Here is a 115,505-nt window from a genome sequence, read left to right as displayed (position 1 = left end):
ACACGTGTTTCCATTTTCGATACCTAACATTTTTGTTATAAATAAATTATGTGTAGCAAATGATTTCAATATCTTTGGATGGAAATATTACAGAAAAATAAAATAAAATAAAAGAAAAACTACTTATTACTTTGTCAGTTTTTCTAAAAGAGAATCAAAGATGATGGAGTAATCATTTTTTATTATTTCTACGATGACTCAAACCTTGATTTATTGGATGAAAAAAAAAATCTTATCAACTTAATAGTGTTCAATCATAAAGTGTTTGGTTACACTAATCATTTTATCTTATTCTCATTAGTATTTTTTTCAGAGATTATATGTATGTACTCTTTATTACACAAAATATCTTATTTTTTTAGTTTAACCCAACCAAGATTTAACAATTGCATATTTCTTAAAATTAAATCATTATCAGCATATCTAACTATTTTTTTTTATATTTATTATTTTTTCTATCTACTCAATGCACTAAATAAGTACTACTACTAAATAACATCTCAAAATATCGTGATACCCACATCTTTTCTAGGTCGAAGGGAGTATATTTGAGCGACCATCTCCAAGATTAACTTCGATTATGTATTTTTATTTTACCTTTTTTATCTTTATACATTGACATGTAATTTTAATTTATCCTTTTGTCTTTATACATTGACATATCTTTCGTAAATTGTGTTACTGGTTAATTAAATAGCGTTACCAAAATATTTTAAACATAATAAATGAAAATAAGAATTATTGCATTGGATCGATTTTAAACGACAACTAATAGAGTTGATTAAATAACAAAAAAAAAACAAGAAATTGGTCAGGTGCATGCAATAACCAACTTCCACATATAGAGAAACTAAGCACGTAATTTGATTGCGTTGGGTTGTTATCAACAAAAGAAATTAAAGTAATACTCCTAAACAAATAATGCCTCTTATCATCTTATGGTAATTTAATTAGCAATTAATTAATTATGTGGGTCACAATTTCTAAAAATCGACCAAAAGAACACAAATTGGTATTCCTTTTACATTTTTGTAATTCCGTTCGTTTTTAGATTGAAAGAATATTTTCCATAAGCATGGATAGATTCATAAGGGGGGTTTCTAAAATAAAAAAGGGTGCTATGATTTTTTTAGAAATCATTGAAATTTTCACTTAATTCAGGTGGTCACATGTCTTTTGAAATATGAATGAGACTGAATGAAATTTGATTTTTGAGAATCTTCCATGAAATTGATTTTGCTTTGCCGTTAAAGTCGAAGATGATTTGACAAAATGAAAAGTGACGTTTTGTTCACCTAAAATGAAAAAATGACAGTCTATTAATTAATCAAAACGATATTGTTTTTGTTGGATGAGATGGTTTTATTGCCATGTCATTTTCTATTTTATCAAATTAACTTTAATTTTGGGGTAAATTGATTTTGTGAAAAAATAAGAAAAATAAAAAATTATGTATAGGAATTCAAATATCAGAAATTACGGAACAAAGCAAAATCAACTCACTTTGTTTTACACTAAAAGTATCAATGCTATAGTTGTAGAGAAAAAAGTTTGATATATTAAAATATCTTTGTCTAAAAATATATTAATCGCCCGTATTATTTACCCAATTTATACTACTATAATTTAAGTTGTCTATTGATGGCCTTTTTGTTTATTTCTCTTTGTAAAATATAATAATCACGTAACTAGTAATAGCCCTTGGAACACGAAAAAAAAATGAAAAATATACTCCATATCTTTATAAAATAATATTAACATTTCTAATAATAGCCCTTGGATTATCATGGGATCGAAAAATATCTTCACCGACTAGTTAATAACTTAAAATGATCCCTCCATGTTAAATTCTCATATAGTGATTAATATGCTATGTTTATAATTTCATGTCGTCATATAATAGTATTAATACGATTGAATTCGAATTAAACTTAAATTAATCAATATTTATCCCGACTTAAATACATTGAATTCGAATTAAACTTACATTAATCAATATTTATCCCGACTTAAATACAGTCACAAAGTCTGTGACATTCGTCTGGCGAACTTATAGAGTATATTTGGTGGGAGCTACCTTTAAATAATACTCTAATATTTTTTTATAGTCGTTATATATTGAATTAATAACAACAAATTCAGATCGATCAATTTTTTTCTATCTCTATTTAATACAGTCACAAATTTGTTCACCCTACCAACCATGGAGAACATATGGTGTTTATTTGGTAGGAGCTAAGTGTAAATACTAAGTAATTATAACACAATGTAAAAATATTTAATTTTTTGCAGTCTATATGCATTGTACTATCATAAAATTCGCATTGACCTGTACTTTTCCAACTTAAACACTGTTACAAAGTTGTCGATCCCACCAACCATGACGAACATCTGACTTTCATTTGGTGGGAGTTACATGTAAGTGGCATACTACAATGTAAAATATTTATATTTTTATACTATACGCATTGAACTCTCATTAAATTCATACCTATCAATAGTTATCCCGACTTAAACACAATCACAAAGTCGTCGACCCACCAACAATGAGTCATGACGCACATATGGTTTTAATTTAATGGGAGTGAGGCGTAAATAATAGTACAATACAACATAAAAATTTGTTTGTAGTACATACGGATCGAACCGCATTAAACTCGAATCAATCAGTATTTATCCCGACTTAAACATAGCCACAAAGTCGTCCATCACACACCAACCATGACGAACTCATGCGTGAGAGGTACGCATAAATAATAAGTACTCCATAATACAAATAGAAAACATTATTTTTGCACTCTATATGCATTGAACTCGCATTAAACACGTACCGATAAATATTTATCTCGACTTAAACATAGTCACAAAATCGTTCACCCCACCAAACATGACGAATATATGGTTTTCAGTTGATAGTAGTGACAAACGCGTAAATAATACTCTAAGACAACATAAAATATTTATTTTTGTAGTCTATACACAATGTACTCGCATTAAAAGCAAATCTACCAATATTTATTCCGACTTAATAGGTTTTCTTTTTCTTTTTTAATTATTTTGAGAAACTAATAAGTATAGAAATTATTAACCATTTATTTTTGCAATGTACTCGCATTAAACTCGAATTGAACAAAATTTATCCCAACTTAAACATAGTCACAAAATCATTCATCCCACCAATCATGATGAATGTAAGGTTTTTATTTGCTAGGAGTGACGCATAATATAACATAATTTATTTTTTTATATATATACATATAGTCTATATGCATTGAAATCGCATTAAATTCAAATTTTTCAATTTAACCGGACTTAAAACATAGTCACGAGTACTCACAAGATCGTCCGTCATACGAGCCATAGGCTCACACATTAGTAGTAGTAATTTTTATTTAGCGAGAGTTACTACTTGTAATACAATTCCTTTTGCAATGATTCAAAGACTAAAATATTTTCGTTTCTTATGAAAAATATAATAATAGTTGTTCATTTATTTGAGCAATTGATGGGCGTTAAAACACTTAAATTGACCGACAAATGACGAGAAAAAAAGCGACCACATGAAAATTGTTGAACGTCGTTTCTTCATATCTTGTGTCGGTGTATTTTTTTCTTACAAATATTTGACATTTCGTTACCTAATTTTTGATATTTAGCCGTTAAAGCAAACAACTACCTTTAGATTTTTTTGCAACCAATTTTTTCTCAAGAAATCACCACCTCCACAGTCAAAGTCTCACACCAGTCCCCATCACCAATATCTTCATTTTCTTTTTCATTTTTGTGAAACTAATATAGAAATTAATAATTGTTCATCTAATTGCACTACGCGACAAACAAGTTTTCATGAACAAACGTGAATTTTTTGCTTTTCTCGGCATTTCCTTTTCGAATTTCGTTTATGAAGAAAAAAAACATTGATTACATCTCTCATTTCTGAAGTTTGATCACAAGAAAACTAAAATCGTTGATTAAATTAAAGCTGAAATTAAGATCAATTCCGATCGTAGATCCAATTGTGAGATAACGCTGCGATTGTATCAGAAATTCAGAAACGGATTGGGGAAAAAAAACGAAAACGATGAATCAACAAAGGAGCAAAAACAAATCTACACTAGCAGCATTTCAGAAACTGAATCACGATAACTCTGCGCTATTACTGACATTAATTAATCTGAAGCTCACATTTATCACTATCATCGAAGATCTAATTCCAAAACAGCAGAGAATCGGAGCAAAATTAACAAAAACAGAGACGAAGAAGAAGAACGGAACTAGCAACTAATTTATTTCATACTCGCGGCGGAGGAGGAGTGAGATCGATCGACGGATCATCCTCGGCTGGAGCGATCGGAGGCCTGCATTTCCTCCGCCGGCTTCGGAGGCGGATGCGGCGGGAGGTGAACTCCTCCGCTCTTCTCCGGCGGAGGATGCGGAGGCTGAGCGGCGGGAGGCGGAGGAGCGATCTCGTCGGGGAGAGGAGCGGTGAGGTTGTCAGGAATGACGAAAACGCCCTGCGAGGGGCGGCGCTGGTGGCGGTTTGCTCTCTGCGACATCTCCTTTTTGAAGAAGGGCGAAATGTGGAGAGGAAAAAGGAAGAAGAGACTGTTGCTTTGCTTTGGAAGTTTGGGAAATGTGGTGGAGAGATGTGGTGAAGGTTGGGTTAATTTATAGGGGAGAGGTGAAGTCAAAGATTATGCATTCACATTGGGATTATGTTGCATTAATTTAATCATTTTTTGCTAATCCATATGAATCATTTGGGATTTGGGGATTAAGGGTGATTAGGTGTTGTTAGGCTTTGAGTTAGTTGGATTTCAATTTTCATAGTTATTGGTACATTTATAATTCTGGTGAAATTAAAAATTAAAATTAATATTTGCCGTACTTTATTAAATAAATTGCATTAGAGATCATTCTATCATTGTTCTTTATTTTCTCATTTCTCTCTCCTATTATGTGTTTTAAAATAAAATTAATTTAAATATCTCATTATCACCTTTTTTATAATCTCAAAATTGTTATTTTAAAAAACAGTTCAAAATTTTATAATGTGAGATGATAGAAATATATATATATAGAGAGAGAGAGAGAGAAATGACATGCTACATACCTTATGTGAGCTCCTTACGTGAGTATCGCTCTCGTTTGAAGCACGTTTAGTGTTGTTCGTTTCGATCTATATATTTCGTTTGATTCTAATATATAAAATTTTTAATTTTACAAAATTCATAAAAATCAAAGCTCAATTTGCTCGTTTTCTCTATAGTTTCAAATAAATTAATAAAGTAACAAATCATGCTTTGATTTTTATGAATTTTATGAAATTAAAAATTTTAATAATATTTTTTTATATATTAGAATCAAATAAAATATATAAATCGAAACGAACAATGCTAAATGTGCTTCAAACGAGAGCGGTGCTCACATAAGGTGTGTAGCATATCATTGAAACAAAATACATACGCGTGAAATTATAAAAATAAAAATAAATTAATTAAATGATTTAACTTTATATGTTCCCAAATATTATAAAATGTAGAACTGAATTTATTATTTTAAGTATAAAATTAAACATGTTGTTGCAATGGATAAATATGAATTAACTTTTTAGCATAAAATAAAATTAACTAAAGGAGAATATGAGCAGATAATAGAGAAATAAAATTTTCATTTAAGCCTAAAAGTAAATATAGATTATTGTTTCAATGGATAAATATAAATTAACTTTTTAGCATAAAATAGCGTTATTAATTACGAGAAGACAAGAGAAAATAAGAGAAAATTGATGAAAATAAATAAATAGTCAAATTTGCTCTTGATGCTTAAAAAAGCAAAAATAAAAAGAAATGGTCCAAAAAAGTACTCACTTTGAATGATTTAAAATTCTAATCTAAATACCTTTGGAGCAATTCATTTCTTTATAATTCAAACGTAATTGAATTTTTTTTAGAATTCTATTTTAAACTTTTATTCTCGTACTTATTTATATAGACCATGTCTTGAGAAATTATACAAAAATCATGTCACGGAAACAAAAAAATTATTCCTTTTACGAGAAGAGTGATACGTATTTAATTAGGTTATGAATTGATACAGCATTTTTTATTGTATTTTAAAGCTACGTTCAATTATATTTTGATTTTTATCGAGCATGTTGTGGGTAATTTGGAAGTCACATTTTTAAATTTTACATAGAAAAGATACTTAATTGCTTGTAAATAATGAAATTGCAAGAATTCGATTGAGAACTTCCACGCTGGAAATATAATTGAAAGAACTCTAGAAGGCCCTATGGCATTTGGAAATATAATTAAAATTGGAAAAGCTTTTTTAGGAAAATGAAAATAGGTACTAGTATATTATTACCCCCTTCACCTAATTTTTATTTTTGCTCTTCCTTTTGGATCGTTATATACTATGGCAATTTTTTTTTAACACTTATATAATTCAAGGTATAGTTATAACAGTCGAACCACAAATATATAAGATATGTACTATTAAAGTCTCCATCAACTTTTTTGGCCAGGCCCTAAATAATCACAATAGTTAGACCACAAATTTGAAATGACCTATACTGTGTATGATTTCATCGCTTTCTTTTTAGTTCACTATTTATTAATGTAGTCTCATTTTCAAAAACAAAAAATAGAAAATTAAAATTCAATAACGATCGATATCATATGGACATGTGGTGCGACAAGATTTGCCTTTGTTATACAGTCCAGATGTCTCGACAGTGCACACAAGTGGCTTATACTCGGTCTGCAGCCACCTTACTGGCTCACTCTCATGTAACGATCCTCTCTTAATCGCACATCAAGTTCAGTCTAATTTTTCAGTGTCGTTGTGAGTGTTCTCACATTGCTTATCCCTTAGAATCACTTTCGTCATTTTCAACTCATTTATATAATCGTGTTAAAATTTTCGTTAAAATTTTCAACTGTATTTGTTTGTGTGGCTTACAAAAAATGTGTGCTTGCGTGTGAGATTAAGAGAGAATATATTACATGGATATAATATGCATTATTTATATTATGTCAGTTTTCCTAAAACTTTGGGAACACTCGCTGCCTCGCACACTTTGAGGACAGTCAATGGCTAAGATAATCATTTTTATTTACAAGTAGCAAAATATCTTTTATCTTTTTTTATTTATTTTACTCTTTTGGTTGTAGTCTTGTGGATATGGCTACTAGTGGCTAATTTCACGTTTTAATTGAAGATCCATGGTTTCACAATTAAATTACTTGGTTGATTTAAATTGTTTACAATAATTAGTTGCATTTGTTTATTCTAAAATTTATTTCCATTGAAATCGATAACTTCAAATTGTTGCATAATTAGCAATAAAAAAAACAGATAATAACTTCATTGTCCGCGCCTATTTAAACACCCAAAATCGAGATCATTGAAATTACACTTTTTTTTTAAGTTAAACGCAGGTAGAGCCTGAAAACAAATAAACTACCGAATATAAAAAACGCCTATTCTATTATGCAACAGCCACCTACGGAGCTCCATAGGGACTGTTTCTAACACATGCATTCCTCTATAAAACCTATAAACATAATGTGACATAATATAAATTATGTAAATTAATATACAGAGTATATCATAACTGAATTATGAATAATAAAAAACAAAAGTACATAATTCAACTAAACAATGTAAATATATAATTAAAAATGAAAAATCCATGACAAAAAAGTAAAAATAATGAAAAAAATAATTTGGGGGTATTGTAACACTTACCCCGAGCCTTTGAGAGAAATCATGCTTAGAAGGATCGCCCCCAACACGTGATCTTTTTGTCATGTCCCGTTGAGATGTAAAAACAAATCGTGTTGTTGATGCTCTGATGCTCTTATACCACAAATCTATATAATGCATTTGCTATCTTTTAAGAGATAAATAGTGCATTTCTTTAAGTACTATACTAATGTGTTATCTTTTAAGAGATAAATAGTGCATTTCTTTAAGTACTATACTAATGTGTGACATGATTATATGTTTTAATAATGCCATTCAAATTCATAAAATCCTTATACCATTTGTAAATTATTCCAAATCGCTATGGGTTTATTGTAAAAGCCTTATAAGATGAACTACCACAAGGATTAAGGTGTTTGCATGAATTGGGTAGAGAATAGTAAAAGCCTAACATATTCATAATTCTAATGGTAATAGAAAACCAATTTCTACACGTTTGCTAATATATTCAAACACTCCCACCAAACTAAATTAACTACTCAATACTATTGAAAATCTAAACAAGACAATATACATTTTTAGGCACACTCGCTTGCCTCAAAATATCACTGTACGCGCATACAGCCCATGACCCCCACTTGGCTACTGTGGGTGGAGGATGCGGGGCGTAGTCAAGGGGATGATGAATCAAGGAATATTTTGGCAGAGAGAAGATTAATGCGATGTACGCACCAAAATTTTCGTCTTTTTCCATACTGAACTATTAATTGAATATATATGAGCGATGTTCATAAATTGAAATCAAAACTCAATAGTATTAATTGACATACATTAGTAGTAAAATTTTTACTATACGATGATTCTTGATCTATTGGACCATCATTTTTCATGTATCAATCACACACTATTGAGTCTATAATCCCAAGCATATAATGAACTAATATAAATTTAAAAATAACAATACTCTAAATATCTTACTTATAAATTACTAATAAAAATATCATCAATGTAGAGTCCGACCTATCGAAACAATACAACATTATCCACAGGTGCATTGATATAAATAGTGATGGGTTAGGTAAGGTAGATTTCCCAACAACATGTACCATGAATTTGTCCTTCAATTGATGTTCATACATGCCTCTCTAAATACTATATGAATCTTTTTGTAAATTAGAAAAAGCCATTTAATGCATAATTGAATCTAAATATATCTAAAAACTTGGAGAATCGAGTGTCAATATTATATCCAACATGTCAATATTATTTTAAAAATATGTAGGCAGTTGACTTACTCATAATTAATATATATGGTATGATAGAGATAGAGTAAAATGTCCCACAAGATACATAATAATTTATGAGAAATAAATTTTGAGATAGTGATTTATAAGAGGGGCAGCATTTTTGAAGCATGTATGTAAATTATAAAATTATGGTAGACATGTGATATGGTTGTAAATTGTCTAATTCTCAACTATGAATTATTGTAATCATGCATTAAATAATGCACTAACTCACATGCACTTGATGGGTGTAGGCAAATTACTTATATGTATTTGTATCAGTTTTTATATATAATTTGAATTTGACTTTGATTTAATTTTGAAGTGCAATGTACTTCAATTTAGTTGACTTTTGATAGAATTTGATTTTAGTATTTTTATATTAGTTTTAAAAAGAATAATGTACTATGTTGGAGACTGATTAATTGTATACTTTTTAAGTTTTAACCAACCTTTTAAATTAAAAACTTTTTTGGGTTGTAAAGAACAAACAATTGAGTCCCCATGGGCCATATTTGTCTGGTCCGATTTGACTAAATATATTCATACGTGTATGGTTTATTTTTAAGTTGTTTGTTTTATTATAAAGAAAAATGAAATTTTATATAAAGATCCTCGAGTGATAACGATGTGACACGAAAATAAATAGACAAATAATTAACCCATTTAATATTATTGCCGTAAAGTAATTCCTTCATATTGTATTGTATATATATGATGTCTGCCTTTTGTAGCTCAACCGTAAATTAATTATATTTATATACATGGAAATTTATTAGGAATTACTTTGCATGGGTTTTTTATTTTATACCTATATCATATATTGATTTATTCATACACATATTTATATAATTATATAATTTATATTACTTAGTTGATATATATGGAATATGAATTCTAACTACCACTGGATTCAAAATTTAACTTCACATGCATACACAGATACATTTAATAAACGTTACGTTATTCTGTACCTCCTATTTTATCCTATTAATAATTGTAAGAGTCCGCTCGAAAAGGCAAATTTATAATTAATGAATATTAAATGTGACCCTTCTAAGAGTAATATTATTGGACAAGTATCAAAATTCAAAACATTCATCTACATGACTACATGTACCTAGCTAGACCTATAATTGTATTTATAATAACATAAATATTATTTAATAATTCCTTCTTCTGTATCAAATTAGAGACTCCAGTTTATTTAAACATCTAAGGTGCAGCTTGATAAAAAATAGTTATGTAACAAAATAATTTATCTTATAAACTCCCAAATTTGTGCAAGTTCTTTAGAAAATAACAGTACATACAGTAGACCTAAACAAGATCAGAAAAAAAAGAATAAATTAATTATTGATTATTGTTCTTATCCATATAGAATTATAAATTTTTTAAAATACAAAGAATAATAAATTCATTATTGATTTATTGATCTTATCCCTATAATAATTATAATTGTCTATTTTCAGTTGCAAATCAAACTTCGATCATTGAAAATTGAATTGGTCACGGTTGGCCCAATACAATGGCCCAATAACCTAATTCTAACCGTCTAGTACTGTACTATAATATTCTTCTTAATTATCTTAGGGAACATTTGTTAAAAATAATTATTTATAAATGAAATGATTACTTGTATTATTAAAATTATCGTTATCATACTAGTATTTGACTGAACCATCATTAAAATATACACGGTGTATGCAATCAAACGTATAATGGTATAAGTATATTCAGTGGCGGACGCAGGATTTAGACTTTGGGAGGTCCAAATTACTATTATCAGTTACGGAGTACTTTTTAATATTTACATCATCGCAAATAGTTGTAACATGAGTCGTAAGAAGGTTGTCAGATATACTATAAATAATAGTGAATGATAAATAATGAGTCGTAAGAAGGTTGTCAGATATACTATAAATAATAGTGAATGATAAATAATAAAAGGTCGATGACAGTATCTAAAAATGTATATAATAATCAAAATTTTTAAAATGATTTATCTTAAATTATACTAGTGATAAATTACAATAACTATTGCAAAGTGTGCAATTTGGAACTAATAGCATTGAAAGTGTTAACAAATTTTTTTTATCACAAAATGCGTCTATTTGGAAAAAGGAAGTGTTAACAAAGTCAAAAACTGTGTAAATGGTATATGCATAGATTAAAGTATTAAACTGTATATATATATATATATAGGGTCTCGTTAGGTTGAGATTTATCAATCTAATTGAGAATTGAGATGCAATCTCAGCCACTCATTCAGAATATTTGTGATATGTCAACAGTATATAGTTTAGGTCAACAGAGGGGCATAATTGTAATTTTATTTATTTTATTTATTTATTTATATTATTTTATTTTTAGTTTATTTTTTTAAATTTTTTTAAATCTTTTTTTCGTTTTTTTTTATTTTTTATTTTTAAAATTTTTTTTTCAACTACATATACAATTCATGTCAACTACACATCAAATGTCAACAACTTTATTCAATAAATACTATTTGACATGAATTGTACATGTAGTTGACATTATATTGTGTAGTTAACATGAATTGTATATGTAGTTGACATGGATTGTAAACATAGTTGACATTATATGTGTGTAGTTGACATGAATTGTGTGTGTGGTTGACATTATATGTGTGTAGTTGACATGAATTGTATATGTAGTTCAAAAATAAAAATTTAAAAAATTAAAAAAAATTAAAAAAAATTAAAAAATAAAAAAAAAGTAAAAAAAAATTTAAAATTTTTTTTTAAAAAAATAAAATTAAAAATTAAAAAAAAATATTTATTGAATAAAATTTACCATGATATTACCATTCTGCCCTTTCATAATTAATTAATCTAAAGATATTTTCCATGTGGAAAAATTTGGACCACTCATTTAATAAAAATGAGTGGCTGATATTGCATCTCATTTCTCAATTAGCATAAAAAATCTCAATTGATCACAATCATATATATATATAGAGAGAGAGAGAGAGATGTGATCATATCATAACCCCCAAATCATATAATAACTCTATAACCAAATCTGGACCACACATATTTGATAATCTTGTGGTTGAGATTCAAACTTAGATTTACTTCATAAAAAAGGCACAGAGGGGTAAAAATGTAATTTCTTCATTTAATTTCTGAATTTTACTCCAAACGCGCGATTCACTGTTTCATTCTGTTTGAACTCAATTCTCTCACCTTCATCTTCATCTTCACAATTAACAGATCGATTCTCTCATCTTCATCTTCCATATTTCTCGCCTATTTTATTTCAACATCTCTAGATTTTCTTCGATTTGTTCATTATTCCGTAGTCTCCAGATTTTGTTTCCATAAATGTGAACGGGAAGATGTTTTCAATTTTGCGTTCTTATTTTCATTGATTACCTCTTCAATTGCTGTGAAAACTTGCTTCGATGGAATCTGTAGCAAATAACGAAGGTAACAATCATTATCTATTGTTTAGCTTATTGATTGTGTTCATATTCATGTATCGAATTTGATTTTAGATTAATATTAGTTGTCGATTGGTTTATGTTTCTGATGTACTGAAATTCTTATTTGATTATATTATGTATTGTCGATTATGTGTTAAAATGATACGTTTGGCTTATAAATGTTAGGTTTACTGCATAACATGATAGTTTTGTCGGATAAAATGATATTATGATAAAATGATACTATGCTAAAATGATAAAATGATACTTTTACTGATTTGTAGGTATGTACATTCCTGTTTGTGATGATGCTTTGAAGCCAATGATTGGTATGAAATTCAATACATTAGTAGAAGCAGTTGGTTTCTATGAACATTATGCTCGTTCAGTTGGTTTTGGCATTCGTAAAATGGGTAACAAATCAGTTCAAGATATTACTAAGTGGCAGTATTTGGCTTGCAGCAGACAAGGCTCTAAGAATTTTATACCTGGTCATGCATCCCAATCAACTGAAGTGTCTTTTAAGAAGCGTAGGTGTCGGTCATTTAGGTGTGAATGTCTTGCTAAACTCAATTTGAGATATTTTTCAGATGGCAAAAGCAGAGGATATGAGGTTTATCAGTTTGTTGAGTATCATAATCACTTAATGGTTGCGGATGAGCATATGCATTTTATGATGGCCAATCGCAATTTGGATCCTATCCATCGGAGGTTTATGGAGGATTGTGGTAGGTGTAATATTGGTCCCACTCTCACATTCAAACTTTTGAAGGAGATAATGGGTAGACCTGAAAATGTTGGATGTGATATTATTGATATTAGAAATGGTTATCGTGATATTATGTCCAATATTGATGGTTCAGATGCTCAAATGATTTTTGATTATATGCGTTCTCAAAAGAAATCATCTGATGCCTTCTATTATGAAATCAGCTGCTAATGTTCTATGTTCATCATCATCATTATCACGAATGTTCTTTCCTAATAAACAAAAGATTTCAGTGTGTTAAACAGTTTATGTCATTATATAAAGTCAAAGTATCATTTTATCCCATGAAACTATCATTTTATCAAGGGCAATTATCATTTTATCTTCTGAAACTATCATTTTCTAAATTTCAATGAGTTCAAAAAAGCAGAGAGGGCATAACTTGTCACTTGAGTAGAACAAAACACTATTCACAAAGTATCATTTTATCATTTTCAGAAACTATCATTTTATGCACCCAAAGTATCATTTTATCAAGAAAAAGGCACAATTTCTACATTTAAACAGATCAACCAAACACATAGCAACACACACACTCACACAAAAACACAGAGACACACACAACAACACACACAAACACAGCAGCAGTAGCATCAGGACACACACACACACAAACATAAAGTATCATTTTATCCTATGAAACTATCATTTTATAATGTAAATTATCATTTTATCCCATGAAACTATCATTTTATAATGTAAAACCATTATTTTATCAAGGGCAATCATCATTTTATCTTCTGAAACTATCATTTTCTAAATTTCAATGAGTTCAAAAAAGCAGAGAGGGCATAACTTGTCACTTGAGTAGAACAAAACACTATTCACAAAGTATCATTTTATCATTTTCAGAAACTATCATTTTATGCACCCAAAGTATCATTTTATCAAGCAAAAGCACAATTTCTACATTTAAACAGATCATGCAAACACATAGCAACACACACACAGCAAAACACACATAAACAAAGCAAAACACACACACAAACACAGAAAAACACACACCAGCAGCATACACAGCAAAATGTAAATCTAAATATATAGATTGTTCTCAATATTGTTATGCATGAACGATATTGTATAAATATAAGAAATATCTACACTAAAAAACTACAGAATCTAAAAAAAATCGAGAAAATCTCCAGCAAAATGATAAATCGAGCAAAATCAAAAGTGAAATAAGTAATAAACTTCATCCAACCTTTCTTCGATGATGCTTGAGCGTTTTCCTTCGACATATTCCAGAATCGGATGATTTTTCCTTCGATTCGAAGGCTTTGAAACGCGATTCAGAGGGTTTGATTGTGAGAGAAATTGAATGCAGGGTTTGAGTGTGAGAGAAATTGAATGGAGCGTTTGAGTCAAGTTTCCTTCTTTCCCACCAAATTTTAGAACGAAATGACAATTTTGCCCTTAATATATCCGAAAATGATAGTTTTATTTGATAAAATGATAGTTTTGTTAAATTAAATCTTGACCACATATTTTAAAAATGTGTGGTGGAGATTTAGTTATATGGTTATCACACAAATTGGGGTTATCATTATAATGCACCCCTATATATATATATATATATAGGGGTGCACTAGGGTGCCACCATAGATAGGATAACACCATGCCACCAATATAGTCCGTTAGATCTCGTTTATGGACGCCTAGGATTAAGTTTCGTGAAAAAACACGGGTTTGCAGTCTACTATATTAGATATTGCAGTCTACTATATTAGATATTGCAGTCGTGGTAAACTGCAATATTGTTGTGGTAAGACTGCAATATTCAATGAACAGCACTGCAATCTGGTAACGTAAAATTAAAAATTGCCTATTTTACCCCTCTGTATTTTTACACGTGGCAGCATGACAAGCACACGATTTTCAGATCCAATGGCCTAAAATGGTGGTATGGTGTTATAATAAAGAGGGTTGTCATCTTAGTACATCCCTATATATATATATATATATATATATATATATATATATAGGTTTGTGTTAAAATGACAACACCTCTTAAGGTAACACCATACCACCAATCCTAGCCAATCATTTGTACATATGGACGAATAATCAGCTGCCATGTGGCAATTATAAAAATTGCTCAAGGGTAAATTTTCGCGGACTGCAATATCCAATACGCTAGACTGCAATTTTTCCCGCCTGCAATATCCAATACGCTGGATTGCAGTCTAGTGTATTGGATATTGCAGTCTAGCGTTTATAATATTGCAGTCTAGCGTGGTGTCACAGTGTCATTTTAAGAGTGTTGTCATTTTAACGCACCCATATATATATATATATATATATATATATTTAATGTTAAAAAAGTTGGGGGTTACATGGGACCCATGCCCCATGTAGGTCCGCCAGTGAGTATAATTATATTCCCGTATGAATAAATAGACGACAAATGATATGTTACATATCTTATGTGAGCACCATCTGTGAATACTATGCTCGTTTTTCATACAATTAGTATTGTTTATTTTGTTTTATATGTTTAATTTGATTCTAATACATTAAAAAATTATCATTGAAATTTTAATTTTATAATTTTAATAAAAATCAAAGCTTGATTTGTCATTTTATTTATTTATTTGAAGTTATAAAAAAAACTAACAAATTGAGCTTGGATTTTTATGAAATGTAGTGCTTCCTATAGATTAAAAATATCACTGATATTTTCTAATATATTAGAATCAAACTAAATGTATAATATAGAATAAAAAACGCTAATCATGCAATAAATGAGTATGGTGCTCACGGATGGTGTGTACATAAGGTATGTATCATATTATTTTTCTATGTAGACATACATACGTGGTGTGGTTTGGAGATCAAGGTTGCAATTTAGCTTAATAAAACTGATTAAGTCATGTGACAAACGAAATAAGAAAATTCATTTCAAAAGACTAATATTCGATATCACAGTTGTTCTTTTAGCCATGCCACCACTTTGAGTTGCTTGTTGATCATGATTGGTTCCTTTGTCTGGACACCATTTCGTGGGCCACTACGCTGGTTTTGTGGGCCACCACTTTGAGTCAACTAGCTCTGAGATGCTCACATGGCCATGTTGGTTCTTTAGCATGGCTACCACTTTGAGTTGCTTGTTGGTCATCAAGGGTTTCTTTAGTTCCTTTGTCTTGCCATTTTTTTTGTGGACCATTAGATTAAGCTGCTAAATGCCTTGCACTGCCATGTGTTAAAGAATAAATTAACCAATAATTTTAAACGTGGAAATGTTTTGGACATACTTATATACTCTCTCCATTCCATAAAAATATGCGCATTTTCTATTTTTGTCCGTCCAATAAAAATATGTGTACTCAATTTTTGAAAAATTATCTCAATTTATTAACTATATACATCAACTTATTTACGATTTATACCACCATTAAACACTACTAATAATGTGAGTTTCGCTAGTCATTAACACTGTTTTAACTATCATTCTCCTCATTTTTCTTACCTTACCAAATTTGTCTTAATTTTCATGTCATATCAATTGCACGTAATTTTATGGAGAAGTATAAAAATATACTCAATAGTAGTTACAGACTAACAATGGACATTGATGATTTGAGTATTGAGAAGCAAAATAAATTTGGAAGCAATACGCACAAACTTTACTTAGTAAACTGAATTATGAATCGGGACGCAATACAACTTCAAAATTCAATTATTCCCTCCTTCTCATTTAAAATCTCCATCTTTCTTTTTAAATTTGTCCCAAGATGTTCACTTTTTATATTAGAAAATAAATTATTTATTTTCTCTCCTTATTGAAATATTCAATCACCTTTTTCCACCAAAAATATTGTGCCATTCAAGAATGTGGACATTTTAAATGAGACGAATGGAGTATCTTTTTATTATAGCTGTATTAAATTTTAACCTATTTATATCTTTTTTAATTTAGAGTATTACCCCATTCGTTTTCGTATAGTTGAGTCATTTTTTCATTTTGAGAGGTTCTCATAGTTAAGTCATTTTTATACTAAAGTAATATTATCACTCTTACTTATCCTCACTTTATTAACTTTATATTTTATTCTCTTTATTTTTTATTTGTCTTATTTTTTTTTATCTATTTACGTGGCACAATAAACATCACTTTTTAAAATTGTATGCAGAAAAGTTATGCCTCAGCTATGAGTGAATGAATGAGTAATTTTTCAGTGGAGATCACCTACAACTTTTTCTACTCTACCCCTCACAAACATAAGAGCATCCGCAGCGGTTGAAGGAATTGCGTCCGTCCGTCCGTGCCGCTGAGTAGGCGCTGCTCTTAGCGAAGAGCACGTCTGTGCCGCTGAGCAGCCCTACGTGGCATCTTCCTATGCCGTTGGCAAATTCGATTTTTTATTATTTTTTTTAAATTCAAAATTTATTTTAAAAAATGTTTTTAAATAAAAATAAATATTTTCCCACTTCCCAAAAAATTATATCCGTTTTCTACCCACTTTTAATTTATTTTTCAAATTTTTTTTCCCCAAAATTCACATTTTCATCTATAAATACCCCCATTTCAACACAAAAAAATCACATTCTCATCTATTCTATCATCTACATTCTCTCATCTTTTTTCTCATATTCTCTCATCTAAATTCCCACCACACTACACAATGTCTGGCTCCGGCGACCACCCCTCCGGCAATCGCGGTTGGAACTACGATTGGTTCGACTCCGACGCATTCCCTAGTCCGGAAACGCAATTTACGGCCCCTCCTCAAACCCAAGGTTCGCAAGCTCCGGGTGGCTACCGTCCTTACCCAGTGCACGACCAAAACGCCTCCGGATTCGGGTGGGCACCCGAACCCGGTTCAGGAGGGAGCAACAGCTCTACTCCTACTTCTATTCCCCTACTTCTCCTGTTCGTGGCACCCGCACCCCGTACACTCCGGGTGAGATGATGGAGATGTTCAATGCCTACTTGGCAGTCTTCGAAGATCCAAAAGTTGGCACGAACTAAACCGGGGAAACGTATTGGTGGCGCATCACTCGTCTTTACAATGAAACCCGGCCGGGGGGAACCATCTATCACAATGATAGTATGGTGCGCAATTGCATGTTCAGATGCAACGAGGCAATCAGTAAGTTCTAGGGGTATCACCTCCAGTAAGAGCGGTCGGCGGGGAGTGGCACGAGCGAGCTCGGCATCATTACTACCGCCTTGGCGACCTACCAACGCATGGAGTTCAAAGCGTTCAAATACCTCGATTGTTGGCAGGAGGGGCGCCTACATCCGAAGTATAGGGGCGGCATAGTAGCATCCTCTTCCAGCAAACGATCGAGGTCTGTAGCCCTATCCGACGGCGCATCCGATGATGTGGCTACCCAACTTGCCAGAACTAACTTGGGTAGCCCCGACGCTGGCCCGAGCAGTTCCCGCCGGCCGCAAGGAAAGAATAAGGCGACGACCACCCGCCGCCGCGCCTCGACTCCATCCACCCCCGCCCCCACTCCCTTTGTGTCTCCTCCACCCCCGAACAACACGTTGTGGACCCTCTTGGGTCAACTCTATTTGAACGATACGTCTAAGATGACTCCGGATCAATTTGCAACACATGAGCAAATGATCCGGGGTCTCAAGAGGCAATTGGAGTTAGAGGACTAGTCTTCCATGTGTGTAATTTTTAATTTGTAGGATTTTAATTATGTATTTTTTTATTTTCTAGGATTTTAATTATGTATTTTTATTTTTTAAGATTTTAATTATGTAATTTTTATTTTTTTCAGATTTTAATTATGTAATTTTAAATTTTTAATGCAATTTAATATTGTGAAAATATTTTTATTTAAATTGAATAATAGAATGGTGGGATCCTTGAGCTTGTCCTTAGCTAAGAGCACGGATATGGGTGTTGTGTTCTTAGCTAAGGACAAGAAGTAAAAGTGGATCCGAACCTACTTCCGTGTTCTTAGCTAAGAATGCGGATGAAAAATGCTCAAAGAAATTGGTGCACACATCATATTTTATGTGCGAGAGGTGGAGTAGGAAAAGTTGCCGGTGAACTCTAGATTAAAATTAAATCAAAATTGGAAACAACGGATTAAATCAAAATTGGAGAGAAAACCGGACACGGAACTCTAGATTGGATCACGTAAGCAACCACGTGGCGCGTGGAAACACAAAGCGTGGCCCCCATCGGATTTTTTGGTTGTGGTCATTATAATAGTAAATTTTTATTTTAGCACTTTATTGAATAAATTGTTTAACTAATGCTATTATACCCCACTACATGGAAATAGGTATGATTTCGAGAAAGGAGAATACAAAATTAGTGATATATATCCTGTTTAATTTTATCATTTCAGTATGCCCGTAATTAAAAATTTTATTTTTCATAATTGAAATTCACAGTCCATTATAATAAATCTATATTTCATATGAAATCAATATACAAACTTCATATTCTACACCTTTTTCCTATAGTTTTTGTATTAAACTAGAGTATAATATAACAAATTAAATCGTGCCCTCAAATTTCTCTCATCTCCCACTACTTTTCCACTCTCATCAATTCTTAAATGACAAGTAATAACTTATTTTCCATATATAAAAAATAAATAATAAATTATCAACTTCAACTGCTTCTACTAAAATCTGTAAATCCATACCGCCAATCCAACTTTTCAGTTTTCTCAAAAATAACAGAAAATTTCACAACCAATACCCAAAACCCTAACATTTCTCCTCCTTCCTTCCATTGTAGATCTGTGATTTCTCGACTATTATGCTCATAGTGACGTTCTACAATTGGAGTTTCGGATTGGACAATTGACGCAGCCACCAGATCTGTCGGAGTTTCCTATTTTCGATGACTGATTGAATTTCACTTCCATTTCCCGCTTTATTGGATTAAAAAGGTCCGTTTACATGCGTATGTTGCTTTAAACTCACTTCACAATTTGCAATTTCGGAGATTATATCGATTGAGCTGGGTGTATGGATTTGACGGACGTTGGATTACGTAATGAATGCGTAGTTATTAATATTTGTGTTATTGAGTGGATTTGGAGCTGAATTTGATTGGTATTTTTCGAATACCGTCAAATTTGATAGTTTGTGCTTTTAATTTCTTTTTTGTTCACACCGTTGCGGTCTGTCTTTTGTTGTTGTTTTTTTCATAAATTTGAATTGGTGATGCAGACTGCGCTACTGAGTTTTTAGAGTTGTGGATGGGAGAGAGGGGAGTGGAGCTTGGATGGTTGTTGTTTTGTTAATGCGATTGAAATGAACAGTAGATTGAGGACTGATTCAGAGAACGGGCAGCATCCGGCAGGGGATGGTGCTGAAGGCAAGTCAAGAGTGGAGGGAGAAGCAAATGAATCGTTCAGTGATACTAGGGTGATGCCTTGTGTGGCTGCTGAGTTTATGGATGGTGAAAGTGAGTCTGTGTTTTATGACGTTCAGGTAACTGAAGGGGTGATCGACGAGACTGAATTAGCGTGTTCTGTTGACGTGTTGTCAAATAACAGTGAATTAGTTTATGAAAGCCACGCGAAGAATGGCGCTCAGACAAAATCATGCTCTGAAATTCAGCTGAGAGAATCTGTGAATTATGCTGCATTTGGACCTTCTGCAGGGGTTCGTGCAAATGATGTTTTAAGTAGTGCAGAGCTAGAACCCTCTGTGGAATATCATAATAGTGAAATATTGAAGGAGCATTGCATGAAAGACGTGGCAAAGGAAGAACAGAACGCTGGAGATACGGAGACAAGGGGGGTACTGAATGACATCGTGATGGACCCTTGTGCAGTGAATCATGCAGTGGAACAGTTAGATGATGGTAAGGTTGAGCTGTATTCTAATAGCAATGAAGTGAAAGACGAACAAAATAATCCTGGTTTGGGGATACATCACAGCGATCGAGTGAAAGAACCAACCAATGATGATTTGCATTCTGAAGTTTCAGACCCCAATCCATCTCCAAAACAGGTTACCTCAAGCCTGACCATTAGCAGTCAACCTCTCGATGTGCTTGGTGGGGAACATGGTGGCTGTGGAGAGATTACATCAGCTTGTTCCTGGAATTCCTTCACTGATGGAAAGTTTTGTGAAGAAGAACACAGTAAGGGTAAACTGGAAGCAGTTTCTACAGCTCGTGTGGTTCTTGAAATTCCAAAGCATGTTAGACCCACTGGTATTAGAAAGATAACATTTAAATTCAGTAAACGGAAAGATGAGTGTGATACTGACCTATCTTCTAAGCCCTTGGCTGATGACAAATTTGATGAAGACCTTTATGATAATCAAATATCCGTGTCGACTGCTGATGGTTTATCTATGCATGGCTTTCGCAATGGCGACATGATTGCTTTAGAGAACTCAAAAGTGAAATCAAGCATGGTTGATGGAGAGTGTCTTCACCCTAGAAGTCCTTCTTCTTGTGCTCCCAACATGGAACTGAGGATGTCTAAGAAAATCATTCCAGATAGTTACCCTTCGAATGTTAAGAAGCTTTTGTGCACTGGAATACTGGAAGGAGCTAGAGTCAAGTATATTTCTATGTCTGGTGAGGTATGTAGTTGGTGTAGTTGTGCTTTGTTAGATTTGATGCTAATCTTCAGTTTTATTCCAGTGTGGCGTTAACTCTGTTTCTATTTATTGCTAGAAGGAGCTTCCTGGAATTATAAAAAGTGGTGGATTTTTGTGTGGTTGTTGCATCTGCAACTTCTCAAAAGTAAGTCATATTTGCAAGTTAAGTTGTTTCTCTTGATCAGTTGTTTTGTCTGTTCTAATTTTGCAAATTCGCTTTAGCATGTGGTGAGTGCATACGAGTTTGAACTTCACTCTGGTAGCAAGACAAGCCATCCAAATAATCACATATACTTGGAGAATGGGAAGCCGATTTACAGCATAATTGAAGAACTGAAAACTGTTCCTCTCAGTGCAGTAGATACAGTGATAAGAGCTGTTGCAGGTCCTTCTTTAAATGAGGAGTACTATCAGCTCTGGAAAGGTAAAATTCCAATGAAGTTTCCCTTTTCTATTTGAATATCACTGAAACAGACTGTTGTTCTTTACACGAGAAAGTTCATCTTATATTGCTTTTGAATGGTGCATACTTCAGAATTATAGGTCTTGAGTATTTCCAGGCAGTTTATCGCAAGTGCACCTACATTTCTCTCTTATATTTGATGGTTGACTGAATATGTCATCTAGTCTGGCATCTTAGTCCGCAACCAGTACACCTCTCATGCTTGATGACTAGATCTGGTTGGGGACCATTACTTTGGGGACAGTTGGGAATTGCACATATTAGGTTTCTTGTCTGGAGTAAGTGGAAGAGGTGATCATGAGTTACATGACAGTTATGAATGAGGGTTACAAATGTTTCAAAATGACTAAGACAAGCCATTTCTAACAACTTACCCATCCAAATCTCACCTGAGAAAATCTGTATTTTACTTATAGATTGTTCTCCTCCTATGTTATTATTTATCATCAGTCAAGCGATTTATATTTTAAATTGCTATAAAATAGAGGGGGGTGACAATCAATTAGTTGGTGGCATTCTCAGGCTTATGACACAACCACTTTTTCTTTAGTGCTTGCAAGACATAAAATGTGCGATCAAGGTTTTGGATGTGAAAGATGATAATTTATTGCAATTCCTCCCTGTCAATATTTAGTTTCTGATGTTTTGCATTCTAAAATTTTGCAGCAAGTCTCGTACGTGGACATGATGTAGCCTGTGGGGATAGCGCACACCAGTATTTAGGCATGTCACACTCCACCACCAGGTATGCGCGCTGCATATTTTTCAATAAAAATTCATAGAATCTTTTTTTATGTGTATGCACCTCTTTGAAGTAAGTTGTTGTGCTTATTGGATATTTTGATTTATCATTCATACTCTCACTCACACTGTAATGGGAAATTTTCCAGCTCTGCAAGACCATCTACTGAAGACATCACTTATCCGGATGCATATCTTTATTCTCGTTCAACACCCTTTAATCAGCAAGGCTATGTAGAGGCACTAGTTGAGCAGAAACGTCCAGTCAAGAAGTTTGTTCTATTTTTGCCGCCTCTTATTTCTCATATTAGCGCAATTTTATCAGGTGCTCAGTATCATTTTTTATGCAGGCCAAGACATTCTGGCTCTTTTTGGGGACATAAGAAGACAACAGAAGGTGGCAACAAAAAAAGGCAAGTTTGTTATTATCATACATCTTTCTAATTTTCTGTACACAGCTCTTTGTAGGTCTTGTCTGACGTCAAGGCCTTGGTCTGATGAGTGACTGATGTACAATAGGGACAATGATTTGCACAAATTGCTTTTTTTGCCGGATGGACTGCCAGATGGCACCAGTTTGGCTTATTACTCCAAAGGAAAGGTTGTATAGCACTTTCATTCAGATCTACTCATTTTTTCTGATTTCACCATATAACCTAAGACATTTTTTTTGTCTGTTTACAGAGGATTCTCGGGGGTTACAAGCAGGGAAATGGCATAGTCTGTGGTTGTTGTAACATTGAGGTAAGTCCATTTATCCGTGTATTTGGAATTTCTGTTTACTAGATGTGATCTGTTATAATATATCTAGCTCAAGAAACACATCACATGTATTCTTTTATTTAAAAACAGATTAGTCCCTCCCAATTCGAGGCTCATGCTGGATGGGCAGCTAAACGTCAACCGTGAGTTGCTTTTGAAAAATTAGAATGTATATTACACGTGCCATCGGGTGTCAGAAATATGATTTCTATTCTTTTACAGCTACCGTAATATCTATACGTCCTCTGGATTAACACTTCATGACATAGCCTTGATGCTCGCAAATGGCCAAAGTCTTCCATCTAGTGGAAGTGATGATATGTGTGCAGTATGCGGAGATGGAGGTGAACTTATTTTATGCAACGGATGCCCTCGAGCTTTTCATGCTGGTTCGTTTCTCCTTTTTCCCTTTTTTCAATTTCTTCATGTACTCAATTTGTGCTTGTGGGTTAGTTTCACGTTTTGTGATCCCTTTTATCGAAATTGTTGCAGATTGTTTAGGTTTACAGTGTCCCCCAGAAAATGATTGGCATTGTCCGCATTGCAAGGATAGACTTGGTTCTGGTAGAAAAGCTTCTGGGGAATCAAGACCAATTATCCTTAGACTAACGAGAGTGGTAAAGGCACCAGAATTCGAGCCCGGTGGCTGTGTGATCTGCAGGTTTATTGCGTTGGTTATATTCTATTTCTGTTTACTATAGCAAGTTCTTTGTCAGAATAGCTGTTTTAAGGAAGTAGCTTTTCTTCGCGGATTATCTTCCTCATATAACCTAGAAACCGAATTTGTAGTTTATTTACCGAGATTGCATTCAGATTCTTGCCATTTTCTGCTCCTGAGGACTCCCAACAAATAGGGAGAGATGTATAATTTTCTCAGCATCTTGTTAGTCATGGCAAAAACCAGTTGCTATTAGCATTCTTATCTGAAGTATCTATTCTAGATTAATCCATGTACTACTAAAAAAAAGTTCATTTTTCTAGTCTGATATCTCTCTTTAGCTGCAATTCCTGTAACCAACCACGTCATTCCACAACTTCGTATCTTAATACCTCCAATAGTTGTTCTGAAGTGCGTGTGCCTATCTAGGCAAATTTCTATAGTTCTATAAACTGATTCTTGTCTTCTGCTTTCTAGGTCACAGGACTTCAGTGCTGCAAAGTTTGATGACCGAACAGTGATAATATGTGATCAAGTATGACTTGATTCATCATCTTACTTTTGGACATCTATTCTGATATTTCTTGGTCATTTACTTTGTCTATGGCATATCCTTTTTATGTTTTATGACTCCATTTTTCTCTTGTTGTCTAGTGTGAGAGGGAATATCACGTTGGTTGTTTACGTGAGTCTGAGATGTGTGATCTGAAAGTAAGCATTTAAACTACTTTTCATCAAGGAGCTGTTTTTGACAGTTCGTTGTTAATGGATGCTCAAATATATGGTGGCAGGAACTACCTGAGGATAAATGGTTTTGTTGTGATGACTGCCATAAGATCTTTGAAGCACTGCGAAGTTCGGCTTCTGGGGAGCCCAAGTTAGTTCCAGCTGCAGTGTCATCTGCACTATATAAGAAGCATGCAAAAATTGGTTTGAATGGTATGTATATGAATGAAATCCAATGGTGCATTCTGAGTGGAAAAAGTCGAGCTCCGGGGCATCTAATGTTGCTCTCTCGAGCTGCAGCAATTTTTCGCGTAAGCTTTCCCATCTAACATTACAAGATGTTTTCCCTTATTTAGCTGATATGTGCACTGTGTTTGAAGTCAAATACTCATTACATCATCTTAACCATCTTTGCAACTTAATTGGCTACTTATTAAATATTTTATGCCAGGGTGCATCTGTGTGTTTTCCATAGTAACTTGAATATGTGAACAATTATACGTTTTCCATGTGTGACGATTGAATGGTTGAGGGCCAATAATACATTTTAGGTTAATTATTTCTAACAACAGTAGATATGTTTTGACCGGAAGAAGCCTCTTGTGTCAGTGCTTTTTAAAGCATTTAGCTAGCCAAAATATCGATGTCAGCCTAATACATATGAGGATTGAATTGACATATGTAAAGTATAGCAGGATGATAAACATTGTGTCGTGGTACATATTGCACACTGGTTTTATGCCTCAATCTGAATGTATTGTTGTAGGAATGCTTTGACCCCATCGTTGCAAAATCTGGTCGGGATCTTATCCCAGTTATGGTGTATGGGTAAGTTAAACTCTCCCATTTATATGTACCCGATTTTTTCTTGGTTAATGATGATCAGTCAATCCACCAATAATATTGTTTGCACATGTATGCAGGAGGAACATATCTGGGCAAGAGTTCAGTGGAATGTACTGTGTGGTTCTAATTGTAAAGTGAGTTGATGTTCTCAACTGCCTTGTAGTTTTTCGTCCTGCTATGTATACTACCCATGAAAGTTAACATATTCTTTGGTGCTTGCAGCTCCATTGTTGTATCAGCTGCTCTCGTCAGGATATTTGGAAAGGATGTTGCTGAACTTCCATTGGTAGCTACCGATAGAGAAAATCAAGGAAAAGTAAGTTTAGGCACACTCTTTTACTTGAAACGTGTGAAAGCAGAGGCCTTTTCTTTCTAATAGACAGGTCACTTGTCTCTTGCATTTTCTCGCATTTTGCTCAGAATTCATGTCCAGCATCAAACACATCCGTCATTCCATGTTTTGTTAATGAGCGTATAAGGGCCATTTTTCTTTTTTCTTTATTTTGGTCGGGTGAGGGTGATGGACCTTGTTTATGCACACTCTGGTAGCTTCTTGTATGTAGTGAAGGATTCCTGCTATAGTCAGTGTTTTTGTTTCCTTGTTGACTAAAAACAAAACAATAATTCGATTATCCAGGAATTCCGATTAAACTGCTGAAAGCTCCATTTTTTGTGACTAGGTTTTGTTTAATGTGATATTGTGATTGCTTCGACAGTGATATAACTATTGTCATTAAAATATAGGGATATTTTCAAGCGTTGTTCTCGTGCATCGAGATATTCCTGTCATCTATGACCGTGAAACACCTGGTACTCCCTGCGGCCGAGGAAGCTGAACCTATGTGGCTGAATAAGCTAGGCTTCACGAAAACGAGCCATGAGAAAGTAAGTCTCTTATCCATGGTGGTTACTTTAGTCACCAGTGTTGCATCTGTATTCTGTCACACTTCTGAAGAAAACTGACCTCAAGGCTCGAAACAGTTCCATGCATCTGTTAATCTCGAGTCGAATCTTGTAAAAGCACTACTTGATAAGGCTCTAATAAACTGAAATTTCCTTGAGCAGATGCTGAAGTACACGAGAGACTTTCAGCTAACAATTTTCAAGGGGACATCTTTACTAGAAAAGGAAGTACAGCCATAGTGAACACTCTCGAGAGATGTGTGGAGTGCAGCAGATGCTGATAATGAGCGAGTCTCACATCCCACGGTGGATATCTAGATGTGCCGCAGTCATCTGAAAGCACACGAATGCATGAGGCACTCCACCTACATGTAGAGGTAAGTTTTCGACAGGAGTGAGCTTTCACACTATAGCACCGCGGTCAGGTTTCTCAGGAGTTGGTATGTCTTTATCATATCGGGGGATGATACACCACGCTGCATCGTGCTGCCGTAGAGATATGCAGAATGTTGAAAGAATTTCCTCGAGCACGCTTCCCTTTTTTATCCGCATGCAGGAAAAGAATAGTTGGTTTTTGAAGGCCAAATACTTTGTTTCACTACATTTGTTTGTGCATTTCGAACGCTATACTTGTGTTGTGTTGGATTATAGTGATGCAATGTACATTTTCATACTACTATATATGTTTGTTCGATCGCTGAAGATTAACTTTTCCAGAGATTGACTTACTCCAAAATACAGCAAATTAATTGTTGAGAGGAAGGCAAAGACTAATATTTAATCTTACGTGAAATTGAATCTATTTAATTCATCAAACCGAACAGTACTAGCTTACGTTCATTTTTCTTTCGTATATAAAACTACGTCGATTCAGCACGAATGGATTGAAATAATGTCCATGAATTTACAATACTCGTATCACAAACAAAAATCCATGTAAATTCGTTGAAGGCCAAATGCCAATTCTCAAAATTCCGAAGTCTTGCAAGCATAGCTAGTAGAAAGCTTTTAAGGCATAACGAGTACTTATTTATTTACATTGGGGAGAGACAGAAAACATGCCCATCATCGCATAGCCTCCGCGACGGGGAAGTGCAAATTCTGGGCCGATTCCTTGAGAAAGCTGCTTCCACAGAATGCATCTGTGCTGATAACATTGAACCCGGTGATAACTACCTTGGGCTCCGAGATGCTAGCCGCGCTCTTGACTTTGGTGGTGGTCCCGCCATTCTTCCGAGCTTGCTTCTTGTCCTTGTCCTTGCCCTTGCCCCCTCGCGAGGATTTCCCACCACCTCTCTGTTTGTTCTTCCCATATTTCTTGCTATAATTGTTGCGGATGTATTGATTCCTGCTCGATGGCACGTGAGATACCGAAGTCGGAATTGGATCGTAGACATCAGGTGCCCAAGTGACGGACAGCTTCTTAGGCGGTATACCCTGCTTTTCACGGCTACCTTTCATGGCAGATGCAAGCTTGGACAGAGTCTGAGAGCGATAACATCAAAAAGAATAACAAAGAGAAAATTGCAACTGTTAACGATATCTTCACAAGAGTAACCCTTCGATGTTTATATATATACGCGCACAGGCCTTGGCATATTTATTTCGAATCCAGTGCTTTTCCACTACCACCGGAGGAAATAACGCAGCAAGAACATTAAAATACTTGAAAAAGAAAGGCAAGAGCTACTATGCTTGCCTGCAGAATTCACAAATAACAGTAACAAAGTAGTAACAGAAAAACAAGTTATCTGATGAACTGGGAAACAGGGAAGGGATCCTAAAATACTAATAAAACGTCGTAAATTAAGCATTGCAAAATTCAGTATACGATATTAGCTTGATACAATAGTGTTTCAATTTCACAAGATATAGATAAGAAGTAACACAAACTCATAAGCATAGCAAAGACGCCGCACGAAAAACTTACAGCAGAAGATGTAGAGTCGGGAAGATTGTCACTGAATTCGTCTGAGTCCTTGGAATCACATTTGCTATTGCTACCAGCCAAATCTTCAACACTTACAAATTCATCCAAGCACACTTTCAGATCATTCATAGAAAGATCCCCTGAACCATATTGAGTTTGGATATCAGGAGTCGTCACAGACTCAGTGTTGCTCCTTAATTGTTGGAAAGCCAGCATATCACTAGGAACAGAACCTTCCATCCACAATTGAGGCTGAATAGAAGAGCTGTAGAAAAAGACAGAATTCAAAGTTGATTAATTGTAATTATGCCAAGCACAACCAAGAAATTATATGTAGGACAGTAGGAGGCAAATAAACAAGCTAGTACTATATACGAAGACAATGTCTAAGAAAAGTTAAACTAACACACCCAAATTTTGAAGATGTGCGAGTATTATAATTGTACACTGTATATGATAATCGTTCAATCCACATATTACCTCCACATACTAGCAGAGAAACACTGATTCAATCAACTCGTAATTCCCGAGTCACCTCAAGGCTTGCTAAAACTAGGTTACAATTAGCACTTTGAAACCAATCCTTCCATAGTTCACACAACCAATTAGATCTAACTCATTCTTACTAATGAGGTTTTGGAACAACCTTTTGCTGGCAATCAGTCATAAGTATTGCAAAAAAAAAAAGAAGGATATCGCAGGCATCGATTTCACCAGATATTTAGAATAGAATATGAAACATCTAATTCTCAGAAGAGTGTGTGTTATACTCGTTATTCCCTATGAACAAATATCACAAATGTAAAAGCTAATACAAAATCCTCATCCACAAATTACCTTATACCGATCCAAAAACCGCCGAGAATCCTCAATATCTCCAAAACGAGCTCGATCCACAGGAAAAACGGAAGACCGTTCAATCGAGAAAGCTCGATTGCCAACAAAATCAGATCCACCACTGGTTTACCGATAGTATTAATAATACCTCGTCGGAACAGACAAAAACAGCACCAAAGCGTTCTAAAGCGAAAAATAAGCTAAGATCCGGCGAGCAAAACGTTAACTACTAAAATTACCGCGACGATCACTTTTCTGAAGATGTTTCCGGCGATGAAAAGACGATCCACCGTAGTACGACGTCATACGCGGGCGCGTGAGTGTTGGAGAGTAGATCGAAAGCGCCGGATGCATAATCCGATGCTCTTATGCTCAAGGAATCCAACTGTGTGAGGATAGATCGATCGAAGTAACGCGAAGATTTTAAGGCATGCTTGTGATGGAGAGTATGCGAATTTGGATCTGAATTTCTTCAGATAAATGGAATTGATCTGAATTTGTTCGTCGGCAAATGGATAGAATTTCTGAGCTTGGTATATATAGTAAATTAGTGTACTATGATGTGAGCATCAGATATTTGGGGTTTATCTGTTCCCGTTAATTACTATTATACCCCCAGAGCTTTCATTGAGCTTATTTTTTTGGTTAGTTGTAGACTTTAGTCTTTAGTCTTTGGCTCTTGTAGACCTTTTTCGTTTTCATTTGTCAATCAAGGTGGATTTAAAATAGAAATGTTTTATTTAAAATTAAATTACCATTATTATTTGATTAGTTTAAAAAATGAAAATAATTTATATTAGTGTATATATATTACTTGAAAAATCATGGAATTTGATGATATTTTTGTTCCATCTTGCTGATGTGATTTTATTTTTCGCATTAGGTTTCGTGCATTTTATCGTGTTTTTGGTCGGACGTGTAGATTGTCCAGTAACTCTGCTATTAGGTCGGGTGACTTAATTACCACATTCCATATGGTCGGACGGCGTAAAAGCAGTTGCACAAAATCACATTTCAACGATAAATTTTTGCACAGTTGTTGTGAGGAAAAAAAACACAAGAAATAAGAATGGAGAAAAAGATTCAACATCAAATCTCCGTCAATCCAGAAACGAACCACCGTCAAAACTGAAATAAAACAATAAAATCTACAATTTTAGCTTCATTTGATGTTGTTTACCTACCATCAAAACTGGAATAAAACAATGAAATCTACAATTTTAGCTTCAGATGTTGTGTTACCTTAGTATGATTAGCTAGATTTCTCCATTGCTATTTTATAGGGGATTGAATTATAGATTGAGATTTAAGAATTATGGATTTACTTTGGCTTCAATTTTTTTTTATATAGAACATATTTTATGTGTCAGTGTTATTATGGAAATGTCTTTTATGACATTAATATTTCGGCATCTACCTCTTTTGCTTAGGATATGGAGTGGTTTATGAGATTGTGAATTTATGATTCTTGTTTGTTTAAAGTAGAAATAAAAAATGAATATTTATGATTCTTGGATCGTTGGTTAATATGCTTTCAAGGGTCTCTTGAATGTAGATTGATCATTACTAATTTATTAATTAGGATTTTTTACCTAAATGTTTAGCTAATTATGATTATTCAATTCTAAGAATATGTTTACAAATTCTAGAGACTAGAGTGATTTACAAAACACAATAATTTACTACCTTATTATTTCCTCAGTTTCATGTTTTCATATGTTGCATTTGTTGTGTGGAGTAGTTCATTGCTACATCGTAATAAACAAAATTATCCCATTAGTTTGACTAAATCTCAAGCATCGATCATGAAATACTGCCGTCGCTATTCTATTCTTGCCGTATCTATAGTTTAATCAAATAATATTACTTCTATTAATTCTCATACCAAAATAAAAAAAACAATAGTTTAAGTTGGACACATGAATTATACTTCCTGTAGAGGTCCCAAAACCGAACCGGCCCGAAACCGTCACCGGCGGTTTGGAACCGTGAACAGGAACCGCGGTGACGGTTCCGAACCGGGACAAGATTCGGCGGTTCCGACGGACCGGTTCAGGTCTTCAAAACATGACGAACCGTAATCGGTGGTTCAAACCGGGTCGTCGGAAACAGCGGTTTGCCAGTTCCGGTAGGGTATAGGGTAGGGCCTAGGGTTGCAGGAACCGGTCAGAAACCAGGACGAAAACCGGCGGTTTTCGCCGGTAACCGCCGGTTCCGGCAGCTTTTTCAGGTGGCGCAGGCGTAAGGGTGCAGGCCTACCCTGCAAAAAACGGTAACAAAACCGGCGGTTCCGACGATAAACCGGCCGATTTCAAATTCAAATTTTTTAAAAAAATGAATAGTGAACCGGAACCGCCGAAAGCTATGGCGGACCGGTTCAGGTTCGTAATTTTTCCAAACCGGAAACCGACAGTTCTTGAACCGTGGTGTCTGCTAAAAATGGTGTTAATGAAAGTTTTAATATAAAAAATGTGAATAAAATAAGAGATAATTAAAAATTACTCCGTGACATAGGTGATAGTAGTCCTAAAAAACAAAATTTTGTGTTTTTCCAACTTTTACAAGTGTCCTCTGGCGATTGGCCAAATCCGAAAGCACACGGATCTCCAACACCTCCTCTTAGAGCCGCCGATAAGCTCCAATCCAACGGCCCAAACTCCCATCTCTATCACCTCAACATGCACCCCACTTATTTAACCAACACCAACAACCTTCCACCCTCACTATTTCACCTCCATCAATCGATCCCAATTTGCACCAAAATTACGAAATGGACACCGGCGGAAAATTGAAGAAGGGAGCTGGCGGAAGGAAGGGCGGCGGCCCGAAGAAGAAGCCGGTCACCCGCTCCGTCAAGGCCGGCTTGCAGTTTCCGGTCGGCAGAATCGGCCGGTATTTGAAGAAGGGCCGTTACTCGAAGCGTGTGGGGACCGGCGCGCCGGTTTACTTGGCCGCCGTGCTTGAGTATCTCGCAGCTGAGGTATTTTGCTGTTACATTCCTGCATTTTCGAATTCTCTGCGCCCGATCGTGTGTTTTGGAGTGAAGTTAGATTTGCCTTTTTCTGTTGGGGATTTGTGGTGCTGTGTGATGAATTAGAGCGGTGGATCTCGTGTTGGTTTAGTTTGATTGTGGTTAGGGCTTGGGATATGGAAGTTAGGGTTTCTGAATTAGGGATTTTGCAGTTCAGGTGATTTAATTTGGGGCATTTTAAAATTAGATGACATCCAAATTCATCAATGCTGCTAAGGCTTGATTTTATCCACACATCCAGCATAGACAAGAATCAGTAAAATTGATAAGGAAAATGTATTACTTGCATTGATTTTTGGTTGTATGTATAACAGTGTGTGTGTGTGAGAGAGATAGAGAGAGATAGACAAATAGAACTTTGGTCTGTCTGTGGACAAAAGTTGTGTGTGTGCTCAGCATCTCCATGGATGATGAGCCAATTGATAGAACAAAACATCATAAATTTGTGTTGAATCTATTGATTATGTAATCTCTTTGCATTGCCTTTGCTAAGATGATTGAATTGTGGCCAGGTGTTGGAGTTGGCAGGTAATGCTGCAAGAGACAACAAGAAAAACAGGATCATTCCAAGGCATGTGCTGCTAGCTGTGAGGAACGATGAGGAGCTTGGGAAGCTTCTGGCTGGAGTCACCATTGCTCACGGTGGAGTTCTACCGAACATCAACCCGGTTCTTCTACCTAAGAAGTCGGAGAAGGCGGCAGAGAAGTCACCGAAATCTCCATCAAAGGCGACAAAATCTCCCAAGAAGGCTTGATGATGTTTGTGGATGCTGTTCCCAGGAAGAAGGAAGTCCTAGTGTTGTGGTTGAATGGCATTATGTAATTTGAATTGTTGTTGGTTATGTAGGAAAGTAGGCTGTTGATAAATGGATTAACAATCTGTGTACTATCTTGTTGTATTGTTTGTTGTTAGAATTGAATGGAAATGACTTTAGATTTTCAAGATGAGTGGGGTTGAGCAAACTAAGGGTAAAAGGTTCAAAATATTGGAATTTGGAAGTATGGGACACCTTTTCTATGAAAGAGGAATTTTGTTAAGCTTAGTAGTAACATTCTTAAAGATAGAATGAAAACATGATTGAATAATTATTAATAGAAATTAATCCAACTCATTAGAAAATCTAGTTGTAATTTTCCAAGTCCGAAGTTTATTTTGCCCCAAGCCATTTCGTCCATGCATGGTGTGTTATTCTATAGAAGATTAAAGGCAAAACACATTCTATGTCCTTATATTTTAATCAAAATGTTCATTAGGTCCTCGTACAATTTTTTCATTTTAATAAGTCCTTATACATTTTTCATAAATTTCATCACATCCTCGTACAATTTTTTCGTTTTAATAGGTCCTTATATAATTTTTAATTTTAAGATGTTTTTTACTTTTATCTTAGATAATAATTTATATTTAATTAATTAGATTTAATGAACCTTTTTAATTTTATTATTTAACTTATCTTATGAATATAAATATTCAGAGAAACGTATCTCTCAATATAAATATAAATAATCAATTGAAAATTCGGATAGTTATTCTAAAAAAAAACTTCGATTTTAATCTTCAATCATCACGGTTAATCTTTTTATTATTCTCTACAACTTATTGAGATTATTGGATAACAAGATGATATTATCTTTATAGGCTATGCTAAGTTAAATAATGGAATGTTAAAAAGTTCATTAAGTTTAATTAAATTTAGATTATTATCAAAGATAAATGTAAAAAAGTCCCTAAAATGAAAGATTGTACAAGGACCTAATGAAAGTTATGATAAAAGTATAAGGACCTACTAAAACGAAAAATCGTACGAGGACCTGATAAAAATATTGTGAAAAGTATAAGGACCTATTAAAACGAAAAAATTGTACAAGGACTTAATTAAAAGTATAAAGACCTAAGAATGTGTTTTGCCAAGATTAAATTTCGTAGTAGAAAAACTTCGAGAAATTAGGTAAAATACGACAATATTACTACTACTAGTAGTAGTATTACATATCTTGGATCGTATTCAGGTTTCAGATATACTCCATATTACTATAAACTTAGACAGTAAATCAGATTATAGCTTAATTTAGTAAGTTAGGTGGAATACATTAAAGAAAATATAGTACTAATAATGAAGAGAGTGAAAAAATAGAAAAGAGACAAAATAAAATAGTACTCGGTACACAAATGAAGAGTAAATATAAATAAAAGGATATAATAAGTTATTTTTTGGTAACAAAGATAAATGACTTACTTATATTATTGAAATACTACCTCCATTCCCCAAAATTTGCTACACTTTGACCCGACACGGGTTTTAAGAAATCTAATGGAAAGTGAGTTGAAAAAGTTGGTGGGATGTGGGTGCTACTTTTAAAGTATTAATTTTATAATAAAATGTGAGTAGGAATGAGTTAGTGGAATATGAGGTCCACTACCAAAAATGGTAAAAGTGGTGTATCAAATTTACAGGGACGGACCGAAATGGTAATATGTATCAAATTTTCAGGGACAAAGGTAGTAACTTTTGTAGGATAAAGGGAGTAAATTATTTATGACAAATATACTCCCTCTATCCACAAAAATCTCTCCTTTGTAAATGGCATAGATTTTATTACATAATGGATGTGCTATATTGCTAACTATTTAAATTGCTAACTCTGCTAACTCATCAATATTGTGTATTAAAAATATCAGTACGATAACATTAAAATGTCAACACATAATATCAACACATTATATTGAAGTTCAACAAAATTATGTGTTGACATTTTAATGTCATCGTATTGACATTTTTAATACAATGCGTTGATGAGTTAGCAACTTAAGAAATTAGCAATTGATCACACCCCTATTGCATAATTTGTGAAGTAAAAGAAATAGAAAAATGGTGCCTACATGTCAAAAGGGAAAAGGAAAACGCCTCGATTAACAAGAACAAGAAACGGAGCCTAGGAGGGAATACCACATACGAATATTTATCACAGCTATCTTGGAGTGGAAACAGTAAATGAAGGGGCATCGCATGTACACATATTTTGGAGTGGACAAATTAATCGAAGCTTTGACAAATCACAAAGCAATTACCATTTCAACGCATACAGAAAGAAGGCAGAAATAGATAATCAAATTCACATATGAAAAACTGCAGTTAGTTATACAAAACAGGTGTATAACTTTGGTTTTTCACCATCACCTTTAATTTTAACATGCCTTTTCCGTCGATCTATTACAATGCTTTCGTCTTCATCAAAATATTATACTACTATATAGTATTATATGGATCAGTTTACGGATATTACTTACGCATAGGTCGGAAAATTATCTCCCCACGACAGATGGGAAAATCAGCGCCTCAGACTCTCCACGATATAGTCTGCATACAAGTCCCTGCACATGATATGGATTGAATATGAACGAGAAGGACCGTTGGATATAATGATCCAGGAAAGCAAATATAGGGATGTCTCATATCAGTACATCAACTGCTCAACTATTATAGATATCGTACCAATATAATTCTACACTCAACTAAGTAACGAAACACTAGCCCGAGTTCGTTTTGCACTGATAAGCTATGATATAGTTACAGTCGCAAAATGTTATTCATATAAAGGAAGGGGTGATGGCTTACATGGAGAGCTGTATAGCTCCATATGCATTAGTGGCTGGTAGAAAGTCATCAACAGCAACCTCCTTGTTCTCATTTTTCTTGTCTGTTTGATAATTAAGGTGAAATACAGTCATTGGTCAAATTCCGAAAGGGTGAAGATTATAAATTTTGGTCGAGCAAAAAAAAAATAAAGGGGCAGCAGTCATTAAAATCTTCAACAAAGGATACACTCCTCAAAAAAACGACGGATTTCAGCCAAGCGATGGGGCGGAAGCTCTTTAATGTCAGTATAATCACGGTATTCAGGATCATCAGCACAGACAGCAATTATCTTGTCATCTTTCTCTCCCTATTTCCGAAAAGATAAGTCAAGCTACTCTCTTCTCCGTTTAAGATAAAATGATGTGGATTTGATGACGGGTACCTGATCAATCATAGGCATGAGGCCAATAGCTTTAGCTCTGAGAAAGCATCCTGGAAGAACTGGCTCCTGACAATATCAGCAGAGATAGTATTATTGTCGTCAAAGTTTAGAGAACTCTTAAAGATAAAAATTCCAAATAGATCACACTCAAGCAGAGTTCACGGAGTCTCCAAAAACACCCATGGTTCCATGATTATCAACATTTGCCTCACATATAATGATGAACTTGGCAGAATACAGCGATTAAAAATGAACAATTCAGCATATCCTTGCCGATGATGCATACTCAAAGCACGATGATGCATAATCAAAGCATAGTATTTAGTGCGAGTAAGTTCAGTAAAATAGAAAAAACACATGCATGTTCTCATTGCAAATAAAATGTCATAAAAGCGTATTTTCCTAAACAACATTCAGCTTAGTTCGATATTCCAAAACACACATGTATTGTAAAGCTATGGCACACTTTAGCTATATAGATCACACTAGAACTTTATAGTTTAGTCGTATTATAAATGTTTACTGAAATTTCAAGACCAGCATTTTACCTGCATAATGACCAATACATCCATTGGGTCACTGTCTTCACAGAGTGTGCGGGGTATGAAGCCATAGTTATGAGGGTACACAACAGATGAGTATAGAACTCGATCAACCTGCATGCGCATCAGAATATTAATTTTGTATGGATTTCTATTGTTCCGGATATCACTTGACTATTTACCTTGATTAGACCAGTTTTCTTGTCAAGTTCATATTTCACCTTACTTCCCTTACTTATTTCGACCACCTAAAGAAAATGAAACAGTTGAGTTAGAAGCTCCAGAATAAAGCAAAAGTGTTTTATTGTGCAAATCAACATGTGGCTGGCCATAAAAACTGTGCAAATCAACCAGGTGAGTCCCAATTGTAAGTAAACTGAAATAAAGCTAAAAAGGAATAACACAATTAAACATGCACGAGAACGAGGAACTTTGGAAGATGCTATCATATACCTATCAAATAGAAATATAGGAAATAAGCACAAACTTGTAAATCTGGGAGTGATAGTTCAGGCAGAAAAGCCAGAAGTAGATCACAAGATAGGTATCACAAACAGATTAATCTAGATGACAAGGGGAAAGGGCAGATAGGAAAGTAGTTATTGGGTTTTGAAGCAGCCACTAAAACGAACAATGGCTTTGCAATTTTCGAGCAAAGTTCACGCTTCCCAATTTTTGCCTGAATAATTGGTAGTATATCAAACATAGAAACACAAAATTGATAGGAAACAGTAAAAAAATTTCTATGATTCAGATTACCATGATATAATAATAACAGCAATTTAAGTATGGTTATTACTCATTATAGATGTCTTTCTAGGATACATAGTATGTTATGAATATGGCATTGCTTTGATGAAAAATAGAGAGAGTGGCACATTTTCATTTAGTTCAAGATTTTAATAGGACATGAAAGTGAAAAAGCCAAATACATATTATACATACACAGTTGAAGATCTTTGGAGCTCCAGGTCCTGCATTGACAAGTGTGCAACAGCATTACATGCTTTTTTTGTCATTTGATATAATTTGAATAGGATCGAGGTAATCACACATACCTATCTCAAGATCATGCCAAGGATGAGCAGCAACATTTTTCCTAGTCATGGAAGAGAGTATCCTTTCATTAAGAGGCAGCTTCTTGAAAACAGGGAGTTTTTCTGACTGCTCTGTAGGTGGTGCCATAACTGCAGGCAGATGCATTCGAGATATCAACAAACATAAGCTTAGCTAACCTAAATCCAATGCAAATGAAGCTAAGAAGATTTGGCTGTATTAGGATAAAAAACAAATGTTTATCATCACATAAAACTGTCAGGTCAAGAACACAATAATATTATGAAAATTTACACTGAGAATCCAAAGATTCCATGACCATAGAATTTTATAAATGAAATAACATGTGACCATCAGTGCTGTTGTTGAGTCCTTTCAACCAGTGTAACCCAGTTTTGTGACTTTAAACTTCTTTACTTCATTCAATAGCTAAATGTGCATAGTTTATGAGGTGCAATGTCCCAAATAACCAGCCAGAACAACATGAACTCAAACTATCTTCATGCTGGTTTAGAGGATGGAGTGAATGGTCAAATGTTCGTGACATATAGACAACTTTACCAAAAACAATGCAATATGCTCATATCTTAGCAATACTATCAATTAAAAGAAATCTCAAACATAAAAAAAAATACTCCCTACACTTGCTTTAACACATGCAGCAAGACCAATCACAAACTAGTGAACAATGATATGATGACAAATAACAAAACAATACAGTATAACTACAAATTACAATCAGTTTACTGACAACTAAAAGTATATGAGCTTTCCACAGTCCACACCGTTACTTTTCCAGCGTTTTTACAGTAAGAGTCGGATCACAAAGCATCAAAATCCATCAACAGAGCGATTTACAAAGAGAAAGTGGTGTTCCATCTAACGCACCACCGACCAAAAAGCAACGGCGAGAACACACTCGTTCACATCAAAAATCATAAAACACAACACACAATGTTCGCGCCGCTAGCAAACTCAAGCAATCGACGATCTATACCGACCGATCTACCACATACACGGATTAAATCAAGTGAACAAGCTCCAATGCGTACAATCAACACAATCGATTGCATAAAAAACCAAAAGGAATAATAATCATCCGAAAACACTGTAAGAAAGCAGGATCTGCATATGACGAAACGCATTTTCACCTGTAACGGCGATGAGAGGCGAGACAGAGCACGGGAGGGAGAAATGCGCCTGCAATGGAAGGAAAATACTCAGATCTCCGCGCGAACGTGAAAATGAAGGCAAGCGTTAGTTATTTATGCACGAGGTGAGAGTTGTAGAGAGATAAAAAAAAACCCTAGATAGAGAGAAGAGGAGGTGAGTAAAGGCAAAGCTTCCACACTGAGCTGCTGTGGGATTCGTCACGCCTTCCCGCTCTGTTTTGTGCTTGGCTTGGTTTGCCTTTCAAACACGAGTATAAATACAGGACATTTCTGACGTTTTTTACTGAGCACGTGTCGAGTTATGATTGGTAGTTTTCTGACGATAGTGGACTCAATTGGACACCTGTCTTCTTAAAAAAGTCGTAACTGAAAAATTAGAGATGGGTCATTCAAGTGAGTGTTTCATTTTAGCAAAATATTAAATTATTTAGTTTATTATTTTTCTTCTTTATTACTAGTATAACCTATTTAAGTTAATAAACATTTACCTTCTCATTTCTCCGTGTATTAATATATTACTATTAGACGCCAGTTTTAATAATCAGTTTTAAAAAAATAAAATATGTTTCATACTTTTATAAGTACTTTGAATCATAAAACTAGTTAATTTCTATTTTTATAAAAAAATTTAACACATACTTTTATTATATAATTTTAACTATATTTTCTTATTTTTATATTAATTTCACATTAAAATTCGTATCGTCCTCAAAATTACAACTTTTAGGGAACATGCTAAGCATTCATTTTGTGATAAAATAAGTGAAATGAATTGGTTGATATAATTGTAGACGTGTTCTTTCATTAATTGTAATTTAAATTTTAGAATTTGTCTCAGGTTTCAAGTTAAGAGATAGTTGCATTTTCTTTATTTACTACTGTAAATCTGTAATATTTTTAAATTCAACAAACTAATAATAAAATATTACTACTACTAGTTTTTAAAAAATTATACGTAGTAAAATTTTACAAGTTGAGTATAATTTGTAAATACATTGCTACTCTTCGCTAAATAAAAGAAATATCCTTACTTTCCAAATGCTATTTATGGATCCATTTGGTATTTCTAGAATAACTAACAATTACTACTATTTTTTTCCGAAGAATCTCATAATTCGAATGAAATCAAACTTAAATAGAGTACTACTACAAAATTGAACTAAATCCATCATATGCTATTAGAATTAAAAATATTTGAAAAATTAGAATAAAAAGATTATGAACTTTGGAGTCATCTCAGCTGAGATTCTCTTCCCTCTTCGTTTTTCTTCATTTCTCATTAATCAGACCCTCTTGGTTTTTTTTTCAAAAATTCCAAACAATGTGTGATAATGTGATGAAAAATGATCATAATTGACAGCTTATTCTGCAAAATAAAATTGAATAAATCCGAAGCTAATCAGATGGCTGCTGGATCCGGCAGAGCTCGAGCTGATTATGATTACCTCATCAAACTCCTATTGATCGGCGACAGCGGTTCGTGTTTCTCGCTTAAAATTGCTTAATTTTCGCAAATTATTATTGCGTTTTTTTATTGTAAATGAGAGAAACAGAATGTGTGATTTTGTACCTGTCATTATTGTTCTGATGATTTCGCGTGAGTTTGCACATTTGATGGAAAATAATGTATTCAAATTTATTATTGAGATATCTATTTTAAGTTTTTGATAGAATGCATGGTTCATATGTTAAAACCTCCTTTTAATTTGTTGAATGATAAGCTAAAAGGAATGCTGCTTTGAAATAACTGAAAATGGATGTTGGCTTTTAGTCCCTGGGATGTTCGGAAACACGATTCTCTTCTCGAGAGTTTGATATAATTGATGTGATTCTTTCAATTTGCATTTGATAAGTGTGCTGTAGAAGTATGAATATCTTCTTTCCTCAGGTGTGGGTAAGAGTTGCCTTCTTCTAAGATTTTCCGATGGCTCTTTCACCACCAGCTTCATTACTACCATAGGGTTAGTTTCCTTCAATAGTTGACTACTCCTGATAGGATGTTGGCATACATTGATTGATTCATTTTCTCATACAGGATTGATTTTAAGATAAGGACTGTAGAGCTTGGTGGTAAAAAAATCAAGCTACAAATTTGGGATACTGCTGGACAAGAACGATTCCGTACTATCACCACTGGTAATGTGGTTACGTATTTTTTGGCTAGTTTATTCTGCAGATGACAAAGTATATTTTTTGGCTTCTAATCAATCAACTACCTTGTTTCAATGCTCAATCCGAAATCTTGTTTGCTCATTATTCTTCTGACGAAGTTTATTTGAATTGATACTGCTTGGTTGGACCATGTTATCTGGAATACTCCGTATTAGTTATCGATTAATTTATTGTGCCTATAGTACAATATGAATCACTGGATTGAACTGGATCGTAAAATTCAACATTCTTAAATCTGATGGAAAAGGGAGATCGCATTGACCTTTGAAACAAGGTAGTTGATTAATTAGATGTAATATAGAAGCCAGAAATTGAGAACAGTGGACTAAATTTGCCTCTTGATTGCCCCTAGTGGTAGTATTCCTCACCATTATAAAGGTTTATGACCTGGATTTAATCCCCAAACCCCCTCCCCCAAGGAAAAAAGTTCTTTGAATATTAATTGGTCTATATGTTTTGTTCCATGCACTCTTTTGACTATTGAGCTTGTTTGTTGTCCATTATTCTCCATCCCACCTTGTATGCACAACATTTTAAATGTGCAAAACATTGTATTTTACTTAAGAAACTATTCTTTTGCAGCTTACTATCGTGGAGCTATGGGCATATTGCTGGTGTATGATGTCACCGACGAGTCATCTTTCAACAGTAATAACTTCTGATCCTTGCTTCTAAATTTTCCGACCAGCCCTGATAAACCTCTTTCCATCGTCAAAATCTTGGCCTATACTGCTAATCTGCTCCTTATTAGACTTTGCCACTATAAATTTATTACTTCCTAATCTAGTCAAAATGACTTAATCCTTTTTGCAGACATTCGGAACTGGATCAAAAATATTGAACAACATGCCTCCGACAATGTCAACAAAGTTTTAGTTGGCAACAAGGCTGACATGGATGAAAGCAAACGGGTCTCTCTCTCACTCTCTGATAGGATTTAGGATCCTAACAAGAATTAGAGCACCTGTACGTTTGTGAAGTTGAGTAAATTTGAAGGAAGAACCCTAGCAGTCACTAGGGTTTGGAAGATACGATATTTCGAGAAAATAATATTGTCTTATTTCTCGTTCCCCTTTTTGACTCTCTAATGAACTCTATATATAGAGTTCGGACCCTGCTTGATTCGACTCTACGATTCGGGAAAGAATCAAGAAGAAAACCCGAAAAGATTTATCAAAAATTAACCTAAACAAAATAGCGTTCAACAAGGAAATAAAATAACCAAGGCAAAAAAATAAAATAAGGAAAACTAAACAAATCTTCCATCTCTATCTCAGTAGGACGTGTAGTCCTTGAATTTCGCTGGTTGCGATCTGTTGCGTTGGGGTCTATCTTTCTTGCTCCTTGTTATGCTTCTCGATCGACCTTTCTCACTCGGCGGTTCTTCTTCATGATCGGTGTCTGGTACGTTTGCATGGCTGGTGTTGTTGACGTCTTGCACGTCGACTTGTAGTCTCTGATGCATTTGATTGTTGAGATCCCTATCAACTCCCCCCTTGTTAAGAACAGCCTTGTCCACAAGGCTGAGTGTAGGAAAATGTTTCAAAAGCTCCAACTTCGGTGCCCAAGTAGGTGCAGCTGGATTGGAAGACCAATAAACTAGCCATTGTAGTTGCGGCAATCCCTCATACAACGCTGTCCTCTCCGCCGTTGCTCGGATTGGTACATCAATCGGTCGACCATTCTTGAAAGTGGTCGGAAGTTGACTTGCAATGGACTCCGATAAAGGGGGAACGAATGGCTTAAGAAGTGAGACATGAAATACGTCATGGATTCGGCTCCCAACCGGAAGTTGCAGCCTATACGCGACTGCCCCAATCCGCTCCAATATCTCATAAGGTCCGTAATATCGTCGACTAAGTTTCGCCGAAGCTGGTCGGCCTACCGAAACCTGCCGATACGGTTGAAGGCGTAAAAGAACGCGATCACCCACTTGAAATTCCACATGCCTCCTATGCTGATTTGCTGTGTGAACCATGCGCTTCTGGGCCAAAGCCAAATTTCGTTTCAACAATTGCAACAGCTCTGTTCTCTCCCCTAAATTCGCAGCGACAGCTGCATTCTCTGCGGGCACCGCCGGAGTGCCGAAAATGTTAGGGGGGTCCCGACCATAAAGAGCCTTAAAAGGAGACATCCCGATGCTTGTATTGACACTGCAATTCATGGCCAATTCGGCCCATGGAAGAAACTCGAACCATTTCCTAGGTTGCTCAAAGGTAAAGGCTCTCAGATATTGTTCAAGCGACCGATTTGTCACCTCCGATTGGCCATCCGTTTGTGGGTGGTAAGCGGTGGTGAATTGTAATTTTGTCCCGCTCATAGTTAAGAGCTCCTTCCAAAAATCACTCATGAATATGGTATCCCGATCAGTCAATAGTTTCTCCGGAAAGCCGTGCAGCTTAACCACAGTGCTCACAAATAGTTTAGCGACCTTGAGCGCATCGAATCCAGTTGGAAGTGCTCCAAAATGGGCATATTTGGACAAACGATCGACCACAACCATTATCGCCGTGTATCCATACGACGGAGGGAGACCAACGATGAAGTCCATTGATGCTGCCGCCCAAACTTTATCTGGAATCGGTAAAGGCTGAATTAGCCCGGACGGTCGATCCGTGATGTACTTTGTGGCCTGGCATACTGCACACGCTGCTACATATCGATGGATATCGGCTCTCATACCTTGCCAGAAAAAAGAGGACGACACCCGCGCAAATGTTCTTTTCTCCCCTGGGTGGCCGGCCATTTTTGCATCATGAGACTCTGCCAGAATATCAAGGCGGACGTCGGAGTCGCGACTGAGATATACACGATGCTTGAAGAATAGGATACCATCAACGACTGAAACATGCAGAGGTGCCGTGCGTGCTGCTACTGCCTGATGTAGCTCAATCAAATCCGGGAGGGTCTTATTTTCATTCCGAATGTGCTGCATAATGGCCGAAACCGGCTGTGACAACAAGGCCAAGATCGAGGGGTCATCGCCCGGTAAATCCACATCCCGACGTGACAATGCATCCGCGACGCGATTGGAAGCGCCGGATTTGTACTCTATCGTGAATTTGAAGCCCATAAGCTTTCTCAAATAGAATTGTTGGTCCGGCGTCTGAACGATTTGAGATAACAAGTCCTTTAAGCTACGTTGATCACTGCGGATGATAAATTCACGGCCTAGTAAATATTGTCTCCACTTTTGTACTGCCTCCACTATAGCATACAATTCTTTATGATAAGTAGATGCCACACGTCTCTTCGGCCCCAACTTTTTGCTGAAATAGGCTAACGGGTGGCCGTGTTGGAGGAGGACGGCGCCTATCCCGAAATCTGAAGCGTCAGTTTCGATGGAGAAGGGGCTCTCAAAATCTGGCAGATGCAAGACCGGGGCTGCTGACATCGCGGCCTTGAGAGCATCAAAGCTATCGGCCGCAGATTGAGGCCACTGAAAAGCATCTTTTTTCAACAAGTCGGTGAGTGGAGCTGCGATGATGGAGTAGTTCTTAACGAAACGACGATAGTAACCCGTTAGGCCCAAGAAACCTCGCAATTGTTTCACTGTTTTCGGAATTGGCCAGGTCGTCATGGCTTCGATTTTTGCTGGATCAGCCCGGAGCTCCCCTGCCGAGATTATATGTCCCAAATACTCGATCGTATCCACACCGAAAGAACATTTAGATAGCTTTATGTAAAAGGAATTTATGCGGAGCACATGCAAGACCTGCTCCAGATGCACCGCATGATCAGCCAAAGATCCACTGTATACTAGAATATCATCAAAAAATACTATTACAAATCTGCGAAGGAATGGCCGAAAAATGCTGTTCATGGCAGCCTGAAACGTGGACGGTGCATTGGTCAATCCGAAAGGCATAACTAGAAACTCAAAATGCCCATCATGAGTCCGAAATGCCGTCTTGTGAATGTCAGCGGTATGCATTCGGATTTGGTGGTATCCGGAGCGCAAATCTAATTTTGAGAAAACTCGTGCCTTATGAAGCTCATCAAACAGCTCGTCGGCAGTAGGAATTGGAAAGTGATCCGGTGTAGTGGCCGCGTTCAAGGCTCTATAGTCCACACAAAACCGAAAGGTTCCATCCTTCTTTCTAACCAACAAAACGGGTGAGGAGAACGAGCTAGTACTGTGCTGGATGACTCCCTGCGTCAACATCTCGCGCACTTGGCGCTCAATCTCGGATTTTTGGAAGTAGGGGTAGCGATATGGTTTGACATTAATTGGTCGCGTGCCCTCTGGAAGATGAATCTTGTGGTCCCATTGTCGTGGGGGAGGAAGGGATGTTGGAAGTGCGAAAATATCGCGAAAATCCTCCAGAACGGCAGTGAGGCTAGAGTCGGTGTCCGGCAGAGTAATAACCTCGTCTGATGGGGTGGCCTCCTTCTCAGCCGTGAACAACTCAAATAAATCACACTCCGGCTCCTGACCGATCAACGAAAATAAATTGTTGTAGGAGATTTGCTTTGGGGCAGCGCCATCACCCTTAAGAGAGACCGTGTGGTCACCCCAATCAAATTGCATCGTCAAATCCCGATAATTCTTTGTGACATCTCCTAACTCCTGGAGCCATTGCACACCCAAAATCACATCCGGCCCTTTCACCTGTAAGATAAACAAATCTATGTCGAAAGCGTGCCCTTGCATCATAATTGGTGTATGTAAACAAGCATAAGAACAACGCAAAGATTCGCCGTTGCCTACAAAGACACGAAAGGGACTAATAGCATGGACAGGAAGACTTAGCTGTTCAGCGATGGTGGGCTTGATGAAGTTATGTGTACTGCCACCATCGATCAGTACGGACACCTCAGAACCATTGATCTGTCCCTTCAATCGGATTGCTCGTGGTCTGATCTTGGGGCTGATAACATGGATGCTCGAGACGTCGCCGGTAATGACCATGGTCTCTCCATCTTCGTCCCCATGCCGGTCTGTCTCGGTCTCCAGGAGGTCATCCTCATCGTCGGCACCCATTAAAGCATAGAATTTGGTGCCGCAAACATGTTCGCGGGAGTATTTTTCTGGGCAGTACCAACATAATCCCTTCCGAGTCCGGTCAGCACGCTCAGCTGCAGAGATGCGGACGACCGGAATGTCGGAACGTGGTTGGCCCGCTTGAGACGCGCGAGGGGGGACAACGGCAGTCAGCGCGGGTGCATTATTTTGCCGCTGCCGGCTGTCACGGTCAGACCAGGCTGCGCGGGACGGCTGTGTCGCGGCTGTAGTGAGCTTTAGGCATGCTGTGAACTGCTTGGCGAGAGCGAAAGTTTCATCAAGCGACGTAGGGCCCTTGGTCAGCAATTGCTGCTTAATTGGTTCTTTCAACCCAGCGATGAAAAGTGACATCAGGGTCTCTTCGGTGACGTTAGAGGTCTTTTGCATAATATCTTCGAATTCAGTCTGATAAGCATCAACTGTAGTGGTTTGGCGGAGTGTCGCAAGGCAGCCCACATGATCAACGTACAAATCCGGGTCAAATCGATGCTTGACTGCCAAGAGGAAATCGTCCCAATCCTTATGTTTGCAGTTGTCCTCCCAATATGTCAACCAACTGGATGCCGGGTGGTCGAAAAGGTAGGACGTGAGGTATATGCGATCCTCGAGTGGGGTGAAGTGGTGATTGTAGTACCGTTGTATCTTGCGGATCCATTCCGTTGCGTTCTCTCCGTTGAAACGAGGGGCTTCTGGTTTGACCTTCGGCAAGGGGTCGGTATCTGCACTGGCCGGCGGTGTAACAACCGAGGGCGGTAATTTCCAACGTCTAGGTTTAGGTCCTCGCGCGTCCGGATCAGGTGGGTTGCGCTTCCTTTCCAAACTTGCCTCGATCAGAATCTCGAGGCGATCCTCGATCCGCTTGTTCGTCGCCTCTTGCTTGCGGGTGAAGGCCTCAAGGTCGAACTGATGAGACATCAATTTCTTGTCCTGGCCGGCGTATCGAACACGCAAGTCGAGCAGCAAATCGCTGAGTTCTTCATTGGTCATTGGTGGTGGTTTGTTTGCTGAAGAAGATTCTGTATCAGCCGTCATTGTTGCAATTTGGAGGAAGAGAGCTCAATGTAAAAGCACCAATTGATAGGATTTAGGATCCTAACAAGAATTAGAGCACCTGTACGTTTGTGAAGTTGAGTAAATTTGAAGGAAGAACCCTAGCAGTCACTAGGGTTTGGAAGATACGATATTTCGAGAAAATAATATTGTCTTATTTCTCGTTCCCCTTTTTGACTCTCTAATGAACTCTATATATAGAGTTCGGACCCTGCTTGATTCGACTCTACGATTCGGGAAAGAATCAAGAAGAAAACCCGAAAAGATTTATCAAAAATTAACCTAAACAAAATAGCGTTCAACAAGGAAATAAAATAACCAAGGCAAAAAAATAAAATAAGGAAAACTAAACAAATCTTCCATCTCTATCTCAGTAGGACGTGTAGTCCTTGAATTTCGCTGGTTGCGATCTGTTGCGTTGGGGTCTATCTTTCTTGCTCCTTGTTATGCTTCTCGATCGACCTTTCTCACTCGGCGGTTCCTTTTCATGATCAGTGTCTGGTACGTTTGCATGGCTGGTGTTGTTGACGTCTTGCACGTCGACTTGTAGTCTCTGATGCATTTGATTGTTGAGATCCCTATCACTCTCACTGGGTGCTGTGCTTGCATCTGCATATGTGTTTCTGTTGTGTGTGTAATAATTATCTAGGCTTCTCCTTTACCTCAACTTGAAATTATAGATGCATATATTAATTGAAAACTGATGTGCATACATTCCATAGTTACAACTTACAAGTGAAACATTGCCTAATGCATCTACAGAATTTGAGAAACAAGTGACACTGCTTGTTGAAGATAAGCTTGTTTATCCAGCGCTTGAATCTCATAAATTGCTTATTTGTTTATAGGTTGTTCCTAAATGTAGGGGTCAAGCGCTTGCTGATGAATTCGGAATCAAATTCTTTGAGACAGTAAGTAGCAATTGACACTAATGATGTTGTGTTTAAGTTAGAAAGATCCAATCCAACTAACACAGTGTTGAACAGAGTGCCAAGACGAACATGAACGTGGACGAGGTATTCTTCTCCATAGCCCAAGACATAAAGCAAAGACTTTCTGACTCAGACTCAAAATCAGAGGTATAGACGGTCAGCTTACTCTATTCTTTATGTTTTGCTTTACGATATTGAGACGTGTGTGGTGTGAGTGCAGCCTCAGACTATAAAAATTACCAAGCCAGGCCAGGCAGGCAGGGCTGCCCAAGGTGCTGATAAATCGGCTTGTTGTGGCTAAACGGTGACGCCTTTGGAGATTGGATGGGTGCCCTTAAAATTTTCCGGTTTGACGATGTCCATGTTGCTTGTAACGACGCCCCTCTCTCTAATTATTTTTAGATGCCACACAATAGTGTTATATTTACATCATTTATTGGATGGATCAATGGATTCATATAATTCTCATGAATTTTCTACAATTTTTCTTTGTAAATTACTATAATATAGAACGGATTCATTTAGGCTGGTTTTCTCTCTTATTTTATCATATGTTTTGGCGGATTTTGCTATATATGTACTAGTAGTTATTGAAAGGAATTATGCATATGGCGTGTGCCAATGTCATATCCAAATTTTTGCAAAACAGGCATTATTTAGTCATTAATTGATAATGTATGTGTGTGGCAAAATAAATAAGGGTGCGTTGCAAAATTTTTAGTCTGCATATAATTGGTTAGAAATCCAATGAAATCCAACATTGTTTGTATACCTCACGACAATATATTCAAATTGCCTATATGAAACATAATGTAACTCATGCATGTCTTTTATTTGAATATGTAAAGTAGGTGTTAAAGTGTGTTATCGAAATGAAAAAAGTTTATATGAGATGTTAAACAACATATAAATTAAAATTTACACATATTAAAGCACGGGTGACAATTACAAACAGTGTTGAGCTTCATAGTTTTTTTTCATCAATTTTTAAATTATAAATAAATCAGAATTTGATTAAAATTCCTTATTTTTCTACAATTTGTTTAGTATAGAAATGAAGTACTAGGAGTCCGGCACACCGCTGAAATAATGAGCACCGACAGCCAAGATATGTTACGTAGCTATGAGTGCTGCGGTGGCCATTTCTAGATAGAGAGAGAGAGCAGCGGTGATGGTTGAAGTTGATTACTAGAGGTCGAAGTAAAATAGAAATAATACTACTCACTTCGCCAACGTTAATAATTGTATTACTTTCATTCGACTCAATTTCAAAAAATATTTTTTAAAAATGATTAAAAGGACGTGATTTCTTTATTTATACTTTCACATATCTTCTAAAAATAGAAATTTAAAAATAACATGTACTATTGATACGAAATTAGTAAATTAACATAAGAAAACCCCCAAAAGATTAAAAAAATAGCGTAGTAAATAAAACTAGATCGAAGTTGTAAAAAGTTTCTCAAAGGAGATGCAACTAATTTTGTGGGATAAAAAAAATAGTAGTATTAGTTTTATAAAAATGTGAGTAATGTAAAAAGTTTCTCAAAGGAGATGCAACTAATTTTATGGGATAAAAAAAATAGTAGTATTAGTTTTATAAAAATGTGAGTAAAAAGAGTTTATGTAAAATGAATTGTATTTATTAAAAATAGTATTCTCCTACTTAGTAGTACTAAAAAATAGTACTCCATGAGAAAATTATTATGAATGAACAGACTAAAACTGAAAGAGTACTGCTTTCGTCCCTTATTAAGAGTTTTCGGTTGAATTTGATAAGAATTTTAAAAATATAAAGGAAATAGATAAAAAATTGGTTGAATATGATAAACAATTTTTATGCATTAATTTGACTATAAAAAAAAGTTAGTAATTGAGATTTTTGAAAAGACTAAAATGATAAATCGACGGAAAGAGAAAAGGGAAGGGGAAAGAATAGTGAGGATAGTAGGTTTAGGTAGAGGGTGGGAAAAGGGTGGGTGGGGATAGGGTGGCGTCGCGTCCGGTGGTGATGGGTAGTGTGGGGTTCCGCAGCAGCGCAATCTAGCATCCATCCCCCCCTCGTCACCATCCACCCCCTCTGCCCACTCTCTTTTGCCACTTCAACCTAATTCCAATCCCCTTCTCCCTCTCTCACATCATCATTTCAACCACCTCCCACCACCACCCTCACCCACCGCACCTTCTCGCTATCCTGCGCCTCATTCCTATCCAGTACCCATCTCCTCTCCATGTATTCCCAATTCATCCCTCTCTCCACTCAATTCCTCTTCCCAATCATCCATTTCACTCATAATTAACTGCGATACTTCTTCTCAATCATCAATTTCACTCACAATTAAGTTCCCAAATCGATACTGACCTCGAGATGTCGTCGGCCGGAGACGCGGTGACGGTGGCTGAGCCAGCTGAGAAGCCTCCGCGGCGGTTTCCGCCGCCGTGCTGGACGCAGGAGGAGACCTTGGTCCTCATCGAGGAGTACCGGGAGCGGTGGTACGCCCTCCGCCGCGGCTACCTCCGGACGGCGGACTGGGACGCGGTCGCCGCCGCTGTGGCGAGCCGCTGCGCCGCCGGCGCGTCCCCGGCGAAGACCTCCGCGCAGTGCCGCCACAAGATCGAGAAGCTACGCCAGCGCTACAGAGCGGAGAGGCAGCGCGCCGCCGCGCTCCCCCCGCACCACGGCGGTAGGTACTTCTCGTCGTGGTTCTTCTTCGAGAACATGGACGCGATGGAGAACGGCACCGCGCCGCCGCCGATCGCGCAGAAGCAGGAGGATTCCGGCGACGGATCAGCTCGGCTGAAGTCCTTGCTGGATCAGAATATTGTTAAATTGAAGCTCAAATCGAAGAACAGCGCCGAATTAGGATTCGCCGACGGCGCCAAACCTAAGAGATTCAGCTCCGGAACTCAGATCCCGATCGATTACGCAGAAATTCCAGAGGAAAACATCTCTCACGAGCACGATCTCGCGAGCTACGGAAGCAGATCTCAACCGATAACCGCAATTCCAAAATCCTCATTCAAATCCAGGTCGAAGAACACCGGCAAGATATTCAACAATTTCAACATCAGCGACGGATTCAACCACCAATTGTTCCAATCGAAGCTACAGAATTTCGACAGTATAAGAAACAGGCAGAGTCCAAAAGGAGAATTCTGGATGAGAGTTCCACCAAACCACAACAACAACAACAACAGTAGCAACAAATTCGCGAAGAGGGGGAGGAGCGCGGTGGAGGAGATCGTGGCGTCGATAAAAACGCTGGGCGAAGGATTCGTGAGAATGGAGAATGCGAAGATGGAGATGGCGCGTGAGATGGAGGCGGCGCGGATGGAGATGGAGATGAAGCGGAACGAGATGATGCTGGAATCGCAGAAGCAGATTGTGGATGCGTTTTTGAAGGGATTGTTTGAGCTCAAGAACAGCAAGAAGATGAAAACTGATCAACCTGCTACAGATTCACCTCACTAATGAACTGTATTTTCTTTTACATTTGATAAATGTTTATAATGTATGGAGTTTGATAGTAATTTATTCAGTTTTGTATGTACTTTAAATAAAAGAGCAAATTGAATATTAACCATGCCTTTGAATGATTATAAACTGATTTTTTTTATTAAAACAATCTTCTGTTTATTTGATCTTGGAAACAATCACTTTGAGTCTTTGACCAATATCTATGGATTTGAGTTTTATTGATGAAATACATAAAAATGATTTGGTTGATATTATTGCTGATACTCCCTACAAAGCCCTACTCCACCACCCTTTTAAAGAGTCCTTCAAAAATTTAGTGAAATACTCAATAAAATTTATTTTTTTATATTGATTTTATAATAAAATTTGAATAAAGTAAATTAATGGAACATAAAAGCTGCTTATTAATTATGGTAAAAGTGAAATATATCTTTTGTTATAGGATATATCAAAATAGGAAAGGTTACTCTTAGTGTGAAACGAATGGAATATTTTGATTCAATATGAGTTTTATAAAATAGTTTGACATTACGAAGAAATAATGAAATTGTCTTTGCTGCTTTGAATGGGAAAAAGAGAAAAACCAGTACTCAATTTAAAGACAAACGAGAAAATAAAAATAGAAGTGAATCACAAAATAACTAAATAAGAGTAAAGAAAATTTTTATGAAAAAAATTTAAGAGAGGTTAAACATTGATTAAAGGACGTGTGAATAAAGTGAAGTAAGAGATAAAACAAAAAGAAAAGGAAATGAAACCTCGGGCAATCCACTATCATATGGAAGAATGCAAACGTGTAATATACTCCCTCTATTCCGTAAGGAGAATCCTTTAATTATGCCACGAATTTTAAGAAATGTAAAGAAAAATGAATTGAATAAGTTAGTGGAATATGAGTCTCACTTCTATGTATTAGTTTTATAAATAAAATGTGAGTAGAATAAGTTGGTGGAATATTGGGTTTACTTGACATTTATGGTAAAGTGAAATATGACTCTTATTTTGGGACGGACAAAAATGGCAAAATAAGACTCTTATTATTGGGACGGACCAAAATGGCAAAATAGGACTCTTATTATGGGACATAAGAAGTATCTAATAATAAGAAAAATCCTGAGAGCCCCCCAGGCCTTATTGTGGCTTCGTCACTGCTTGTGTCTTAGGTTAGGCAATTGACTTGTCTCATCTATTGGGATGCTTCTCCAACGTACCATCCTAGAGTATATACATGGTAAAATCTAGTTTCATCGACATATAAAATTTTATATTGCCTACTTAATTTACTCACTTCATATCCAAACAGGCATCTATTTGTAGGCGGAGGATGAAGCTTCATATATTCACAAATCATTAGATTGACTATGAAAAGAATATAATCATTAGCATCCAGTCCATTTCATAACAAAAGCAAACGATGGCTAGCAAGAGCTAGTATTAACTGTAAGGAGGAGGCAAGCAAAATCCAAAAAAAAGTGGTTGGCGGGCCTCATCGACGACTGCATACCCCATCCATGCATGGTTCTTGAGTGTCCAACGCCGCGAACCCACATCTTTCTAAAAATCCCGCTATAACTTACAAATACACTTGCATCTCATAATGATTTTAATGCGGGCTCTTTTAACGACGCCCCTCCATAAATCTTGGGGTAGATCCTTCATTATTTTGCAAAAAAGATAAAAGTATTCCCTTCGTCCCAACTAAGTTGGGTCGTATTCCTTTTTGGGACGTCCCAACAAAATTGAGTCATTTCCCTTTTTAACAAAAACAAAACATCCAATCACTCTTACTGTATTTCATGCATCTACTTTACTCTCTCTTCATCTCTCCTACTTTTTCTCTTTCCTATTTTATTATACTTTCATTTAATCTCCGTGCCCAAAAGTTTTGTACCAACTTAGTTGGGACGGAGAGAGTAATAAATACTTTCTGTTCCATTAGAAATGAAACATTTTCCTTTTTGAGTTGTCCCACTAAAAATGAAACGTTTCCTAAAATAGAAACAACACTATCTCTACTTTTTATTCTCTCTTACTTTAATCACTTTTCATTAACTCACAAAATAATACTGCATAAAATCTCGTGCCGGAAACCAAATGTTGCATATTTATTGGGACGGAGGGAGTACAAGACAATGATATCTTATGCCCTGCTTGGTAGGATGGAATGAAACGGTAGAATGGAGTGCTTCCAACTTTTAAAGAAAGTAAATTAAACTCCTTCTAATGTTAAGAGGGCTCCAACTCGACATCTCATACAATAATGTTTAAATTCCTTGCCGCTAGGACAAAGACTCTTTGCTTACTGTAATGGAATGAATGTGAGAATGGATAAAAATGCTAAGTAAATCCAAACTTTTAGGTATGATGGAATGAAATGATGAGGGAATGGAATGACGATTCCATTCCATCCTTGTCCTTGGTAAGCACAAGGAATACAAATGCAATAGGATTGTTATTCATTGATTGATTCCAATCCTATATTTGGTAACTACAACTAATATAGGAGTGGGAAAAAAAAATCTTTCTAATGAGGTGACTCATTCATTAACAATATTACAATCAAATTTTTTTTCAATCTTCTCTTATTTTACCATTTATGTATTAAACTCTATACCCAACTAAAAGTTGATACTTTTGTGGGACAGATTGAGTACTACTTTTAGCAATGGATCCCACATTCCACTAACTTTATCTCACTCTCATTTTTTATTTTAAAATTAATATTTCATTAGTCCAATAAGAGTATGCACTTTTGGTTGGACACGAGCTTTAATGCACAATTGGTAAAGTAAGAGAGATATAAAGAAAAAATAATTAAAATATTATTAGTGGAGAATGGGTCACACCTCATTAGAGATAAAAGAGTTTCCAAAATTGGAAAATGCATACTCTTCTGGGACGGACTAAAAGGATCTAGTACATACTCTTATGGGACGGATGAAGTATAAAAGTATGACAACATATTCTACTAATTTTTTTAAACATGTGCTTGTTTTCGTGGATGAGTAAAGTATTTAAAATTTTAAATACTAGTATCACGTAATCTTAATTCAATAGTTTTGTTTGAAGGTAGAATATTTGTTTGTTTATATGTTATTGAGCAAAAACTCAAGCTTTTCTAATTGAAAAGAAAATATTTTCTCGGCTCTATGATAATCAAGTCAAATCATTTTCTGCTCTCGTTTTTAAAAAAATAATGATAAATAGTTAAAACGGAGTGATGAATAAATTAAGAGAGAATAATATACATAAGACTTGAGAGTGACGAGATCATTTTTCCACGGATCGAATTGCATACAAACTTTTTGGAGCAAATCCAAACTTTGGCAGCCATTTTATTAGTGTGTTGTCCTAACATACTAACCATGAATTAGGAAGACACGGTAAAGACTTTGGCGTGATTCTTATTGGCGAAGGGTCATTCTCGTTTGAGATGGTGGAGTTCAACAAAAACTCAGAATGGAATTATAGAGTTAGGGACAAGCCGAGGCAAGAAGAGATGGGCAGGCTGCCGTCGTGAGAGGAAGTGCTACGACAACGGCGTGTACACAACGCAACGACATTGATATTAGGTAATGAGATAACAAAACTAAATAATCGTTTGTTAAAAAACTTTCACTACTATGGCATAATTGATGGTATGTTCATTTTGAATTATGTAGAATCTACAATGTTTTAACACGATAATTAATGGAATATAACATATATGTGGGAAGATTAATATAATTTGGAAGAATTTTAAAAAAATGAGATCCGGAGTATATAAAAACGATTTATTAGATTTAGTGATTTTGAGAAACTAAAGAAACATTTTTCTCATTATCAACTTGTAAATAATACATCCATATATAGGCATCATTCTCAAATTCTAGAATACTTTATTATACTAATTCTATATATCTAGATTATTCTTTATAATAATATAAATATTTTATTAGATAATATAATTATTTATATCCACATGATTTTTTACTACAAGTATCTAAATATTTATCACACAATTCTATAAAATTCTACTCCTACATAACATTTGCATTTAGATAATAAAAGTTTTTTACTTTCTTTTGTTCAACAATAATTTCCTTTGTGATCCAACTTTTCAGGAAACGTTGTGTTGATATACAAATGTACACATGCAGCTCTAGTTTGATTTTAGTATCTTTTTATGTCTAGTTTAGTTTGAATTTGATTGTTTTTATTTTCTTTGAAAATCTAAGATCAAAACTGCGAAATATGATACTCAATTATTTAGTTTTGATAAGAGTATGGGTGTATAAATTTATTGTCAAGCCAAATTTCTGACAGGAATATCTTAGTTTTTACAAAATTCCTCAAAACTAATAAACATAATAAACCATTGTGAATCATTATCGATTTGATCGAATCAAAGCTCGGGTATAAATAATAAAATAATTACACTAGACAATATATAATGGGCAATTGGCATACATGTGTCACAATATCTCCAATATTTTCACAGTAGATAAATAGATTCAAATCATTATTGAATAATAAGTCATCAGCTAAAACTTTGAATAATCTAATAGTCATATACTTACTAGATAGTGTTATCCAAGATTGATCCAAAGTATATTCCATTATCTTAGAGTTCGTATATCCTGATATCCATGCTTATTCAACTGGATATATAGCAAAAAGATGTATCCAGTTGAGTAAATCAGAAAAAAAAAAAACTAGAGTAAATAAAGGATTAGAGGAAAAGTAAGAATTAGGAACGAGAGAGATGTTTCTTAGAGCATCGGCCGCTGCGAGCTGTTCGTCCGTGCCAGTGTGCCAGCGGCACGGCGCTACACTTAAACGTGGCGTCTTCTTATTGGCCAACGACATAGCCGTTGGCATATTCAACTTTTTTTTTTTTAATTCAAAATTTATTTAAAAATTTTAATTCAAAATTTATTTAAAAAAATGTTTTTAAATAAAAAAAATTATTTTCCCACTTTCCAAAAAATTATATCCGTTTTCTACCCACTTTTAATTTATTTTTTAATTTTTTCCCCAAAAATTCACATTTTCATCTATAAATACACCCACTTCAACACAAAAAAAATCACATTCTCATCTATCATCTACATTCTCTCATCTTTTTTCTCATATTCTCTCATCTAAATTCTCACCACGCTACACAATGTCCGGCTCCGGCGATCACCCCTCCGGCAATCGCGGTTGGAACCACGATTGGTTCGACTCCGGCTCATTCTCTAGTCCGGAAACGCAATTTACGGCCCCTCCTCAAACCCAAGGTTCGCAAGCTCCGGGTGGCTACCATCTTTACCCGGTGGACGACCAAAATGCCGCCGGGTTCGGATGGACACCCGACCCGGATCGGGAAGGAGCAGCAGCTCTACTCCTACTCCTACTCATTCTGTTCGTGGCACTCGCACCCCGTAACTCCGGGTGAGATGATAGCGATGTTCAAAGCCTACTTGGCAGTCTCCGAAGATCCGGAGACTGGCACGAACCAAACCGGAGAAACGTATTGGTGGCGCATTACTCGTCTTTACAATGAAACCCGGCCGGGGGGAACCATCTATCGCAATGATAGTATGGTGCGCAATTGCATGTTCAGATGCAACGAAGCAATCGGGAAGTTCCAGGTGTATTACCTCCAGGAAGAGCGGTCGGCGGGGAGCGGCACGAGCGAGCTCGACATCATCACTGCCGCCTTGGCGTCCTACCAACGATACTGGAGGGAGTTCAAGGCGTTCAAGTACCTCGATTGTTGGCAGGAGGGACGCCTACATCCGAAGTATAAGGGCGGCGTAGTAGCATCTTCCTCCAGCTCCTCCAGCAAACGGTCGAGGTCGGTAGCCCTACCGACGGCGCCTCCAATGATGTGGCTACCCAGCTTGCCGGAACTAACTTGGGTAGCCCCGATACAGGCCCGAGCATTTCCCGCCGCCCGCAAGGAAGGAAGCGACGGCCACCCGCCGTCGCGCCCCGACTCCATCCGCCCCCGCCCCCGCTCTCTTTGTGCCTCCTCCACCCCCGAACAACACGTTGTGGGCCCTCTTGGGTCAACTCTATATGAACGATACGTCTAAGATGACTCCGGAGCAACTTGTAACACATGAGCAAATAATCTTAGGTCTCAAGAGGTAATTAGGGTTAGAGGACTAGTTTTCCACGTGTATAATTTTTAATTTGTAGGATTTTAATTATGTATTTTTATTTTTTAGTATTTTAATAGTATTATGTAATTTTTATTTTTTAGAATTTTAATTATGTAATTTTTATTTTTTTTATGTATTTTTATAATGTATAAAAAAGAAAGGTAGGTACGGTACATATTCAACTAGATATCCCATCAACTAAAATTTACTGGCAACATACCATGTTCCTTGATTCGTTTGTTTTAAGCACGAAATTTTTATAAAATAAAGTGTTTAGAAGACTAAGTGGAGAATATATAAAATAAAAAAGGTATAAAAAAAAGTAGGAGAGATAATAGAGAATATACAATAGGAGGGAGTATATAATAAACCAAAATGGAATACGACTCAACTAATATGAGATGGTGGGAGTAAAACACAAACAAACTAATGGTATTTTCCATTTCAAGAAAAATTTAAAAAGACTAGTTTATCAAATGATACAGAGGCGCTCTAACTCACATTTCTGGAATTAATCATCCACAAAGATGAAGAACAGCAAATATGCAGAATTATGATAAAGTTGGCACACATACCATTCATTCTCAAAGCATCGAGCACGTGATATGTCGAATGCTAATGGACACCGACCCATCAAAGGGGAACCGATCCATAGAATACTAACTCTGCAGGACCCGTCATGTAGATGTGATTATCGCTCTCTCTCCACTCGATGTCGAGTGGCCCTCCAGGCAAATCAACAGTGCAGCTCTGCGAGGAAGAAATTTTAGGTTTGATGTTCGGATATTATGTAATAATGTGCGGAGGTGGATACGAGTTTTAGGCTTACCCTATCTGCACGACCCTCCAGAACTGCAGCAACAACGACTGCACATGCTCCTGTTCCACAGGCTAGCGTTGCGCCTGGTGCAGCAAATATATTAAGCGAGTGTGAAAGTTTAAAGGCTACGGATTTTGAATTGTAAACGGCATGGACAGTTTGAGAAGCTAACTAAACGTATTCATTGATGCATGTGTAGAAGAGGAAACCAACCTGCACCACGTTCCCAGACGCGCATTTTAAGGTGACTTCGAGAGAAGACTTGTACAAATTCTGCAATATGACAAAGAGGAGCCATAAATTAGTTCACAAATCAATTGTACGATTTCTTGAAAACCGAAACCAGGTTAAGAAAAAGATTGAAATCTGAGCTAAAAGGTATCATACGACTTCAATGTGAAAGATGATATCTTCGACTTCAGACTAGAACTGCGTGTTTAAAATGCCCCAGAGATTGATGATTAACATTATAGTGTAGCAAAAGAAATACACATTGGAGATTAGGGGGATTAGCACATCCAACATCCATTTACTATTCATATCTGAGATGGTTTATAATGAATTCTTCTTGCTATTCTCATTTCGATCGTATTCTATCATCAGATCCTATTATTAATGTAGGCTAGCATAAGTACAATTAAAAGATAGATTGAGCAAACATGTAAAGCTCTAGGAATAGCAGATTCATTTATGTAGTGCATATACAATTTGATTAATACCTGTGTTTGTTCGGGCAGGGAACATCGCGTGATGTTCAAATTTTGGACCGATTTCAGCCAAGTTTAGTTCATCAACTTGCAAATCCTGAGTCCACATTCCAGAAGGAACAAACAACGAAATAACAAGATTAATTCAATGATATTCTGCAGAAGGAGAGCAGAGTTATAAATTGGGCATACATTGCATGATTCTGTACCAAAAGTAACACAGTGTGGATTTCCCATGCTAACACAAGTAACATTCCAGATCGACCCATCGACATCCAACTTTGCCTTAACAGCAGCCTGATCTTTGTTTGCAGTTAACTTTGTAGGAACATCTGAAGCCTTCAGAATTGGCTGGCCCATATCAACTCTAACCTGAAAATGATACCAAATGCTGAACAATATCAACTATACGAAAAAGGAAACCAAGTGCTGTACAATCTTGCATATGGAGAATGACACATCGAGATGGATAGATAGACTATACCCAGGTAAAAACTGAAAACAGATTATAAACAATCAACAGGATGAGAAACCTGCCAAACTCATACCCACAAAGGCTATATTTACATCAATGTAGCATGACTTTGGAAGTACCTTTCCGTCTTCCTGTATCTCAGGTACAATGAGACCAGCACCAGTATGCACATTGAAGCTGCAACACCAATTATGAGATGAGTAGACCCTTAAGGTTTTGTTGCAATATCAACAAAGTGGGATACTAGAGAAAGGATAAACCTTTTATTCCCTTGGAAATTTTCAAGCTCAGCTATGAATCTGGCAAAGCATCGGACTCCATTACCACACATCTGTGACAACAAAAAAGAAATCAGCCTCAGGCATGCAAGAGCCAATTATTGAAACAAGTCTAATCTTGATTTCACAATCTACAATCTATCAATTTAGTACAATCGAAAAAAAAGCACAATGGGAGTATGAAAAAAAAAACAATCGGAAAACACAAATTACTAGTACATTTTTACGCATGTCTGATTATCATTAAGATAAGTTATGGAAACAATAAGACTGTCATTGAAGATTGGCTTTCAGATAAGCATAATTGGAAGGGATGAATTCTAGTATCAATCAAATATCCCTTTATTCCACCAGTAAGCAAGCACGAAAACACAGCATAAAGGGACACTCTTTCCTTAGTTTACCCTTCCCATCTTGGAGTCCACAACACACTGTTCAAATCTCGAGAGTTCTTTTATCATTTAACAGTTAAAGCAATAACTAATCTGGAACAACTAATTGTTTTTTTCCTCTGTACATGCGTAACAATGCACCGATTTAAGAGATAAAAGTCTCAAGACTATTAGAACAATGCAACTAAAATCATAATACTAAGTAAATACATTACCTCAGGCTCACTACCATCAGAATTGAAGATCCTCATCGTATAATCAGTGCCATTAATGCCTGGCAATGCAAATATCACTCCATCAGCGCCAATGCCAAAGTTTCTATCACACAATTTCACAGCTTGCTCGGGCGTGATTTTTGGTTCCTTGGAATCTCGATTATCAACCTAGTCAAGTGAAACTTAACCACAAAATAAGCATCAATCTAAACAAATTACTCACATAATCAGTTACGCTATCGTGAACATATGTGTAGACAAGCATAAGAGCAATGTTCCTTTTTCTCAAAAATTATGTTCATCAAATGCTACAGATAGAGCAAATGTTAGCTGATATAGAAACGTTAAACACATAAAAAACTGAATCCGCGTCTAGGTTTAAGTAGCTTCATAGTAAATACTGCCAGTTCCAAAGAAAAAAAATTAAGCAGGATATGTACCTAAAACACACCAAAAAAAAGGTATTCAACTTAGTACAAGCTAATGAATGTTTTCAATAGAGAGAAAAATGTGCGACGAGCTCGGAAAAACAAGCATAACTGCAATTTGGAAGCTGGAACAATACCAATATGAAGTCATTTCCGAGTCCGTGGTACTTGACGAAATGAAGGATTCCGCTCTCCTTGTGATCGAGAAACGACGCCGCGGAGGCCTTCGCAGGAGCCTGGGTGCTCATCGAAGAGAAGACGCAGAGATTAGATTTGCGGCCAGCTGAGATGCCGACAGACGGCAGATTCTTAAGCGGATGAATTGACGAAGAGGAAAACCAAAGAGCTGAAGACGCTGATGAACAATAGGAGCGGTGTTTGACGGCGATCAGCGGCAGCGATATGGCGGCGGCAATCGCCATTGTCGTCGGCGAATTTGGAGGAAGTGGAAAGGGAAGAGCTATTGACCGACTGCGGGAGAAAGAAACGGCGGTTTTGATCTATATGGGCTTACTAAACTCTATGTTGGGCCGTAAATCGGCCCATTGCATTAATTAATTGAAATTTCCAAATGCAGTAGGTATTTATTTTAGATACGTCGATTGATATCGTGTCGGCACAAACCAATAATCTCAAACGTGTTAACAACTCGATAAGGATGGGTTTCAAGTTTAGAGTTTAAGGCACGATAACGATACAACACAATCAAAATCCAACTGCACATGCCACGACGGATATACAAAGTATTCACATCCCATGCCACTCGCACTTTTCATTTTAGGTCGTAAATTTGTAATTGATTTTTTAGTATAATTAAATTAGTATTTTAAGTGCAATGAGAGATCACTCGATAGGAGAACACTTGATTAACTCTAATATAGTACTCCATCTGTCCCACAAAAGATGTCACATTTCCCCTTTTGGAAAAAGTTCCTTCTCACATCAATTATAAAATTATATTTTCTCTCACCACTTAACACACAAAATAACATCTCCTAAAATCTCATGCCATTTCCCAAGTGTGACATCTTCTCTGGGACGGAGGGAGTACTTATTAATTAAATATATCCAAAACTATAAATATAAGCAGTTTGAGACGATCTGAAATAGAAACGTGCAAGTAACATGGGATAGAGAGGTATAAAATAGAGTTTTCTAATTTTAAATTACAGTAACTAGTAAATTCAAAATAACACTGTATAATATCTTGTCGAATAAAAAATGACCACTTAAAATGAGGACGCCAACGCATTCATTCGTCCACTCTGATTTATTCAATACTCTACCCACACAATATTAAGAAATTTTATTCAAAACTTAAAAAAATTCCGATTTTGCTAATAAGTACATACACGTGAAACAATCAAACTACAAACAACTCATTCTAATTTTCTCAATACCGATACCGTAGTGTTACGTACTTATACATGACAGACCAATTCATCTTGTCACGACGTCTTGCCTACTATCAACACTTGCCTTTCTTATCATGGCATGTCTACCATTTTGTGATTCCATTTAAACTGAGTATTGACGACTTGATCTTCAACAATTTCATTACTTCAAAATTTTACTCAAAAAAGATTGATTTCTATGTATAATGCCTGAAATTTGGTTTAGAATGAATTTGTTTTAATTGATTTTAAAATGATACAAAATGATTGTGAACAAATTGGTGTTCTTGGTATTTGTATATATTAAATGCATTTACGAATGACAATGGTAGGAAATTTAAAAGACAATGAAATCAAAACGATTTAAGGGATTTGGTGATTTGCCCCCGCTAAAAAGCACTTCATTTTCAACTCAACCTCTCAATTGGTAAAATGATCCATATATACATACATATATATTTCTCTTATATTCTAAAATTATTTACTCTATTATTTTTATTTTACTAAAGAACTCTACAACATAACATCTATATTCAGATCATACTAATATTTCAATTATAAAAACCAAGTTTATTTCTATACCAACAATAATATCTAGAAATTTCAATTGTAAAAAATCAAAATTTTATTTTTTTATCCCAACAATACTTTCCCATAGTACTTTATTTTGAATTTGATTGCTTATCTCATTTGAATATCATGGTTGTGTAGAACAAAATAATTTTTTTGATAATCAATTGATTTTTATATGAATATATAATAATATATGATGAAATATAATAAAAATACATCTTTTAGATATTACTCCATGATGTAATTTAATAATACAAAAGAATTAGGAATACTTCATTACTTTTAAAATCGGAACTAAATGTTCTTATAAAAATCGGAACAAGAGTAACAAGAGTAAAGTACCCACAAAATTGGAAAGAGTGTTTTTCTTAGTTTTCATCCCAATAATAAAAAGGATGATATTTGGTGCGCTCCAACATTGTCACCAAAACTTGGTTATGCTGACAAAATTAATTAAAATATACTCCCTCCGTCCTGCATTTATAGTCACATTTAGTTATGGCACGAGTTTTAAGGAATTGGTGGAGTGTGTAATTAATGAAGTGAGATGGAAGAGTGAGATGGTGGAGTGTGTAATAAATGAAGTGAGATGAAGGATTGTGTAATAAATTAAGTGAGTTGGTTGAAGATGGGTCCCTTGTTAACTTTTTGGTTTTTTATTTTTGTTTTGGTTTATTTTTATGTTGATAATGACATTTGGGTGTAATTTTAGTGAATAATGGGATAAAATTTTATGTCCAAATATGGAAAATTCTAAATGTGACTATAAATGTGGGACGAACTTTTATGACAAAATGTGACTATAAAATTGGGACGAAGGGAGTAATTTTTTATTAAATTTGTTCGAAACAATAATTTTTATGACCCATTTTTAATTTGGAATATTCTTTTAACCAATATCTTTTCCGTGATACGATCTAGAATGTCACTTACATAAATATTTTTGAATGTTGTCATGGTACATAGGTTTTCACATTAGTTTACTTCATCTTTGATTTGTTAACCTTGAACTATCTAATGTAATAGAAACGGTTGCCAATTGAAACTACAAAGTAAAATACAACTATATCTCGCATTAGTGTATAAATATGGCAATTGAAACTAAAAAGTAAAATACGGAGTATAATTATAGGAGTATTACTATAACCCAAATTAGGCCTCTCTCTATCATTTATCCTCCATCTTCTTCTTCGCCAAAATTTTGCAGCCTTTAACTGAGCGTTGCTGAGATCGACAATGACCTCGTGGGGTCGAAGCGGGGGAAGCCCCAGGGCCCGATTCCAGCGGTTCTCGTCGGCCTGCGGTGGGGTCGGTCGAACTTACCCAGATCCGTATGTCCCTTATTTTAGTTGTATCATAAAATTGTAGTATCGTTCAAAGTTCATGGACTTAAGTCAAGAATGTTATTAATTGAAATCGAAGATGATGAACACGATCAAATAATTTTCATCCAATTTTGATATTTTTATTACTACATATTAAAAAAATATTGTAGTATGCATGTCATATGAAATCCTAACTACTAATTCTATTAAGAAAATATAAGTTTAACAAATTATACACCATAAGTATGATACAGTAACTCAGAATGAGGAATTTAAGACCATATGAAATGCATGAGTTCTAGCACAAATTAAACCGTAAGAAACACATATTGGCAAAATTAAGATATAGAAAAGGTAAGGCCGGAAATATTGTGTATGGACTCCCTAACTTAGTTTTAAACCATGGTACATGTATAAGCATAGTAGTAGTAACTTCCAACTTTATTTAGTAGTATTAAATAATCATTTTATCTTGAATCAAGAACGTAATTTGTTTAGAGGAACTAAAAAAACAATAACAATACTCCATGTCCTTATAAAAGTGAGTTTCTACAATTTTGTACTACTGCTAACTACTTTTAATACTTAATACTCCACACAGGGTAATAGAGATAGGCCAAACATATAGTAAGGAATTTTAAAAAATATTAAAATAACTACTAAGATTTCAAAACTCAATCTAATCTAATTTAAATGCAATCAACAAATTAATGCATAAATGACATTGGGAAAACCCAAAACGAAGGATGTGACTAAAAATTATGCATTTTCAAGGCAAGCATTCAAAGAGCACAAAATTTGGAGTTTGATAAACGGTCTAATAATATAGCTAGAGCTGTAACAAAGGAAATGTAACTGGGAATCCTTACAAAATTCCGGGAATGACCAGTCTCAAAAACAAAGATCATGAATAGCAACGTAAAGGAGGCCGACTTCTTTATATGATTCCGATTTTGTTAGCGACATCCAAAGCATCGTAGTCTGGCGTCAGTCTCACATATGCCTTCTTCGTACCATCAGGCCTGAAACGAATAAGCTCAGTAAGATTCAAGTGCAGTAAAAGACATGTACTACAAGATATCCAAACTAGGTCAAGTATCATGTGAAGCAATTTTGGCAGATTCAGATAAGGTATAAGAAATGTACTACAAGATTCAAGTGAAACAATTTCATTTTGCAATCAAAATCATCTGGTTTTGACAGTTACATATTGGAAGAGCAAACATGTGGACAAATAAAGAAATTTTACATGACTGGCAAATCATGATGTAAAGATAGGCATTAAATCATTTGATGTAGAGAAAAAGAGTTAACAAAAGCCATATATCAGGATATAAGGCTGTCCATATTCGCAAAATCAGTTCACAATGAGTAAAGCAGGCTACAAAAAAAAGAGAGGGAAATGGTTACCTGATGAGTGTGTTGACCTTCTTGGTCTGAATGTCATACATCTTCTTCACCGCACTCTTGATCTTCTTCTTGTCGGCGCGGATGTCGACTATGAAAACAAGGGTATTGTTGTCCTCAATTTTTTTCATAGCCGATTCCGTGGTCAAGGGATACTTGAGTATCTGGTACTGATCGAGCTTGTTGCGAGGGGCAGCGCTGATCCGGGGATACTTTGGAGTTCTCTCCTTGGTCAATGTCTTGGGTCGGTAGAAAGTGACCTTAGTACGCATCTTCTTGACCTTCTTCTTGAAGGCACCAGGTGATTTCACTGCCTTGGCTGCCTTCAAGGCCTGGGCCTTTGCATCAGATTTCTTCGTAGCATCGGCTGTGTATTATTTATAAACAAAACAGAGATGCAAAGGGGTGAGAACTTTTTTTACATAACATCTTTGCATAGAATGATAATAATAAGTAAAAGGAAGCTAGCACATTCAATTCCACTCTATCTGCATAATTTACGAAAAGTGTGAAGAAATCAATCACCAACTCAAATGGAAACTGATTTTAAACTCTATTTAAACTAATTCCCAAGTAAACCGGCCACAACAATCAATAGTTTACGACTTTTAACAAACACATAGTGCTCGCAACATTTCAATAGTGGCTAAACATCTTCATAAACTGCATAAACAACTCCTGCTTAAAAATCATAAAAATAAATCTCAACCAACAACTAATAATGGCTGTAGATCAGCTTATTAAATTAATCAACATCTAGGAAACAACATCGTTATTTTGCTATCCTGATTCCAAATTTTGCATTTACTACTTCAAAACAAATTCCAGTGATGGTGCCATTCAAATCAACAAAAACTACGATCTAATCAACGCTGAATTCGAAGCATAGCAAGGAGACAACCAAAGATGAATTGCTGACCTTTTGCTGGAGCCATTTCTGAACGAAGCAAACCGCTGCTGTCGCTGCCTGTGAAGGAGAGTGGCGTTCTAGGGTTTTGGAGGAGAATGGCATCTAGTTTATAGGGCTTTTTAGTATGAAGTTCTTGGGCTGAGATCAGGCCCATTAAAAATAGAAGTCCGGCCCAAATAATATTTCATCAAAATTGTTAACGGGTCCGATGAGTTTATAGGCCTAGTAAAGAAAATATAATTTTTTTTACATATGATGGTAGGTTTCAAGGTAAAATAGAAAATAAAATAATGAATATAACTCTCAAATAATGAATCAAAATAATATATATTTTTATGTAAATTTTAAATAAATTACTAGTACTTACTTCATAATTCATTTGTCCCATAAAAATAGAGACTTTTTCTATTTTGATCTGTCAAATCAAAATAGTTCAGTTTTTTTTTTTTGGTGACTTCTTTCCCTTTCCCTTTAATGAGATGAATCTCATTCTCTAGTAATATACTCTAATTACTTTTTTTTTTTATCTATCATAATTTATCAATTACCATGCATTGAAACTCGTGTCGTTCCAAACTCTCTATTTTTAAAGGACCAGAGGGAGTAATATATAGAAGTTTGAAAAAATAATGTTAAAACTAAAACATAATAAGAATTACCACATTTCAATTCAAGCCAATATTATGAACTCTAGTTACTTTTAGGTCAAAATCCTACGGTGTATCTAGTCAATTATAATTGCATAAAGAGAAAAGAAAAAGGAAGAGTAGTAGTAATATTTTACAGAGTCCAACCACTAGATTTTAACTCAACAAATAAAGGCACGACCAATTATATTTAGACTGATTTTTCTCTCAGCACCATTAAAAATATTATTGACTTCGTTAGTTTTACACATCATATAAGTTTAAATACATTAATAAAATATCAAAATTTACTTTTTCTTTTAGATAATCTATAAATTATTGATATCATAAACAACTTTTAAACTATTATTGTATGTTTAAATACATTAATCGAATATCAAAATTAACTTTTATTTTTAGACAATTTAATTAATAATATCATAAACAACTTTTAAACTATTAAATTCAAACCAAACATATAAAACAAAGAGTTTAACACTAATACGAACTATATCACTTATCAATTCAATTTACCTGACGACAATATAGGAGTACTATTCATAAAATATCAAGAAGAATAAGTACTATTGTGATAAAAAAATAATAATAACAACAGCTATAGGCTTTTATCTTCAAAATAAAAATATAATCCATCCGCCTGAAATCTAACGATAAAGCTTCCCACTACCTTATTTATAAAAAATTCATAAATAAATAACATAGTCATAGTACTTAAAGATATAAAGAAAGGGGCCATGTTAGAATGCTACCACCCCTTAAAATAACATTATACCTATTTTTAGTCAATTATTTGTACATGTGGACGAATAATAAGTTGCTACGTGGCAAAATATATATATAAAATAAAATCTAAAAAAAATGGCTAGCAATTTGTTGCTCTTTATACAACAATTTTTTTTGTTCAGCAATATTCGACACACTATACAAGAACAATCTATAGATTGTTGTGTAGTGTCTATAATATTGTTGTGTAGCGTTTATAACATTGTTGTATAAGTAGTGTTGTGTCACTTTAAGAGCATCTCCAATGGTAGGCTAGCGACCGGCTAGCCGAACCATTGGAGCAGGCTAGCCGAATTTCGGCAAAAAAACCGGCCAAGGCTAGCCGATTGCGTGTGGCTGGCCGATGCGCTGGCCGCCATTGTGGCGGCCCGATCGGCCAGCGACGATTTTTTTTTTTTTTTTTTTTTATTTTTTAAAACCTATATAAACGCGATCTTAGTTTCATTTTCATTTGCACCGCTTGTTTTAACGAGTTTTCTCTCTCTCTAACTTTCTGTACAAGAGCATCATCGAGCGATGAGTAACGCGGGTGGTAGCAGTGGTGGTAGTGGTGGGGATGCTGAGGAGTACGAACGGAGGATGAACGAGGCTATGAATGCCTACATGAACCGCGAGATAGAGCGGTACATGCGTAGGGTGGAACAGCAGACGATACCTCGCCCTCCACGGGTTATCCACCGCCGAGCAGTGATTGATCGGGATCACGCCGCTGCACATCAGCGGCTGTACGACGACTACTTTTTGGAGAACCCGCAGTTTCCCGCAAACATGTTCCGGCGGCGTTTTAGAATGCGCAGAGAGTTGTTTATGCGTATTGTTGGCGCATTAGAGCGTCGATATCTGTGTTTCCGCTTCAGGCACAATGCGGTTGGCAGACCCGGCCACACCTCTATTCAAAAGTGCACGGCGGCAATCAGGCAGTTGGCCTACGGAGGCGCGACAGACATGTGGGATGAGTACCTCCACATCGGTGAGTCGACAGCCCTGGAATGTCTGAAGTATTTCTGTGAGGGCGTGATGAACGTTTTCGGTGAGCAGTACCTTCGAAGCCCTACTCCCGAAGATTGTCAGAATTTGATGCAGATGCACGGGGAGAAGCATGGGTTCCCCGAGATGTTAGGCAGCATAGACTGTATGCATTGGGAGTGGAAGAACTGTCCGACTGCCTGGAAGGGGGCCTACACGACCGGCTACAAGTCAAAGAATCCCACGATGATCCTCGAGGCCGTAGCTGAATAAAGACCTCAACGTCCTGAACTCGTCTCCCCTCTTCAACGAGAAGTGCCAGGGCGTCGGTCCAGCCGTCTCGTTTGTGGCCAACGGCAACCGGCATGATACGGGCTACTACTTGGCGGATGGGATATACCCTAGGTGGCCTGTCTTTGTGAAGACGATCAGGCACGCAAGTGATGAAAGGAAGGACTACTTTGCGGAACGACAGGAGTCGGCGCGCTAGGACGTGGAGCGCGCATTTGGTGTGCTCCAGTCTCGATGGCCAGCAATTAAGGGTCCAACGCGTTTGTGGGATGTCACATGCGTTTCCCAAATAATGTACGCCTGCATTATCCTGCACAACATGATCGTCGAAGACGAAGACGTACAACTGACTAGTTGGGCCAATGACGATGAAGCCGGTCCAAGCCACGGAACGGCCACCCCTAGCGTACGACGTGGGGTACCTCTCGATGAAGCCGGCCGCCTCAAGGAATTTGCCGACATGCGCCAAGTGGATGCTCATATTCAACTCCAAAATGATATAATTGAAGAGTTGTGGGCACAGAGGATTGCACGGCGATAGTTTTTTTTTTCTTTATTATGTACCTTTTTAAATGTAATTTTTTTTTATCTATGTACCTTTTTAAATGCAATTAATGAATTTTCCCGTATATGTATTGTTTAATTCCGTAATTTAATCGCAATTTTAATTCCGTAATATAGTATATTTTGAATTATATTTTTTGCGGCTGGCCTATGGCTGGCCTAAATCTGATGTGGCAGGTGGATTTCTAGTGCTGCTGACGTGGCAGGGAGAGAGAGTGGCTGGCCTAATAGCATTGGAGATGCTCTAAGAGCATCCGCAATGGTGCTTAGGCCAGCCATAGGCCAACCATTCTCTCCCCTGCCACGTCAGCAACACTAAAAAAACCACCTGCCACGTCAGATTTAGGCCAGCCATAGGCCAGCCGCAATAAAAACAATTCAAAATATACTACATTTACGGAATTAAAATTGCGATATACGGAATTAAATTTACGACACATATACGGGAAAAAGAATCCATTCCATTAAAAAAAAAGTACAAAGATTTTTAAAAAAAGTACATGATTTTTTTTTAAAAAAAAAGGGCTTCAACACACGAGCCCCGCCACTCTCTACTCCTCATCGCCGTGGCCGTCGTCCTCGTCGTCGCCGCCGCCGCTGCCGCCACCCGTGGTATCTGAGCCCACGTCGGAACCCCCCAGCCGTGACCTCGCGATCTCTAAATCAGCACGCATGCTCTCGAGCATCTCGTAAAGAAACCTCTTCTCCGTGGGGTCAGTGGCGTTCTTCCACTCTCGGAAGACCTGTAACATCTGAGCCCGCGTTTGGTTACGCGAATGGAGAGTGTACTCGAGTGGGGCGGCTGGGAGGGCGGAGGACTGGACCTCGCGGGGCGATAGGGGGGATCCGCCCCTCGCAGCCCGCTGCGCCCGCTTCTGTCCAACCGGGCGGGGGCGACCAGTAAATGAAGGAGGGGATGGAAACTCCTCAGCATCCGGGGGGAGGTCGTGGGATCCGGCTGCCGCTGTAGTCGCCGCTATAGTTAAGTCGCTGCTTCTTCGGCCACCCAGCGTCGCACCCCGCCCGGAACTTCTCAGAGTCCTTCAACAACAAGAAGCACTCCCAGAAGGTGAACTCCTTATACTTCCCCTCCAAGGGGAACTGACTCGCGGCGATCCTCCGGGCGTCGTCCTCAGTCTGCCCACTTCTGAGCTGACGGAGGGCGTTGGCGTACAAATTCGCAAAACGGACCACCGCGGCCCTGGTGCGCTCCCACCCCTTCCGGACCTCCTCGTTGCTGAAGTCCTTCCCGTGCGGGCAGTGGCTCTTATAGGCAGCTCTGATCTTCGCCCACATGTTGACGACCCGCTGGTTGTTCGCAACCAGTGGATCGTCGCACACCTCGAACCACCCCTTGGCCACCCCGGCGTACTCATCCTCCGTCCACTTCCTCCGGCCAGTGGCAGCTGGCTGCGATGACTCGCCGACCGCCTTGCCCTTGCCCTTCCCCCTCGTCTTCTTCTTCGGCGCGGCCGGCGTCGCTGGAACGGGAGTATCATCGTCCCCGAGATCGATCCCCATATCATGCAATGACAGAAGGTCATCGCCAGAGAACTGCGTCTCCACCGGGGTCGACGTGTGAGACGAAGCCGTCAAAAAATCAAGCGAGGGCCGATATACCGCGTCCCCTCCCGGTGACCCCTGCACCCCCCCTCCCCCGGCATCCCGGGATGCATACCGTGCGGCATCCCCCCCTGCCACATCATCCTCATCATCTGCTGCAGCATCATCTGCTGCTGCATCTGGGGCATACCCCCCCACCCGGGCGCTGACTGCCCGCCGCTCCCCTGCCCGCCGCTCGGCATCCCGCACGGCATTCCCCCTGATTCCCCCCCCATCGCCCCCCCCCCCCCCCGGCGCACCCGCCATCATCCCCATCATCTGATTCCAAGGGATGTTAAACCCCGGGCCCATCTGCCCCCATCCAGATCCCACGGGTACTGTGGGAGTCTGAGATCCGCTCGTCGCCGGACTGGACTCGTTGTTGTGATCCATCGCTCGATGATGCTCTTGTACAGAAAGTTAGAGAGAGAGAAAACTCGTTAAAACAAGTGGTGCAAATGAAAATGAAACGAAAATCGCGTTGCCGAAATCGCCCTCGCCGATTGCAATGGTTCGGCTAGCCGGTCGCTAGCCGACCATTGCAGATGCTCTAATAGGGGTTGTCATTTTAACACAAACCTATAAAGAAATACAAACACAATTATATAAAGTTAAATGATACTCATAGTTTTTAAATTTTCTTATCGACGACAAAATCCGGCTATATGTCATTTGCCATCACATCACTTCGTACGTGGTTACCACTAAAAAAATGATAGTGACGTGATTACAAAATCTCTAGAAGGTTGATATGGTTATCCATCTCATTTAATATAGCTAGATTCTATCATCGATGTACTTTTTAAGTTCTTAATCAGGGGCGTAGCCACCTTATGGGGATATGGGGCATTTGCCCCTCCTCATCCACTCATTTCTTTGTATATTTATACATGATTTTTTATTATATACTTCAACCATACTAAATGCCCCTTTTTAAATACATAAATTTTTTCTATGTATTATATTTTTGCCACTTCTCCAATTAAATCCTAGCTCCACCCCTGTTCCTAATATTATTTGTTAAACTTAAAGTCTTATGGGAAAAATTAAGTTTTAGCACAGCTATCCATAAAATGGAATAATATATATATCGAATGAGTAGTACTCCATATACCAATAAGTAATGCTAGAATTCATGTTGCAACTCATTAAAACTATTTTCAAAGGGCAAAAGAAACCGTAGTATTTTCTTATATCGATTCATGGAATAATTTATCGAATGAGTACTATTTATAATATACTCCATATACCAATCACTAATGCTAAAATTCATGTTGCAACTCATTAAAACTATTGTCAACGTTATTTTGGGGGATAAGAGGAACAATTAATTTGCGAAGCATTTATGTTTGTATTGCCAGAGCCTGAAGAAATTGAGGAGAGTAAACGTGAAGGATCTATGGGTAGAGGTACTCACTCTCACTGATTCATTTCGCTGGAAATTCTTGTCTTGTGTATGAATTAGTTCAATTTTACAATTCTTTTAAAATAATTCTCTCAGATGCTGAGCTTGCGCATCTAGCAACATAAAAGAGGCCGTCTTTAATTAAAGCTTGAGAAGAGAGTGAGAAGTCAAAAGAAGAAAACAAGTGAGTGCTTTCTTCTTCATTCATGAAACCTTTATTTTATTTTGTCTTGGATGCTATGTTTATCTTTTACTCCATAAATAATAGAAACTTAGGACTGTAGAAACTTATTAGTGTTAGTGTTGCCTCCATGAATGAATGATTATGTTCTTAAAGGTAGTGTAATGCTGTGAATTTCAAAGCTCAAAAAGTTGAAAGAAAAAAATAAAGGTATGTTGCTTAGTAAGAGTATTTTGGATAAAATCTTCTATAGTGTATTTCTAATTTTACATATGGTTGGTGCAGGAGTCCTAAGTCTCCCTTACGCCATGGCAGCTCTGAGATAGTAGTACCCATGCCTTCAACGCGAGGTCAGCTTGTTTGTTTCAGTTATGCTTAAGCTTTGCAGTTCGCAATTATTGGTCTCAGTAATTTGGTTAAACTGGAAATTATCAGGTCCACATTTCATTGCTAATTTGGCAATCTTTTCTCTTTTTTAACCACTTCTTATAAACTTAATTGTTCATGTTTTCTCCAGCAATTACTATGTTCATTGCTATAAGTATAACATTCTCATTCCCATCAGCAACACTAGTTACTCATTAACAAGCTATATACATCTATTTATGCTTTTCACCATCAAGAGTGGTATTTCTAATGGATGTGGAATATGTGTGGTATTAGGTGAACAAATAACAAATACGCATTGCTGAAAGAAATAGCAAATCAAGGCTTTTGGGCGTTATGAGGTAGAGTATCATGCATTAAAACTCATTTTTCTTACTTAGGTTAATGCTTATGTTTATATAAACAAGTTTTATAATAATATGCCCATTGATGTAATACCTAGGCTTATGAAACTCACATCCTCACATATTTGTTTTCGCAGATCTAGTTTTAAACTTATCTTGTCATATGTGCAGCTGCCGACGGATCAAGTCATTGGTCTTCTAAGCAAAATTTTAAACGGTTAGTTGTGGCATGTCAAAATTCCTCTCAAAGCGAATACTTCAGTGCTTTTTAAATATTGCCTTTGTTGTATGTTGGTAGAATTTTTATAAAAAAAATTAGATCACCTCTTCCAGAATAGAAAATTGTTGGAAGTGGCATCATTTGTTTGATTATTTTTCTGAATTGAATGAGGGGGTGTTATATATCTTGTGTGAACCAAGAAGATATGTTAAACCTATATATTATGCATTGCAAACTTGAACTGACAACTTTTTTGGTTTCTTTTCAACTCTTGTAGTTTCATGTATCAGAAGCAGGAAAAGTTTGATCAAAGATTTGGAAAGGAAAGATACGAGCTCATGAGACTGAGAAGGAACAAGATATGTGTAGATGATGAATTTGCCAACAATAGTCCTATAAGACATGAGGCTGAAAAGGAACATGAACCGTTATTTGTTATTGACTAAGTTTTTGAATTTGGATTGATGCTTAATACTATTAAACTTTGGTCTTACAAGTAATTAATGAGTATTTGTGTATCTATTATTACTTTTATCATTAAAAATGTATTGTTTTATTGAAAAATATATTGTAACAGGGTGGTAAATAATAAAATAAATAAAATAGAAATCTAAATAAAAATACAGTGGCGGATTCATTCTGCCACTACATAGCAATGTTAGTGGCGGAAATTCAGTGGCGGATACTAATTCCGCCACTAATAATGGCACCCCAAATCCGCCACTATTTTAAATTTTTACTGGCGGAATTTCAGTGGCGAACTATTTTCCGTGGGTAATCCGCCACTACGTGTCTGTGGCGGAAAGTTTTCCGCCTCTGAAATTTTAGCGGCGATTATATTGTCACGGTTCTGTTCCGCCACTAAATCCGCCACTAACTCATGTACCGGCGGAAATATGAGATTTAATGGCGGATTTTTCCGCCACTAAATAGCGATTTTTTTGTAGTGAAAGAAACCGTAGTATTTTCTTATATCGATTCAACCTCTTATTTAAATTTTACACTTAGTTTATATTTCATCTCAACGGTTCAAGCACAAAATACCATCTCTACCTAACTCAATTCCACATTTGGCAAAGTGGGTGAAATTACTCGTGAAGAAAATAATTTTAATATAAAATAGTAGGAGTACTAGATTTTACACATTACACGTGAAGCAACAAAACAGGTGTTGAAATGATTTTAGTATAAAAAGCATATTACAGATACATGTGATGCAACAAAACAAATGCTTGAGACATCGTTGTCGAAATCACAAAGTTCTAGTACCAATCATTCATGACTTATCATCGTCATTGCTATTTTTCCTCGTGGACTCCGATACTATATCGTGTATTCTTTGCCGTTGGCTTGATTCGCCATCCGAGTCGAATCTTCCCTCTTCTCTCTTCTTCGCATAAGCCTCGAAGAACTCCTTGTTCTCTTTCTTTAGTTCCTTCCACACTATCATCATTCACCACAAATTAATAGCAACTCAGCTATTTTTTATAATTTTTTAAAACATCAATTTTATAATTAATAGCTTAAAACATTTTTTTGGTAATATACACTAAGGCCATTTCCAACCATTTACACCAAACTCAAACTCATTTTTGAGTTTGGGTCACACCAAAAAGTAATTTTACTCCAATCATTTACTCCAAACTCAAACCCAAAAGAATATTCCATATTTATATTCTTTTTTATACCTTTTCAATTATGCCTACATATTTACTTAAATTACATATTAGTCCCATAATATTTTATCAATAATTTATGTAACTTAAATAATTATACAATTTTTTTTTATTAATATATTTATGTATTAAATACACTTTATATTAAAAAAATACACTACTTTTAAAATTAAATACACTAAACTTGCAATAATAAAATTCAAATATAAATTGAAACTCATTTAAATATATCTCAATTTCATAAAACATATCACGATAAACATAAAAAATACTTAAAATTCAAGACTCAAAATTTGTACATTGTTTCCACAAATGATCAACTAGAGCATTTTGAAGTTCCAGATGAGCACTTTTATTTCTTATTGCGTCATATCGGGTCATATACTCTTGAAATAATAACAAGATTTTTTTAGCAATATTCATTCCTATTTAGTAAATTTATTAGTTATTGTTTGTAAAAAAAACATAATTTATTATAATATGGTCAGCTTGCTAATTTCTATTTAATTATTTTTATTAGAAAAATATATGTAAATTCCATGAACAAATTGTGTCTAAATTATGCGGCTGATAGTTTGAATCAACTATCAAGTACTACTGTACTAGTACACAAATTGACAGTATACAAATTGGCCGCCGGCTGATTCAACTATTAAAATAATAATAAGGACTATTATGCAATATTTAAAATTCTTTTGCAGTAGATACTCAATTTTGGTGTTCACTTCAAATTTAGTGTTGTTTGATTAAAAAACCCAAAAATAGGTATGGGTATGGAGTATGGTTGGAGCACATTTTTACACCAAAAATGGGATTTGGTGTATGGTTGGAGGTGGTCTAACTCCGCATTTATACAATACATAGGGAGTAATTTTATTTTTCTTTGAACAATATTAATTAGATCATTCAATTTAATGCGAGTTAGGTCACACTTCCACACGTTGTTCTTCAATTGAAATCAGTAAATAATACTCCTCCGTAATTTATTTTTTAAAATGGTGCATGAAAAGAATAATAGTAATTTATTCCTTGAACAATATTTAGTAGTACTCTATAAAATGAGTTAGGTCACACTTCCATATGTGTGCAAATGATTGTACGTATATATTGAATATTGATTGTATTGGTTGAATTTATTACAATTTCAGTTTGTGATGATTTATTGTAAATATATATACTTGGAAAGAAGTTAACAATTAAAATAATATACCTGTGGAAGTAATGACTGGCTTGATATTTGCATGCTTTTCTAGAGCTTCCATGCATTCCTCTTTACTCATGTTGAATACTATGCACTGTTCTATTAGGTGTTGTACCTATATTCATATCATCATAGAGAGATAAATATATTATCCCTCAACCTCATCATAAACTATCCACTTCTTTATAAACTCATTTAAAAAAATATGATATTAAATAATTAAAATAGAAGAATATTAAAATAAAAGAAAGAATAATGCAGAGAACGATATATATAAGCTATATACTCACCATGTGGATGTATTGAGCAGAAGGAGACTCCGATCCCATATGTTTTCCCTAGGCGTCAACTGTTGAGACGAAGGATTAATATTCTAGCTGTCGGGTGAATATATATGTTGGAATACCCAAAAAAGAGCAAATCAAATTAATGAGAGGGAGAGGGATTGATCGATCAATATAACTAAAAACTATATATATTGCTAGTTATGAAGAAGATCAAGGAAGAAATAACAAGAACAAAAATGAGAGAGCGGTAGATTGAGTAGGGATCCGATGGAGAATATATTGTAAAAGAGAATGGGAAAGGGGTAGTGATCAGGTGATGACAAGGGACGGCGTGGGTGAGTAGTCCCACGTGGGAGATGACGCCTGATTGGCTGGGAAGAGATTAGGCGAGATTTTGTTTAAGTAGCGTTCTTTGTTCTAATCGCCGACTTCACGTGGCGCCCCGGGCCCACCTCAGACCCTTGCCATTCGGCCCATTTAAGGCCCAATTGGATCTTCATTTCTACATGTTTTAGTATTTATTCATTAAATTTTTTAACTATACAAAACTTTTTTGACTTTATTATGTTGGAAATTTAATATGCAAGATATTCGTACTACGGTTGAATTTTCTGTGACTATTAAATTAATATAATTATGAGAGGGGCGATCATTTATAAAATTACTCCTCCAATTCGCAAATTTTTAGGTTGTAAATTAATTACTAGTACTATATTAATTAGTATAATTAAATTATTATTTTAAATATAATAAAAGAATAATTAATTAATTTTAATATCTTAATTAAAATAAAAATAGCACAAGTAGTTTGGGATGGACCAAAAGTGGAAAATGCAAATAGAGTGAGACGAAAGGCAGTAGTATTTATTAGCTATTTAAATTTTATTATAGTCCAAAACGTATAAACATGTTAATAGTCCTATTAATTGAAATGTGGAAAATGAGATTTAACTCACTTTCTCTCTATAGTTGGTATGTAAAACTTGAAAGACGAATAACCCTTACTCGAATGCATCAACCCTTTAAATTATTGGAATGAATCAATCGAATAAACTTATGGAACCTGCAACGGGAAATTAATTCTATAAAATTTGCAGTCAATAAAATAAAAATCATCAAAACCAAATCATCTAGGTAAAGTTTTTAAGTATTGGCTATTCAAGCACGTAGAAATGCTTGAAGACCATATTTACCGAAACATATATGATTACCTCGATATTCCCTTCATTTTTCTATGTATTGTGAATACATAATCTTGTTATTTTAAATATATGATTCGATACGCTTTGGATTTTGTTATTGATTACTATATTCAATACACCATATGATATGTGAATTATTAATTAGGATTCCAATATGTTAACCTTCTTTTTCGTGAGTAAAACTAGATTTGAGCAAAAGCTTATATATTTATAGATAATTAATCTTCCTTTCCGTAAGTCCATATGACCATATCTAAAAAACTGAAAAAAATATTTTACTTTACATCTCAACTTTATCGTTTCAAAAAAAAATTGTAACTAAAAAGTTTTCAGAGGACATTTTATAAACATAGTTATCAATTTACTTGTTAGTCAACTGATTAAAACACTTGTAATATTAATTCTTTAAAAAAATTGGATGGTATATTCATTTTCTCATTCATTGTACATTCTAACAAGACAAAATATAACTATACATTATTCTCTTGGGTCCACTTTCAATAGCATTTGGGGGTGTGCTTTTTTTATGAAAAGGAAATATCTCAACAGTAGGGATAATGCCATATGAAATTTGAATAGTTATTTCTCGAGAGTTCTATTTACCAAAATATCCAACAATTATTTAACTACGTAAATCAATCAAACCACTAATATTATCAGTCCTTAAACTTGTTTAATTAATTAGGATTTAGTTAAAAAGTAGTACTGATATATGGAAGAGTAACCAATTCTCAACAAATATTCAAGCACATTTAAATCTATGCTTCTAACGGTTAGTATGATCTAAGGGCTGAGATTAAAAGATCTATACTAACACCTAATCCGACGACTCCTGAACCTCCGTGCCAAAACTTGGCTCACCACCTTTGATCTCTTCTCCAGCACTTCTCGTTGAGCTGCTGCAACTTGAGATACTATTATGTACGGAAAATCTAACAATATGTAGCTAAAGTCGCTAAATTCATGGATAAAGTTTGTCACTTTAAAATTTATACAATCATTTCAATAAAACGTTTATTTTTATTTACGCGTTGATTTCATCAAAATCGAATATCAAAACTTTTTGATGGCTTTCCTAATTCATCCGTGAATAAGAATTCAAGGAACTATTATGCTCGATCTTTCGGCTAAGAGGTTCGTGTTGTTTTGTGGGCATGAAATATGCTAGGCTCGGCCTTTGACTGACTTATTCTACTACTACTTTATGTAACAAAATCAAACAATTTTTTAAATCCCGTGTCGATCAGATATGAAACATTTAATCAAAGACGGAGGGAGTATATATGAGTGATCGTTTTTTTCATAAGCTAACATCCTACAGAGAGTGAGGGAGAAGAAGAAGAGAGTTAGACTAATGAGTTCATTGAGTGTTCTTTATTCTCGTTCTTGCGATTAGATTAGAGAGAATTCATTGAGTGTTCTACTGTTCTTTATTCTCGTTCCATTTGTAGGTGATCATATTCATGGTGTATGATAATAAAACATAGTTAATCTGGTTTTCCCGTGGATCATATAGGCATTGCCGAACCACATTACATCTTGTGTCATTGTGTTCATAGTTTGTTTTAGGGGTGGTACGTATTCTGTACCCGGTTTTTTGGTTAACCAGTAATGGAACAGGAACCGGCCGATAACCGATATGTTGGAAATAGTGTAGCTTTTACACGGGCAACTCTTGCTATTACAAAAGAACCAAAAAACTAGAAGGTAAATAAAATAAAAGAAATACAATAAGAGAACAAGATGCAAACTATTGTCTTCTTCAAGTCGAGTCGAGGTAACCCTCTCTCCGCAAGACGAGATACGCCCCGGCTAGTGCTCACGGATTGGCGCAACGTCCCCAAAGATGAAACGACTTTCCTCCTACCGAGTTGAAGCACCTCAAATTCGTAGGCTCCGGCGAACTTGAATTGGAGTCGAGAACCGAGCTATGCAATGCTCCTAAGATGCGAACTAGAATGCTTGAGAGCTTAGAGAGAAGAGAGAATGATTGTTGGTGTGTTCTCATCTCCCAAAGCTCCACCTATTTATAGGATAGGGGAGGCCACCTCAAAGGTCTTAGCATTAAGGGACACCATAAACCAAATAGAGGTTACATGATATGAAAAGCCAAAGGTCTTAAGGAAATGAAAGGATTAGACCTCTCACATTTCCACATGTTTTTCTTACACGATATTTACCAGTTTCAGTTCGCTTCCGATTCTTAATTAAGAACCGACCGGTTAGCCGAAATAATTGAATCATTAATTTATAACTAAATTTTATACTTTTTCTATAAATAAAAAACACAATATTAATGTGTGTATGTTGATTGTGTTAAAAAATGATATTTAACCAATATGAATTCAAAAATGATTTGTTCAGTTTGACCTTTTAGTTCCAACAATATGTTTTGGCAAACTTAACATTTTTCATTAAAACTAAAAGTCAAGTGTGCTTTACCAAATTAATGATTTGATTATAAACCAATTAACCTAATTAACTTAATTAATTTAATAGTATTAAAATTTATAAAATATTTTTTACTTAAAATAAAAATTGATTAAACTAAAAGAAAATCTGTTTATACTTTTTCCAATAATTTTTACCTTTTCAAATAAATTAAAATAATTTAATTTATAATTTTTCCAAAAATTTTTCTATACCTTTTAGAGCATCAATTTATATAAAGTATATAGTAAAATAGAAAAGATTAAAATAAATAAAATGCTTAGAGCGGACCATAGGGCATGATATAGTCCGCCCCATAGGGCATGATATGAAGCTGCGGCTTGAGCAGTCCACTCGCTCCAAGGGGAAGGTAGTATATGGATAAGGCGCATGATTCCCTCGTGATGGGTAGTTCCATATGCGTAAGCGTCCAGCCAGTGGCCGTAGAAATCGGTGATGAATTTCAGGAGGAACTCTTTTCTGTCCCATTCCAGCTCCCTAAAGCGCTTTACGGGAAAGTGTCTATTCTTGGCGTAACGGTGGTGCATCAGGGCATGGTAGGGTTGGGCCATCTACAAAAGAGGGAAATGGAGAGAAAAGTCAGCACCGTCACAAAGGGTGGAAAAGAAAAACAAGTGTGTGATCTCAAATGGTGCTGTGAAAGTGTATAAAAGTCACAAGGTGATGGTACAAAGGTAGCGTCGCGTCAAAAGTTCTCGTTCCTAAGATAACTATTCGTGCATTTTCCGTTCGCGTTTCGTCGAGTTCCTAAGTACTCTAATCGCTTTACGCTAATCGTCCCACGTTTCTATTGTCGATATAAGCGCTGTGATCGTATAGCTAAGGCATGCTAGGTTCAAAAGTCCAATTCTAAGCGTCACAACATCCCAACATAATTTCACAACATTTCAACAAAATCCTCACGTAATCACATTCGCATTTCACAATTTTCACAAGTTCTCATCATTCAACAATTCATCATTCAAGAAGCATCGCTTCTCATTCACAATATGTCATCATTTAAGAAGCATCGCTTCATAAGCGCACAATATTCTCAACACTTATGGCATGCTTTCTACGTTCACAACAAATAACATTTTCCAACAAAATTTCCAAGAGCATAAAGTTTCAATCATAGAAATATTCTGTACCTCTTTCTTTATGGTTGAACGAGACGAGTTGCGGTGTTGAGCCTTCCATATTTAGTTCGTTTAGAAAGTGATTACAAAGACAACTTAAATTTTGAAAAGACTCTTGGGTCCAGAGCGGAAAGAAAAACCTAGGCTCTGATACCAACTGTAACAGCCCGCCATCCTGGGATACAATAAATGCGGCGGCTGCTACCAACACGAACTTAAGGAATTCAACATAGCCTAGGGTTTCATTTAAAGAGTTTTGACTAAATCATTTAATGGAAATATCAGAGCAATAAACCAGCGACTTAACCTAGAAGATTAAATAAGTAAAAGAAAGGGGTTTCATAAATAACGATCAAAATCTCAAGAGTATGACATAGTTTTCAAGATAAAACCACAAGAAAAGTATGAGGCCTCAAAAACCGAAAGAAAAGTGCAAGGTGTCAAAATAATACTAAAGTGTATCAAAACTCAGCCGAAAGCGACCAAGAGAAAGAGCAGCTATGTATGAAGACACAACTACACTTGAAGTTCATAATTTCCATCTTAATTAGTTAACTTGCTCAACACCCGCCACCACTCGTCGCCGTTCAACCTGCACATAAGGAAAACACATGCAGGGCTGAGTATTTTGAAATACCCAGTGGACTCGTTGCCAAAACATTTTAATAAGTTATGCCACCCTTACCATAGTGAACTCGAGTTTTAAGCAGTTATAAAAGAATATCACGAGTATCACAAAATATTTTCATAGACTGGCCAGTCAAAATAACTCCCCATTTTCTCATCAATTTCCACAGTCGCAATCACAATCTTTCCATGGTGCGACGAAAGCGTGGCCACGCTTTTCGCCCACGAGACCGGCCGACTAGCAAGGACGGCTCTCTTCCTATTTTAATAAGTTGCGTCACGCTCTCTTCTTCCGAAGCCCGGAAAGAGGGTTCCTCGTTCCTCACGTTGCGTCTAGGCGGCATTCTGATTCATTTCACTCGAGTCGTTAGCGTACTTATTCAAACCCAAAATAGTGATGTGGTACATTTGAAAGAAAAGTTTAACTCCTTCTACAAGTAGGGTCCAAAGAAAGACCACACAATAGCAATTGTAGGGAAAACAGTTGCGCAAGAGAAAGCACAATAAAGTTGCACCATAAGGTGGAAAACTCTTGGGCCATGTTTGGTTGACGGGAAAGTAAAGTTGGCAAGGAAAATGAATCCCGGGAATATGATTCCTAGTAACTTTACTTTCCTGTGTTTGGAAAATATCAAGATTTTAAATTTATATTTAATTTAAACACCAAACTAAAAATATACTTATTATTTTTTATTTATAAAAAGAATAACAATATAAAATTCTTAATAAACTATTAATTACAAATAATAATAATTATTATATTATTATATTTATTATTACAATTAATAGTTTAAACATGGATTATCTATCATAATATAAAATAATACATATAATTATAGTTTGAATATTATACTCATTTATAATAATAATAATAATAATAATAATAATAACAATAAAAATTAGTATTATAATTATAATATTTAAGGACGTTATAAGTGAATAAATTTAATAAATGAAAATTACACTATAACTTTATTGATTAATTATTAATTTATAAAAATAATAATTATTATTTATCATATGATTTATATTGTATAATTATATTTTAATTATTTATTAAATTATTAATTATTATTATGAATTATTATAAAATAAGTTATAACTATGATAATTTTAATCATAGTTATTTATTTTCTAAAATTAAGTAGTATGATTTATAATTTTAAATTATTTTTAAAACATTCTAATAATAATAATAATAATAATAATAAAACTATACTATATTGCATTATATATGTAAGAATCCTAAAACTGGAAAAAGGAATAACTAAGAAAAGCTAGGATTTAGAATCCTGGAAAATTGTACTAACTTTCCCTGTTTTCAGATTCTGATTACTTTCCCAGTTTGATTAAAAACTGAAACAAACACAAGAATTTAAAATTTAAGGAATCAGATTACTTTCCCAGACAGAATCCTGGCAACCAAACATGGCCTTGGAAGAAAATAGAACGAACAAGTATGTTCACGTAATAAGGATAGAAAAGAGTGAAAGCGGCTCATTGCGAGATAATAAAGTAGAAAGGTGCAAATTCCCCATTAACTTCAAAGGTGGTCTCAAAAGGTCTTGGTACAATAAACGAAAAAGGAGCAAAACCATGAAAGGAAACGACAACGTAAGTAAAGGTTCTAGAATTCAAAACATGGGGAAACGAAATTAATTAATCACATATGCCACGTCACATTAGTCAACAAGTTTGACTTTTCAAACCTCCAACGCAAACCTAGACTTGACTCGGTCAAAGGAACTTATGCAATAAATTCATCTATCAATTAATTCGCTTTTCCCACGTCATCCATAATAAATTTTAGGGCTCTAAAATTAGGGTTCTAAATTACGAGATGTTACATTATATGTTGCCTAGCATAATTATTTATACTCCGAGCTTTGTTTCACTAAAGGCGAAGAGGATTCACAATGTTCACTCAAAGTGTTTATTAGTTAGGAGTTATTTTTGTAATAGTTAAGTATTCGCATTGTAATAGTTCTAAGCAAGTTTTAATAAATTATTTTTTTGCTAAATCTAGTCATACATTAGAGTTCTGAGCTCAATTCACTATAACGTGCCTTAAATTAAAATTTGATAATGACATATTAATACTAATTGAATTTACGGAAGAAAACATTATAAGGGTACTATGGTATATCCAAAATTTAGTGTGATTGATGGCCATGCACTAGAAATATTATGGTTCAATTTTGTAAAGATAATATCACTATCAAGCAAATTACATGTACTTAACAGATAATATATGGAAGATCAACCCAATGAAAAGGGCCTTATATATGAAAATATGGGAATATAATTTTCTATACAATTTTTGAAATCATGGAAATATCTAAACTAAGGAAATCTCATAAACCTAATTTGAGGTACAATTTAGGGTGTGCCGAAATAAGACGTCATTGCCTTCAATTTTGTTTTTCAATTGTTACTTTTATCTTTTGTATAAAACAATGATTTATCTCCACGTAGAATTATGGATGAACATCTTTGAAAGACTCCTGATTAAAAGTATCGATTAGTTTCCGTTGGCATTTACCGATGGATTACCAAAGGATTTACCATTGGTAATATTTCTGACGTCATTTCCAATGGTGTAGTGACGAAGTTTGACATTTTATTTTACCAACGGAGAATTCTGTGGGTAAAGTTATAATTTTTTAATAACTAGTATCGTCACCCGTGCTATGCACGAGACATAAGATTTTCTATTTCAAATAATGAAGATAAATTCTAAGATGAGTTGATTAAAAAAAGAAGAGGTTGAGGAGAATATAATGATGTTGATAGTTAAGAATATGTGGTAATTAAAATAAGTATTCATAACATTATAAACAATTAAAAGCATTATAAATAATACTAACAAAAAGAGAAATGTGCTTTTCTCAACCCACTTTGAAATGAAACATTTCAAATTCGACAGACGATTTTATACAATTTTAATTTTTGATATGAGTGGAGTAAATTAAAATAAAACAAATGACAAATAGGAAATGGACAACTAAGGATTAAAGAGTATGTGTCAATTAGAATATGATATACGAACAAAGGATGTGACTAAGAATAAAGAGGAAAAAACATATTATTTATTAGTTTGAAATTCGTGAAAAAAATTACAGTAAAATTGTCAAAAGTAGCTTGATATTACATGCCAATAACTTAATTGACTTTTTGGAAGTTTACAATTTCTCATTTAAATTTAAAAGGTGCGAAATAAAATGACCTCTATGTAAGTTTAGTCATTTCTTTTATGCACCCGTTTTGGAACAATGATAACTAATAGTTAAAGTAGAAGAGTAAAGTTTGAGAGAAAATTTTCTCTCTTACTTTATTCTCACCACTTTAACTATTTATTACTTCATTCGTTCCAACTAAGTTGAGACATAACTTTTGGTCATTTGAAAACTAGGAGAGAGGAATAAAGTAGGAAAGATAAAGAAAGAGTAACTTGATATTTTGTTTTATGTTAAAAAGATAAATAAATCAACTTAGTTGGGACATCCCAAAGTGGAATATGACTCAACTTAATTGGGACAGAGGAGGTACAATTTTTCCAAAATGAGTGCAAAAATAAGTGACTCAAGTAAGGTGAAATGAAGCGATTACATTTCAAAATATCAAGTTTATATCATTAAAGATATTTGGTAAGAGCATCCACAGTGCCGGCCAGCCGACCGGCTAGCCGATTCGCGGCGCTGGCCGATCGGCTAGCTGAACTATTGCGATCGGCCAGCGGCGAATCGGCTAGAAAATCGGCGTGGGCTAGCCGATGCGCTAGCCGCCATTGTGGCGTGCCGATCGGCCAGCGATCGGCCATCGCCTATTTTCGTTTTTTTTTTGTTTTTTTTTGAAAACCTATATATACGCGATTTTAGTTTCATTTTCATTTGCACCACTTGTGTTAACGAGTTTTCTCTCTCTCTAACTTTCTGTACAAGAGCATCATTGAGCGATGAGTAACGCGGGTGGTAGTGGTGTGGATGCTGAGGAGTATGAACAGCAGATGAACGAGGCTATGTAGGCCTACATGAACCGCGAGATGGAGCGGTACATGCGACGGGTGGAACAGCAGGCGGTACCTCGCCCTCCACCGGTTGTCCACCACCAAGCAGTGATTGATTGGGACCACGTAGCTGCACATCAACGGCTATATGACGACTACTTTTCAGAGAACCCGCGGTTTCCCGCACACATGTTCAGGCGCCGTTTTAGAATGCGCAGGGAGTTGTTTATGTGTATCGTTAACGCTTTGAAGCGTCGATATCTGTGTTTCCGCTTCAGGCACAATGCGGCTGGCAGACCCGACCACACCCCTATCCAAAAGTGCACGTCGGCAATCAGGCAGTTGGCCTACGGAGGCGCGGCAGACATGTGGGATGAGTACCTCCACATCGGTGAGACGACTTCTCTGCAATGTCTGAAGTTTTTTTGTCAGGGCGTGATAAATATTTTCGGTGAGCAGTACCTTCGCAGCCCTATCCCCAAGATTGTCAGGATCTGATGCAGATGCACGGAGAGCAACACGGGTTCCCCGGATGTTAGGCAGCATAGATTGTATGCATTGGGAGTGGAAGAACTGTCCGACTGCCTGGAAGGGGGCCTACACGACCGACTACAAGTCAAAGAATCCCACGATGATCCTCGAGGCCGTAGCTGATTACCGGCTGTGGATCTGTCATGCATATTTTGGGGTGGCTTGGTCGAACAACGACCTCAACGTCCTGAACTCGTCGCCTCTCTTCAACGAGAAGTGTCAGGGCATCGGTCCAGCCGTCTCATTTGTTGACAACGGCAACCGCCATGATATGGGCTACTACTTGGCGGATGGGATATACCCTAGGTGGCCTGTCTTTGTGAAGACGATCAGGCACGCAAGTGATGAAAAGAAGGCCTACTTTGCGGAACGGCAGGAGTCGGCGCGCAAGGACGTGGAGCGCGCATTTGGTGTGCTCCAGTCTCGATGGGCGGCAATTAAAGGTCCAACGCGCTTGTGGAATGTCAAATGCGTTTCCCAAATTATGTACGCCTACATTATCCTGCACAACATGATCGTCGAAGACGAAGGCGTACAACTCAGTAGTTGGGCCAATGACGATGAAGCCGATCCAAGCCACGGGACGACCACTCCTAGCGTACGACGTGGGTACCTCTCGATGAAGTCGGCCGCTTCAAAGCGTATGCCGACATGCCCCAAGTGGATGCTCATATTCAACTCCAAAAGGATATAATTGAAGAGTTGTGGGCACGGAGGACTGCACGGCAATAGTTTTTTTTCTTTATTATGTAATTTTTTTTAAATCTATGTACTTTTGTTTTTATCTATGTACTTTTTTTTAATGCAATTACTGGATTTTCTCGTATATGTCTCGTAAATTTAATTCCGTAATTTAATCGTAATTTTAATTCCGTAAAAATATAGTATTTTTTTAATTATTTTTATTGCGGCTGACCTAAATCTGATGTGGCAGGGAAATTTTTAGTGCTGCTGACGTGATAGGGAGAGAGAGTGGCTGGCCTATTGCCATTGTGGATGCTCTAAAGTTGGTAAAATCCTAATTGGAGGCTTGCTTATAAGTCATAAAGTTTACAGAGGTGACAAGTTTGAGATTATCTGTGATATTCGTCTTCAACCGTTTTGCATTTATTAAATTTAGTCAACGCATATGTCTTTCGCAAAGTATTATATGATTATATTATGTATTTTGCGTGATAAAAATGCGTAGGATAATTAATTATTTCTGAATTTGAATCTGCTAACTATACTAGTGTAACCATATTCTATTAAATTAAGTTATTTAGAATGATTTAATTAGATTATTCCCAGGGCACCAATTGAAATAACCAAACCATTTTATAGAAGGGGGAAAACAAATGTTCAAACGCCGTCGTTCCCTCATAGTCAAGTTAGAAAAATCATCCACAAAATATATAAATACAATAAGATTGTATCATGACGATCCTTAGAATTCATCTTCTAATGCATATATCTCCTTTCTTCCTATTTTTATAAGTGAGATATAATTAGACAAATTAATCCTATGGTTGCTTCTAATTGCTTGTCAGTAGAAACAGTATAGATTGATAATGTATTTATTATTGTATTACATTCATTGCCAAAAAATGACAAAGAAATCCTACTATACAATAACTAAATTAGACTTTGAAATAAATACTAAAATAATTCAAATAAATCACTTACACTTTCTATTTGTTGGATGCAGTTACATACTTTAATAATCCTACTCACATATATTCTCTCTCTCTCTCACACACACACACACCAAATATTTTGTATGTATTCTAAGCACATTTATTTTTTTCACTCTCTCTATATCTAACTCTAAGCTTGATATTTCGAGTTGCATACAAGAGATCAATATTTGCAGTGGTTAGTTTCTCTCTTATCATTTGGCAATATCTGCTCATCAATTCTTTTTCTTTACTGATAAATTTTATTTTTTGTTTGTGTTACGAATCATATATAATCAGATTAAATTGAAAAATTCATCATCTATTCAAGAAAATGGAGGGAGCTCGCCTCACAAGGTCGAAAAGCTTTTCATCTTTTGAAGGTATATTTATCTTATACTCTACTCTTTACAAATTAAATTTATAGAGCTTTTGATCTTAACGTATATATAAATGTGTGTTATATTACATGAATTCGATGCATGCTCTTTTCAATTTGTATTTAATCTTTTTTTCTAATTTGGGGGAAATGAGGAGTGCTGTTAATTCCTGCGAATGATTTTCATCTTCTTTGTTTTTCTTGTTCGGAAATTTATTTTTTATCTTGTTTGTTAGAAATAGAAATTGATGGTTTTTTATTAGTAATAAAAAAAAAGTGTAATAGACGTCAAAATGCAATCAATGTGTTTTCCCTATCAATTTTAGCGATATAATAGTATGTTCCATGTTGTTCAATCTCATATTTTGCTGCATGTTATGTGGACTAATTAATGTCCATTAAAATAACTAGCCAATAGGCTTTATGGAATTAAAATACACGCACCAATATATTTGTGCTTTAAGTCATAATATATTAAAATTATTATGTTATATATCTATATGTTTATTTGAGTTGGACCAAACATATGAAAATAACTAAATTTTTTTTTTGAAAATTGTATAGTACTTTAATCTGCCCCAGATAATAATCCTTAAATTAATTCTAGGATTTTGCTTAGGTGACAATTGTTGAGCTATATATTCATTTTATGAGATACTGCTTATTTTCTTTGGTTCACTTGAACATTTTTATATTTTTGGTTTCACAAAAAACCCAATGAAATCTAAATTATATAAAAACTAACCCAAGTCGAAAAAAATTAAACGTTTGTTTGAAATTTTTATTTCGATTCAAATTTGTTCCAACCTACTGTATTCAAATATTTTTTAGATCATATACATAATCCCAAACCGAATTCCATCATAATCCAACGATGGAACTTTTTCTATAACTATCCCAACAAATTTAATTACACGACGATCCTGAGTTATCCACAGGATATCACTTTTCTAATTGAATTACATTATCTATTAATTAATTACATATTTATAAGTAGATAAATTTATGACTCCTATTATCTATGTTGTCTAATGGGATGCTCTGTGGACAAACTAAAGAACAATTAATTTATAGTACTAACTAACTAAATTCACAATCAAATGGACATGTTTCTAATTAATTAATTCAAGGATTAATTTTCAAACTTAACATAATATCAACACTTCAGAATGTTTTCATGTGCATATAATATTTGGTGGCTTACAAAGTAGAGAGGTCGATCCATGCATATGTTGTCACTTTAATTATTTGATTATTTGAGTTCTAGGTTTTAACTAGATTTCAATTAATAAACAGTAGACACTACTGAAGAAATAATTAAGCCTAAAGTTATGGATTTAATAGAGAATTTAAGAGTTAACTACCTGTTGTCCGAACCGAATTACTTATGTGCAAATAATATTATTTTCGGAGTGTGTAAATTATGGTATGATACTCGTTAATTAAAGAAATTCATCCTTGCTTATTGTTGAGAATTAAATCATGATGAATATTTTGGCACGTTTGTGTATGGCAGTAACGCAACAACGATTATTATGATTATTGTGATACTATTGATTGATTTAAGTGTTTATTTTCAGCTTAATTTTTGTAATTATATTATACTATATTATACTCTTTTTTTGATAAAATACAACAACACTCTCATTTGTTCATGGATTAATATACAGTTCACTCGCATCGTTTTAGTATTCTATACAAAATATCCAAATCGTATTATAATTTGTTTGGGGGACATTTTTACTAAAAATTAACACTGATTAGTTTTATAAAATTATTTGAAGGTCGTGCCATTTTCTCTAAAAAGACATAATTGAATTTATACCCTGATTTTATCATACCCGACCGCAATAATTTTGTAGACAAATCTATTTTCTTTGATTAGCTTACCTATTTTTGTTTGATTAGCTTTTCCAAAAAACACGAGTACCCAATATTAATAATAAAAACAACTTATTAAATCACATTCAAAGAATTAAAGTGTTCAAAAAAGAAAATAGTAATAGTCGTCGGACTCAATACTTAAAACATGACAAACATTAAGAATTTGTAAAACAAAACTTAATTTTTTTTGTTCTAATCAATGAGAAAATATTTGATTTTTAAATTATTAATGGGCTTGGGCCCGTATTTCTAATTAGTTCTTATTTTCCAAAAGCCCAATTCTTCAAAATTCGTAGTTCATCAAAAATAAACTTTTTTTTTTAGAAAAAAAAAATAAAATCTTGGCTTCTTCACCAAAAAAAAAGCAGTCTCTCTCTCTCTAGTTTTGGTTTATTGCAGTAGTGTAATGCGCGATAATTGATTACCGCAATCGTCCTGCTTTTGATAAAAGTTCTGTTGAAGTACTGAAACAAGTACACTTTAGTATAATTGCATCTCAATTATCGCTTGGATTTCTGCAATCGCTGTGCCTATCTGTATGTTTTGACGGTAGCATTGATTGTTTTCATACCCGCAGATTTAGCCTATTGGTTGAGATTCTATCGCAATTTGCTAGTACATTACTGTATTTACATTTTTAAAGCTGTTTGGTTGAGCTTCGTTGCTCGTTTTAATCGATGGTGAACTGTACTAGCTGAATCAGACACTTTCTATGTTTACGCACATAATCACATACACACACAATGGCCGCTCGCGTGAATTTATGATAGGTTCAGGTAGATGAAGCATTTATGAGATTGGATTTTTGTTGGAGGATTATTTATTGTTTACATTTTTCAATTTTCAGTTTTCCAGGAATTTTGTGATGGTTTGTGAATTGTTTTATATAGGAATTTGTGATGTAGTACTTGAATTAGTGATGCTGTTCTAATTTGAACTTTTTATGCAGGACTTCATCAGTTTCAGAAGCATAGAGTGTCCCCGGATTCTGGCTCGCATAACAATGCAAGCATTAGGAATGATGTGGTTAGTTCTGCAGCTATTTTCTTTATAATTATGTAAAATTTGATTGTTAAATGATATGTATTGATTTGTTTGGTTATGTTTTGATAATTTTATGTTACCTAGCAGTCGTTGGAGATCAGGGAGAGCTCCTTTGTGCGAGCTGCCGACAGGCCATCATCGAATATACTGGCGGAAAGACAATGCAAAGAAACTGAACCAAAGACACGATCTCTGGGTGGCATTGCTAGGTTAATACGTCTTGGAGGGTTGTCTTCCCTGTGGAGCGCACATAGACAGAAAAAGAGGTTGTTTGAAAGCTATATGCTGAATAATACCGCAATTAACATTGAACCGACGAGACGGCTGTATGATTCCCAATCTAGTAGGGGATGCCCGAAGAAGCAGCAAGAATTCAAGGATGTCTATGAGGATCTGGAAGCATCATCCTTTGTAAATGGATACTGTTCACCAAGACGGAGCTCAAGCTCAATGCTTTCTAAAGACGATATGACACTCATTCAACAGAATCTTAATTCCAAACGTCTTACCTATGATGACACCATCAGTGAGAAGTTTTATGTCTCAGAACATCTGGGTGGCTCCTTAGACATGCTAGACTCAATGATGCAAGATGGTAGAAAAAAGAATTCCTCTGGAAATCTTGTGCATGATGAATGGGGCACTTCTAGCAGTTCTCTTGGTAGCCCTACATCTCTTTTGAACCCTCCAAATTCTGTGAAGTATGGACATGGAAAATCAAGGAGAGAAGATAGAGATATAACAGGTAAACACGGCACCAATTATTATCCAAACAGAGATGATGGTCTGCTACTTGATCCTCACTATCAGCACAGAGCTCGTAGTACTGGCAAAAGGTCAGATATTGAATCGAAGGAGAAGAATAAGAAAAGCACCCCCCAAACACCAATTGTTCTCCTAAAGCCTAACCCTGGAGATATGAAGGATGAAAATGGCTCATCACCTTATCATTCACAAAATTATTTCCCCAACACTGCAGAAGTGACAGGACACCCTTTTGTTGCAAGTGTCAAAGAATTATCATGGAGAAAGACAAAAGCATTTTTTGAAGCAGAATTTTCAGATCATGTTTCTGAAAAGGCTAGAACTGAAGAATCTAGGAAAATAGCTAAAAAAGTTACAAGGCGACTGATAGATGTTTTTGACAAGAATGAGGCTGCAATAAAGTCTGGGTTCAGAGGATATTCATTATATGAGTGTATATTTGGTCCTAAAGAAAGTGATACTGACAGTGGGTTGGAGATGTTTAAATGGCCGTCCAAAAGTTCCTTAGTTGATTACAGTAAAAAGGATAACCATGCATCTTCTAGGTCTGTAAATGAGGAGGCCAAAGTGAGACTTGCAGAGAGGTGGAAGATAACTCACAAATATCAAGATTTAGAAATAGTTGGTGAGGGTAGCACACTAGGTGAAATGCTTTCCGCACCTGATGGAGAAAGAAGGTCCAGATCAAACAAAACATTGATCAGTGATAATGGAAGTTCCATACAAAATGGTCTTTCAGGTCCGATATGTGGCGGTGGTTCAAAGAATAAAACTGAAAGATCTAGATCGAGATCTCTTCCACCAATAGGTGGGAGCATTCGTGGAAGATTTACATGTCATAATATTCTGGATAATGAGAAATGTTTATCGCAAAGAAATCCCATAAGCCATGGTACAAGTAAGGTGATTAAGCAGTATCCAAGTCACAAAGACCACTTCTCATCTCAATCTTCAAAATTCAGTGGCGAGAAGCCTCTGCCCTGTCTGCCCATCTCCATTGAGGAGAGAGACTCTTCAGTAGAAGCTAGGTTAGAGATTCAAATGGAAGCAAATGTAAAGGACTTACCTTACCAGCAACTAACGTTTCAGATCGAAGAAAAAGATAAGTGCAGTGCTTGTGATGTACCTGAGATAATGGCTGCTGAACATGGAATCACAACCCTGGTTTCCAAAACTTCTCTGTTGCATCCAAGTGAAACTTCAGTGGAGAATGAAAGCTCAAGCCCTACTGCTCATGGTCAAAAGGTATTCTGCCTTCAGGTCTAGATCTTTTCACTTTTTTCCTTTGGGGGCTTGACTATCGCATAAAATGTTGCTTTGCCTCTTATACTTTGTTTTTAGTTCTTTCATCAGAGTTTTTGAAGCCATGTGATCCCTCCTATTCAATACTACTGCATTCCTATTTTCTCTGCTTTTCCTTGATTGCATTATTTTGCTTTCTCTATGCCTGTCATTCATCTATGATCTATCTACAAACTTTATTTTATAAAATCATGTGTATGCTGTTTATGTTATAAAATCATCCTGCTCCGATGAATGTTATGATCTATAATTGTAGCTGATTTTATTGGTGGTAAATCTTGATCCATTTGTTGGGACGAGTCCAATATTTTATGAAATATGCAACACCTATCCACATCTATCAATATGATCTATGCTGCTCAGTGCTCCTGGAATAGGTCAAAATATAGCTACTGTATTGGTCTAAATGTGTGGGAAAACTGATGCCTATTTTGCTGCTTCTGTTTGTGCTTGTGGAGGCCCTTAATGCTGTACGATTTTTGGGTTCACAAATAGTTACGTTTACCATTGATGGTTCACCTTTTTCCAGTTATAAACTGGTAGTTATAACTAGTTGTACAAGTTGGATCTTCTTACAAATATATGCCAAATAATCATAGATTATGACCTTTATTGGCCTGCATTGAATCCATATTATTCTCCAGACACCCTAAACGAAAAAGGCGTATAATCCGTGAGCTTGAGTCATGCTTGTAGCCAAGCATGATGTATAAGAAACACAAAAACTTCATAAGCTATTTGCATTTAGTATTTGTATGCTTACTAACTAGGTATAAAAGAATTCTTCGTTAACCTAACTGGAATGGCTAATTCCAAAGAAACAAGGTTGACCGCTGTGCAACTTCATTTTCTTGATTGATGCCACTTCTTGGGGTGGTTTAGTTCATGAAGAGACACATCCAAGAAGTAGGCTTTAACAGTTATATATCAATATATGCTATAGTACACAATATTGTGGAAGGATGATGATGAAAGAGCCGCTTCATGATATATACTCTTAAAATGAATGCACAAATTGGAAATCCTTAACACATGAGCAAATGTTGTGCCCTCAGCTCCAACATAGATATCCAGTGGAAGAGGAAAGTTTCCAAACGCTTTTGGGGGAGGGACACAACCCCCCATGGCCTCACCACATAAAGAGAGACACACTTCCTTTTGTGCCTCTCCAATCATATTTTTTATAACTCTTTTACAACTGGTTTCATAGATCTATCTTATAATTACCTATTATCTTGTAAGTTGTTTTGGCTTCTTCGCCTTAGGTATCTTCATTTTATTTTATTTTTACCAAACACAAGAAAAACCTCCACATCTGTATTTCACTTGTTTTTACTTGAATTCCTTGCATCATCAAAATAAGACCTGTTTGATTTGATCCCAAGTTTTTTACACATCGATAACGTAAAATGAAATAAAATGATTTTTTGGGAGATCTTGAAATTTTATTGATGGACCAAACTGAATTAGGAAACAATCGTAAACTTTCTCCCGTTATATCAGAAGCTCTGTCTAGTGTAAAGCTGGATTATCCACTATAATTTCCCGATGAAATGTGCATCCACGATATACTCTATTTATATTTAATAAAAGTGTGCTTTATTCCTAAAATACCAATCAAATAATAACTACAAATCATTTTTAATCAATCATTTGATTCGATTGATTTCCTTTCTTCTTTGGTATTGATCCAAAAGGGGAAAAAATGCTACTAAATTTTTAAAATCTTACTCCAATTCTAATTCTCAACAATCTTGCTCGTAAGGTTCTAATGTCGTAATGACACTTTGTGGTGAATCATGATCTCATATCTTCGCCCCATGAAGAGGTTGAGAATGGGAAGGACGGGGGTTGATTTGGGATTCTAGTGGTGATTGAAGTTCACATTGTGCCAAGTCAACTAAGTCCACATGGGTTTAGACTTTAGAGCGGATGTGCAAAAGTGAACCCACACAGTGTGCATCGGAAATACAGTGGACTTGTGCATTGCGAGATACAAATGTGTCAACATATTCATCCATCGCGCCAAGTTGTTTGGTGTTCACAAGGGACTTATATGGGTTAGCATAAGGTTTTAGGACTTTAGAGATCGTGTTCATGTTGTATTGGGAAAATGACCCAACATCCATCGAAGGGTTTCACCTCCACAATGGCAATGGACAAGATAAACTACTTTACCCGATATATTCATTGAATGGGGTTCGACATGAGTGGAACACCTCGATAAAAGGAAAGAATCATTTGACCCAACATAGACGATCGAATTTGAATGTGTCGGGGTAGTATGTGGCAACACTTTTCTAGTTGGTTGTAGTGGGCAAGAACGCAATGTTGGTAACCCCTAGAATTGTTTGATGATGAAATAGTTGAGTTGGCATCTTTCCGATGCAATCTAAATCATTAAAAAGAATATAATCTATCCCTAACTATCATTCTTCAAATTTTAGTCAAGTGCTTTTATGACCTTCCCTCCCTTCGTTAGTATTATGAATGTGTGAGCATAGGCAAGCAAACAAATAAATTTTGACTCAAGCAAACAACCGAAGTTCAATGTTTGTGGGTACTATGTGATACAAAACTCTAGGTGGTTATGTTGGTTAGACCATCATGTCGGGTCCCTAATAGACTCTAGGTGGTTATGTTGGTTAGACCATCATGTCGGGTCCCTAATAGACTCTAGGTGGTTATGTTGGTTAGACCATCATGTCGGGTCCCTAATAGTCGCTCGAACTAGTTAACCAACATCTTGTTGATGCAATCTAACTCTTCCCAAAGAATAGTTAGGGATAGATTATATTCCTAATTATAATCCTCCAAATATAACTAATAAATCAATTAATCAACTGGTTTTATGATCTTCTTTTCCTTTATTGTACATCCAAAAGGAATGTTTTTTTTTAAATTTTATTTCTATCATTAAAATACTCTTCTTCTACATGACCATATATTGCTTTTGCTCCTTGAAAGCTCATTTTTGAATGGTTAAACTGACTATATACACTTAAAATTACTTTCGTATATATGTTGATTTTGACATAAAACACTACATGAGATAAGAAAATTCTCCAAAACTGTCGATATGGTACAACTTTCTTGTACGCATATTTATGCCGTTTGTGTTAGATATCTAAGAACATTGGTTTTGAGTATAAATACAGTTATGTGCCTATACTGATTGACACGTGGTGGTGCGTCGTTGCCCATGTTGTAGTCTTATATATACTTTTGCTTAAGACGTGTGATAGGTATATTGTGGCTTACATGATACTGTACAATGATTCAGGGGGGTTGTCGGAAGCAGTATTATTGCTGTTGTTCCTAGTAAGATTTTGCAGCGAGAATTCAGAAGTAGTTTATATATTTATGATTATCTTTTCTTCGCTTTAGGGGAGGTTGTCAGAAGATGCATCATTGCTGTTCTTCTTGCAAGTTTAGTCACCTTTAAAATAATCTTCTTGTATGCTTTCATAAATACGTACATATATATATTGCATTAATAGAATAGCAATTGCATTAGTTATGTTTTAGGAACAAGTAACTCATAGGTGGTTATTATTTTTTTTGTCTTTTTTTTAAAAAATTTTCTCTAATACAAAGTCTGACGGTGAAATTTTTAATTTTGTCATAACTGGTTTTCAAGTTTGTGAGATATATATGCCATTTTTTGCCACACTTCTATAGATGGCATTTTTTGCCACATGTATATATATGCCATTTTTTGCCACATTTCTTAAAGTGGAAATATCTGCTGATGCTGAAATATTAAAATTACAAAGATGCTAGTACTTCTTTTGAGAAATATTATCATTAACTGTATTGCTTTTTTATTCTGAGGAAAGTCACCAACTACATAATTGCTACTTTTGCAAATTTGTGATGCAGAAAATGGTATACTAGTTTAATTCACCTACTAAAGAAACTTGATGGCATGCAATCTCTGAGATTAATTTTTGATACTCTAAATAAATGATAAATTATCTGTTATTTTTACTTGCCATTTTTACTTTGTTTCTAGCCACCTCATTTTCATGCATATGATACTCATCAAAGTGTAAGCGATTTGGTCACATCTACCATCTCTAAAATTACATGATATTGCTAATGATCAGATGTAACTATAGATGTCCGATGGCTTTTGTGCATGTATAGTTGCTACGGAGTATGAAATAAGACTTGCACATCAACCTTACATTCTCTATTCATTATTCTTACATTCTTAGCAACGGTTCTCATCAATTTTCTCATGATGCATTTTCTTTGGCTACATGCTGATGGGAATGCCTATTCTTAAGCTCTGTCAAGGTTCTGGTAATTGAAGTTCACTCGTTTTGTTTGGTGCTGTTTTAGGAAATGCACCAAGAAGTTACTGATGACCATCTTGGAATTGAGGCAGTTTCTTCGAAAAGCTCCAAAGATGCTGATTATGCTAGTCCAGTCTCAATTCTCAAGACTCCATTTGTTTGGAAAGCATCATCTTGTTCAGAAAATTCTGGGAGAGTCAGTACTGAAGTCATTGGTATGAACTTTATCATTCTTTGCTTATGTTATGTAATGGGAAGAAGTTCGTTTTCTGTGTGTCCTTGCAAGTTGCAATAGGTAATCAATTAGCAAAAGATAACGTTTTCTAGCCATATATATAACTATGCTTGAGATCTTAACAGCGAATGACTAATGTTAAATCTGTTTCTTCCGTTGACGCATTGAACATGTGTGCCCGACCTCGTTTCCATATCATTGCTTTTCAAGAAATTGTTTTGACATACTATTTATTTCAACATTAATTGTGCTCTTAACATGTTGCAATATACTGTAGTAGTTTTTCATGGGACACGCGGTCATGATGATCCTGTGAATTCCTTTTTTTAACAGAGCTACAGATGCAACTACACCTCCTGAAGATGGAATATGATGCTTATGATAATACATTGATTCATACTCCCATCGGGAAATACTCTATGAGAACTGAAGGCTGGGAGGCCTATTATACTCTTGATGTGCTAACCCAAACAGGCCTCCAAGAATTTGGCTTCGATTTGTTTAAAATATTATGGCATATCCCAGATTGCCCTCTGGACACCGGGTTGTTTGACATCCTTGAGGAGAAATACCACTACGAGGTAGCTGTGTCGAGACCAGAGAGGATGTTGCTATTCGACAGAATCAACTCAGCACTCTCACAGATTTTCCTGAAGCACGTTGATGTACATCCCTGGGTGATGTCAAAATTGGCAGGATCACTGCTGCTAACAAGGCGGAAGGAACGAGCCATAAGCACTGTTGAGAAGCTTATTAGCCAAGAAGAATCTGCAAACGGGCTGCAGAGAGCCGAGAGAAAACTTGATTGGGAGATGCACTGGCAAGATCCCGTGGAAGAGATCGCCTTAACAGGTAATGAGATCGCGGATCTATTGATCGATGACTTGTTAAGCGAGTTTCTATTCGACTAATGGTGATGGTTTAGTGCAGAATGAATTGGTCTGTCTGTTACAGTTTATATATTTCAAATCTTGATGACTAATTTCTAGTGAGCGAGTGAAACTCTTCTTTTGAACTAATTAAGAATTCTATGTTGTTTTCGGCTTCATTGGATGAGAAAGAAAGCATTGCCCTCTTTAACTTTAACTGTTTTGGTTTGTATATTGGTAAATTAGACTGGTGCTTTCATCACTAGTATTTTGATTTGGTCAAATTGTAAAAAAGCATGAATTATGGTCAAATTCTAATCTATTTTGCAACTATAAAAATCAATTGAAACAGTCATGAAGTTTTGATTTGTTTACAATTATTACACAGCAATAAATTTTGGTCGCCTATGTGTAGTATGTTATTGTTTTCCAACTAAAGGACATTTTTTGCATAAACAGGCGATATCGTTTAACTTGCCACTAGTGATGTCTGCATATGATTGTTCTTCGCTACCACTAGATATAATTTCATCAAAAAAAAGTTACATCATTGCGAACAAATCATAGTTTTTCAAGCTGATTTTTAAATCATTTTATATTCCAATATTTGAACATCTTTTACAATTAATTGTTGAAAACGACCTATATATGCACATGGGGTCATAGAATTGAGAAAAAAGAAACAAAACAAGTTTAAAGCATTTTCAACACGACAATTGCAAAAGAATATATAACCTATATAAATCTGTGTATTGAATTCAAAATTCCAGTATATATTAGCAGAAAATTTTCAAAACTGAGAAATAATGGGAACTACAAACGTGACATATTGCTGCTAAATATGAAGTTTCTCAGTGTAAAATCGATGAATTTATAATCGCAATGTGGTTTCGTTCTATACATCATACCGTTCTCATTTGTTTCCCTTCCCTTCATCCTCGTTCAAGATGCGGTTTCTGAAATCATTAACCATCCGAGGCAATCCATCTCGTAGCGAAACTTTGGGCTCCCAGTTGAGAAGATCCTTTGCTTTGGTTATATCTGGTTTCCTCTTGTGTGGATCATCAGCAGTGTTCGGTCTGAACTCAATCGAGGCACTCGGATCAATGGTTTCTTTCACCACCTATTGTTTCAGAAACAAAAAAACAACTCAATTATGCAGAAATCTAATCCTCTACAGAAAATATAGAAAAATGTCATTGACGACCAGGACAAACCTCAGCAAGCTCTAACATGGTGAACTCTCCCGGATTACCCAAATTAAACGGGCCTACGTGCTCGCTTTCCATCAAAGCCACCAATCCATCGACCTGACATCCATAAATGGATACATACATCATATATATATATACACATGGATCTGATTTTCAAAGCACATTGAGCAAATGCAAGGTTACTTCATCTCCATAATCTTCCTTACCATAATATGTAAAACCTTCTTGATTATAGTTCAGGGTCTTTTAAAACAAAATCGAACATATAAGGGGGGCGCTTATAGTACGGATATAAGAGGAGGAGAAGAAGGTTTGGTATATTTCTTGGTACTGGTTGGGGATTGAGAGAGACAAATATATATACTAGAGGTTTCGTCATAGAACACAGTATGTGTTAATATCGACAGAAGAATAAAAGTAATAAACAAATCAGTGCCTTAAGATCTCTAACTTTAACTTATTTCAACACTTAATATGATTTAAAATTTTGTAGCAACCACTAGACTTTTCAGATGAGACTGAACCGATCTATCTAATGTGCTGCGGAACTTTTTTGACTAGCTATATATCAAAGAGCAATCAATTAAGGTGGTGCCAAATCGAGAAGCCATTACATACCAAGTCTGATACATATTGGAAGCTTCGTGTTTGCTTCCCATCCCCATAGACTGTCATTGGTTGTTTCCGTATAGCCTGCATAAGAAAGCTGAGACCATAAGAATCTGATATCAACATTAAAGGGATAAACACATATTCTCCAAACTATCATTCTTATAGGAATAGGAGTATGTTTTTCCGCAAAAAATAGCTTTTAATGCATAATGTCCAGACTAAAGATTTCCAAACAAACGATTTTTAGCTTTATACTTTTTCCAAAATCACCCCACCCAGAACAGTGGTTCTCTAGACAAACCTGTGAAACAAAGTTGCTGACAACACGCCCATCATCCAGACACATCCGAGGTCCATATGTATTAAAAATACGTGCAATGCGCACCTGTTAACACAATAAAGATTATTAGACAGAATTGCACAAGTCAAACCAGGAAAAAATGCAAATCTTTACTAAGGGATACTATAACAAGATGCCAAGACATCCCTCTTCTTAGAGAGCACATACAAAAACACGAAAGAGTTGGAGAAAAAGAATGCCCTTTGGGGTTTAGTTCATTTCCCAGTCTCTAAACTCGCATTATTACTGCTTTTTATCAATAGAGTTGTCCTAGTTTCCATGTGACTTGGAGACAATAGCTCTGATCCCATTCACCTAACAAAACTAACCATGGGGAATATGGTAACACCAGCATTCATAAAAAGCAACATATTAGTGTTGAATAATTGAACATATCAGGATTCAGAATGTTATCATGCATACTACCTCAACACCAGCACCTCTGTGATAGTCCATAGCTAAGGTTTCAGCTGTCCGTTTCCCTTCGTCGTAGCAACTCCTCACACCTGACCAATCATCAAATCAGATCAATGCAGCCGAAAACCCACAATTCGCAGTATGCAATGATTTTCACTAACCAATTGGGTTCACATGTCCCCAATATGTCTCCTTCTGTGGATGCTCAAGAGGATCACCATAAACCTCACTGGTACTAGTGAGAAGAAACCTCGCACCTATCCTCTTCGCAAGACCCAACATATTAAGGGTCCCCATCACATTTGTCTTGTAATCACACGTCAAGGATCTCAACCAATTTCAAACACAGTAAAATCGAGGTAAAAGAAACACATCATGCATTCAACCAAAAGCAAAAGCATAGCAACCTCAAAAACAAATTGAACAAACAAATACAAGGCACGCATAATTTTCACAGTAATCGCTGATCTAAGCTGGATTTAAACTCATAATTTTCACAGTAATCTATTGTACAAAAGAAAAAACATAGCAACCTAAAACACAAATTGAACACCTAAACACATAATTTTCACAGTAATCGTTGATCTAAGCTGGAATTAAACACATCATTTTCACATATTTTCACAGTAATCTAATCAATCAAAAGCAAAAACATATCAACCTAAAACACAAATTGAACACACAAAATACGTATAATTTTCACAGTAATCGTTGATCTAAGCTGGAATTTAACTCATAATTTTCACAGTAATCAATTCAATCAAAAGCAAAAACATACCTAAAACATAATTAAAGACACAAACACACTTTAATTTTCAAGCAATCGTTGATCTAAGCTGGAATCAAACTGAAAGATCCAAAATTTAGTATAATCCCCAAACCACAGTGACAGGATATGATAGTCTTGACAGGGTTATACTTATAATGCACGGGCGAAGCAGGGCACGCCAAATGGTAGATCTGATCCACCTCAAGCAGAATCGGCTCAACAACATCATGCCTAATCAGCTCAAACCTCGAATTCCCAAACAAATGCACCACATTCTCCTTCCTGCCAGTGAAGAAATTATCAATCACGATCACATCATCCCCTCTCGCAACGAGCTTATCCACCAAATGGCTCCCGACGAAGCCCGCGCCGCCGGTGACGACGATCCGCTTCCTCCGCCGCCCAATCCCGACGGGAACCCTGCCCACGCCCTTGGCGAACTTGTTATAATTGTAATTGGCGGAGAAATCGGAGAGGGAGTCGGCTGAAATGCGATCGGGCGGGGGGGAGAGGGCGGAAGGACGGAAGAGGAAGAAGGTGGAGCCAATGAGGATGCCGAGGAGGATGAAGAGGAGGCGCTGCTCGCGGAGGAGGTAGGAGAGGGAGCGGGGGAGGGATCGGGGGTGCTTGAGGGATTTGGGGGAGTAGGGGGACTCTTCGTCTTTGCGGGAGGAGGTGGATTGCTTGTGCAAGTGCTTCATTGTGGGGGATCGTTGAGATTGCTCATTTCATGTGTTTGATTGATGTTGCCATTGAAGGAAGAAGATGGAAGAAGTGTTGTGTTTTTGGAGTGATTTCAGATTTGATTGCGAGAGAGAGAGAGGGAGCATTTACATTTCCCATGTTTGTATTCCTATTTGGGCCTACCTTTTACGGATCCGGCTCCGGATCTTATATTTCTATGTTAACTAACGTCATTTTAGTTTTTCTACATAAAATAATACTGTACTAAGATACCATTGTGTGATTATTTTAGTCACGAGGGATTAGCTATAATTAATTAGAGCACTCCCAATGGGTCGGCGTTAAATCCGGCGAAAAATCGCCGATTATCGCCGGATTATCGCCGGGCGTTGGAGTGAATTCGGCGATAATTCGGCGATAAAACTCCCTTATTATCGCCAACTCCCTTATTATCGCCGATTTATCGCCGAATCATCGCCGCCCACTGTGGGCGCGATTCGGCGATAAATCGGCGAAATTTTTTTTTTTTTTTTAAATCTTTGTTTTTTATGATTTTTATTTGTAGTTTTTTTTTAAATCTTTGTTTTTTATGGTTTTTATTTGTAGTTTTTTTTTTCTCGTTGTATTATATTTTCCAATGATTAATACAACGATGAATTGTTCATTATAAATCTATTTATTAAACACATTTGTAGGGAAAATTAAACAATATTAAAAATGATGATGTAAAAATGAAATGTTGAGTTAGGGAGAAATAAGGGAGAAACCATTGGAGCAGTTGGCTAAAAGTTGGCTAAAAACTGGGGATAAATTTTGGTGCTGATGTGGCAGGAGTTAGGGAGAAATAAGGGAGTTTTTAGGGAGAGCATTGGGAGTACTCTTATCCTTTTATTATCCATCTAAGATTAAGTTGTGGGTTGAATTTCATGAACCAAATACACTACAAATTTAATCCGGGATACAATTTTGCAAACTGAACACACCCTAAATTTCTCAAGATTATTATAGCATAATTTACAGTTGTAGGCACTGTACATCGTAATTTATGGTATGCATTCAAATTTTATTTTGATATAACGTGGTATATAAAAATTAAGTCATTATCGTACATTCGTACCAAAAATCATGATATTATGGAAATTTGATATGTTCAATATGATAAGTTTCGTATTTCGATATATTTCCTGACCCATCTTGCTCACACTTGAAATTTCAATTTTGAATCTATTACTAGAATTTAGTACTCCATCATTAAAAAAAAAAAAGCTTTGGAACTAAATTTCAATCTTAAAACACATGCTCCCTCCGTCAGAGTCAAATTTGTGATTTTGGTCCGTTACACAATAAAAGTCATATTTCACTTTTACTATAAATGGTAAGTAAGTCTTACATTCCGCACTTTACTCATATTTTATTACTAAAACTAGACATTATATTCCACTAACTTCTAGTAATTCACTATTTTTTACATTTCTTAAAACTCGTGCTCACATCAAATATGATTCGTATTATGAGACGGAGGGAGTAGTATTTTTGGCACACACCCGCGGGCAGACACAACACTATAGAATGAATTCATCAATTTTAATGACTTTGAATTTACTTGTTGGGCTACACCCATTACTAAGGTAAGAGAAAGAAAAAAAAGGCCCATTAAGAAATAAAAAAGAAAAAACGCAATTGGGCCCAAGGCCTAATTACCTAAAGAAATTAGAAACAATAAAACGACCACAGTGGGAGTCGAACCCACGACCTTCTGATCCGAAGTCAGACGCGCTAATCCACTGCGCTATGCGGTCCTTTGTTTTACAATATATTTTCGTGACTCAAATATTTACATCATGAAACACTCCAAAATTTTGTTTTGGTCCACGAACTTGAATTTTCCCACCAACGAGGGGATCTAACTACAACTCATTTTTCACTACATCACATTAGATTTTGTTACCAGAAAAATGATAATACTAATATAATTATAAAGTTCCTAGAAGGTAAATATGATTTTCTATCTCATTTTAATTTAGCCAGATTTTGTCGTCGGTGGAAAAGTACAACAATTATTTAAGTTTTTGATATTATATACCAAATTTAAAGTTTGTGAGAGAAAATAAACTTTTGAAAAGTTTTCTGATATTAGGTGTCAATACCTCAATATTTAATAGTACTATAAAAATTATACAAAAATTCTAAATAATTTTAACAGTAGTAATAAAAATAAGATTAATATTGTGAGCTATATTGTCAAAATACAACCACAAATGAATAAATCGTGTATTTGACTCAAACGAATTTGAATACACATCACACTTTTGTTTTCAACATCATGCATTAATTAGTGAGTACTCCGTATATTTTATGTGGCGTATAAAAAACCTATAAATATACTAATATTACTCCATTGACACCTCATAAATGTGAGTACATATATGTATATATATAGATGGTATTTCAAAATTTGCATTGTCATTATATAGATTTTACTTGGGTAATTATATGTACTATCAATTAGATCTTATGACATCAAAATATAAAATAAAATAAAATAAAATGTGATCCTCTACTTGACCTCGTGTTGTACAACTATATATGTATTCATTTTTCAAAATTTGATTTTTTTTTCAAATCTTGTGTTAGTTTTTTAATCTTGCTATATACGGTTGATTTACTTCATTTAGGATAAATTGTCTGGTCATTTATGTATAGTTGTGATATTAGTTGAATTCCTTGATTCATACAGTAACATATTTAAATATTAATGAGTTGATAAAAGAACATATAAGACTATAAGTATTCCAGCTAATCTGATAAGGACTCACATATTTCCACTGCAATTAACCTCCTTAATTTAATTCACGTCATTAGAGACTAAAATTGCTAGTTGATTAAACAATTTAAAACATAATATTGTCAATTGCAACTTGTATGTGAAATTTCAAGTATTAGCTGTATGAGTCTATGAGATATGTAAGACCCTCCAATGTTGAATAGTGTAAGCTTTATATATATATATATATATATATATATATATATATATATATATATATATGGGTGCGATCATATCATAACTCATATTTATGTGATAACCTAATAACCCTATTATTTTATGGGTCAAAAGTATCATTTTTACTAAAAATGATATCATTTTTACTAAAATGATATTTATACACGATAAAATGATATTTTTTTCAGCATGCATAAAATGATACTTTTATTCCATAAAATGATATTTTTCGCCCATAAAATGAGGGTTATTAGGTTGTCTCCGGCGGCGCCCCTCCCATTCGCCCCTCCCACGCGCCCTTCCCATGCCACGTCAGCACTAGCCCCTCCCATTCCACTGCCACATCACTAGCCCTTCCCACTGCACTAGCCCTTCCCACTCGCCCCTCCCACTCGCCCTTCCCACATTAAATTAATTCACAATTAAAATTTAAATTCACGGAAGACATAATCCGACAAAAATACGAACGGGAAATACGAATATTTCATTAAAAAAAAAACATACATAATTCGAAAAAAAAAATTACATAGTAGAAAAAAAAAACATACATCATGCGAAAAAAAAAACAACCACATCAGTGTCCACCCCTCCGCGTCCAAACCTCTTCGATGATATCCTCCTGAAGTCGAATATGGGCATTTCTTTGCCGCATGTCGGTAAATGCGCACAACCGCTCAACCTCTCCATGAGGTACACCCATGTTCACATTCGCGGTGGCCACGCCGTGGCTGGGTCCGGCACCCGTGTCATCTTCGCTGTTCCACTGAGTCAATTCGTCCCCTTCACTTTCGACAATCATGTTGTGCAGAATGATACACGCGTACATGATGTCGCCGATGTTGGGGATATACCACTGCCGTGTCGGACCCCTCACCATCGCCCATCGATTCTGGAGCGCACCAAATGCGCGCTCAACATCCTTGCGCGCTGCCTCTTGCCGGGTCGCAAAGTAGCTCTTCTTTGGCCCGACCGGATGCTTGATCGACTTCACAAAGACGGGCCAGCTTGGGTATATCCCATCCGCCAAATAATATCCCATGTTGTGCTGGTTGCCGTTGGCGATGAAACTGATGGCGGGACCAACGCCATTGCACCTATCGTTGAACAGGGGCGACCACTGGAGGACGTTGAGGTCGTTGTTCGACCCGGCTACTCCAAAATAAGCATGCCATATCCACAGCCGATAGTCAGCTACAGCTTCAAGGATCATCGTGGGATGCTTGGCTTTGAAGCCGGAAGTGTGTATCCCCTTCCAGGCGACGGGGCAGTTCCTCCACTCCCAATGCATACAATTGATGCTGCCCAACATCCCAGGGAACCCGTGCACCGACCCGTGCATATTAATCAGCTGCTGGCAGTCTTCGGGGCCCGGACGTCGAAGATACTGATCCCCGAATATCGCTCTAACGCCCGCGCAAAACTCCAACAGACACTGGACGGCGGAAGATTCCCCAATGTGGAGGTACTCGTCGAACATGTCGGCCGGCCCTCCGTACGCCAGTTGCCTGATTGCGGCCGTACACTTCTGTATTGGCGTGTGTCCGGGTTTGCCAGCCGCATCCTCCCTGATCCTGAAAAACTCGTACCTCCTCTCTAATGCACCAACGATATGCATAAACAGAGGAAGATGCATCCGAAAACGTCGGCGGAATAAGGCATCCCCAAAACGCGGCTCTGGAGCAAAGTAGTCCTCATACAACCGCTGATGTGCAGCAATGTGGTCCCGGGGTACATGCCGTCGGCGATGGATTGGCCGAGGCACGGCCGCCGCCGCCTGCTGCCGCCGCTGCTGCCTCTGCCGGATCCGTCGATCAATCGCCGCTTGCACAGCGAGATCCAATTCATCATCGCTAAAGCCATCACTATAACTAGCGCCTCCGCCACTACCACCCGCACGACTACTCGCCATTACAGATAATTGAAAAAAGAGGTTTAGAGAGAGAAACTTGTCAACACAAGTGGTGTGAATGAAATGACGTTGGAGGAACCCTATTTATAGAGTTTAAAAAAAAAAAAAAAAAAAATATGTCGGACGTCCGAGTTGGGACGGGCGACCTTCGCCACAGTGGCGCCCGTCCCACTCGCCCGTCGACGGGAGGGGCGAGCTCATCGCAGGGGCACCCGGGACGGGCGTGGGCGCCCTTCCCGCCCACTATAGCGCCCGTCGGGTCGCCCGTCCCCGACGGACGAACGGGAAGGGCGCCGTAGGAGATAACCTTAGGTTATCACCATAAATATGGGTTATGATATGATCACATCCTTATATATATATGGTGATAATGTCATAACCCATATTTATGGTGATCATAAAATGATGTGATCATATCATAACCCATATTTATGGTGATAACCTAATAACCCTCATTTTATGGGCGAAAAATATCATTTTATGGAATGAAAGTATCATTTTAAAAAAATACTATTAATGTATCGTGTATAAATATCATTTTAGTAAAAATGATATCATTTTTAGTAAAAATGATACTTTTGACCCATAAAATGATAGGGTTATTAGGTTATCACATAAATATGAGTTATGATATGATCGCACCCCTATATATATATATATATATATATATATATATATATATATATATATAGGGTTTTCATCTACCAAAAGAAGCCCCTAAGTATAGAAATACAGACCATATATGGTCCGTTAGATCTGGAGATGAATGGCTACGATCTGGATTGGTCAACCATTTCTTTGGGTCATAATAGGAGCGTTCTGTGTCATGAAAGGGTAAAATAGGAATTGCAAATATAATGAACTGCCCTTCCGTTTTTTAAGAGCTGATTTATTGGGATAATTACTCCATATGATATTAAGTTGATTTTTCAGTTCTCGCACCATTCAATTCATTCTCTCTCACAAAAAATTCATCACAAATTCCAGAAACCGTACAATTTCGACTAAATAGAATCCAAATCGACTGGGAATCAAATTCACCAAAACCCTACAAAACTCTAGGCACATTATCGACGAAGAGGGTCTCGTCTGGGCATCAAAATCGACTTCAAAACGCAACTTGTCAAGCACGATTGTGGAGCGTCTTCTCCAACCATGGTGGACACAAGATCTTCTCGGACCGCGCCTCATGACGGAAAAGGTTTGTAAGTTTTTTACAGTCTGACCGAAACCCAACTCTAATCTGACCCAAAATTCAAATCCTTTGTTCGGTTGTAACCTAGTCTATCAACGAAATACTGTGAAGACGAAGGCACCGCCAAAACCTAAGGACTAGAAAAGTATGTCGAATACATTTTTTTGGGTTATTATTTGATGGAATGAAGTTTTTTAATTCTTTTTGTACACTTTAATTTTTGTTCGTGGGTTTTTTATTAATCTGATTTTTAAAAGTTCGTCACTAAACACTTGGATTTGGTATCCAGGTTAAACATATATGTATGTATATTATGTACCTCTGTTTTCTGAAGAATGAATGAAGGCAGATGTGATTTACTATTATAATAGGACAAATATGAGATATATTTGATGGAAAAAGGTTATACTATAATGCTTTGTTTGTGTAAATGTTAAATACTAAATTATTGATTCTTCATATACAGCACCACAAAAAAAACCTCTGCAGCTTTTGAAAAATGGATAGGAAATGAAAAAGATGTTACGAATTCTGGAAAAGGTGATTAAACACAAATCATAACTTAATATCTCAACTACACAATTGTTGTTTATTGACGAGTAGGCCGCACTATTAACCTCGTTTTTTTTGCAGCGAATTTGGAGGCAAATACCAAAGGGATGGAACCAGCAGCAAGCGTAAACATTGCTGAAAAAGGTTGTAAATACGAATTTATTTGTTTGACACTTTGGAATATAATTTTGAACACATAGATTAGTGAGAACATGTCATAGTATGTTGAGCCTTTGGTTTTTTTAACAAGGTTAAAGTTATAAGTATTCACCTTATGTACCAATGTTTTTTGAGAATCGCATTTGTTGCTATTTCAGATATGAGTTGGAGAATGACAGGTAATATTGAGGACAACGGTATTTATTTGCTCAGACACCTTGAAGTCTACGTGGGTGAAAGAGAGGGTCAATAGAATTGTGGACTATCGACCAAAAACTATGCGAAGGAGAGCTAAATACAATCGTGTGTTGGTGGAGGACATAAATAATCATTGCGCATTATTGAATAAAGATGCGCATCCAAACACTATGCGAAGGAGAGCAAGAAAACAAAGATCAACGTAGAAAAGATGATAGCAAACTACAGATCTTAATCACTAGTTATGTCATACCTAAAACTAATGAAAAATGTTGTCCATTTCTGTATTGATTACCACTATTTTCATTAAAAGATGTTTAGATCTTGTAATTCTCATTTTATGGACCATGTTTTATATATGTCAGCTTGCTGATATTTTTTTGAGTCTCTATGTACTCCAGAATTAGTCGTTGAGTAAAACTGCACTCTGAAACACCTTGTAATGCTTCCTTCTTGTTTCATGTGTACGAAATACAGTGTGATAATAAATACTCAATACATTGGGTCATAATAAATGAATATATGAGTCATAGCATTGTATGGTCAACTAGTGTCATAATAAACCAACATTTGAGTCATGACATAACATTAATGAGTACCAGAATGTATTCGACCATTCTGATCAAATGTTCATTTCAAACAAAGTGAAGCGAAATACTCAATTCTTGTAATGTCATTATCATATCAAAATAAACACAAAAGTATTACAAACGCAGAATAAACAAACAACAACCCAAAACATTGTCAGCCCTTTTGGGTCATAATAAACGAATATTTGAGTCATGGAAACTAAGGGGTCAATTGGGTAATAATAATCCACTATTCGAGTCATGACACAAAACTATTGAATACCAGAATGCCTCATACAATACACGAACTGAGTAATTTCAAAAAACCTGACATTGAACTGAAGTTATTTAAAAAAAAAAAAGAATACAAGGTATCAAAATTCAGAATCTCTTCTAGAATACCGTTTTTCTTTCTCTTTGAATTTGTCGCAATTCCTTGACTCGTGGTGACCCCACTCCTAACATTTCTTGCATTGACAAAAACATGTCATAGTTGCCCCATAACAAGGTAATACTTACATTAGTACTAATACTGATAAAGACTCAATAATAAAAATAATAGATAATAACGTTATGTCATACTAAGAGCGGATTGAGGTCATACGGAATAATGTCATAATAAAAAGATAAATAAGTTATGGTTGTAACATTAATAAAACAAAAGGATAGATAATTCATGGTTGTAATATTACTAAAGTTACAGTCACAAAATTAAAATCAAAACCTGTATTCTCAAGAATGTCATCGGAGGATAATTGATTATCTACAGGCGAAGTAGATGGCGTTTCGGATTCCATTTCGAAAAATATTGGATCTGGCAACAAGAGTTACAAATGTAACAGATTGATGCAACGACGAAATGTTGAATGAAAATAGGTAGTTTTCGAAATTGTGGAATGCAAACTCAAAGGCTGTGAAGACGAAGATAATTGAAGATCGTATGAATCTTCATGGAAGATATGAAGGAGAGAAATTATGGATTGTTAACTCACATAACTCACGCTGATGATTAGTTAGTGGAGAGAGGAATATGCAACATTATAGGAATTTCCATAACCAACGACATCATGGATTGACAAAAGTAACCTTTTATGAATATTAGTGATTAAATTAATAATATCTGACAAATTAATCCAGCCATTAGATAATCATATCTTAAGATGAGATCAGCTAATCCTATGGACAAGGAACGGTCTGTATTTCTTTATTTAAGGCCATACTTGTTTTGATCAAAATCCTATATATATATATATATATATATATATATATATATATATATATATATATATATATATATATATATATACTTGCATGGTGATATCAAGATTAGATCAACAAATCTCTAGATAATTAGGTTTATAAATATTAAATACTAGTTAGGTTGTGTTTTCTTTGATTTTAAGGAATAACGAGGGATAAGAAAATTCTCACTTTTAAAATCTTTTACTTTTTCATCCTTATATTAAAAATAATTTCACGCTTTCTTATCCCTCCTTTCATTCCAAGAGGAATAATACTGTCACGACAATAATGGGAGATAATATTATCCCTTATTCAAGTGAATATTAAGAATGAAAAAGGTAAAATTATTTTTTATGAATAAGGATGAAAAATAAATAAAAAAATTTGAAGGGTACTGATTTTTAATCTTTCTTTTATCATCAAAGTGACTCATCTTTAACGATATGGGGGCAAAAATTTCATTTAAAGGAAAACAATGGCCTATATATACATGATTTTGTCTTCATATCTCATTTCTCTCCCATGTCATTCCCCCCTTATCTATTGTATACATATACAAATTTCTTTGTCCATATCAAAAGATATGTTCCATAATTTCTCATTCATATCATTTGATAAAAATTTTTGATAAAAACTTATATTAGGTCGGTGACATACACCGGTAGGGCTGGCAATTTCGACACGACACGATAATTCGACACGAATCCGCACAAAATTATTGGGTTGGGGTCAAGTCTTATTGAGTCCTTGTCCTTATCTGGTTGATCCATTAAATTAGATTTAAATACTATAAAACAAATTTTAATCGTGTACATTAGGTTGAAAAATAAGGTTTAATCGTGTAATATCATGTTCAGGTTGTTATCGTGTCGTGTCAACCCACATTATATCGTGTCGATAGCGGGTTCGTGTCGGGTGCGGGTCGTGTTCGGATTTGAAGGTAGCAGGTTGAGTTCGTATTCGGATTTACAGTTTCCTTAACAGGTCGGGTTCGGGTTAGGCCTTATTGGGTTGGGTCGTTATCGGGTCAACCCGATAACGACCCAATCCGCACTATTTGTCAGCCCTACACACCAGTCAATCAGTCATAAGTTAAGTGATAAGGTAAGACATTGAAAGACTCTCCTTGAGTAAAAATTTAGATTCAAATCTCGTCAACATACAGTGTATAGCGTTGTGGTCTCGCGCGTAATGTTATACCATTATATTTGGAAAAAAGATTATAATTTATGAAAAACTCCTATCGAATTAGTGTAATTTTGACAAACGTGCTGGTAAAAACAAACAATTCACAATCATAAGTATATACTCCCTCTGTCCCATTAGAAATGAAACGTTTTTCTTTTTAGTCTATCCCTTAAAAATGACACATTTCCTAAAATGGAAACATCTCTATATCTACTTTTGCATCTCTCTTACTTTACTCTCTCTTCGTTAACTCACAAAACAACACTACATAAAAACCTGTGCCAATTCCCAAATATTGCATATTTATTGGGACGGAGGGAGTATATAGGTGGTCTTTCAAAATTTGCATTGTCATTATATAGATTTTACTTGGGTAGTTATAGTTACTACTACTATAAATAAGATCTTATGACATCAAAATATATAAAAAAATAAAATGAGATCCTCTACTTGACCTCTTGTTGTACAACTATATATGTATTCATTTTTCAAAACTTGATCTTTTTTTCAAACCTTGTGTTAGCTTTTTAATCTTACTATATACGGTTGATTTACTTCGTTTAGGATAAATTGTCTGGTCATTTATGTACAGTTGTGGCTTGTGATATTAGTTCAATTCCTTGATTCATAACATATTTAAATATTAATGAGTTGATAAAAGAACGTATAAGTAATCCAGTTAATCTGATAAGGACTCACATATTTCCACTGTAATCATCCTCCTTAATTTAATTCACGTCATTAAAGACTAAAATTGCTAGTTGATTAAACAATTTAAAACAAGAATAATATTGTCAATTGCAACTTGTATGTAAGACCTTCCAAAGTTGAATAGTGTAAGCTTTATCCAATATAACTTTCATGGTGATATCAAGATTCGATCAACAGATCTCTAGATAATTAGGTTTATGAATATTAAATACTACTAGTTAGGTTGTGTATTCTTTGATTTTAAGGAATAACGTGGGATAAGAAAATTCTCACTTTTAAATTCTTGAGTGAACTTAAAAAATGGTCCCTAGACTATGGGTTTATCTCGAAAATGGTCCCTGGACTTTAAAAATATCACCAGTAGTCCCTGGACTAAGGGTTAATATCAAAAACGGTATTTTGAGACGAAAATGCCCTTTTGAGGGGTTTTGAGGGGTTTGGGCAATTTGGTCTTTTTACACTTTTAACATTTTAAATCTGATAATATTTTAGTTATGTACTGAATCTGATATTATTTCAAAATTATCATTTTTCTTCCCTTTTGTCATCCTTCACTTTGTTTCTTTATTTCAATATTAGATTTAATTTTACAAAATTAAATTTTAAATTTCAATTTTTAAATATCAATAAATTTTTTTAATTAAAACTATTAATTCATGGAAACTATAAATATTGATTAAAACTATTA

General features: G+C 35.8%; 11 protein-coding genes, 1 long non-coding RNA gene and 1 other non-coding gene across 16 annotated transcripts; 6 read left to right on the top strand and 7 right to left on the bottom strand.

Moving 5' to 3' along the window:
* Positions 1–19,816: 19,816 nt before the first annotated feature.
* Positions 19,817–27,570, top strand: LOC125213925 (uncharacterized). Of its 2 annotated transcripts, none has more exons than XM_048114722.2 (20): positions 19,817–20,083; positions 20,367–21,737; positions 21,835–21,900; positions 21,978–22,179; positions 22,885–22,963; positions 23,109–23,231; positions 23,310–23,372; positions 23,479–23,560; positions 23,644–23,703; positions 23,812–23,864; positions 23,944–24,110; positions 24,214–24,382; positions 24,857–24,914; positions 25,034–25,090; positions 25,171–25,416; positions 25,872–25,933; positions 26,029–26,085; positions 26,174–26,267; positions 26,696–26,836; positions 27,017–27,570. In XM_048114722.2, exons 2-20 carry the CDS (start codon positions 20,451–20,453, stop codon positions 27,092–27,094), a joined length of 3,144 nt encoding a protein of 1,047 aa, XP_047970679.1. In that variant the 5' UTR covers positions 19,817–20,083; positions 20,367–20,450; the 3' UTR covers positions 27,095–27,570. The 2 variants fall into 2 exon arrangements, with proteins under 2 accessions (XP_047970679.1, XP_047970678.1); XM_048114721.2 differs by having other exon boundaries at positions 21,832–21,900.
* Positions 27,571–27,770: 200 nt separating this feature from the next.
* LOC125213926 (uncharacterized) lies at positions 27,771–30,152 on the bottom strand. The gene is made up of 4 exons (XM_048114724.2): positions 29,861–30,152; positions 29,622–29,742; positions 28,785–29,049; positions 27,771–28,339 (listed from the first exon to the last, which is right to left on the bottom strand). The coding sequence occupies exons 1-4, from the start codon at positions 29,973–29,975 to the stop codon at positions 27,920–27,922; spliced, it is 921 nt and encodes a 306-aa protein (XP_047970681.1). The 5' UTR covers positions 29,976–30,152; the 3' UTR covers positions 27,771–27,919.
* A 2,185-nt stretch (positions 30,153–32,337) lies between these two features.
* HTA12 (histone H2A 12) lies at positions 32,338–33,595 on the top strand. The gene is made up of 2 exons (XM_048118046.2): positions 32,338–32,601; positions 33,165–33,595. The coding sequence occupies exons 1-2, from the start codon at positions 32,392–32,394 to the stop codon at positions 33,405–33,407; spliced, it is 453 nt and encodes a 150-aa protein (XP_047974003.1). The 5' UTR covers positions 32,338–32,391; the 3' UTR covers positions 33,408–33,595.
* Positions 33,596–35,753: 2,158 nt separating this feature from the next.
* Positions 35,754–39,694, bottom strand: LOC125216676 (soluble inorganic pyrophosphatase 4-like). 2 transcript variants are annotated; one of them, XM_089066606.1, is made up of 10 exons: positions 39,576–39,694; positions 39,422–39,470; positions 38,273–38,401; positions 38,160–38,188; positions 37,397–37,462; positions 37,221–37,328; positions 36,673–36,738; positions 36,477–36,597; positions 36,270–36,351; positions 35,754–36,025 (listed from the first exon to the last, which is right to left on the bottom strand). In XM_089066606.1, exons 3-10 carry the CDS (start codon positions 38,397–38,399, stop codon positions 35,983–35,985), a joined length of 642 nt encoding a protein of 213 aa, XP_088922732.1. In that variant the 5' UTR covers positions 38,400–38,401; positions 39,422–39,470; positions 39,576–39,694; the 3' UTR covers positions 35,754–35,982. The 2 variants fall into 2 exon arrangements, with proteins under 2 accessions (XP_088922732.1, XP_088922731.1); XM_089066605.1 differs by lacking the exons at positions 39,422–39,470; positions 39,576–39,694 and having other exon boundaries at positions 38,273–38,417.
* A 1,039-nt stretch (positions 39,695–40,733) lies between these two features.
* On the top strand, positions 40,734–49,232 carry LOC125209767 (ras-related protein RABE1c-like). The gene is made up of 8 exons (XM_089068516.1): positions 40,734–40,918; positions 41,331–41,403; positions 41,478–41,578; positions 42,197–42,262; positions 42,428–42,525; positions 48,518–48,580; positions 48,656–48,748; positions 48,822–49,232. Exons 1-8 carry the CDS (start codon positions 40,786–40,788, stop codon positions 48,900–48,902), a joined length of 708 nt encoding a protein of 235 aa, XP_088924642.1. The 5' UTR covers positions 40,734–40,785; the 3' UTR covers positions 48,903–49,232.
* Positions 49,233–50,585: 1,353 nt separating this feature from the next.
* LOC125209766 (uncharacterized) lies at positions 50,586–52,182 on the top strand. The gene has a single exon (XM_048109351.2). It carries the CDS (start codon positions 50,970–50,972, stop codon positions 52,071–52,073), a length of 1,104 nt encoding a protein of 367 aa, XP_047965308.1. The 5' UTR covers positions 50,586–50,969; the 3' UTR covers positions 52,074–52,182.
* A 6,439-nt stretch (positions 52,183–58,621) lies between these two features.
* On the bottom strand, positions 58,622–62,008 carry LOC125208942 (diaminopimelate epimerase, chloroplastic-like). Its single transcript, XM_048108477.2, has 9 exons — positions 61,663–62,008; positions 61,098–61,265; positions 60,473–60,543; positions 60,332–60,389; positions 59,930–60,109; positions 59,750–59,834; positions 59,244–59,303; positions 59,040–59,113; positions 58,622–58,960 (listed from the first exon to the last, which is right to left on the bottom strand). Exons 1-9 carry the CDS (start codon positions 61,945–61,947, stop codon positions 58,844–58,846), a joined length of 1,098 nt encoding a protein of 365 aa, XP_047964434.1. The 5' UTR covers positions 61,948–62,008; the 3' UTR covers positions 58,622–58,843.
* A 3,558-nt stretch (positions 62,009–65,566) lies between these two features.
* Positions 65,567–67,230, bottom strand: LOC125216361 (large ribosomal subunit protein uL23z). Its single transcript, XM_048118050.2, has 3 exons — positions 67,144–67,230; positions 66,228–66,591; positions 65,567–65,839 (listed from the first exon to the last, which is right to left on the bottom strand). The coding sequence occupies exons 1-3, from the start codon at positions 67,157–67,159 to the stop codon at positions 65,755–65,757; spliced, it is 465 nt and encodes a 154-aa protein (XP_047974007.1). The 5' UTR covers positions 67,160–67,230; the 3' UTR covers positions 65,567–65,754.
* A 5,904-nt stretch (positions 67,231–73,134) lies between these two features.
* On the top strand, positions 73,135–75,031 carry LOC125211183 (uncharacterized). Of its 2 annotated transcripts, XR_016136169.1 has the most exons (7): positions 73,135–73,396; positions 73,489–73,576; positions 73,730–73,783; positions 73,859–73,923; positions 74,237–74,301; positions 74,442–74,521; positions 74,802–75,031. It is a non-coding gene; the product is annotated as an uncharacterized LOC125211183 (long non-coding RNA). The 2 variants fall into 2 exon arrangements; XR_016136168.1 differs by lacking the exon at positions 73,730–73,783 and having other exon boundaries at positions 73,140–73,396.
* Positions 75,032–75,619: 588 nt separating this feature from the next.
* Positions 75,620–77,961, bottom strand: LOC125212955 (uncharacterized). The gene is made up of 3 exons (XM_048113265.2): positions 77,692–77,961; positions 77,411–77,516; positions 75,620–75,967 (listed from the first exon to the last, which is right to left on the bottom strand). The coding sequence occupies exons 1-3, from the start codon at positions 77,728–77,730 to the stop codon at positions 75,801–75,803; spliced, it is 312 nt and encodes a 103-aa protein (XP_047969222.1). The 5' UTR covers positions 77,731–77,961; the 3' UTR covers positions 75,620–75,800.
* Positions 77,962–91,957: 13,996 nt separating this feature from the next.
* On the top strand, positions 91,958–100,268 carry LOC125213297 (uncharacterized; the record flags this gene model as incomplete). The annotated part of the gene is made up of 5 exons (XM_089066533.1): positions 91,958–92,090; positions 92,491–92,567; positions 92,673–94,610; positions 99,000–99,168; positions 99,522–100,268. Coding segments are annotated over 5 exons (2,895 nt in total), but the record flags the coding sequence as incomplete, so codon positions are not given.
* Positions 100,269–100,773: 505 nt separating this feature from the next.
* LOC125213298 (UDP-glucuronic acid decarboxylase 1-like) lies at positions 100,774–104,259 on the bottom strand. The gene is made up of 7 exons (XM_048113760.2): positions 103,538–104,259; positions 102,802–102,949; positions 102,650–102,729; positions 102,185–102,268; positions 101,890–101,964; positions 101,275–101,367; positions 100,774–101,180 (listed from the first exon to the last, which is right to left on the bottom strand). Exons 1-7 carry the CDS (start codon positions 104,108–104,110, stop codon positions 100,971–100,973), a joined length of 1,263 nt encoding a protein of 420 aa, XP_047969717.1. The 5' UTR covers positions 104,111–104,259; the 3' UTR covers positions 100,774–100,970.
* A 1,559-nt stretch (positions 104,260–105,818) lies between these two features.
* TRNAR-UCG (transfer RNA arginine (anticodon UCG)) lies at positions 105,819–105,892 on the bottom strand. Its single transcript has one exon. It is a non-coding gene; the product is annotated as a tRNA-Arg (tRNA).
* Positions 105,893–115,505: the final 9,613 nt, after the last annotated feature.

This window comes from Salvia hispanica, chromosome 3 (genome assembly GCF_029641045.1).
Source record: "Salvia hispanica isolate PSC_SH4W2 chromosome 3, Shi_PSC_v1, whole genome shotgun sequence".
Classification (NCBI taxonomy): Eukaryota; Viridiplantae; Streptophyta; class Magnoliopsida; order Lamiales; family Lamiaceae; genus Salvia; species Salvia hispanica.
The sequence above is the reverse complement of the archived record's forward strand: the minus strand, read 5'-3'. Positions and strand labels throughout refer to the sequence as shown.

Coding starts and splice junctions, on each gene's coding strand:
- LOC125208942 (XM_048108477.2), bottom strand. CDS start 61,947: ATGGCGATTGCCGCCGCCATATCGCTGCCGCTGATCGCCGTCAAACAC. Junction 59,304..59,749: donor CCCTGCCCGAACAAACACAG/GTATTAATCAAA, acceptor GTCATATTGCAG/AATTTGTACAAGTCTTCTCT. Junction 59,114..59,243: donor CGTCTGGGAACGTGGTGCAG/GTTGGTTTCCTC, acceptor TTGCTGCACCAG/GCGCAACGCTAGCCTGTGGA.
- HTA12 (XM_048118046.2), top strand. CDS start 32,392: ATGGACACCGGCGGAAAATTGAAGAAGGGAGCTGGCGGAAGGAAGGGC. Junction 32,602..33,164: donor TTGAGTATCTCGCAGCTGAG/GTATTTTGCTGT, acceptor AATTGTGGCCAG/GTGTTGGAGTTGGCAGGTAA.
- LOC125209766 (XM_048109351.2), top strand. CDS start 50,970: ATGTCGTCGGCCGGAGACGCGGTGACGGTGGCTGAGCCAGCTGAGAAG.
- LOC125216361 (XM_048118050.2), bottom strand. Junction 65,840..66,227: donor AAGGTCAACACACTCATCAG/GTAACCATTTCC, acceptor TATTCGTTTCAG/GCCTGATGGTACGAAGAAGG.
- LOC125216676 (XM_089066605.1), bottom strand. CDS start 38,417: ATGCATCTGCCTGCAGTTATGGCACCACCTACAGAGCAGTCAGAAAAA. Junction 37,329..37,396: donor AGAAAACTGGTCTAATCAAG/GTAAATAGTCAA, acceptor ATGCGCATGCAG/GTTGATCGAGTTCTATACTC. Junction 36,598..36,672: donor TCATGCCTATGATTGATCAG/GTACCCGTCATC, acceptor TTTCGGAAATAG/GGAGAGAAAGATGACAAGAT.
- LOC125212955 (XM_048113265.2), bottom strand. CDS start 77,730: ATGGGATCGGAGTCTCCTTCTGCTCAATACATCCACATG. Junction 77,517..77,691: donor CTGCTCAATACATCCACATG/GTGAGTATATAG, acceptor ATATGAATATAG/GTACAACACCTAATAGAACA. Junction 75,968..77,410: donor GCCAGTCATTACTTCCACAG/GTATATTATTTT, acceptor GAATGATGATAG/TGTGGAAGGAACTAAAGAAA.
- LOC125213926 (XM_048114724.2), bottom strand. CDS start 29,975: ATGCATCCGGCGCTTTCGATCTACTCTCCAACACTCACGCGCCCGCGT. Junction 29,743..29,860: donor TCAGAAAAGTGATCGTCGCG/GTAATTTTAGTA, acceptor TCGGTAAACCAG/TGGTGGATCTGATTTTGTTG. Junction 28,340..28,784: donor CCGACTCTACATCTTCTGCT/GTAAGTTTTTCG, acceptor TATCGCTCTCAG/ACTCTGTCCAAGCTTGCATC.
- LOC125209767 (XM_089068516.1), top strand. CDS start 40,786: ATGATCATAATTGACAGCTTATTCTGCAAAATAAAATTGAATAAATCC. Junction 40,919..41,330: donor CCTATTGATCGGCGACAGCG/GTTCGTGTTTCT, acceptor TTCTTTCCTCAG/GTGTGGGTAAGAGTTGCCTT. Junction 41,404..41,477: donor AGCTTCATTACTACCATAGG/GTTAGTTTCCTT, acceptor TTTCTCATACAG/GATTGATTTTAAGATAAGGA.
- LOC125213298 (XM_048113760.2), bottom strand. CDS start 104,110: ATGAAGCACTTGCACAAGCAATCCACCTCCTCCCGCAAAGACGAAGAG. Junction 101,965..102,184: donor TCAGCAACTTTGTTTCACAG/GTTTGTCTAGAG, acceptor TTTCTTATGCAG/GCTATACGGAAACAACCAAT. Junction 101,181..101,274: donor CCATGTTAGAGCTTGCTGAG/GTTTGTCCTGGT, acceptor CTGAAACAATAG/GTGGTGAAAGAAACCATTGA.
- LOC125213925 (XM_048114721.2), top strand. CDS start 20,451: ATGAACAGTAGATTGAGGACTGATTCAGAGAACGGGCAGCATCCGGCA. Junction 21,738..21,831: donor ATATTTCTATGTCTGGTGAG/GTATGTAGTTGG, acceptor ATTTATTGCTAG/AAGGAGCTTCCTGGAATTAT. Junction 24,111..24,213: donor CCCTCGAGCTTTTCATGCTG/GTTCGTTTCTCC, acceptor AAATTGTTGCAG/ATTGTTTAGGTTTACAGTGT.